Source organism: Littorina saxatilis, linkage group LG17 (genome assembly GCF_037325665.1).
Source record: "Littorina saxatilis isolate snail1 linkage group LG17, US_GU_Lsax_2.0, whole genome shotgun sequence".
In the NCBI taxonomy this organism is placed as follows: domain Eukaryota; kingdom Metazoa; phylum Mollusca; class Gastropoda; order Littorinimorpha; family Littorinidae; genus Littorina; species Littorina saxatilis.
The window spans coordinates 22762569-22897251 of record NC_090261.1 but is presented as its reverse complement, the minus strand read 5'-3'; the positions used below and the strand labels follow the sequence as shown (position 1 = coordinate 22897251).

Here is a 134683-nt window from a genome sequence, read left to right as displayed (position 1 = left end):
AAATTGTAAAAAAAATTAAAAATTTATAAAACGATCCAAATTTACGTTTATCTTATTCTCCACCATTTGCTGATTCCAAAAACATATAAATATGTTATATTCGGATTAAAAACAAGCTCTGAAAATTAAATATATAAAAATTATTATCAAAATAAAATTTTCCAAATCAATTTAAAAACACTTTCATCTTATTCCTTGTCGGTTCCTGATTCCAAAAACATATAGATATGATATGTTTGGATTAAAAACACGCTCAGAAAGTTAAAACAAAGAGAGGTACAGAAAAGCGTGCTATCCTTCTTAGCGCAACTACTACCCCGCTCTTCTTGTCAGTTTCACTGCCTTTGCCATGAGCGGTGGACTGACGATGCTACGAGTATACGGTCTTGCTGAAAAATGGCAGCTACTTGACTAAATATTGTATTTTCGCCTTACGCGACTTGTTTGTTCTTGGGAGAGAGAGGATGATCCTGTGAGAACGATATGCGCGAAAGAGTGCAGTGAGAACGAATTTGTTTTGTGTTCTTGGGAGAGAGCTGATGTTCTCGTGAGAAAGATCGTGTGCGAACGAGTGCAGGGAGAAAGATTTGAGTGATGATTGAAAGTGTGGGTAAGAATGGTGGGAGACAGCTGAATTGTTTGTGAGAAGTCAATAAAGATTGAGAGAAAGGTGGGAGGAAGACAGAGATGCAAGAGGGAAGTGATTGTCTACAACGTGAATGCGTGTGTTGTGTGTTTAAGAGAGAGTAAATGGCAAGAACTGCAGACTTAGCCGTAGGAGTTCAGATAAAATTGCTTCTCATGGTTTTGGAATTTACTGTCGCCTTCTTCAGTTCATTTGTCTTGGGCTGCCCTTGATATTTACATCACAGTTTAATCGGGTACTCTGCATGTGGCCTTATGGGTACACTGTATAATTAGTTGATTATTTGCACCATGAGAAGCTGTTTTATCTAAGCTCCCTTGAGCTTTGATTTGGGCATTGATATCAGTATGTACGCACACGCACCATGTATACAAAGATTAAAACGTTTGCAGTCAAGATCAGCTCGGTACTACACATTTAATTCTACCTCATATGCACATTCACTTCAGAGATGTATTGGTCACACAATATTTGAAATCGCAACACGCACTTCATCAAGGATACCATTGCATTGGACACGGGCTAAGAATACTCTCAACTTCATTCAACTTTACTGTACAGATGTCAGGGGTGGGATTTCTTCCGTCCCTGACAGATTTCCGTCCCAGGAAGATTTTTGGCATTTTTTTTTTTATACCTTTTTTTGTTAATCCCTGGCAGCTGTTCTGTGATGGGAAGGTCAACTACCTTTCACCATCTTACCAAATTGATACCTTGGGTGACATGTAGGGAGCAGCAATGACATGTCATCCTGGCGAATGTGACATCTTAGTTGCTATCTATTTGAAAACTCTGCTCACCCACAACTTTATATACCCCTCTTGCATGGATTCAGAGACCTTCAGTGGTGTGGTAGAAAAAATGTGCATTCCTGATCTGTGAACCAGTGGTATTTACCTTCTGATACATTGAGTCCTTTAGAAAGCTTGCAAGTGAAACACACTTAATTTAAACATATTTCTCTTTTAACCTTTGCCTGGGTTCACCTGTACCCAGAGACACACTAAAATCATTGTAACTCTGGAACCATTAAAGGTATCGTTTTGAAATTTTAAGTATCTCTCACACACCTAATTTGCTCTCTGTCTGCAAATTTTTAGTGTGTACATGACAAAACATTAAAATTAATTGATTATGTTAATTAACATAAACACTACCGATTGCGCGGGTTCACGCAAACCCATACTTTTAAAGAGTAGTAGTGATTGTAACTATCCCTCTGCCGACGGCGCGGGTTCTGCTACACCCATAATTACCAAAGCGGCGGAACAGTGTCTGTCTGCCTGTTTGTCTCCAAGAGACTGTCTGTCTCTCTGTCTCAGTGTCTGTCCGTATCTCTCTGTCTGTTGTCAGTTGCTCTGTCTGTCTGTCTGTCTATCTGTCTATCCGTCTATCTGACTGTCTGTCTATCTGACTGTCTGTCTCTCTCTCTCTGTCTCTCTCTCTCTGTCTCTCTCTCTCTCTCTGTCTCTCTCTCTCTGTCTCTCTCTCTCTCTGTCTCTCTCTCTTAGTCTCTCTCTCTCTGTCTCTCTCTCTCTCTTTCTTAGTCTCTCTCTCTCTTTCTTAGTCTCTCTCTCTCTCTTTCTTAGTCTCTCTCTCTCTTTCTTAGTCTCTCTCTCTCTCTTTCTTAGTCTCTCTCTCTCTCTCTTTCTTAGTCTCTCTCTCTCTCTTTCTTAGTCTCTCTCTCTCTTTCTTAGTCTCTCTCTCTCTTTCTTAGTCTCTCTCTCTCTCTCTTTCTTAGTCTCTCTCTCTCTCTTTCTTAGTCTCTCTCTCTCTCTCTCTCTTTCTTAGTCTCTCTCTCTCTTTCTTAGTGTCTCTCTCTCTCTCTTTCTTAGTCTCTCTCTCTCTCTTTCTTAGTCTCTCTTTCTCTCTCTCTCTCTTTCGTAGTCTCTCTCTCTCTTTCTTAGTCTCTCTCTCTCTTTCTTATCCCGCAGTGGGGCACTGCGGTTATGAAATTAAAGGCCCCTCCTGTTTTTGGAACCGCAGGAGCTTTCTAGTTTGCTGTTAGGTAGATTTTTGGTTTCTCTTTCCTGTCATGCTTTCTTTTTCTTCATGAATTCTTTTCTTTTTTCTGCCTTCTTGCTCATTCACCTGTATTTTTTCCAAAAATCTCTTCTCTTGCCGCTTGTCTCGCGATTCATGTATAGTTTAATCTGTTAGTGTTCTGATGTAAGTCCAGCAGTAGATAGGTTAAGCCTATTTTAACATACTGGAAACTGGTAATCTTCCAGTAGGTATTAATTTAGTTTTACTAAAGCCTGCTGGGACACAAGTAATGGGTTAGTGCATTTGTAAACAGGAATCGCTTGACAAGTGGCCCCCTTCATCCCCCCCTTCCTCGTCCTGATATGGCTCTGCGTAGTCGGCTGGACGTTAAGCAACAAATAAACAAACTCTCTTTCTTAGTCTCTCTCTCTCTCTCTTTCTTTCTCTCTCGGTCTCTTTCTTAGTCTCTCTCTCTCTCTCTTTCTTAGTCTCTCTCTCTCTCTTTCTTAGTCTCTCTCTCTCTCTCTTTCTTAGTCTCTCTCTCTCTCTTTCTTAGTCTCTCTCTCTCTCTTTCTTACTCTCTCTTTCTTAGTCTCTCTCTCTTTCTTAGTCTCTCTCTCTCTCTTTCTTAGTCTCTCTCTCTCTCTTTCTTAGTCTCTCTCTCTCTCTTTCTTAGTCTCTCTCTCTCTCTTTCTTAGTCTCTCTCTCTCTCTTTCTTAGTCTCTCTCTCTCTCTCTTTCTTAGCCTCTCTCTCTCTTTCTTAGTCTCTCTCTCTTTCTTAGCCTCTCTCTCTTTCTTAGTCTCTCTCTCTCTCTTTCTTAGTCTCTCTCTCTCTCTCTCTTTCTTAGTCTCTCTCTCTCTCTTTCTTAGTCTCTCTCTCTCTCTCTTTCTTAGTCTCTCTCTCTCTCTTTCTTAGTCTCTCTCTCTCTCTTTGTCTCTCTCTCTCTCTTTCTTAGTCTCTCTCTTTCTTAGTCTCTCTCTCTCTCTCTTTCTTAGTCTCTCTCTCTCTTTCTTAGTCTCTCTCTCTCTTTCTTAGTCTCTCTCTCTTTCTTAGTCTCTCTCTCTCTCTCTTTCTTAGTCTCTCTCTCTCTTTCTTAGTCTCTCTCTCTCTCTCTTTCTTAGTCTCTCAGTCTCTCTCAGTCTCTTCCTCCCCCTCTCCCTCCCCCTCTCCCTCCCCTGCAAGAAGTCGGTGAAGGGAGAAACTCGATGCACCCACTGAAGTAGCGCTGTGGGTTTCCCTGAACCCACCCCGTCGTTAGAGAAATAAACGGTAAAAACCCTCTTTCAAATGTTTGGGTTCAGACAAACCCGCATCGTCGGGTGTGTGGTCAAAAGCGGCATCCGGCAAAGGTTAATTCAAGCTATGATTCAACAATAATTTTAGAATATAACTCCTGAAATGATGAATTGAAAAACAGCATCAGAAGACTGTGTGTAGAATTAGCAAGGGTTATAACTCTTGCGGTTTCTGTTTTTGTCTAAACCTTCTTCTTTTATAACCTGTGCAGTTAGCCCTTTTGAAGGTGTTTAATTGAAACAAACTGACTTGAAACTTGTTTCTTATTTGGTTCAAGCTATGGTTCAACAATTATTTGAGAATATACCACCTGCAATGATAAAATCATAAGCTACAAGAAAAAATGTGTAGTACAAGGGAGGTGACTTATTTTCTGTGTTTGCTTTGTTTGCATGGCGATTTTCCTTTAATGCAGCAAACATTTGTTTAAAGACAAAACTAGGTGATAACATCAAATACCTTCAAGTTTACAAAAATAGTTAATTATGTGCATCTCCAATTTTAAGTTTTTGTTTAAGCCGCTTCTAAAACCCCTTCTTGAAATTTGTTTACCACTTGTTTTTGTAGACCCCCCCTAGCACGAGTGATGCAACCAAACACCTTCAAGTATAGAGGTTTTTGATTTTGTGCATTCATCCCCCCCCCCCCCCCCCCCCCCCCCCCCCCCCACAAAAAAAAAAAAAAGAGTGTGTGCTGTTTTCAGTTTTAAAGCCAGGAGAGCTTCAAATAGCAACTCTTTCAGCTGGTTAGTTACAAAAACCTTCAAGTTAACAAGATTTTTTACTTTTGTGCATCTCCAATTTGAAGATTTTGTTGAAGCTTATACAGTCCCGAGACATCCTGCATGCTGGCTCGCGCGCAGAGAAAAAAATTTCCACTTTATCTTCACTCTCGCTTGCTGCAAAATCCTTCTCGCGGAGGGGTTTTTAGACAGGCCACTGCACTGGTTTTCCCTTCACTGTACAGGGGCTTCTAAAGAACCCTCTTGAAATGTGTTTACCACTTGTTTTAGTAGACCCCCTAGCAAGAGTGATACAACCAAACATCTTCAAGTATAGAGGTTCTTGATTTTGTGCATTCTTTCCCCCCCCCCCCCCCCCCCTTTATTGTTGTTTGTTTGCTGTTATCAGTTTTAAAGCCAGGAGAGGCTCAAATAGCCCCCTCATGAAATGCTAAAATTAATTTTCAGCCGGTCAGTTACAAAAACCTTTAAGTTTACAAGATGTATATTATATCATGCATCTCCAAAAAGCTTGTTTGTTCTAAAATTTAAAGTCAGGAGAGGCCACCTAAACCCTCCCTAAAATGCTAACATTCATTTTCGGCTGGGGGGCGCTGCCCCCCTAGACCCTCCAGCAAGGGCGCTGCCCCTGCACCCCGCCGGAGCCTTGGCGGCCCCTGGACCCCGGGCCTTCCAAAATGTTCAGTCCTGGCAACATTTTCGACTCCCACCCATGAGATTTCAATTCTCACATATTGCTGGGATATTACTTGAAGTGATCATGCAGTTACAAGCACCATAATTATGTCTTCTACATGGCACAGTTCAGGCTATTCTTACATCACTTTCGGGAAACACCAATAGCATACATTGTTACCAATCTCAAAGGTCGTATGTATGCGGGATCTTGACCAGTTCATCACACGCAAGCAGATCCTCGTCAGCACTTGTTTCTGCAAAAGTCGGCATCACATTCTCCGGCATCAGCAGAGGCGCACTTCTTCTTGTGAAAACAGTACCAGGCGTTTACTGACATGCCGGATACGATCAAACCTCCATTCAGTCACATACCGAAGATTAGCAGCCTGGGTGCTCTCTGTGCACTGGTAGAACTTTTTGCTGAATTAATTTGTAAGAAATTAATAATGTTGGGGTGATGATTGTGTACATACGATTATGTAGGCAGGCTGGGTCTCCGCCAGTATCAGATTTTCTCAATGTCGTCATTGACCGGTTCAACTGAAGGGCCCGGGAAGGATTGAATGTCGTCTGCAGCTTGTAAAGAGTCTCATGTCACAAGAAAAAGATTACTATCGTTTTCAAAAACTTGACATTCCTCTTGAAAATGTCCACAATAGACTGACATGTCATTGAAGACCCATGGGAGCTTTGCAGTTAAAAAGCCAGATTCATCACAATTGAAAATCAGTAAACTTTTTGTGTGGGCATCATCATCAGTCCCCTTACTGGTACAGTCATCGGGGAACATGAGGGCCGCAGGAAGAGACCCTTCTCCAGGCGCAGGGCTGTGTGGTCATATTCGGCTTGAATTTGACATTCAGAAACATTGAATAAGTGTATGCACGGGTGTCTGAAGCTTGCATTTGTTTTGAAACAGAAGCCATGTTCATGTTCAGTTACAGGTTGCCCTGCTCATACTGGAAGATATTTTTATTTCGGAGACAAGGTCTGCTACCGGGTACAATTTAGCCCGTTATTTTGATGAAGGTCAAGGATCACGAACATCGGCAGATCAGAATAACCTTGTCTTGCTGCCTGGTTATTTTGAGGTGCACTGTTATTTCTTCTTCACTCAGAACTAATGGGACGTTAAAAGCCAGACGCGACGTCAGAGTTTGTGTGTGATTCAAGAGGGAAAGCAGTGCTTATATGTTTCTGATCATTGTAACAATCACTAATTGGCTTTTACAGTGGGCGGATATGCGGCTGTCTAGAGATAATCCTCCCGGCTTTTAGGTAGTCTCATGTTTGGTGGAAGGCATGCTAATACATAACTTTCTGGCCAGCTTTTATCTGGACAGAAATCAGCTAATTGATTACAGACGTCAGTCATCATAAGCTGTCATCATCATCCTGAAAACAAGCTTGTTGGAGAGACATTAGGAAGTAGTTTGTTTGCTTAATGTCAGTGTTATATATTTCTTGATATTGCTAGCACCAGGCAAGCAAAACAAACACACACACACAGACACACTGGAACACAAAAGAACGGACACACTTGGACTCGACACACACACTCAAAAGAAAGAAGGAAAAAAACTACCGTCAGCAACAAACACGCAAACCAGTCAAGATGGGGTAGACTGCAAAGATTTTTTGCCCACAATGCCGAACAACAGCGAACACTAAAACAGTCTAGAGACCTAGTGTTAGTGTCTGGCATTTGCCTCGCGAGTCCGAGAAAAATGTCCCTCTTTCTTTTTGCTGCGATGCCCGCAGAATCTCTCCGTACGGTGGTGCTCTCAGACACCTCGTACGCAGGCTGAAAATGAAGTGCTAACTAACTACTTGCTGTGCCTCTAAGCATCATACAACCACACATACACTCATTATTTCCACTGCCTGTTCCTTGCTCCAGCTTTCTCCGCCACGACTAGGACACGCACACCACACAACCCAGACCTCCAAATAGTCGATAATTGCGCTCGTCCATGTCGAGCGGCCAAACATTGGCGGTGCGTTTTGTGTGTGTCCAGAGATTCCACTTCATCGCTGAGACGGTTCGAGACTTCTGAGTGATATGCAAGGAATATATGCGTCTTAGGGAATTTTCCTATTGATGTCTGCATTCTTTCTGTCCAGTTTTGAGTCAGTTAAAGAAGCCTCATTGAGTGTTATGTACAGATGGCTTAACTGTTGACAACACCCACACAATAATCAATGTCACATGCACACACAATCACACGCACACACGCCGTGGGCACACACACACACGCACACACACACACTCGGCTTTACTCTAAAAGCAAACAAATGCACTGACGCACGCACACACATATACACACGATCGTGAGAAACACATGAGATGACCCACTCTAATCCAGGACATTGGTCATTGCTTTGCGGCTTTTCAGTTTGTGTCCGCCATGCTTCAGCTATCACTGCTCATCAGAATGCACAACAACCATCTCTCATTGCCGATCCTTGACAGAAACAGAGTCGACTGGTTCTTTGTTTTTCTTTGCATCTGTTTATTTTTTTAAGACAGTTTTTGTTCTCAGTAATGCATTTTTTATGTTTTATTATTATTTGTGTTTAATTTAAATGTATGTATGCATTACATTAATTGTTCCGAAAGCAAACCATATAGTGAAAACTCACAAAAAGTGTTAAGTTTATTCCAATAAATTAATATACATCTTTTAAACGTGCCGTATTCAAAACAGGTAAGTTTGTGATGCGTGTAAGGAGAGAGAGAGAGAGAGAGAGAGAGAGAGAGAGAGAGAGATGGTGTAGGTGTGGGTGTGGTGAAAAGTAATAAACCGTTTAATGATTTACCTTTACGGCAGCGTGTTTTCGTAGGTAAGTCCACACAGTCTGTGTTCACTCGGTCATTGGGCAGCTTTTACAACTCTAGATATTACCGAGACACGTACCATTTTGTAGCCGTTGAATGGGTGCGTTTTCACAAATTTGCTTAATTCAATCTCGATTGTTGATGCTGACAGTTTGACTTTTACATTTTTAACTTACATCCATTCTTCAAATCAGTACTCGCCTGGTGTCTTTTACCAGAGAGGATTCTTTATTTAATCCAAATGATGTTGTGTACCCAGTCTGTCCCTATTGACAGTATCGTTAATAATTTGGTATAACACGTTTTTTAAATATAATGGATTTATCATTCTTCAAATTAATCAACAGTCAGCTGGTATCTCTTGTAAGAGGGAAATCTTGAATTAATCTAAATGGTTATTCTGATCAAACTGTCCCTATTGACAGAATTGTCGATGCTTGTGAAGAGGACATCATAGGTGTATCATGGGTTAGAAATCGCTTTAAGCGCATGCGTATTGTGCACTTCTGTTTCACATGATTGGGTTTTTCCCTGTCAGTTATATAGCCAAAATGCAGCTGGGTAATATTTTAATAAACCCATCCGTGTTTCACATTTATGGATTGATATGGTGCCAGTGAATATAGCCAAAGTGAATATGAGACGGTAATGAAAGAGAGACTGAGTGCGTGTGTGTGTGATCAATGAAGAGCTGAATAATAAGTGTCTACCTCAATGTAATTGGTATAGTGGCATTGTTCAGTAAACTGGTTAAAAGAGAAATAATAAAAGAACTGAAAACAAGCAATCTTCAATGATTTATTCATGTGCATCTCTCTCTCTCTCTCTCTCTCTCTCTCTCTCTCTCTCTCTCTCTCTCTCTCTCTCTCTCTCTCTCTCTCTCTCAGTCTGTTTGTGTTTTTGTTTGTGAATTATGATGCTGACTAAAGTTTGCAGCTATACATGTTTTCAGATGTTATGCACTGGATCCACATGTAACAAATGTAGTCCTCGCGCCCCCTAATTGGCGTAGAGGCGCGTCCCCCGGGTGGTGGATGAGGGAGCCTTCTTCTGAGAGAAGGTCGCATCACTCTCGATGCCGTGAACCTAATTAGGATCTTTTTCTGGTCTCTTCTCTATTCCCTGCCTCCCCTAAGCCCTTTCACTTACCTTTTCTAACCCATAAAATTCTCCACCTTTTTTTTCCCCCACTGAAATATGGTGAATTCCGAGTTTGTCATGTGTGACCAGGAAACCGGCACGGTTGGCCTAGTGGTAAGGCGTCCGCCCCGTGATCGGGAGGTCGTGGGTTCGAACCCCGGCCGGGTCATACCTAAGACTTTGAAATTGGCAATCTAGTGGCTGCTCCGCCTGGCGTCTGGAATTATGGGGTTAGTGCTAGGACTGGTTGGTCCGGTGTCAGAATAATGTGACTGGGTGAGACATGGAGCCTGTGCTGCGACTTCTGTCTTGTGTGTGGCGCACGTTATATGTCAATGCAGCACCGCCCTGATATGGCCCTTCGTGGTCGGCTGGGCGTTAAGCAAACAAACAAACAAATGTGTGACCAGGGGATGAGTGGCTGACACCTTAATGCTCAGGGCGTATCTTGTGTAGTTTTGCTTCAAGTAGAAAAGAAGAAAGTGTTTTGGCCAGGTTACACACTGGTCACACTTATATATAACACATGTTCACCTGCTTAAAAGAGAAGAGGCACCATGGTGCCACGCCTGTGATAATAGTTTTACTGTGATACATAGTTTTACTGTGATACATTTCCTGACTTTGTTTTTTGAAATTGGTTTAATTAAAATTTGTGTAATGTTAAACTTGTGGGGTCCTGATTTGGCCTATATGGTCCGCTGGACCCAAAAAGCAACAGATATCACTATCAAACAGGGCGGGGATGTAGCTCAGTCGGTAGCGCGCTGGATTTGTATCCAGTTGGCCGCTGTCAGCGTGAGTTCGTCCCCACGTTCGGCGAGAGATTTATTTCTCAGAGTCAACTTTGTGTGCAGACTCTCCTCGGTGTCCGAACACCCCCGTGTGTACACGCAAGCACAAGACCAAGTGCGCACAAAAAAGATCCTGTAATCCATGTCAGAGTTTGGTGGGTTATAGAAACACGAAAATACCCAGCATGCTTCCTCCGAAAACGGCGTATGGCTGCCTAAATGGCGGGGTAAAAAAACGGTCATACACGTAAAATTCCTCTCGTGCATAAAACACGAGTGTACGTAAGAGTTTCAGCCCACGAACGCAGAAGAAGAAGAAGAAGAAGACTATCAAACAAATTTAGTGTTGCTCACGAAACCTTTCAAAGCATACCACACACTTATACACACACACACACGAACAGACACGTCCATACCTTTCCGAAAACAATACATACTTGTGTCAACAATGATTTTGTTGGAGAAAAGCCGATGCGTGCGCAGGTCTACCTTGTGAAAAGCTCCCTTCTTCCAACCTGAATGCCTTTACCACATTGGCCATCTCGGTTGTCGTTTGCTGTCCGGCTCAGCGATAAAGCTTTTTAGCTCAGTTTCTGCATGAAGAGGATTGCGTTTCTAACACGATCTGCCTGTTGTTGGCACTGGAGTTTAATGTCGTGCAACAGAGCCCTTTATAACCTAGGACAAGATTCCAAGAGAAACCGGAACTACTTTTTAGATTAATAGCCAAGTTCTTCTTCAGTTCAATGGCGGCTTTGTTGTAGCAAGATCGACTCGAGCATTGCACGGGTTAAGTCGTTTATAGAATACTAATAACATCAATGTTTACACTTACCAATTTCTAAGGACCCTCCCTCAGTAATCCTCCGCTTTGTCAGACTACGTTTTTCAGATTTTTTCCCCCCATGATCTGCGTAAATTTACATCAAATAATGACTCCCTCCTTGTTAAGAACTCGTTTTGTCAGAATTCTTGAGTAAGAGGTCTTTAAATGGAGTTCCACTGTATTGTATTACTTACTACCCTTCTTATATTCCGCCTTGCGTATCTGGGTGTGGCCCGTATGTAAGTGATAACACTAATTTGATGGTCAACGAGGAGATAACGTCAAAGAGGATGATCGGCCAATTCCAAACTTGATTTAACTAGCGAAACGGTAATTTAGTTTAATCGATGTTAGGTTAGTGATGGTGCTCTCATTAACTTTGTCGTTTCTGCCGGTTTTATTTCCATTATTATCCCACTCCTGGGAAAGTCGGATCGCTTCTTACCACTGCGGAGAATAAAGATAGAAGCAACAAGGTGATCAACCCCTAGAATGTCATCATACCATATCGAAAGGTGCAAAGTCACTCTAGTTCTAGTAAAAGGTCTGTTTCACTTGAAGCAGCCGCTCGCTACCTTGCCCTGAAGCCCCAAAGGGTCGCCCGTTTTGAGAAAGCTGCTGTGCTGAGCAGAAAGCCGGCTGAAGGTCAGCCACTGAGCACACACTGTTTTCCCTTGAAAAGTACTATATCATTATCTGCGAGTACCATAGTGCAAGGTTTCTTTCAGGAAAACATGTTTACTTTTCTATTTGCAAAATGCCATGAATAGATGACATTGCTTGTCGTTCCGTGTCTGTGGCAGGAAACAGGCTTTCAGGTGGCTGCCAGTTTCAATGATGGGATCATCTGTATGCGGATCGGCGTAAATTCGCCCCATTTCCTGTCAGTCTAAAACACATAAAATGGCCCATTATTTTGTAGTGTTGAATTTTTTTTGTAAATTCCCAGCTGCAACTGAACGGGCGTCACCGGTTGCTCCTACATGTCACGTATAAACTTTCTCACTTTACCCCCATTTCATTTTACCGATCGGTTCCAGGGACGGACTGGGGGGGGGGGGGGGGGGGCGGGGGCTTATAGGGGTTGCGCAACCCCACCCCCCCCCCCCTGGCTTAAGCATGTACCTCCCAAACGCATCAGAGTTTTTTTTAGTGTGAGGGAGGGGTTGCATCTGGATCATCATGAAATCCGAGGAGAAATCGCACCACTCACCCCCTCATCTCTTCATTGCTTATACAGCTTGCTGTCGAATTTACCTTTTTTGTTCAAGGAGAGGCTTCCTTTCCCTCCAGAAACATCAAAAAACGTTCAGCTGAACCCCCATCGATGATCTGTAACCTCCTCCCCCCCCCCCCCCCCCCACGCCTCCCCCCCCCCCCCTAGTACTTACCTAGTCCGGCCCTGGGTTCCATCCCTGCCAGATGCCTTTGTGGATTGTCACGCTGCATAAACAAACCTTCATCAGAAGAAGGCAGGGTGTGCATGACAGTTATTTTAATTAGTTTTTTTGTTGTTGTTGCATCAAAAGGTCACCAACTTCGTGAAATATCGAGAAACAATCAGAAAGCTTTCGGAAACCGTTGATGGCAAAGTTGCACGCCTTTCGTCATTCTTTCCTTCTCTCAAACAACGCACTGGCGAAACCTCGGGAAATCAACAGAAAGCCATTACCTGATAATGACAGTTTCCGTTATCTGTGAAACGGCCGGTATACGCAAAGAGCGGTTTGATCGGTTAGGGGCTCCGCTCACATATGTAATTTCAGCAGGACCGACGACGCACTGCAGTTTATCCCAGCCCGCTACACGTTGTATGAAAGGAAAACAGGCCAAGTAGTCGTCATAATCCCTATCGCGGCATAAATAATAGGCCGTGCGTCGTCTGTGCCGCTGAAACTTCGCAGGTATATTCTGCTCATTACGTTGCTTCTTGCCGTGGTACTTGGGCTGCTGCGTAAATTTAAAGCGCGAGTTCACGCACGGTTCGAGTACATGGATGTGTTGGTATGTTGCCTTAATCTTGTTCCAGGGGTTATACCTTTGAGAATTACTTTAAAAGGGGTGCACCAGATTCACATCGAAGCTCAAACTGTCCAGCCTGATCTGAATCCGAAAGCAGCCCAGTGACTAGCTTACGAAGAGAAAAATGTCAGTCAACTAGGAAATACTACTGTCAAAACCCTCAGACGTAGTCAAATCAAGGACTCTACACACATCACACAGTACGCACACGTACACACGCACGCACTCACTCAGTCACTCATGCACGCAAGCTGACACACACACACACATACGCACACACGCACCCACTCACGCACGCACTGACGCACACACACTCGCACACACACACACACACACACACACACACACACACACACACACAGAGTCATTGTAAAACCACGTTAGTATTTCGACACCAAAAAACGCACAAAAATGTCTTCTTTTTATATTTAGTCAAGTTTTGACTAAATATTTTAACATCGAGGGGGAATCGAAACGAGGGTCGTGGTGTATGTGCGTGTGTGCGTGCGTGTGTGTGTGCGTGTGTGTGTGTGTGTGTAGAGCGATTCAGACTAAACTACTGGACCGATCTTTATGAAATTTGACATGAGAGTTCCTGGGTATGAAATCCCCGAACGTTTTTTTCATTTTTTTGATAAATGTCTTTGATGACGTCATATCCGGCTTTTCGTGAAAGTTGAGGCGGCACTGTCACGCCCTCATTTTTCAACCAAATTGGTTGAAATTTTGGTCAAGTAATCTTCGACGAAGCCCGGGGTTCGGTATTGCATTTCAGCTTGGTGGCTTAAAAATTAATTAATGACTTTGGTCATTAAAAATCTGAAAATTGTAAAAAAAAATAAAAATTTATAAAACGATCCAAATTTACGTTTATCTTATTCTCCATCATTTGCTGATTCCAAAAACATATAAATATGTTATATTCGGATTAAAAACAAGCTCTGAAAATTAAATATATAAAAGTTATTATCAAAATTAAATTGTCGAAATCAATTTAAAAACACTTTCATCTTATTCCTTGTTGGTTCCTGATTCCAAAAACATATAGATATGATATGTTTGGATTAAAAACACGCTCAGAAAGTTACAACAAAGAGAGGTACAGAAAAGCGTGCTATCCTTCTTAGCGCAACTACTACCCCGCTCTTCTTGTCAATTTCACTGCCTTTGCCATGAGCGGTGGACTGACGATGCTACGAGTATACGGTCTTGCTGAAAAATGGCAGCTACTTGACTAAATATTGTATTTTCGCCTTACGCGACTTGTTTACATTTAGTCAAGTTTTGACTAAATGTTTTAACATAGAGGGGGAATCGAGACGAGGGTCGTGGTGTATGTGTGTGTGTGTGTGTAGAGCGATTCAGACTAAACTGCTGGACCGATCTTTATGAAATTTGACATGAGAGTTCCTGGGAATGATATCCCCGGACTTTTTTTCTTTTTTTCGATAAATGTCTTTGATGACGTCATATCCGGCTTTTTGTAAAAGTTGAGGCGGCACTGTCACACCCTCATTTTTCAATCAAATTGATTGAAATTTTGGCCAAGCAATCTTCGACGAAGGCCGGACTTCGGTATTGCATTTCAGTTTGATGGCTTAAAAATTAATTAATGACTTTGGTCATTAAAAATCTGAAAATTGTAAAAAAAAAATCTTTTTTGATAAAACGATCCAAATTTACGTTTATCTTATTCTTCATCATTTTCTGATTCCAAAAACATATAAATATGTTATATTCGGATTAAAAACAAGCTCTGAAAATTAAAAATATAAAAATTATTATTAAAATAAAATTTCCGAAATCGATTTAAAAACAATTTCATCTTATTCCTTGTGGGTTCCTGATTCCAAAAACATATAGATGTGATATGTTTGGATTAAAAACACGCTCAGAAAGTTAAAAAGAATAGAGATAAAGAAAAGCGTGCTATCCTTCTCAGCGCAACTACTACCCCGCTCTTCTTGTCAATTTCACTGCCTGTGCATCGAGCGGTGGACTGACGATGCTACGAGTATACGCTCTTGCTGTAAACATGCAGTGAGTTCAGTTTCATTCTGTTAGTTCGACAGCTTGACTAAATGTTGTAATTTCGCCTTACGCGACTTGTTTCAAGATGCTGTGCAGCTCACAACACTGCTGACACAACGATTTGTCTTTTGGCCGCAGATAAGGCCTATGTGAACAGTAACAATATTTTTTTAAAGACATCCCATTGTGATTGATGACTACCCATACCTTCAGTGTTGACAGCCAAACGATATTTTATGCGATATTACAGGTCGCATATCCCGCCAAAATGTAATCAACATTATTTTCCCGTGATCAGAATGATAAAGGCTGTGTGCGGCATGCCAAAATGGAACCAAATACCATGTTCTACCATTTTCTTACGTAATCAAAAACAATTTCTTGACATTGATTGTAAGGCGCTTAGAACTATTTTAGAATGTGCACCATATACTGAATACCCTTATTATTATTATAAACTACCCAAGATAGAAAGAATTCTCTCTCTCTCTCGTCGAGACCAATAGACTTCCATGTAGGCTCTTTTTTTCGTGATTAGTTCACGTGAGGGACCTGATGCGAGGCTGATCGAGTGTTGTTGCACTGTCACCCCTCGACAATGTTTAAAATGAATTAATTAAAAAATGCCGTTTTCGACTCCTTGCAAGAAGCTCAATCAAAATTGGCACTTTTTCAAATGGATAGACGCCTGGGTCATGACTGAAAGCCCTTAGGGTTCAATGCACCTGGAAGTGAGAAGTTCAGTAACTTGAAGTCGGCACCGTGTACATCAATTTTGTGTCAATGCAATGCTCTTAGGTGTATTGGATCTTTTGAACATTTATTGTTTTCAATTTTGTTTTTGTTTAACGCGTTTCGCTTTCTGTGAATATTTTTTAGTCAATTCTAACTTCTAGCACAATTACGTCGTGAAGCTTTTAACAACATTCAGCGAGTCGGAAAGCAAACAGCAATCAGCTAAAATAACAATTTGTAATATTTGCGGATCCATCATTGTGAAACGCAGTTTTATCGATTTTGTGATTTTTCGTGATAGCAAGGACGTTTCCTTTCCGGTCGGAAATGAGTGCAGGCAGATTAAATTTCCGTTCTCGTTTTTCCTTTGTGTTTTTATTCTTTAGTTTTATGTTACTGAGTCAGTTAATGGGCTTCGGTTGAATAACATCAGTAGAACTGAATCACAAACAGAACGAAAGACGGAGATACACACAAGCAGAAATGCATCGTTTTAACCAACTGGCAGATTTGTTTTTTCTTAAATTTTATTTCATTCGTAATACAAACATCACAAATCCATCCACTTTATGTATTTTAGCGGCGAGGCACTTCCAGTTATAAGGACATCTGCGTTTGACAAAATAACTGAGAAGGACAGATAATTTTAAAAGACGTGTGTAAAAAAAAACATGACAACGAAACTGGATCAAATCATCAGGCCAGTTCATTACGGGCCCGGATGTTAATATTACAGGACGGATGATAATGAACAAAGGAAGAAGGCGAGAAGATCATTTAAAGTTCTGCAAAACTGCCAACTCTGTCGTTATTCGAAAATGTTTTAGCTCTAGAACTGAGTGAATTCGAAAGAACTGAACATCTTAACAAATCCCCACGAAAGAAATATAAGTTGAGAGCTCCTTTTCCGAGGATATATATACCAGTATTTCCGGCAACAGTGTGTCCGCCTTTTTACATTTAGTCAAGTTTTGACTAAATGTTTTAACATAGAGGGGGGAATCGAGACGAGGGTCGTGGTGTATGTGCGTGTGTCTGTCTGTCTGTCTGTCTGTGTGTGTGTGTAGAGCGATTCAGACTAAACTACTGGACCGATCTTTATGAAATTTGACATGAGAGTTCCTGGGTATGAAATCCCCGAACGTTTTTTTCATTTTTTTGATAAATGTCTTTGATGACGTCATATCCGGCTTTTCGTGAAAGTTGAGGCGGCACTGTCACGCCCTCATTTTTCAACCAAATTGGTTGAAAATTTGGTCAAGTAATCTTCGACGAAGCTCGGACTTCGGTATTGCATTTCAGCTTGGTGGCTTAAAAATTGATTAATGACTTTGGTCATTAAAAATCTGAAAATTGTAAAAAAAAATAAAAATTTATAAAACGGTCCAAATTTACGTTTATCTTATTCTCCATCATTTGCTGATTCCAAAAACATATAAATATGTTATATTTGGATTAAAAACAAGCTCTGAAAATTAAATATATAAAAATTATTATCAAAATTAAATTTTCCAAATCAATTTAAAAACACTTTCATCTTATTCCTTGTCGGTTCCTGATTCCAAAAACATATATATATGATATGTTTGGATTAAAAACACGCTCAGAAAGTTAAAACGAAGAGAGGTACAGAAAAGCGTGCTATCCTTCTCAGCGCAACTACTACCCCGCTCTTCTTGTCAATTTCACTGCCTTTGCCATGAGCGGTGGACTGACGATGCTACGAGTATACGGTCTTGCTGAAAAATGGCATTGCGTTCAGTTTCATTCTGTGAGTTCGACAGCTACTTGACTAAATGTTGTATTTTCGCCTTACGCGACTTGTTTATTATGTTATGTTTTTTAGGCCACGTCGTTGTGTACGGTACGTGGAAAGTTACGCTCGGTGGATACAAATTCAATGTCCTGTCTCCAGTTTTTTTACTGAGCTTCCACAGATACATATCACTTTTAAATCACACTCTCGGCCGTGGATTGAGGACTTAAGTGCGAGCAAAATAAACCATCCCTGAGAAATCAGAAGATGACTGAAGCATCACTGTCAGGAGTGCCCGAGCCGCCGCGAGGTCTGTTGACGATCATTGTAAGGTCAAGGTCACGGAAGTCCTTGAAGCTGACAGGAGAGTCGGAGAAGGTTCTTGACAAAGTCTCTCCCACCTCCCCCTCTCCGTTCCCCACCTCCCCATCCTCTCCCCCAGAGGGAGGCCACTTCACCAGACGTGGCTCCCTGTTAGGCGAGTTCTTGGTCTTGCTGCAGACGAGGTACGTCGTCTGACGCCCATCAAAGTTCTCCGGCGAGCTGAGGTCGCCTATGGGCGAGGCGCTGGAGAGGAAGGTCGCTCTGTCTTGCTGCAGCTGCTGCTGGAACTGATGCAGGTGGCTGAAGGATCGGCTAGACCTGCATCTGCTGTCGGGTGAACTAGGAGCGGCGGAGGAGGGAGGGATTTGCAGCTTGGTCGCTGGAGAGATGTTCAGCGACATGTTGGAAGCCCGCGAGTTGGTCCGGCTGGACGGACCGGAGAGATTGTGGATGGGAAAAAAGGGGTTTGGGGATAGCGTGCTGCCTGAAGGACAGGACAGGGTGTCCGTAAACATAGAGATGCCGCTATCAGAGACGGATGCGATGCTGGCGGAAAAGTTGCTCGGGGAGGTCGGATAAAGAAAATCTTCGTCTTCTTCGTCGTCAAAGAGCCCACCGTCTTTGCTACCTCCTTGTCCCCAAGATGCGCCCGTCTGTGCGTTGGGCACACCCAGAAAGCCTCTCTGCCGACGATGAGAACTACTGCCGTGTCTTTTTGCCATAGGATGTAAAGTGTTGGGCGTTTTGGACACGGGTATGGGTTTCCCATTGTTGCCAGTCGTCTCCTGCCCAGTGCCTAAAAGAGAATGGACCTTCCTCTTTAGCGTTTCTTCACACTCTTTGTGGCGGGCCTCCTCGAACACCAGCGCGTCGCGGTAACCGTTGAGCAGGCGGAGGACCATGTCGGAATCTTGCAGCTCCCGCTTTGTCCGCTGCGAACTCTTTCTGTGAGCTTTGATGGTCGTGGCCGAGGCGGCCCTGCTGGGAGGATAAGACGACGACATCGGGCGCCCATTCTCGAAAGTCGTGGCGCTACGGTGAACCCCGAGGGGCGAGTAGGCTCGAGACCCGTCCGGAGACTCCAGACCAAGGTTGTGCTGCAGGATGACGTCTGGAAGAGGCGTGGGGAGAGAGTAGTTGGAGTCCTTGAGGAAAACAGTGGGGATGTCGAGAGCCCAGGCCACGCAGAGACTGTGGAAACAGTCAGGCGTGCTGAGGCTGGGGTCGTCCAGCACGAACACACAGAGGTCCGCCTCCCTCAGTTCCTCCCAGGCTGGCTGGTCTCGCGGGTCACTGCGGCACCCAGGGCTCTTGGACTGACTGGCGGCTTCACCGAGGCACGGGCCGCTCCTGACGTAGAACTCGTGCTGAAGCGCGTGCAGCACGTGCCTGCGAAGCTTGCCGTCCTGCGAGTCGTTATGGTTGCACAGACAGCACACGAACACTCTGGGCGTTCTGTCCAAACCGAGGATCGAGCCCGCATTGTGGTCGGGGTAAGGCGAGGGTGACAGATTTTGAAGTTCAGGCTCCAGCTCGTCCGAGGCGTATGTTATGGAGATGACTGGCACGTGCGATTCGTTGGATGAGCTCTTGGCGATCCCGTTATTCGTCACCCTCCCGCTGTTACTGCTGTTAGACTTTGTGGGCGTTCTACCCCCGCTGATGCGATTGTTGCATCTAACGGGTGAATTTCCCCTGACGTGAATCCCCCCTGCTGCACCCGTCCTTCCGCGGATGCCCTGAAGTTTGCTTGACCTGTGACAAAAATAAATAAATACATTTTGAAAGCCTGACATACTGACCGCCATCTTGAGTTTTTTTTAACTGGAATACATTTATGTGCTTTTGGTTAATTTTTCTCAGTTATAAATAAGATATTATTCCCAGTATAAACGTTCGCTTTAAATATTTGTCAGCAGCAATGAAAACTGTCACTTCCAGCTTTAAAATAAACCTCGATATACCCGGGTTAGGTTTCAGAGCTACAGGATTAAACTGACCAGCATTCTTGTGGCTACGTTCGGGAGACAAGATCGAACCGTCAACTGAAGCTGGCCTAATTCGTTGATAAATATCAGGGAAAGCACACAACATACCTGCTGGAGACTGCATTAAGCCGGCTGGGTTTAGCGTTCCGTTCAAGGCTGTGGACGAAAGGCGCGAGGAATTCCCATAGTGTGTCAAGTGGCGTCTCCTGGATCAGCGTGGGATAAATTTCCAACAGGTCCAGTGCCGTCTTAAGAAATAAATAAACAGACAGTACACAATTGTAGTACACTTTTTGACTGCGAATTAAAGTGCCCCACTAAACAAAGAAAGTCGTGAGGGATTCCCAACGTGAGTTGCAATGGAGCATTGTGTAATCTCTATATCAGTACATGTCCTGTGAATAGTGAGCAGCTGTTGCATCAAGTTAGATAACTTCCTACTTTCCGTGAAAACGATCATGTACTCCACCAAAGACCTGTCCAGTCTTGGATTGGATTGGACTGGATAAGATTTACAGTCCAGTGAGGTTACCCTCGTGGAAATTCGGGATGCTTTCTCCCCGGGGAAAGCGAGCTGCCATACATACGGCGCTACCCATATTTTGTTTTTCCTGCATGCGTGTATTCATGTTTCCTGAGACTTAATGCCGTGTGAGATGGAATTTTTTTACTTTATTCCAAGTCCCACGGGTATTTGATGGACATTTTTATCTATGCCTATACAATTTTGCCAGGAAAGACCCTTTTGTCAATCGTGGGATCTTTAACGTGCACACCCCAATGTAGTGTACACGAAGGGACCTCGGTTTTTCGTCTCATCCGAAAGACATGAGATAAAAGCATTTTCCATTTGGAAATATACAACAAATCAACAGCCCGACTGCTTCCCGTGCATTTGTGGTTGGTTGTTGTTTTCTGGACTTCCCTTCAACCGATGGACTGGGTGGCCGAGTGGTAACGACTGGGTGGCCGAGTGGTAACGACTGGGTGGCCGAGTGGTAACGACTGGGTGGCCGGCCGAGTGGTAACGACTGGGTGGCCGGCCGAGTGGTAACGACTGGGTGGCCGAGTGGTAACGACTGGGTGGCCGAGTGGTAACGACTGGGTGGCCGAGTGGTAACGACTGGGTGGCCGAGTGGTAACGACTGGGTGGCCGAGTGGTAACGACTGGGTGGCCGAGTGGTAACGACTGGGTGGCCGAGTGGTAACGACTGGGTGGCCGAGTGGTAACGACTGGGTGGCCGAGTGGTAACGACTGGGTGGCCGAGTGGTAACGACTGGGTGGCCGAGTGGTAACGACTGGGTGGCCGAGTGGTAACGACTGGGTGGCCGAGTGGTAACGACTGGGTGGCCGAGTGGTAACGACTGGGTGGCCGAGTGGTAACGACTGGGTGGCCGAGTGGTAACGACTGGGTGGCCGAGTGGTAACGCACTGGGTGGCCGAGTGGTAACGCACTGGGTGGCCGAGTGGTAACGCACTGGGTGGCCGAGTGGTAACGACTGGGTGGCCGAGTGGTAACGACTGGGTGGCCGAGTGGTAACGACTGGGTGGCCGAGTGGTAACGACTGGGTGGCCGAGTGGTAACGACTGGGTGGCCGAGTGGTAACGACTGGGTGGCCGAGTGGTAACGACTGGGTGGCCGAGTGGTAACGACTGGGTGGCCGAGTGGTAACGACTGGGTGGCCGAGTGGTAACGCACTGGGTGGCCGAGTGGTAACGACTGGGTGGCCGAGTGGTAACGACTGGGTGGCCGAGTGGTAACGACTGGGTGGCCGAGTGGTAACGACTGGGTGGCCGAGTGGTAACGACTGGGTGGCCGAGTGGTAACGACTGGGTGGCCGAGTGGTAACGACTGGGTGGCCGAGTGGTAACGACTGGGTGGCCGAGTGGTAACGACTGGGTGGCCGAGTGGTAACGACTGGGTGGCCGAGTGGTAACGACTGGGTGGCCGAGTGGTAACGACTGGGTGGCCGAGTGGTAACGACTGGGTGGCCGAGTGGTAACGACTGGGTGGCCGAGTGGTAACGACTGGGTGGCCGAGTGGTAACGCACTTGCGCTCGGAAGCGAGAGGTTGCGAGTTCGACCCTGGGTCAGGGCGTTAGCAATGTTCTCCCCCCTTTTCTAACCTAGGTGGTGGGTTCAAGTGCTAGTCTTTCGGATGAGACGAAAAACCGAGGTCCCTTCGTGTACACTACATTGGGGTGTGCACGTTAAAGATCCCACGATTGACAAAAGGGTCTTTCCTGGCAAAATTGTATGGGCATAGATAAAAAATGTCCACCAAAATACCCGTGTGACGTGGAATGATAGGCCGTGAAAAGTAGGATATGCGCCAAAATGGCTGCGATCTGCTGGTCGATGTGAATGCGTGATGTATTGTGTAAAAAATTCCATCTCACACGGCATAAATAGATCCCTGCGCCTTGAGTCCGAGTCTGGAGATACGCGCGCGATATAAGACTTCATATAATGATATGACTATGAAGGACTGATGCAAGTTTGTATCCTTGCTACCTGCGCAGAGCAGAAATTTGTGTCCGATTTGATTAAAAATCCGAAACAGACAGACTTCTTCCAAAATAAAGAATCAAAAGACAAGAAATGCTGGTTACATTTTTAATTAAGGATTTCATTAAGTTATATGAAGTCTTATATAATATCGCGCGCGTATCTCCAGACTCGGACTCAAGGCGCAGGGATCTATTTATGCCGTGTGAGATGGAATTTTTTACACAATACATCACGCATTCACATCGACCAGCAGATCGCAGCCATGTCGGCGCATATCCTACTTTTCACGGCCTATTATTCCAAGTCACACGGGTATTTTGGTGGACATTTTTTTTTTATCTATGCCTGTACAATTTTGCCAGGAAAGACCCTTTTGTCAATCGTGGGATCTTTAACGTGCACACCCCAATGTAGTGTGGCACTCTGGACAGAAAGCAGCTAGGCTGTAGATTGTTGGTGATGTCCAAGTAAGGGCTTATTGCTCTTGTTACCCTGGACAGATCTGTGCTGATTTACACACTAATCAACACGAGAAGGAACGAATCTTTCAGCTGCTTAATTATCAACACAAATATTAAAGGCACACGCGTTCCGGTGAAAACATTTCGGCTCACCATCTCAGATTTGGCCAGGCTTTTACATGGGATAAGACCATCCCTCTACTTGATCACATGCATCAATTGATAGTCTGGGTGCACTCTGTATGCAGTGAGAATTTTGTTAAGAATAAATTTCGTTAAAAAACACACAACAAAACAAACAAAACAATTCATTGAAAAATTCCAACTCAATACGGCCGCAAGCACTCAAGAGTGTTGATTTTTGGGATGTGGCCAAATGGAGGGATGGTCTTTTCTCATGTAAAAACCTAACCAGATCGGAGATGGTGACCCGAACCTTTCTTCACTTGCAGAGTGCCTTTCAGCGGTTACTGCGTACTTTAATGACAGTGTAGTGTGTGGCACTGATGGCAACGACTTCATTAGGACAACCAGTAATTTAGAGAAAAAGACGTAGTGCAGTTGCTGTGAAAATATGCACAATTTCTGTTCTGGCAGAGAGAGACAGACAGACAGACAGACAGAGTGAGAAACAGAGAAAAACACACCGAGAGAGACAGAGAGAGTGATCACAGAGAGGACGAAAAAGCAAAAAAATTAATTACATCTAGGACCGCTTGATGTCGTTTTAACCATTCCACAGCTCCTCTGTAGGTCGGCCAGAAGGTCAAAGGTCGTAACCTCGCAGGTCGCTGCACTTGAGGTAGTCGCCTTCTCTGGCGCGGATGGTGCACGTGCGGATGATACATTGTGACGTCACAGCATGGATCAAGTCTCAATTGCTGTCAATCTGGAACGAGAAAGAACGGGTTGAATGTCATGACTTATGTTGCATTTAATTGACGGTTTAATTTGATCCATCGGCAAAATCGACAGATAAGACGGGAACCCACTTTACCGACCTGATCTAAACTCATCCGGTTGAGAGGGAATGTCACCTCGTCACTGGCTCGGTATTTGAGCAGCCTTGTACCACGCCGGATGATATAGTTTCAGCGTATTTTGTTAGCATAAAACAAAAGCTACGGTCCTCATAACATGAAGGAGGATAGTAGGTCTAGAGCTGAACACCTCCCCAAAATGCAAGATGTAAGCTTCACTAAAGTGGGTGTCTAACATGTGCCTCATATAATCCTCTTTTTGCTGCACTAAAGTGGTCAAACAGATTACGCACATTTCATTTTAACAAACAGTAAACATGTGTGTAAAGGAATGATTTCCGACAAATTTAACTATTTTACAGAGCACATGTCACTCAAACACAGTGCATATTGTAGCTTCAGTGTATCTCGTTGTTCCCTTGCTCTACGGAAGAATTCAGAAAAAGAAAAAAAATCAGCAATTACAACGCTTACCCTTGATTAACTCTTCAGCATACTGTGAAATATATCAAATACTAGGCAGCATCCTTAACTGTAGTACAAAGTGATCAATAAGAAAAAGTGGTCACTGTACAAAGACATCTACTCTATATCCAACGACCCATTGTTTAATCAATCACAAGTGACTATTATGATAATTAATCACTCACAATGACGAGTTCTGTAGTGAAAAGCACTCGATATACAGTCCAGTATGTAGTAGGGGAAAGGCTCCTAATATGGACCGGCTCCTAATATGGACCACCTCCTGTTCTGACAAACTAACGGCGCTAGAGCGCTCAAAATAATTTCATTCGCTTTATTCACCCTCTCTGGATAAGTTGCACATGTCAAAACAAATGCAGAAACACAAACCTCAAAACCGTTAGGCTTTTCGCTTTTTACATTTAGTCAAGTTTTGACTAAATGTTTTAACATAGAGGGGGGAATCGAGACGAGGGTCGTGGTGTATGTGTGTGTGTGTGTGTGTGTCTGTGTGTCTGTGTGTGTCTGTGTGTGTGTGTGTAGAGCGATTCAGACCAAACTACTGGACCGATCTTTATGAAATTTGACATGAGAGTTCCTGGGAATGATATCCCCGGACGTTTTTTTCCTTTTTTCGATAAATGTCTTTGATGACGTCATATCCGGCTTTTTGTAAAAGTTGAGGCGGCACTGTCACACCCTCATTTTTCAATCAAATTGATTGAAATTTTGGCAAAGCAATCTTCGGTGGCTTAAAAACTAATGAGTGAGTTTGGTCATTAAACATCGGAAACTTGTAATTAAAATTATGTTTTTATTAAACGATCCAAAAACAAAATCCTCTTATTCTTCGTCATTTGCTGATTCCAAAAACATATAAATATGTTATATTTGGATTAAAAACAAGCTCTGAAAATTAAAAATATAAAAATTATGATCAAAATTAAATTTCCGAAATCGATTTAAAAACAATTCCGTCTTATTCCTTGTCAGTTCCTGATTCCAAAAACATATAGATATGATATGTTTGGATTAAAAACACGCTCAGAAAGTTAAAACGAAGAGAGGTACAGAAAAGCGTGCTATGCAGCACAGCGAAACCACTACAGCGCTGAACAGGCTCGTCAGTTTCACTCCGTTTTGCACAAGCGGCAGACTACGGTCATTGTGAAAAAATGCAGTGCGTTCAGTTTCATTCTGTGAGTTCGACTGAGCTTGACTAAATGTTGTATTTTCGCCTTACGCGACTTGTTTTCACTTTTGGCAGCGTTCACTCTAAATTCGCCGCCTAAAACGGACTCGTTTCTGTCCACAGCCAAAGCTTTCATAACACAAAAATGGCTATATATGACAGCTAAGACAGTATTTGTTACATTTTAACAGTGTGTACCCCGAGTTTCTACTGCAAACAAAAAATAATAGCAAAATCTTAAAGTATGTGTGAGTCTCCTAATATGGACCACCTTCAACAAATCGAAGAAAATAAAAACTAAAGGCAATTTTAATTAATTCATTAAGAAGCTTGCTGAAAATAACATATAACTAGCCATCGAGATTTCAAAAAATAACAACAAATAGTCTTCTTTTTGTGGAAGTTGATAATTTCACTTATTTTCACTCTGTTTTTGATAAGCTTCTTCAGTTTCCTGGTGTGCTTCAAATAATGCTCACTTCAACCCGAAACAGCTAAATCTAAAGCATACTTGAATTAGTCTGACTTGCACACTAAGTTGTATCATGTTATTTTGAAGTATAGGGGGCTTTTTACAGTGATTCGTGAAGGCCGCTTCACTGGTCCATATTGGGCGCCCAGGCTCCTAATATGGACCATTTGTGATTTTTTCTGTATTTAATTTTTGCTGAAGGTCTATCAAAGCTATTTCACTCTAATTAGGCCTAACGAGAAGGACTACCAACCACAAAATGAAACTTCTTCGCAAGAAAACAAGCTAGTTATCACTAACAAAAAGTGGTCCATATTAGGGCCCCTTCCCCTACTTGCAACTGAAGTGGCTGTTATGAAAGATTCACGTTTGGTGCTGGCTGAAATAGTAACAGCTATTGTGCTTTTAGTGTAGCTATATACGGCCCAATATTTTGTCGAGAAAAGTATAATGCCGACGAGTCGAAGACCTGTTATGAAACTGAGATTAACGTTTGGTGCTGGCTGAAATAGTAACAGCTATTGTGTTTTTAGCGTAGCTATAGGGCCCGATACTTTGACGATAAAAATATAATGCCGACGAGTCGAAGACCTGTTACAGAAAGAATGGTGCCGCCATGAGTCGTCCGATACTTTTAAATCACAGACTGATGACGAATATTGTTGAGACCATAAGCTTATTTCTAGCGAAAAATTAATACACAGATGACAATCCTCTTGCAAAAATAGCCACCAGTGAAAACGAAGCAATTATTTCTCTCTGTGCATGCCCGCAGAAACAAACACACACGTCATTCCTTGCCATGGAAATCCAATATTCGCGATAGTGCTGTATATTCCTGTCGTCAGCTATATATTTCAGGAGTCCTCCGGTCTCAGGTTATTATTATTCTCTCCGCGATGACATTGCACGTCATATTTTCAATTGCCTTACTGTCGCTATATATAGACTGTGCATGTTTGTTGTGCACGTGTATTTGTGTTGCTGCGTTTCACGTGCTCACGTACTACGGGTGTTATTTTCATCATCATGTGCACTGATGTAAAATCAAGACCCAGCCATTGCATATAGTTGATGCGGCGCACATGGGTGTTTTACCACAATAAAACGACGAATCCCTTTCTAACCCAAACAACTAAAAAAATCAACAACACAAATTATTAATTTTTTTTTATATGATAGACTCAGTGTATCTGTGCATGTGACCTTTCAGCGTTCGGATCATTTACTTTCACTGGAATAATAATAATAATAATAATAATAATACAAATCGTGTCCTTGTTTCAAGAATTAGTGCGCTTTGTCTGTGATGAGGCGTAACACCACAGTACAACTGACTTTTCGTTCAGGTCAGACGACGCTTTCTTCATCACAATGCATGATAATCACTGCTATACCTGAAAGCGAAATATAAATAATGGATGATAAACCCCAAGAGGCCTCTCTCCTTTTACAATTCTTTAGCGATATTAGGATCACTCATTTGTACATCTCGACATGGATAATTACTCACATTGATCATTCATGTACATCGTACTTCACATTACGTTTTCTAGATGATTGAGTTCTGGGCCGAACAGAGCTGTTGGACTCTCTATAATGAGCCGACTGTAAATCAGAACAGACAATTAGCCTTTCAATGATCTGTTTTTCTGTTGTCGCAAAGCCACTGTGATAAAGAGAGAAGCTTGGAATGGAAAGCTTTGCACATAACGCTTACTGAGCCAGGTGATAATATAGCGGAGGCTGATTTTTTTTTCCTGCCAAGTTGTTTCACGTTGTACTGTAAATGTTAGGAGGAAGCTTGACAAATAAATGCTAAAAATGTCCCAGTGTTGTAATAACTTGAGTTTACAATAGAAAAAATAAGGGATAACAAATTAAAAGGAAAAATAAAAAAATAACAGCAAAATAGTGCTGAATAATAACGGAATTGGATTTGCATTGTTCACGATATCATCGTGCTGACACGAACATGGAGGGAACTGGGGGTACAAAACAACAACAGGAAACACTAAATAGGCAAAGGGCTCCATAATATCGGAACACCAGGAACATCTCGATCAATAGCTCTGCAGAATTCAGCGTTCGAGAAACCATTAGTTTGCTGGTTACGCATCGTTAGAAGCGGCTTCCTTAAAAGACCTATGGCTTTTTAACTGATCACTTGGGGCCTGCTGAGCTCCTAGACTTTCATTTTCTTTTCTTTTTGTTCCAATTTTTTTTTAACATGGATCAAACGAAAGGGAATGATAATGATGTCTGCTGCAGGTGATGGAAACGTAAGGCCTGGCGCTCACCTATGTAACTTCAGCGGGACAGACCACGCCGGAGCTTGTATCCAATCGCCGGTCGATCATTATTTACTCAAGGGTAAGCATGCAGCAGTAAATAATAAGCATGCAGGAGTAAATAATTATCGACCGGTGGTTGGATACAAGCTCCTGTGGGACAGACGACGCACTGCAGATTATCTCGGCTCGCTACACGTTGTGTAAAAGGAAAACAGGCCAAGAACTCGTCAAAATCCCTATCGCAGCATCAATAATATGCAGCGCGGCGTCGTCTGTGCCGCTAAAACTGCGCAGGTATAGTCTGCCCTTAAGCAGTACAAAAGAAACCACACACAAACAAAAAAAAGACAAAAAACGGTAACGCCGTAAAAAGGCTATTATTAGGTTTCTTTGGAAGAAGCCATCTCCTACTTCTTGAGGGAAACTATCCGACTCCTTACCGTGAACAAGTTTGGCTCAACGTCTCAGATCTGGCAAGGCTTTTTCATGGGATAAGATCATCCCTCCACCTAGTCACATTCCAAATATAATATTAAGAATAATAAGAATAATAATAATAATAAGGGTATTTATAGGCGCAAATCCTAAAATAGTTCTAAGCGCCTTACGAAAAAAAAGAAGGAGCCGTGGAAGACCAACCTGAAAACAGTGTCAGCTTTAGTGAGCAGAAGACAATCATCAAGGCATTGATGAGGCCAAGGACAAACAGAGATGACTACCACACAATGTCCAGAGAGCAGCAAGTCAACCTCATCAGGCTGCGTACTGGCCACAACAGGCTCAATGCTCACATGAACCGAAAGTTCAAGCTGGCGCCATCACCAACCTGTGCCTGCGGTCAAGAAGACCAAACAGCGGAACACATCTTACAGCGATGTCCCTTACTAGATGAGGAACGAAAAGAAGTGTGGCCGTCACCAATTCCCTTGCAGACCAAACTATACGGCAGTCGACAGGAGTTGGAGAAAACGACAACATTTATCACCAGTGCTGGATTGATCGTGTAACCTCTGCGAACGCCAAGAAGAAGAAGAAGACAATCTTAAATATAATAATCTTAATTACCGCAACAATACACATTTACAAACAAATGAACTTTAAATAAATGGAAACAGAATCATGCACGTACACAGTACACAATTCAAATGACTCTAACGGCGTTATCAACAACAATCTCAGATGTTCACGACACATATGAACAGCGGTCTGGATGCTCTCTGTGCATATTGGGATCTTTTGAGTCATTCATTTTACACACTCACAGCTAGGTTAGTTACTGCTAACTAACTAACCACACCACGATCCACTCTCGCAGTCATACAAATAGATAGAATAGATAGAATCAACAAAAGTATAAGTTTCAGACGCCTGTTTATATACTATCTCGCCACCTCCCTCGAGACTTCACTTCAAAATGTTTTACGTTCAAAACGTAAAACAAAGGTCACTGACAAAAATGCCAGTTAAAGTTTAGAAAATGAAAATGATAATAACACGCTGATCCCGTGTATAGATAGGAAAGTTACTGATCTGCCTAAAGCGCTGGTTAATACAGGTGTCACCCACCCCACGTTGTCACCACTCAAATATAATCACAAATATAAAAGATGACTCGGTGGTAAGAAAGGCGCAGTGAAACTGACGAGCCTGTTTAGCGCGGTAGCGTGTAGTGGTTTCGCTGTGCTGCATAGCACGCTTTACTGCACTTCTCTTCGTTTAAACTCTCTGAACGTGTTTTTAATCCAAACATATCATATCTATATGTTTTTTGGAATCAGGAACCGACAAGGAATAAGATGAAATTGTCTTTAAATCGATTTGGGAAATTTAATTGTAATTATAATTTTTATATTTTTAATTTTCAGAGCTTGTTTTTAATCCAAATATAACATATTTATATGTTTTTGGAATCAGAAAATGATGAAGAATAAGATGAACGTAGTTTTGGATCGTTTTATAAAAAAATAATTTTAATTACAATTTTCAGATTTTTAATGACCAAAGTCATTAATTAATTTTTAAGCCTCCAAGCTGAAATGCAATACCAAAGTCCGGCCTTCGTCAAAGATTGCTTTGCCAAAATTTCAATCAATTTGATTGAAAAAAGAGGGTGTGACAGTGCCGCCTCAACTTTTACAAAAAGCCGGATATGACGTCATCAAAGACATTTATCCAAAAAATGAAAAAGCTTTACTGGGGATATCATTCCCAGGAACTCTCATGTCAAATTTCATAAAGATCGGTCCAGTAGTTTACTCGGAATCGCTCTACACACACACGCACAGACAGACAGACAGAGACAGACACACACACACACACACACACACACACACACACACACACACACACGTATACACCACGACCCTCGTCTCGATTCCCCCTCTATGTTAAAACATTTAGTCAAAACTTGACTAAATGTAAAAACGAACCCAAAAGTTCGGAAAGCAATAAACTAAACAAAAATAAATAAATTCTCGCTTACCACATGGCATCCCATGACATAAATCCTTCAAACAGGCACTAAGTATCCTGTAGACAACACACTGTGATGCCAGCAACCAGACAATGGAACTATATTCAGTGTCCCGCCGTGGCCCACATAAACTTCCATACAATGTCGACGAGTCCTTGTCGCACGTGCGGCGTGCTAAGTGCTTGCTGTAAAACTGAGGAGGAACCCGGTGAATAGAGCGGCGGGAACCCAAACGTAAACAAAACAGTACACTATGTAACCATGGAAACTGGTCAATACGTTCCAGCAGTCTTGGTTACCGGCGTGGACGAGGGAAGAAGTTGTGGCCACAGTACTTGCACCAGTGACAGTAAGTAAGCAGCTGCTCTGCTCAGCAGGAAACACTGTTGTCACCGAGAACGTCATTGGTTAAAAGGCACATGCCTTGTCGTGTAAAGAACACTTTTGTCAGTACAGATCTGTTAGGTTTTTACTTGATACAAGACTGAGGATAGTTTGACGTTATTGGTTAAAGATACATGCCTTCTCGTGTAGAGAACACTTTTGCCACACAGATCTGTTCGGGTTTTTACATGATAAGCCTACAAAATATATTTCAACTTAGACACGTCATTGGTTAAAGGCACATGCCTTCTCGTGTAGAGAATACTTTTGTCACTACAGATCTGTTCGGGTTTTTACATGATACAAAAATATATTTCAACTTAGACACGTGGTTAAAGGCACATGCCTTGTCGGGTAAAGAACACTTTTGCCACACACATCTGTTCGGGATTTCACTTGATATACAAGAAGATATTTCAACTTAGGCACGTCATTGGTTAAAGTACATGTCTTCTCGTGTGAAGAATACTCAGTTTTGCCACACAGATCTGTTCGGGTTTTCACTTGATACAAGAAGATATTTCAACTTAGACACGTCATTGGTTAAAGGTACATGCCTTCTCGTGTAGAGAACACTTTTGTCACTACAGATCTGTTCGGGTTTTGACATGATACAAACATATTTCAACTAAGACATGTGTAACCGTGTGCCGAAAGACAACAATCACCTTTGGAGGCGAAGTCCAATCAAACAGGATTGAGAATTGTAGGGCTTATTTCTAAGCCCTATAAAACTGTTTTGGTTACACAAAGGAAACCAAGAACATACAGACAGAAGCCGCGAGACCCCATCACAAACAGAACTCTGTGACAATCCACAGGTGTCTAGCCGGCGAGCTATAAATAGCTCGCACTCAAAGGCCAACAACTCTGCAGAGCCTGCTGTGAAGGGCGACGGTAGTCTCCCTGTCACACACGTACCAAAGATCACTGACAGCCTGACTGCCTCTTGTGCACAGTGGAGATTTTTGCTGAATTAATTGCACGAGCTGACACTGGTGTCATCTGCGTAACTAATTCGTAAAAATCCATTCTGCTTAGAAATCAGCCAGACTGTTAATTTATGGTATACATTCAAGTGAAATGATGACCTTGCTCTGTGTGAAATTATGGACATATCTGTGCTTGTGAACAGTACCTTAATTGTGTGTGTATGGAGCAAAGGGAAAAGGGCCTTGTTCATTATAATTGTTGTGTATACTGGGAGTTCGTTCCTGTAAGAGACTCTGGATTTTTGTAACATTTATGTTTTGTTTTTGGTTTTTGTTGTAAAGTGTTTATGATTGTGTTCTATTCCGTCAATGGCGTCATTCTGGTAATGATGTTGTTATTGCTTTTGTAAAGCGCTTTGTGTGTTCGAAAGCGCTATGGAAATCACCATTATTATTATTATTATTATTATTATTATTCAAAGCAGCGTCTCTGCTGTTACTCAGAAAGAATAGCAATCACCAACAACAATTAAAGATCCACTATTTACCCCCCCCCCCCCCAATAAAAAATGTACCCGTGCAACCAACCAACCAACCTGCCAACCAACCAACCCACCCAACCTACCCAGCTAGCGAGAGAGCTGAGGGACATCAACCCGACAGACTGGAGGCTAAAGTCTTCTTTTGATCAATTTGCTTGATGTACAATCAAGGCTACTTCGACAAAAAGAGAAACTTGAGAGAGAAGAGCACAGGGCCGGACCCAGGGGGTGGTTCCAGGGGTTCCGGAACCCCACCCCTGGAAAAAGCATGTACCTTGCTTTGAGTGGGTTTTTTTTTGTTTTTGTTTTTTTAAATAAATTTTGTGTGTGTTTCTAACAAATTTTAGTCAATGTAAAATCCGATGAGAAAAAGGTCCCCCCCCCCCCCCCCCCCACCAACTCACACTGACAGGCCTTAACCCTCAAAACAAGGCCCAGAATGCACCAGATTGCACAGATTTTAACCGTTTTTCAAAAATTTTCCGGGGGAGCATGCCCCCGGACCCCTCTAGTTCGCGCGCCTACAAAGCAGGCGCGCGCTTGTGGCTTCGCCACTTCGCTGATTTGCCCCCCCCCCCCCCCCCAAAAAAAAGGAGGAACTCCCCCCTTACAACTCATTTGGTCCGGCCCTGGAGCAGGACTATAGGCACTAACCGCCAAGCCACGACCTCCCTCACGGCCTCAGTCTTCGTGGTGTTCAGTTACGCCTTCGCGGGACTCGCATCAAATCACGAGTGTGGAGCCTGATTCTCAGCCTAATTCACGATTCCTACGCATGTGGTCACCTAGCTCGAGCAGTCCGCCGTGCCTCGGTTTCGCCTATATCATAATACAGAATAGACCTTTGACAATGATGGAGGAGGAGGGTGGCCTTTGTAGCTGTGCGAGAGTATGCGAACGACTGTGTATGACAGTGTAAATAGCCTATCCTCTTTTTCTCACCCCCACCCCAGAGGGGGTTACAGAGACACATCTCTGGCCTCCTCACCTGACCCCCTTCCCATGCCTCTGTAGACAGAGGGTGCCATAAAGGCGTTGATGAATAAACCGACATAAAGTCGCAGCCCTGTACATATGTTTTTAACCGGCCAGTATAGGTCCTAGGGAGGACCGGGTTTGCTTTTCGCCAGTTGACTAGCCGCCGAATCCACAAGTACGTAGAGGGTGCCTCGGCTTCTCCACCACGACCCTCCTTGGTCTGACACTCACTCCTTTGCCATGATCAGTCGGATGCCACTTTCACAATTTTATTCTAAAGTACCAACAAATCAAATCAATTCCCTTCCGGAATAGCAACGTTCCACGTTTCTTGAATACAAAAGCATTTCTGCCTCGGAATGAAAGAATAAATCTCTACAATCGTGTATCCCCTGCAAGGAATTGATTTTAAATCCTGTTCTTCCAGCATTTCCATTGCGGAAAGTAAAAGTTTTTTTTTTGTTTTTTGTTTTTTTGTTTGTTGTTGCTCATCTTCACCCAGGCACACATCGTAGAGCTTCGGCTCTGATATCTTTGACCCAAATTGCTCTAAGCAGAGAGGTCGTTAAACTGTATTTTCGTCGGCTGCTCAGTCGACTCTAACTTCGAAATGGTTTGACCATGATCATAATAATTCAGAATAGTAACCGAGATCCAGCCTTACCGTCTGTTTCTGAAGCCATCCCAACGGGAGATAACCACGGGGTCTGATTCGTCGAAATCACATCACATTTTAATTTCAACCAATCGGCCAACACCGCTGCCGACTCCGGCACCCGGCTGGTAACTACTATCTCGTGCACCTCGCCCCTGGCCTCCTAGATCCTACGTGTGTACGTGGCGTTCATATCTATACTTGGCTATTGTGCAACAGTACTGAAGACAACCAGTACGTGAATCCGAGGACTATTAACTGTGTGTAGAATAAATAGGTATGACGGAAAAGAGTCAGCAAAGAATTACCCCCCCCCCTCCCCCTCTCCTTCAATCATACCACCAACACAGGAGTGGCGCATCTGCCGATGATGGTCGTTCACTGTGGAATCTTGCCTGTGCGTGTGTGAATGTCGTTAGACTTGGTCATTTTATTATATTTAGTCAAGTTTTGACTAAATATTTTAACATCGAGGGGGAATCGAAACGAGGGTCGTGGTGTATGTGTGTGCGTGTGTGCGTGCGTGTGTGTGTGTGTGTGTAGAGCGATTCAGACTAAACTACTGGACCGATCTTTATGAAATTTGACATGAGAGGTCCTGGGTATGAAATCCCCGAACGTTTTTTTCATTTTTTTGATAAATGTCTTTGATGACGTCATATCCGGCTTTTCGTGAAAGTTGAGGCGGCACTGTCACGCCCTCATTTTTCAACCAAATTGGTTCAAATTTTGGTCAAGTAATCTTCGACGAAGCCCGGACTTCGGTATTGCATTTCAGCTTGGTGGCTTAAAAATTAATTAATGACTTTGGTCATTAAAAATCTGAAAATTGTAAAAAAAAATAAAAAAATTATAAAACGATCCAAATTTACGTTTATCTTATTCTCCATCATTTGCTGATTCCAAAAACATATAAATATGTTATATTCGGATTAAAAACAAGCTCTGAAAATTAAAATATATAAAAATTATTATCAAAATTAAATTGTCCAAATCAATTTAAAAACACTTTCATCTTATTCCTTGTCGGTTCCTGATTCCAAAAACATATACATATGATATGTTTAGATTAAAAACACGCTCAGAAAGTTAAAACAAACAGAGGTACAGAAAAGCGTGCTATCCTTCTTAGCGCAACTACTACCCCGCATTGCGTTCAGTTTCATTCTGTGAGTTCGACAGCTACTTGACTAAATATTGTATTTTCGCCTTACGCGACTTGTTACTGACTATGGTATTTTCCATCAAAGCAGATTTGCTCACCTTCATTGGAATAATAAAGAGACGTTAGTAAGTGTGCACTTCTTTCCTTTTAAATACGTGTTAGTAAGTGTGCGGCACTTCTTTCCTTTTAAATACGTGTTAGTAAGTGTGCACTTCTTTCCTTTTAAATACGTGTTAGTAAGTGTGCACTTCTTTCCTTTTAAATACGTGTTAGTAAGTGTGCACTTCTTTCCTTTTAAATACGTGTTAGTAAGTGTGCACTTCTTTCCTTTTAAATATGGTCTCTTTATTGTTCCCTCTCACGTGCAGTCGCCATTGTTGAGGGCCCCAAAGGGGGGGGGTATCATCACGATCACGGGAAGGGAAATTTTAGCTTTCACGATCACAGTTACCTTGATTTTTGTTTTCACGATCACAAACACCTTGACGAATAGAGGATCATAGAGTGATACAGCTGTGAAAAATGTACGTTGAAAATAATGAAATGCTTTGCAATAATGCCCATCACGATCACGAAAACAAATGACGATCACGATCACGAGACTTGATTTTTTTGTCATCACGGATCACGGGCAAAGTCCCATCACGATCACAGAAATGGAAATTTCGGCAATCACGGTCACAGAAAGGTAAAAAAACGCCAATCACGATCACGATTTTAAACCCTTTGGGGCCCTCATTGTTTAATACTTTCATTGGAATAGTTATTTGTGGCGTGCCGAGACCAACAAAACAGAGTGCTGGAAGTCAGTCAGTGATTGTTCTGATAATTGCAGTTCTTACCGTGCCGCAGTGGCCCGGCCCCCCACCCACACCGTGACCCCGTTTTCAGACCTCCAATGAAAATAAAACAAAATCAGTCAGGCATTTAGGTGGGAGTCTGAGTATGGAGGCAATCTCACAGAAGTTTACCTGGAATCGGAGTATGGCTGACTCAGTAGATGGCGGGGTGAAAACGGTCATACACGAAGAAGAAAAAAAACCCCACTCGATCGTGGGAAGCAAAACTAACCAAACAAGAAGATATGTATGTGCATGAGTTTCAGCCAAGAACGACGCAGAAAAAGAAGAAAAAGATCTCATTGACGTTAATTATGGACAGCGGAACATAATTAAGAACAAGTCACGTAAGGCGAAAATACAACATTTAGTCAAGCTGTCGAACTCACAGAAAAGTGAAACTGAACGCACTGCATTGTTTCAGCAAGACCGTATACTCGTAGCATCGTCATATCAGTCCACCGCTCGTGGCAAAGGTAGTGAAATTGACAATCCAGAATAGCGCGGTAGTGGTTGCGCTGAGCAGGATAGCACGCTTTTCTGTATCTCAGGCTATTCTTTTTAACTTTCCGAGCTTGTTTTAATCTAAACATATCATATCTATATGTTTTTGGAATCAGGAACCGACAAGGAATAAGATGAAATATATTGTTTTTAAATCGATTTCGGAAATTTGATTTTAATCAGTCATAATTTCTATATATTTTTAATTTTCAGAGCTTGTGTTTAATCCGAATATAACATATTTATATGTTTTTGAAATCAGAAAATGATGAAGAATAAGATGTAATTGTTTTTGGATCGTTTTATAAAAGAATGATTTTAATTACAATTTTTAGATTTGTAATGACCAAAGTCATCAATTATTTTTTAAGCCTCCAAACTGAAATGCAATACCGTAAAGTTCGGCGTTTGTCGAAGATTGCTTGGCCAAAATGTCAATCAATTTCATTGAAAAATAAGGGTGTGACATGATGTGACAGTGCCGCCTCAACTTTTACAAAAAGCCGGATATGACGTCATCAAAGATATTTATCGAAAAAATGAACGTCCGGGGATATAATTTCCAGGAACTCTTATGTAAAATTTCCTAAAGATCGGTCCATTAGTTTACTCTGAATCGCTGTACGCACACACACGCAGACTGACACACATAGGCTACACCACGACCCTCGTCTCGACTTGAAATCGGGGGGGGGGGGGGGGGGGGGGGGGGGGGGGTTACCATAGGGACTCGAGATTGCACTGTATTTTTTTGCCTGGACATCAGTCCCCGTCCCCCTACTCAGTTTGTTGTGTAAACTAATTGGAGGCCGGGTGGGGAGGATTGAAAACAACAGGTTGTTTTCGTTCTTCTGCTCTGCTCATTGACTGAACGCCGCGCGGCTTTTCCACTTCGTGGGGGCAGGGACCTATATTTAGGTCTATGGTGGGGGTTAGGCCTACTAGGCTTTTGTAAGCGCAGGTCTAAGACTGATCAGTTCCGACTCCTGGCTGTTCGACTTTCTGGATACTGACTGGAGTCTTTATCGAGTGATCTCGAGTCTCTCAGTGTTGCGCGCGCGTCAGTGCAGTGCGTGTGTACGTGATGTCAGTGTGTACCGTCGTGTGTGTATCACTGAGTGTGTGTGTGTGTGCCGTGTGTGTATGTGTGTGTGGTGTGCAAGGGCGGATTCACTTTGGAGAGGGGGGTTACAAAATGACTGCGAAGATACAAGTTGACGGCGCCGAAGGCGCCTAAGCCTCTTGGGGGGTCCGGGGGCATGCCCCCCCGGAAAAGTTTTTTTATCCAAAGAAGCAAAATAGAGCTATCTGGTGCATCCTGAGCCAATAAATTACCTCTTTTTTGGGGGGGGTGGGGGGTGGGGGGGGGGGGGGTTACGTAACCCGTGTAACCCCCCCCCCCAGATCCGCCCTTGGGTGTGTGTGTGTCAGAGTGTGTGTGTGTGTGTGTTCAGGTTGTGTGTGTGCCGGTGTGTGTGTGGGTGGTGTGTGCACGGTCAGTGTGTGAGTGTGCCGTGTGTTAGTCAGTCCCTTTCGTACGGAGCATTTTTGTTCAGATCGTCTTTCTGTTGTTCCCTTTGAGTTTCTTCGCTGATCATATTTAATGGTCTTTAATTTTTGTTTTAAATTTTACCTTACTTTAGTTATGATAGCACCCGTACCGAACAATTTCTTGCAAAGAGTTACGTTCCTTCGTCAACTCTCCCGTGAATGAATCACAAAAATGAATGTAACAGTGCGAAAATGGCGGCGATAGTGTTAGATGTGGCTGCATGGCAGGCAGTTTTGCTTTGTTTTCTCTTTGCTGTCATTTATGTCGGCAGTTTATATGTGTGGGGAAACCTATCAGGACATGACAGGTACAGAAGTTGCAACATTTCACATATGTTGCTTTATATATTTCTCGCTTCCCGCTTAGATTATTGTTTTAAAGTTTCGCTCAATAGCGGCTCATTCCAACACTGCAACAGTTACAATGCAGTATTAAACTGAGTGTCTGTAAACCACCTGCCTCCAAGACTGACACACACCATTAGGAGATTCAATCGGTGTGACGACACGTCCACGATGCTAAATCTGCAGATTTGCAACTGAATATTGAAACGTCTGGACCGGTCTGACCACAGGCGGAAGGTATCGTTCACTGGACCACTACTTCCATAGAAAGACTACAAGGTTTGACACTCACTTCGAGTCGTCTGTGTTCTTGGAGTCGCTTCCTGCGGACAATTTTTTTGTTCAAGACGATTTGCCTCTTCCTACAGTCTGTGTTAGGTCAAATAAATACAGTTGAATGATTATTTTAACCGTATGTACCTTTAATTTTCAGCTGCCGTCCGCTCCAGGTTGTTTTTAACCATCATTTGGACGAATGTTTGTTTGCGAACTGCAACCCTGTAGCCGGTAAGAAATCATGCATCCCCCACCGAATATGCATACCAGTGCTCATTGGTCTAAAACAAATATTGCAGCAAAGGGAAGCTACCCACGGGAGTTCCATATCCGGTTATTAGCCAATGATCGCATCGGACTACTATCTCCTCGGACATACGATGATCATCAGCCGCACAGGGTCTAAGTGGTATGCCGTTGACAGACACGTTTTGTCGCACAAAATACGGTTTAAAAACATGCAGTGGACAGGCAGCTAAATATAAAAGGTACAGACAGTTAGAACATTCATTTATCACGGCATTTGTAAAGTTACAAAGGTTCTTGACATTGGCAATTATTTTGTGCATAATTTTTTTCTCAAGTTAGTGGAGCACGACTCGAAGCTGAGTGACAAACCTTGTAGTCTTTTTATGGAAGTAGTGGTCCAGTGAACGATACCTTCCGCCTGTGGTCTGACTAAATACTACGCGATCGCACGCGGACTTGCACTACCTTGCGCTACCAAACTTAAGCATGTACATGTACTTTTTTTTATTTTTATATATATATAGGCTAGTATCTTCACAACATTATCTGACTTTATACCAAGTTTTAAGTCACAGAAATAAAAAAATAAGGGAGTTATGATGTATTTTGCGACGAGCTATCAAGCGAAAGTGAAAGCATCGTGGTTCAGCGTCCGACCATGTTCGTATTGATCTAAGAACGCAGGCTCAACCTCAAAATAAAGAATGTTCCTGTAAGACTCTTCACAACATTATCATACTTTGTACCGAGTTTTAAGTCACAGAAATAAAAAATAAGGAAGTTATGATGCATTTTCGAAGAGCTAGCGAGCAAAAGTGCAAACATCGGATATCCGCGTCCGACCATGTTCGCATTGTTTTTAGAATCCCTCGACCACAAATTAAATTACGGTTGTTTAATAATTATTCTTATATGTCTAGTATCTTCAGGACATCATCTGCCTTTACACCGAGTTTTAAGTCACAGAAATAATAAAAATGTGAGTGTTTGTGTGAGTGTGCGTGCGTGCGCGTGTTTTATGGTACGTGCATGCTGCGTGTGTATCTGTGACGGTGTGTGTTTGTGTGTACATGCATCATAACTCCCTTCATTTTTATTTCTATGACTTAAAACTCGATACAAAAACAGGTAATGTTATGGATATATATACTAGATCTATATATGAATATTGCATGAACATACCGGGTACACACTGACACACACACACACACACACCACGGCACACACACACACACACTGACACACCGGGCACACACACACACACAAAAACACTCACGTATACACTAACAAACACTCCTCACACGCAGACGGTTGTTGTTGTTGTTGAGTATGGGAACGTAGTGTGGTCACCTTCATTAATAATTGCTTAAAAGTTAAAGAAGCATATAATGATACATATACTCATAGTCATAGAAAGTGTAAAGCAGCGATTTTCGAAAAAAGTTGCTGGCACCCAGGGGCTAAACTATGATTAGTATGAACAGAGATTGAAGTTTCCTAATATGCCAAGTGTGGAGTACAGGAGGTTCACAGGCGACATGATCGAGACCTACAATTAGTACTAAATTATAAATACTACACAACCTTTATGATTAACACTCTACTAACTTACTTCTCCAGTTACATGAGGGTTCCAGCACAAGAGGCATGATTATAAACAAATAAAAACCCTGTTATTGTGTTAAGACTAACCTGTATGCAAACTTTTTTGTTTTATATTAACCAGTAACCGTGTTGTGAATAACTGGAACAATTTGCCACCCAACATTGTGTCAGCAGGAACACTTAAATACATTTAAAAATGTACTTGACAAACACTGGAGATGATTTATGTTCTCTACAAATTTAAAACTCAACTGAGATCGTCCTAGGAGTAGGACGTACGCAGCGCACAAATTATGAACAATGATATTTCAAATCATCATTGGAAAACATAGCAGGCAAAAGGCTGGAAAGCCTATTTGGTCACATATGTTATGTTTTGTTAAAAGCAAACACTTGCCCACAACTAACACTCAGAAATATTCCAGACAAATTTTGCTTCAAAAGTTCTATATTTACTCTTTCTAATCATAGCGACCACCTGTCTATTGGTATTACTTTTGGTCGGCCCCTTTGGTAGTCGTTATAGAGTAGACAAGTTTGACTGTATATCAAAAACATGAAGACAATCCATTTATCAAAGTTGAAGTTGAACTGAAGCAGAATTCTGTTATTTTCAATACATCAATTACTTTTCCAATCAATCAGTCACTATGCTAAATCTAGGCAGTACACTTTTACAGTTACACTGCGTTGCAGTTATTGAGTTAGAGTTAACTAAAACATTTCTCCTGAAGGAGAAAACTTGATTTTTTGTTTTGTTTTTAGTATATTTGTTTTACAGTCAGCTTCTTAGGAAGTTAACAAAGAGCATCTTAGCCATCTACGTAGTACTTACCCTAAACGGAAAAGTGAATTGTCTTTCTTGCAGGCAAATGTTTATTTTGTTTTTGAGAAATGTGAAAATATACAGTCAGATTCAGAAAGATACTCATACTGTGTTTAATTGTTTCTGCACCTAGAGACCATCCAGATGTGATCAGACGTCGCTTCATAAGTGTCGGTGTGGTCTGCCTGTGTGCTCCAGTACTGCTCTGGATGTTCAGCGACTACGGTGATGGCCCTGATGTAAGGAGACCTTAACATTTTTATTTTGGTGAATTTCTTTTACAATAACAGCTAACAGAAACACTCACCTTACAGCCCTGAAAGGTCCTGATTTGGCCTATTATGGTCCGCTGGACCCGAAAAGCAACAGCTAACTAACTAACAGCCCTGAAAGTCCAAAAAATTGTGCACTAGCCAAAAGTGATTCTGAAAATTTACTTGCCAGAGAGCAAACTTTACTAGCCAAACCAACAATTTGTTTCAGCAACTTTGCACACGTTTGGCGAGTAGATTAACACTTCTACATGTCAGTTACATGTTTCTACTTGCCATGGTGAGTACAATACTCACCACTTTCAGGGCTGCCTTAGTAACAGTGTTCAGTCTAACTGTCTTTTTGCTTCGTGCACCTTCTTAGTAATCTTACTCCTCCCTTCTCCATCAGTTCCAAAAGCACCAGAAATGTATAGAACTGCATTAGGTTTGCAGTTTGAATTTTAAACTCTGTTACAGTGTTCTAGATGATCGGACGTGTAGCAAAGACATGGTATGTGTACGTGTAGATATTGCGTCACCCGTGACTCACTTTTTTTCTCCAATGACAATGTTCCAAATCATACGTTGTTTTTGCTCCCACCAAGACTGCAGATCTTGGCAAATGCGTGACGTAAAACCTAGATTTGATGACGTTACTCATACGCGTTCCCGTACACGTGGTGAAAAGTGCCACATCTAGATCTTGCTATTGTCTCAGGGCACCTTTGGGGGGACGTGTTGCAAGATCAAGATAGGAACAGTTCATTAATCTTTAATAATAATGAGGAGAGTATTCCTCTTCCCTAGCATTTATGATGCTATGCTTGAGTGAATAGTACCTTCAAGAGTATTACATGCATGTATACATGTGTGATGCACAATCAGATAGGAAGTGCGTCTTCAAATGTAAGTAAATGAATGTCAAAACCAGAGCATAAGAAGCGCCTGTACTTTTAAAGTAAAGAATGGCTTTTGTAGAAAAGAGAAGAAGAAACAAGTCGCGTAATGCGAAATTACTACATTTAGTCAAGCTGTGGAACTCACAGAATGAATCTGAACGCACTGCATTTTTTTCACAATGACCGTAGTCCGCCGCTCGTGCAAAAGGCAGTGAAATTAACGAGCCTGTTTAGTGCGGTAGTGGTTGCGCTGTGCTGCATAGCATGCTTTTCTGTACCTCTCTTCGTTTTAACTTTCTGAGCGTGTTTTTAATCCAAACATATCATATCTATATGTTTTTGGAATCAGGAACCGACAAGGAATAAGATGAAATTGTTTTAAATCGATTTCGGAAATTTTATTTTAATCATAATTTTTATATTTTTTTAAATTTTCAGAGCTTGTTTTTAATCCGAATATAACATATTTATATGTTTTTGGAATCAGAAAAGGATGAAGAATACAATGTACGTAATTTTGGATCGTTTTATAAAAAAAAAATTTAAACTTACGCTCCTTGACGCACCCCCTCCGCCCTTGCGGGTCACTCCCCATCCACACACACAATCACACTTTTAGCGCACCAATATCCGCTCTTTGCTAATTTACAGGCATCTCCTAATGTTTGAAATTTAACACTTTCCGGTATTGAGTAATCGTTCATTGCTTGTCCATAAGGTCTGCTGCCATCGTGAATGAGTCTAATTTCTTTATCGTTTTTTGGTATAGCTGCCAAGGCACTAACTATGGTAGGCTTCTTTGAAGCAATAACGTAGTTTCCTTTGTTTATCTGATCTATGAGTTCCTGCTCTACTGCTACTTTATGCTGTATCGCTGATCTGTGGTTCTTATGTTCTACTGGTGTTACTACACTGCCTCTTTCAATAATGCGAAAACCGTGTTCTATGCCATCCAACAAAAAGGTCTTATCGCTATCATCTACAAGCTCATTTTGCCAAATATGAAGTTTTGCGCTAATGGAAGAACTACCACAGAGAAAGTTACGATTGTCAGGGTTCTGTGCTGCATAAGGACTAGAGTGGTTGGGGCCTACCTTGGCCGAAGAGGCAATTTGCTGTGCTGGATCCTATATCAGGGGGTGGCTGCCAGGGTTCGCTGAGTGCTGGATTGTGGGATGGTCCTTGCCGCAGCTGCTGCACGCGTGCTCGTAGATACAACGTGGACCATAGGCGCATGACCCCTTGTTGTACTGCAGGCACACCTCTTTGCCCCCCGGTCCTGTCGGTCGCTGTCGGTGCGCGCCACTGGCTCCGCCGTTGCCGCCAGACTTCTTGGTGGCTGGCGTAGCCCGCTCCCGAAGCACAACTGTCGCCAGGTGTGGTGCTTCGGTCCCCCAGGACAATTTGTCGGCCGCCTGACGCTGTCGATATTCGTCATCGAAAATGAGCACAGACTGCCAGGTGAAACGGCAGCCTAACTCCCCCACCATCTCTGTGTAGCGTAGATAGGCCGCTACATCAAAGTCTTTATCACGGGACAGGAGTGTGGCCATGATTCTGGCATTTGCCACAATCCACCCGATCTAACTTCGGCTTTGTATTGGGTAATTTGATTGTCACCCCTCCGCCAAGAGACACCTCCACAGCCAACAAGGATGAAACGAAGTCGATGATCTTTAATCCCTCACCTTTTGGTCTTGCCGGCGTCACTGGCGAACCGTCCATGTTGAGTCGCCCCAGCAATTCCGCCAAACCACTGGCACCTCTGGCGGTGTCGTTGCTCATGGGGCCTCCCCCATCTTTTGCTTGCAGGGTTTTAATCCCTGCCCGAAGCAGGGCAAAATGACCCCTTTTTATGTTGGCACTCAGAGATTCCAAATCCTCCGGCTCGACACATTTGAGGGCCGCCAACGAATCGAACCCCTCTTTGACGAGGACGCTGATCACCGCTGAAGGAAGGTTTGACTCCTTACACCATTGTTCTATTTCGGACATGATCTCATAAATAATGTTCACTTGCTGACGCGCGCACTTCAATGCTGCTGCTGCTGCTGCTTTGCCGCTAATGCAAGAGCGTGTATCCTCTGGCACTCACTTGCCAGAACGTTTGGCGCCAAAACCTCCACTACAACACCCTCCCCATCCCACCTTACTTCTAGGTCCCGCCCACATCCGCTATCTCCATTCCTTCCCCCTTCCTCTCCATCCTTGTCCAGTCCTAAATACCATCGCATCACCTTCAGTTTAAAAACAATTTATCGTTCCTCTAAACTGACACTTTTAATTACAATTTTCAGATTTTTAATGACCAAAGTCATTAATTCATTTTTAAGCCTCCAAGCTGAAATGCAATACCAAAGTCCGGCCTTCGTCGAAGATTGCTTGGCCAAAATTTCAATCAATTTTATTGAAAAATGAGGGTGTGACAGTGCCGCCTGAACTTTTACAAAAAGCCGGATATGACGTCATCAAAGACATTTATCGAAAAAATGAAAAAAAAACTCTGGGGATATCATACCCAGGAACTCTCATGTAAAATTTCATAAAGATCGGTCCAGTAGTTTAATCTGAATCGCTCTACACACACACACACGCACTTAAAATTGGCAATCCAGTGGCTGCTCCGCCTGGCGTCTGGCATTATGGGGTTAGTGCTAGAACTGGTTGGTCCGGTGTCAGAATAATGTGACTGGGTGAGACATGAAGCCTTTGCTGCGACTTCTGTCTTGTGTGTGGCGCACGTTATATGTCAAAGCAGCACCGCCCTGGTCGGCTGGGCGTTAAGCAAACAAACAAACACACACGCACAGACAGACACACACACACACACACACACACACACACACACACACACACACACACACACCACGACCCTCGTCTCGATTCCCCCTCTATGTTAAAACATTTAGTCAAAACTTGACTAAATGTAAAAAGAAATATTGGCTGACTAGTTGAGTTTTAAATCCTCTAAGAACCAGTTGGCTTATCTTGGGAAAGGTAAATGTAAAAATGCTATTTGGGAGGACTCCACATGACAGACCGACATGTATACACACACACACAAAATTAATAAAATATAATGGGTGTACAGTGGAACCCTCCTTTAAGACCTTGACAAATCTGAGAAAAGCAGGTCTTAAAATGGGGGTACATTTACACAGGTTATCAACAGAATATCTGAAAAAGCAAGGTCTGAAAAGGGAGGAAGTTTAAATTAGGGGGTCTTAAAATGGAGGTTCCACTGTATTTTATTGGGGAATGTTAGCAGTAGCAAGTGAATGAATTGCTGTAGCTTTGTACTCCATGATTTTGACAACACTTTCATTTACAGGCTCATTATATTTGGGAGTGGATGGGGTTGAGATTTCCATGGTTTGGTCTGACTCTGATCTTTGCTGCCGTGTTTCCTCTCATCTTGACCATGGTAAATCTTCTTTGTTCTTTAGCTTATGTATTTTCCTGGCATCTTTTTTTTAAAGCATTACAGAACATTAGATTTTTGTTTCACTGAATGGCATAGGAAGATACATGTTGATCATACATAAATGGTCCTGAAATTACTTTTTATTTTTTATTTTCTATTTGTTTAAATTCTGCATCATTGCATCTTGTGAATTTTGATTTTTTTTTTTAAAGATTTTTTTTTTTAAGATTTTTTTTTTTTAAGATTTTTTTTTTTACATGAGATTTTTGTTTGTTTTTTGTTTACATATCTTTGAAGTACTGTATAAACCACTGACATATATATGTAATATATATAATATATATAAAACATCAGAAATTGTGAAAACATTTTAAAAAAAATTTACTGTATAAACCACTGACATATATATATATAATATATCCCATGACCTCCCTTCTTTGTCTCTGTTACTTCAGTATGGGTATATATGTTGTATTTTTATAGCTCAATAAATACATCATGGACTCAAAAAAATATATGATAGTGCAGATTCCGATTTGGGCGAAGAACTACTTTGCTCCCGACCTTTGACCTCGCGCCGAACAATGTGACACATTTGTATGAAGTTCCAAAATCGTATTGCACGGCTCAGAAAACCATATCAGTTGCACGCAAAAATGAATCTCAGAACTGATCTGATGTATGAGATGCAATAAGCAAACGTTTCTTTCATTATGAAAGCAATGCAGGTGGGAAAAAACGAACATTCAACTTACAAGATAACCAGATGCTAGCGAACCAAAACAAAAACACGAGTACCCTCCCCTTGCTTCGTTAGCAGACGACTTTTGAGAATCTGTCAGACCGTCCTTACCTGGCACGGTTGGGCTTCGCTATCATCAGCTGTTTCACGTGTTTTGCGAGCAAGTCTACTCTTTTGCCTGGCTCTGCAGTAAGTCCACATTGGCGATGAAGGTATCTAAGAACTTAACATGTGTGTATTTTTCCGTAATCCAGTCATATTCTTTCAAAATGCAATCAAGCGGCGGTGACAGACTTGGGTCCTGTTTTCATCGCATCAATACCAGTTTAGGTTCATGCAAACACACTCGCAAAACAGTTTATCATGTAGATACATTTCAAATAGGGAGCAAATGGTTAAATCTACATATGTGTTCCCTAAAATTTGCTTCTCTGTCAATAAGACTAATTGTATAATAATGCGTTCGAAAAAAACAACGTGGAATCGATTCTGAATCGAGTCGAGTAAGCCAAATGGGGGCCAAACCGGTTTCCCCGTTCCGCCGACCTGAAACGCAAAAGAATTGTGCGCTTCAACTAAATGGATTTCTATACGACTTCATTACTTTCTTGCAACTTATGAACCTTTACTTAACGCTTTTAAACGGTCTGAAAGTAGTGTTACCGCGTACTTATAGATGCACTCATTCGTTTTATTTTTTCAGCGACGGTCACTTAGTTTAAGGTTGCAAAAAGGCCATGTCTCGCTGAAAACACTGTTTCACACTCCACAGATCGCAAAAGTGCCGCTAGTAGTCTACACTTTGTGTTTGATGGTAGAATGGGATATACAGATTACAACACTCGTGGTTTTTTATATGGCTTGTATTTCAGTCAAGACCCAGCGGGAATATCAATCGAGAGCCACTCGCCAAAGGCTCGTGTCTCCCGATGATATTCATCCGCTGGGTCTTGACTGAAATACAAGCCATATAAAAAACCACTCGTGTTGTAACCTATACATATATAATATATATAATATATATAAAACATCAGAAATTGTGAAAGAAACAATTGAAAAGTCAGCAGAGACTTTCTTCCGAGATTTGTTAAAATCTCATAGCAGAGAAAGAGAGAGAAAAAAGTATCCCTTCACAGACAGCCTATTGGGAGCATCAGTATTCAGACCCTCCTCAAGGGTATATATATATATATATGTCAGTGATTTATACAGTACGTACTTCAAATAATTCGTTATATATAATAGTATTTTTGTAATACCTAAATAAATGTCAGTTGCAAATTAGCTTCGTCAAGTGACAGAAAGTAGAACTTGGTAATCAGTTCTATGCTTTTGTGGTTTTGCAGATTCTCTTCGTCAAGTGACAGAAAGTAGAACTTGGTAATCAGTTCTATGCTTTTGTGGTTTTGCAGATTAGCTTCGTCAAGTGACAGAAAGTAGAACTTGGTAATCAGTTCTATGCTTTTGTGGTTTTGCAGATTAGCTTCGTCAAGTGACAGAAAGTAGAACTTGGTAATCAGTTCTATGCTTTTGTGGTTTTGCAGATTCTCTTCCTAGGTCCTTTGTACCTGCACTACATGGATGGTGTGTTCAGGCTCTACTTGGGTAAGTAACTTTCATTTTACTGCACAGAGATGGCCAAGTCTCAAAAAACTCTCCAGCCGGGCGAATAACTCCAACAAAGTCAAAGTCACTAGCCCGCCAGAAATTCCACAAGCCCTGTAAACACCAGACAAACACGCAATGAAACAGTGTTAGTTTGAATGATTGTCAGATTTATATTATTACACACTAAATAGCGCTGGTATACATACGATCGACAACTGAATCGGCCTCAGCTGGCGTCTTGTGTCATTAGAACATGGCAGCGATTTTGCAGACAGAATTTTCACTAGCTAGCCGGGTGGATTTTTCACCTGCCCCTGGCAACCGGGCGGTGGATTTGGCCATCCCTGTTGCAAGTTTTTTCCCCCATCTACCATGGAACCCCCCTTTTAACTTTTTAAAACCTCCAACAAATCTGAGAAAATCGGGTCTTGATAAGGAGGGAGTCTTAAAATCAGAGAAAATTTACTGAGGTATTGAACAGAAAATGTGAGAAAACTTGGTCTTAAAATGGAGGGACTCTTATTCTTTAATTGGGCGGTTTTAAAAGGGGGTTCCACTGTATTTCTCTGTCATAAGACCTTGGCTCTGAATTTTATACATATCTGCAAACAATTTCAGGTGGTTTTTTTTCCCAACGTTATTGTTAAATTGATACTAATATTTCAAGACTAGATCATTTCATTCTTTTTTTTTAATTTAGATTTTAAAAAGCTTGATTGTCAGTTTGACATTACATTTGAAACTTAACTGTCATCCTGTCTTTAAACCATCACATGCATGACATCTCTGTAGCTGAGTCTATGCTCGGGTCAAAATATATCTTGGGGTCTCTCATAATTCATATAACTTCATTTTGAAAGGCTGGCAGCCAAGCTATTTGCCTTAAAAAACCAAAAGATGTGTTGAAAAGCTAGTGTAGTTGCTTTTAAATTCTTTTTCTCTGAATTTTGTGCAAATATGTGCTCATTAAATTATTTTAGCTTATTCGGTCATTGATTTTGTTTAATGAACTCAGTTTGTTTCTTTCCCAAAATGTTTCACTTAGCAGATTAGCAGTATGTTGAGAATGATAAACATGCTGTCTTTTACTTGCAGAGCCAAGGTACTGGAGCAATTCAATACGGAACTATGTGTGGGTGCGGAACCACATTGTTGTACGTGAGAAAAACAATAGATCGTTCACTAAATATCAGAACTGCGGAGGAATATACCGAAGACAAAATACTTGTTTGCATTTTCGTTCTGGTGCTAGGAATAGCTTCATTGCATTGATAGACAACTACCCAATGAATCTGTCATGTTAAAAGTTTGGTATACCGTTACAACACTAGACAGGAAATAAAACTGGTATGGGAAGCCATACCAGTCACATAACTGTTGTAAATATATCTCATTGCAGCTTATTCCAAAAGGAAACCAGTGCTTGACTAAAAAGTTTAAAACCCGTTTTCTAATCTGCAAATTGCAGGGAAAAAAAGATGAAATACTAATTGGTACAAGCTATAATTGTACTTTTCTTATGATCAGGTAGAAATGGGATTATGTGGGTAGTTAGCTGTCTTCGGCAGGCATGGTTGTACTATAGCAACTGGAATTCCAAACGTTGGGCTCTTGAGTTATTTTGAATGTGTTTTATACTTACAGTGTCTGCATGCTGATTTGTGAAATTACAATTGATATTGTGTTGTGCATGGTCTCATAATTATTGGAAACTACAAAGAAATTATCTGTGACACTTATTATCGTTTATTTTTTTCCAGGCTCCATTTTCAGAGGAGCTTATCTTCCGAGCTACCATGTTACCTTTCTTGGTGCCAGCTTTTGGTGTTGGGTGGTCCATATTTCTGTGTCCTCTCTTCTTTGGTGTAGGTAGGTGGTGTTGCTAGATTGCTGCTCAGTATCTGGACAGTTTGAGAATACATGTACAGTGGTACCTGTGATGTGTGGCCCCTCCGATGAGAGGAAACCTCCCATAAAAGGACACATTCTGAGGTCCCTTTGTCTATTATCTCTACCAAACTACAGTCGAACCCACCTAAAACGAACACGCTAGTTACGAATTTTGACTTATATCGTATTAGTTTTAAGTTCCCAACTGAATACCTCTTTCTTCATGCTTAAAAAAATGCTTGAAACGAATTCTTTGTAACGAATTTATGCTTATAACGAGCACTTTTTGGATTCCCAAGCATGCATAATGTCTGTAATTTACTCACGCTTATGACGAAATCTTTAAAACTCGTCCCGAGATCGACATATCATGGGAATTTGAGAAGTTTGAATGTGTCAAAGTCGCCGGAATGCAAGTATTCCGCCATGTTTATTTGGTGTCCAAGGGAGGTCACCGAGAATAAACAAGTGAAACAAAGAAGAAAAGTGAAAAAGTTTGAAGAAAAATATCACACACACACACACACACACACACACAATTTGTAACCAACACACACATGTAGTCCCGGAATAAGCTTTTTTGGGATGATTTACGATTTTTGCGCACATTTCGAGCAGACGAAAACACAACATGGCGGCTCTCGCTCCTCCAACTATCGCAAGACACAAAAAAACGAAATCTCGCGCGTGCGAGATCCTGATACATCCGGTGTTTCTCTGTACGCTATCTTGTCACAACGACTTGTTGACAAACGAAGATTCGCGAAAGAAAGAGAAAAGCGCCGAGTCTTGAGTAGAGAGCTAATAAAGTACAGGTAATCGCTAATCGAGCGAAATGAAAATCCGCGGCGACTTCCATTAGGTGAATGCTATTCAAGTTTAGGTAACGTTTTAGCCGCATCTTGGCAGAGAACAAGAAGAAACGAGCGATCTCTCTTGAGAGAAAGCTAGAAATTTTACACGACGTCGACGAATTTCTTAATACGAATTTCGGTTAAGACGAACTTATTTCCCGATCCCCAGTGATTCGTCTTAAGCGAGTTCGACTGTATACCTGTCATGACAGGCCACCTGGAATGTAGGGACACTTTTGGCTGGTCCCAAGGGTGTCCTTTCATCACAGGTACCACTGTATATTACATCAATGGACATGATGTTCTTTTCTCTGTTTCACTTCCAATGGCATTTTGATGAACGGTGATCATGAAGTATAAACTGAAACTATTATAAATGCATAATTTCAGTGATTTTGAAGTAGCATACATTGTTTCAATTAAAACATTTTTCGTTTTCGTTTCCATCCCTTTATTAGCCCATTGCTTAGACTAATAGAAGATGTACTTTGCTGTTGACTGATAATTAATTATCAGCTTACAAGGTTCTGATACGTCACAGGATTTAGTGACTGTAACGTATTGTTTTGTCAATAACAAACGTTCCAACAACTTATCTTTCTTGGTTTTTGATACAGTATTTAGGATTTCCGTTTTTTTTTTTTTATAAAATATTTAGGATTTTCTTTCAGCAATGCATGTATGTTTGTGCAGTAAATGGTTTGGGCAAGTTTTTATCTAAAACTGTAAACCAGACCTTGCTTTATGCTTGCAGCTCACTTTCACCACATGATAGAGAGGGTCATACGCGGGCAAGCTGAGGTTGCAGATGCCTTAAAACAAACAGGTGAATTTGCTCTCCAATTTTGTATTTTCTAACGATTTGTTTAAATATTTTTGAGTCCGATGACTCGCCAGGTATACTTTAGGTGAGTGGTTATTTTTTTCTGTGGGCATTCTAGATTATAACTTTCATTTACCTTTTTTCTTAAACGTTTCAAACAAAAATTGAAAACCTGACAACTTGGCACCTATGCTTGACAGTCAAAGTAATCCAAAATATGGCTGAATAAATGTATGTTGGTGACCCTATCAGGGCACTTTCCCCCTGGATTTTTTCCCCCCTGACTTTATCCCCCCGAATTCTTCCACCCGGATTATTTCCCCCCGTGACTTTTTCCCCCTGGGACTCTTTCCACCCGTGACTTTTCCCCCTCGGACTATTTCCCCCTTGTGAATTTTTAGCAATGTTTTTTATATCAATTGATGATCACGTGAGAAGACACAAACATTTCCACCCCTTTACAAATTGGTCGCACGTTTGTATTATCACGTGAGAAGTGAGCAGTGTTAGACACAAACATTTCCACCCCTTTACAAATTATTCGTACATTTGTATTTTCACGTGAGAAGTGAGCAGTGTTAGCCACTGTAAGTGAAATCTGTGAATGTGTGAATGATAAATCTGCGATATCAGTATCCGTGACTGTCAACTTGATTGCCACTATTCTGCAAAATGGATCAACAAAGAGAGGCCGATTTCAAAACAACAGAGAGAGGAGCAAGATGCGTTGTTGACAAGAAATACATATATTTAAAACAGAAGGATTTGGCAGGTGGAAAGCAAAGCTGGGAGTGTGAGAGAAGAAAGATGGGCGGTTGCAAGGCCAAGATCCATTTGTTTGAGACAATGGTGCAGAAGGAAGTCAATGAACACAACCATCTTCCTGAGTCACACAGAGAAGAAATTATTTCAGTGAGGAGTTCACTGAGGCGCCGAGCTGAAGAAACGGAGGAACCACTGTGAGGGATGGCACAGAAGATTCCAGTCAAACGTTGGAGCGCATCACCCCAACTTCTGGAAGTTCCTGGAAGTTCTGAGAAGAGAGGAAGCAGCTGGCCGAGCAGAGATTGCTCAACACATCGCTGGTCATCCTCCACCACCCAAAAGAAGGAAATACAAAGACTCTAACGAGCACATTTTGCGGCTCGTTCGGTCATATGACAACAGAAACCTTGACACATACCTACTTGGAATCGCACACAATGTTTTCTTTTAGACGCTTCTAGATGTGAACGTAGCAGAGATTGCTCAACACGTCGCTCGTCATCCTCCGCCACACACAAGAAGGAAATACCAAGACTCTAACCAGCGCATTTCGCGGCATACAGTGTTTTCTTTTAGACTTTTTTTGGACTCTTTTAGATGTGTATGTATGTGTTTTAAACCAAAGCTGCTGAATTAAAAGTAGGAACCACATGTGTGTAAGAATACACATTTTATCTATTCATTTTATCAAAAAATTAAGCATTATAAGCATTAACAAAAAAATTAAAATAGAAATAATAAAATAACGAAAAGAGTCAAGGGGGGAAAGAGTCACGGGGGAAAGTGCCCCAGGGGGTAAAAGTCACGGGGGGAAAAAGTCTCAGCGGGAAAATGTCACGGGGGGAAAAAATCTGGGTGGAAGAATTCGGGGGGATAAAGTCAGGGGGGAAAAAATCCAGGGGGAAAGTGTCCTAGACTCGTTGGTGACATGGAGAAATATTTTTGGAATAGTTTTTCTATGTGAATTCGGACCGGCACGGTTGGCCTAGTGGTAAGGCGTCCGCCCCGTGATCGGGAGGTCGTGGGTTCGAACCCCGGCCGGGTCATACCTAAGACTTTAAAATTGGCAATCTAGTGGCTGCTCCGCCTGGCGTCTGGCATTATGGGGTTAGTGCTAGGACTGGTTGGTCCGGTGTCAGAATAATGTGACTGGGTGAGACATGAAGCCTGTGCTGCGACTTCTGTCTTGTGTGTGGCGCACGTTATATTTCAAAGCAGCACCGCCCTGATATGGCCCTTCGTGGTCGGCTGGGCGTTAAGCAAACAAACAAACAAACAAAAAAGGTGAATTCGTTGCTCACTCAATATTATGCTTGCAGTTTTTCAGATTTGCTACACAACTGTCTTTGGGGCGTACTCTGCCTTCCTCTTCACACGAACAGGTAAGCAGGAGTGGAAGTGTAGGTGGTAAACACTGTCTGATTTAATGTAAAGTAATTGTTTTGTTGCATACAAACAGGCATTTGTTTGGGAATTGCAGAAAAGTGGACTTGTTGTTTACAGGGATTTTGTATCATTCATCATTCAGATTGTCTGCATGGTTCTGTGTAAAAAAAAAATAATAATAACCAGATGTATCTAGGTTTCTCATGATTTTTTAAATTGTCTTGTTTTTTTAACGATTTTTGATGTTCGATGACATTTTACATTTACCCTTATCAGTGACCACACCATTTTTGTTAACTTCTAAGATTGTATTCAGGAGAGACAAGATGACACTGCAGTAAGCACTGAAACAGTGTTTCATGAAAGGGGGTGTACACTACATTGGGGTGTGCACGTTAAAGATCCCACGATTGACAAAAGGGTCTTTCCTGGCAAAATTGTATAGGCATAGATAAAAATGTCCACCAAAATACCCGTGTGACTTGGAATAATAGGCCGTGAAAAAGTAGGATATGCGCCGAAATGGCTGCGATCTGCTGGCCGATGTGAATGCGTGATGTATTGTGTAAAAAAATTCCATCTCACACGGCATAAATAAATCCCTGCGCCTTAAAATATGTGCGCGATATAAATTGCATAACATACGCGCGATATAAGCCTCATATATTGATATTGTTTGGGAGAAATAGCATGTTTTTCGTTCGTTTTCATTTTTGCCCCCCAATTTTTTTCTTCTTCTTGTTATGGCGCATGTAGTCTGAAGTTTTTTACGTACTAAATAATAGATGATAAATTCAAGGAAGTAAATCTTCTTCTTCTTCTTGGCGTTCGCTGGTAGTAAAGTAAATAATGCAGGGGGTCCAGGGTGCCGCTTCCTGGGGCATATCCCTATTACTCAGGGTTCCACATCACGTAAAATTGGAGGTATTATACCCTCTGACCGCCCAAATCACGTACGAGACGCTCTTTGAAAGGGTGTCGGTAAGTAACAATTATTTTGCCAAGAGGTATAATAACGTACGACTTGAAAGGCAAAAGGGTATGACTTTGATCGTTTTACAAACGGTACGACTGGTTATGCGACGCTCGAGGTTTTTTTTTTTTTTTTTTTCCCCGGGAGACTAATTTTGGAAAGCTTCACCGGCGATCTCGACACGTGTTTACTGTCTCCAGGAAGTTGGCGCTGTCAGCGTGACCAGAGTTACTTCCCCTCCGCTATTTTCGGTTCTGTTGGTTCAAGTTTGCAATGCAAGTTTGCAGACGATCAGTTTTGTCACTGACTTTGTGTTTGAAAATGCCACGACCAAGAAAGCCTGCTGCAGTTGATCCAAAACAACGAACTTTGACGTTTGCGATACCTGATTTTAGCATGCTTGGTGAAATTCTCTTGACCATTCCAATCACTTCTGTATCCTGTGAGAGAGGCTTTAGTCAACAGAACCCGGGGAAGTCAAAGCTAAGGAACCGACTCTCAGTGGAGAGACTGGCCAACAAAATGATAATTAAATTACATATGCTTACTCCCAATCACATATAGCATTTGACACAGTCTGAGATGCTAGGTACTGAAAACGCTTACCCGTCTAACCAATTAAAGGGAAGCAACCCCATCACCAAAAAGGCAAACGTAGCCATGGTAACGGGCCGGAACCCCGGGAGTTACCTCCCATCCAGTGGACATTACGTCACTTCCTACCACACCAACTCATACTTCTTTCAGCAGCCGTAGAGAGAGGTTGTGAATTTTTGCGCTCTGTGGCTACCTTGTGTGAGTTCGCTCACCTGCCGGCCACGTTAATCGTCTTCTCCCGTGCGGGCTCCTTTGGGTGAGCTCGTTCTTATTTCTTGTTTATTAACTTGTTCGCTGGTTTGTTGCTGGTTTGTTCGTCCTTTGGGACTTGTTTATCAGCGACGTTCAGCGTGGTCGCCATTTGCATTTTGGTCATTGTTGTGACTTTGATATTTTGGCGTGTTTGCCTTTGTCTGCTTACTCTAGTAGTTTGCAGGTGTTGGTATTTTGTTGTTCTTTGAACATTGTGTGTTACTGAGCTTTCTGTCCGTTCGGACTTGCGTTTGTCAGTAATCTTTGTTTGTGTTTCGTTTGTTTGTTTAGTCAGCATGGCTGACTCTGATAAACGGAAAGAATAGTGGGAGTTTCGGTCGTAGGCCGTTACTCTTGGTAGTAGTGCTAGCTCTGTGTGTTCTAGCGTTACTATTGTCTCCTCCTGGGCTTTGGCTTTGGAGCAGGGGGCATTTGTGTTCTCTGTTTTACTGTCCCTCGTTTCAGAGATCCGCTTTTGGTGTACGAGGTGATGCAGCGCCCGGTTGTTTCCGGCAGCGCCGCATTTCCGCCTGCGGTGGGGGATGTGTTGTCACTTGCTTCGCTGGTCTTGCCTTCCGGTTTCCGGAATTCAGGTTCCTGCTTCAGCGGTCTCCGCCTCCTCAGGTGGACTCTCAAGTAAGTCGAACTGGTCCGACGGCCCTGGTGAGGCGACTGGACACTCCCTGCCGGGAAACAGTTCTTTGCAGCTTCACTACCTGCACTCTGCTGGTCGGCCGACACCTCCTTTCGAGGCTTGGGGTCGTTGACCAGCAGCGGTGGCTTGCGGCCAGTTGACATTTTCCGCCTGTTTCAGGACCGGAATTCGTTGGCTGGCGGCGGCGGCCGTTTCCGGTTTCGACCGGAATAAACTATAGGCTGGCCTTCGGGCTTTTTGGCTTCCGGCCTCAGTCTATGCAGCTTTCGTTTCCGCTTTGGCGGTTTTGGCGGCTGCGTTTCCGGTTTCGGCCGGAAGCATGGTTCCTCCCTTCCTCGGTCGTTCCGACTGCGGGGGTGGGGGGGGACCATAGGCTGGCCTCCGGGCTTTATGGCTTCCGGCCTCAGCCTATGCAGTCTTCGTTTCCGCTTTGGCGGTTTCGGCGGCTGCGTTTTCTGGTTCGTCCGGGAACACGGTTCCTCCTTCACTTGGTCGTTCTGACTGCGGTGGTTTTGTGGGACCGCAGACTGGCCTTCGGGCTTTATGGCTTCCGGCCTCAGTCTATGCAGTCTTCGTTTCCGCTGTTGCGGTTTCGGCGGCTGCGTTTCCGGTTTCGGCCGGAAGCATAGGTCCACCTACACACGTACGCTGAAGCTGCGGTGTATGGAGGGACCGCAGACTGGCCTCCGGGCATTATGGCTTCCAGCCTCAGTCTTAGCAGTCTTCGTTTCCGCTGTGGCGGTTTCGGCGGCTGCGTTTTCGGGTGGCTTGCGGCCAGTTGACAAGAACGCCTGTTGCAGGTTCGGACTTTGTTGACTGGCAGCGGCGGCCGTTCCCGGTTTCGGCCGGGATAATCGGTTCCGGTTTCGGCCGGAAGCATAGGTCCACCTACACACGTACGCTGTAGCGGCGGTGTACGGAGGGATCGCAGACTGGCCTTCGGGCTTTATGGCTTCCGGCCTCAGTCTATGCAGTCTTCGTTTCTGCTGTGGCGGTTTCGGCGGCTGCGTTTCCGTTTTCGGCCGGAAGCATAGGTCCACCTACACACGTAGGCTGAGGCTGCGGTGTACGGAGGGTCCGCAGACTGGCCTCCGGGCTCTATGGCTTCCGGCCTCAGTCTATGCAGTCTTCGTTTCCGCTGTGGCGGTTTCGGCGGCTGCGTTGTTTCGGTTTTGACTGAAAGCATAGGTCCACCCACACAGGTTCGCTTTGGCGCTAGGGTTTGGGTGGACCACAGACTGGCTTTATGGCTTTCGGCCTCAGTCTCTGCAGTCTTCGTTTCCGTTGTGACGGTTTCGGCGGCTGCTAGCCGGCTTCGGCCGGGTTTGCTGTTCTTCTTCTTGGCAATTCCGTTTGGATGGCAAGGAGGAAGCAACAGTGTCTGGCAATAGGTCCTCCTTCACTTGTACGCTCCGACGTTGGTGGTAGGATGGACCGCAGACTGGCCTCCTGGCTTTATGGCTCCCTGCCTCAGTCTACGCAGTCTTTGTTTCCGCATTCTGTGGTTTCGGCGGCGGCGTTTTCTGGCTTCGGTCGGATATGCTGTTCCTCTTTCTGTCACTTCCGTTTGGGTGTCAGAGAGGGAACAATAGCAGTTGGCTTTCAGCACTCTGTGCTTCAGTCGGGGCAGTCGTTGCTTCACCCGGAGGGTGTTGTGGCGTCCGCTTATCCAGGCCGGTGGTCGGATGGTTGGTCTACTTACCCTTTTCCTCATGGTCAAGGGATGAGTGAGGTCCTTTTCCGGTGTTTCGGTTTTCCGGTTTCCGGTTATTCCGTGCTTCCTCCCACCGCTGGGTTTATGACTTTGGTCTTTGTCCTTTAATGGTCCACTCTGAGGTTCAGTCGGTGGTCAGCGAAGGGACATGGTCGGGATTTCCGTCAAGGCTCAAGGCTATTCTTGCAGCTGTGGCGGAGGTTACTTCCCGGTACTTTCCTTTTCGGAATCTTAGGTCTCTCACCACATGGTCACTCTGTGGCTGTGCTGGGGTTGACTGGAGACTGGCTTCCGGGCTTTTCAGCTTCCGGCCTCAGTCTAAGCAGCCTTAGTTTTCGCATGGTGTGACTTTGTCGGTTGCATTTCCGGCTGTGGCCGGATATACTGTTCCTCTTCTTTCCGGTTGTTTTCTGGGAGAAAGGAACAGCGGCCGCTTTCGGGCGTTCTAGCTCCTCGGCCGGGGTAGTTGTCTCGTCACCTTTCCGGTGGGGGGGGCTTCTGTCCATTCAGTTCCGTTGTCTTGGATGTCATTTGGCTGTTTCTGACTCGCTTTCAGTCAGGGTATCAGTCGGGATGATGTTCTGGTACGCGGGTTTCCGGTTTTCCGGTTATCCCGTGTACTGTTTCTGCCTCTGGTAGATGTGACTTCGGCATTTTCTTTCGCTCGACCACTCTGACTTCAGTCGGTGGCTAGAGAAGAGACATCTTTTGGGGTTTTCCGTAGCAGGTGTGAGCGGAGATCAGGTGGTTGATCCTCACTTCTCTGCCCTTCGGGTTTACGGGTGCCCACCCTCAGTCGGCGAACAGTTGTTTCAGCCACGGGCTGCTGCTTCTGTCGCACTTCCGGCTTGCCGGAGAGGCTGTTTTTCTTACCGGCGTCTTAGTTACGTCAGGGTTTTGGAAACAACGATTGACCTTTGTGGTCATTATTGTCTGTCTCTGGGTCCGACTCTGTCTTTCTCGGCGATCAGATTTGTTCTGGTGTTTCGTCCTAACTTAAGATGTTCTTGAGTTGGCCTCGGAGGTTACATTCAGATTTTCTGAGGGGGCATTGTCTTTGGCAATGTAGGTCTGAGGAGTCATCCTTTGTGGCTTACCTTCTCTCTCAGTTTTGGCCAGTCCTCTCCTTCTAGAAAGGGGGAGCTGGCTAATGTTCCTATTTTCTTTCGTTTACCTGTGTAGGGCGGGTACTTCGGAATTATGGCTGTCCTACGGGCATTATGGCTTTTAGCCCTGACCTGTGCGATTGTTTACTGCATTTCGCAGGTAGCTATGGCATTTCCGGTTCCTGTGTTGGCGGATTTCTAGGCTTTCTTCATCCTCTTTCTGAGGTGAGTCAGTACGACTTCCATTCGGTAGGGTTTCTTGTTACAGTCACCCTTCTATCACAGGCTACTATGTCTATGGCGTTGGCCTGTTGGCTCAGTGTTTGTCCCTCAGTCTTTCAGACGTGGACATACGCTTTCTGGTTTTTCGCTCAAACTCAGGAGGGCTCTTGATTTGATCTTGGATATAATTTCCAGTTTTTTCCTGAGAACTCTTTGTCTCGGGAGTCTTTTGGCTGGTCGGCTTCACGCCTTTTCCGGTATGCCTACCAGTCGTGTTTTCGGCTTTGGGTTCTTGATTCGGTTTCAATTACCTACAAGCAGACTGAACTGCGGACTCTATGGCTTGGAGCCATTTTGTTCATGGTTACTGGTCACTCAAGACTTTTGTCCTCTGTGACTTCCGCACTTTCGGGTGCTTATGCTTGTTGTAGGTAGCTGCTTCCTTGTACTATCTCTTTCTGCTTTTGCACGAACGGGTAGAGGATTTCTGGTTACCATCTCTTTTGAGAGCAGTAGGTCTGCTATTTACGGCACCCTTCTTTAGCATGCTTTATGGGTGACGATGTCAAAAGATCGCAGTCAGGGTTTTTTCCTGATGTTTTCTTGTGTCACTTCCTAAGAGTACCTTGATCGTTTCTTGGTTAGTTTGTACTCTAACGCAGAGTAGCAGAGTGTGCTTAGGGGGGGTGAGCGTTTCTTCACGTTCTTGGAACTTTAGAACGCTTATGCTCTTTTTGAGTTTTTATCATCGGGTCGGACTCTGGTACTTTGTACTCAGGTCTTTCTCTTTCTTTTTGCGTGGAGATTGGTCACTCTTCTCTGGAGCTGACCTATATCTCTCAGGTGTTGTCGGGCTTTGGCATAGCCTTCCAATAAAAGGGGGGGAGGGGTCAGATTGTCTTCCCCTCCTCTTGACTCGTGTTCATGTAATCCAGGGTTCTTCTTCCTTCCTGGGCCGTTTTCTTTACGGTCCGGGGGGAAGTGTTGGGCACAGCTTTCTGGCTGTCTTTCAGGATTTTCTTTGGCCCCTTTCTGACTTGTTGGCAGGGGGCCAGTTCCTGGTAAGGGTGTTAGAGTGAGTTAGAATTTTCTTTCCCACCGGGCCCTTCATGCCTTTTTTGGGCAGCGGGCCAGTTTCTGGCAAGGTTTTTAAAGTGAGTTGGATTTTTCTTTCCCACCGCCTTGTTGATGTTATCTGCTATATGTGATTGGGAGTAAGCATATGTAATTTAATATAAAATTTCTAAAGTAAATTTTCATTTGATTAATATAGGCCCGCCCGCCTGCCCCGCTTATGGTTTTTAGCTTTCTGAAAGCCGTATGAGTTGGTGTGGTAGGAAGTGACGTAATGTCCACTGGATGGGAGGTAACTCCCAGGGTTCCGGCCACAGAGATATAGAATAGAGCCACCAAGCGCCGCAAACCGTGCAGTAACCGAGACCCGCGCGCCGGCCATCGCGGTGTGCCCATTCTTTCGCTGGCACACCCTGTTTCGCTCTGTCCGGTCTTTGTTTTTTGAGAGCTACAATCTCAATACCACCTTGTTTAAACCTTATAATCATGTTAATAAAAAAAGCAAAGTTGTAGAATAATGATGCGTGTGTCTGTATGCTGCTTAATTTTGCTTTTTTAAATTTTATTATTATTGAAAATACTAACCTGTTGATTTTGTAGTAAGACATCTCTCTCTCTCTCTCTCTCTCTCTCTCTCTCTCTCTCTCTCTCTCTCTCTCTCTCTCGCTCTCTCTCTCTCTCTCTTATTCTCTCTTTTTCTCTTCTTCTCTCTTTTTCTCTTCCCCTCTCTCTCCCTCACCCTCTCTTTCTCTCTCTCCCTCTCTCTCTCTTCCCCTCTCTCTCTCCTCTTTCTCTCCCTCTCTCTCTCTCTCTCTCTCTCTCTCTCTCTCTCCCTCTCTCTCTCTCTCTCTCTCTCTCTCTTCTCTCTCTCTCTCTCTCTTCTCTCTCTCTCTCTCTCTCTCTCTCTCTCTCTCTCTCTCTCTCTTCTCTCTCTCAGTCGGTTTTCAGTGGGACCATTTTGCATGCACTGCTTTTTCTTTAGTTTTACTTTCAATTATATTGTATATTTATTGTATGGAGGACAATCGACTTCAACAATTCAGATTCGTTTGAAATACTCATGTTTTAATGATGAGATTGATGTATCGTTCATAAATAAGTTCACTCATGTGTTTGTACTTAATGATGTATTAAAGATTTTGGCTGAAAGATGTCAGGTTTGTTTGACTGATACTGACACTGACATGTTTCACTGATTTTAATAAGCTTGTTGTACATTCTTCTTTTGAGTACTCTTCTGTGTATAATGCTCGGATTTAAAGAATTTAGCTTTGACATGATTTCAGCCGACTTGTTTGGTTCGAAAACAAATGTATCATTTATCAAATTGCTGTTTCTTTTACAATGGAAACCCCCTTTTAAAGACACCCCCACCCTCAAATGGCTGTATCGTTTTTGTGTCACTCGTGTATACTGACTTAAATTGACAAATTTAGCTTTGATGTCACTATTGCATTTCTTATTACGGCAAAGATTTGTTTCATTTACAGAGAGAGAGAGAGAGAGAGAGAGAGAGAGAGAGAGAGAGAGAGACAGACAGACAGACAGACAGACAGACAGACAGACAGACAGACAGACAGACAGACAGAGACAGAGAGAGAGAGAGACAGAGAGGTGGAGAAGGGTGGGGGCGAAAGAGAGAGAGAGAGAGAGAGAGAGAGAGAGAGAGAGAGACAATGACAATTCTTTATTTAACGAGGGTAGTAGATTAAGCAGTAGTCTGCTTTTGTACATCCAGCCCTCGCCCTAAAGATCAATCAATCAATCAATCAATATGAGGCTTATATCGCGCGTATTCCGTGGGTACAGTTCTAAGCGCAGGGATTTATTTTTTTATTTTTTTATTTTTATTTTATGCAATTTATATCGCGCACATTTTCAAGGCGCAGGGATTTATTTATGCCGTGTGAGATGGAATTTTTTTACACAATACATCACGCATGATTCACATCGGCCAGCAGATCGCAGCCATTTCGGCGCATATCCTACTTTTCACGGCCTATTATTCCAAGTCACACGGGTATTTTGGTGGACATTTTTATCTATGCCTATACAATTTTGCCAGGAAAGACCCTTTCCTGGACCCTTTTGTCAATCGTGGGATCGTTAACGTGCACACCCCAATGTAGTGTACACGAAGGGACCTCGGTTTTTCTCATCCGAAAGATGAATAAAGAGAGACTAACTACAAAAAATGAAATAAAAATACAAGATAAAAAAAATAGAAAATAGAAAAACTAAACTTCTACATTTTAACAGATAACTTAAGTGAAAACACATTATACATATATGTACACAAAATGCATTGCATTGAGGTCAATTGCGAGTTAATTGATGTGAATTAAGTGGTATAGTGCAGCTTGCACTTTTTCAACATCATGCGAGAGAGAGAGAGAGAGAGAGAGAGAGATAGAGAGAGAGAGAGAGAGAGAGAGAGAGAGAGAGAGAGAGAGAGAGAGAGAGAGAGAGAGAGAGAGAGAGAGAGAGAGAGAGAGAGAGAGAGAGAGAGAGAGAGAGAGAGAGAGAGAGAGAGAGAGAGAGAGAAAGAGAGAGTGAGAGAGAGAGAGCGAGAGAGACATCATGCGAGAGAGAGAGAGACATCATGCGAGAGAGAGAGAGAGAGAGAGAGAGAGAGAGAGAGAGAGAGAGAGGTTTATGAATAACATCTACAAATTTGTTTAACTTTGTCATCTTGATGCTTGCTTCGTCTGATTGGCTTCTCTTGTGACACTAACTGGTTTTGCATCATTTTTTCAATTGTTATAAAATTAATGTTCTTGGTTTCGTATAACCTTTTTGTCTCAATCTGTCTGACAGTCTCTGTCTCAGGTGTGTGTGTGTGTGTGTGTGTGTGTGTGTGTGTGTGTGTGTGTGTGTGTGTGTGTGTGTGTTCGTTTGTTCGTTCGTGTGTGTGACTGTGCGCCCGTTTTTTTCTCTCTTTCGATCAGTGTAACGTATTTAGTATGCGGTAAGAAATACCATTCTCCCCCTTCCATCCACCAGGTACCGCCACTAGCAGATCATATTATTTTCTGAATAGTTTCTTCATTACTCAATAACATTATGCCAGCTGATTCTAATCAACCGACGGAGATAAGAAGCCCAGTGTGCCACATTCCCACTGAAATGTACACTGGTCAGGCTGTGGGATGGGCACAGCGAAATGGCGGCCCGGTAGCTGCAATCGTTTCCCCTGCCAGCACAGCGCTTGGTGGCTCTATTCTATATCTCTGTGGTTCCGGCCCGTTACCATGGCTACGTTTGCCTTTTTGGTGATGGGGTTGCTTCCCTTTAATTGGTTAGACGGGTAAGCGTTTTCAGTACCTAGCATCTCAGACTGTGTCAAATGCTATATGTGATTGGGGTAAGTATATTAGTCAAATGAAAATTTACTTTAGAAATTTTATATTAAACACGTAGGCACTGACCTAAAGCGTGACATCACTGGAAGGGCATTGCAAGTGCACGGAGCCATGAGGAAAAGGAAATCCGTTGACATATGGCATTCCATTTGTCAAATAATTATTTGGATCCTTTTTCATGTTTTTTTCACCAGTTTTAGCTAAATAATCATTATTTAGAAGCTCATGTGCTAAATAAGTAATTGTTTATAAACAATGTAAAACAATTCTAAATAATTTTTTGTTTACGTAAACCATTCATTATTTACCTAAACAATTCATTGTTTACGTAAATAATGATTTATTTAGCAACATTGCTGATTGTTTACAAACAATGTAAAATACGTCTAAATAATATATTGTTTACGTAAACAATATATTATTTAGACTTATATTACATTGTTTATAAACAATCAGCAATGTTGCTAAATAAATCATTATTTACGTAAACAATGAATTATTTACGTAAACAATGAATTGTTTAGCCAACACATTTTCCATTATTTAGGGGTTTCTAGGATTTGCTTTTGAACTAAGTTTGATGTCTTTCAGTGATTACTATAATTGAATACAAGGTCTCTCCACACACTCTTATCTTAAAATAGCTGTTGTTTGGATATTAGTTTGTTTTTGCCTCTTGATGTTCAAATTGACCTCTTTGAAAAAACTGTGGTCCCTATTTTACTTTACGGTTCTGAAGTATGGTGCCCTTACATGTCTGATTTAGCTAACAAATTACAGATACGATTTTTTAAGATGATTTTGAAAGTTGGCAAATCAACACCAACAAACATGGTTTTGGGTGAATTAGGTCAGTTCCCTGTAAGTATTCAAGCGAAATGTCGTATGTTGAATTTTTGGTACAAACTTGCATTTTCTAATGGTTCTGACAAACTTTCTTGTGTGACATATCGTTTTTTGTTTAAAATGTATGAATCTGGTGTATACAAGTCAAAATTTTTGCTTTCTGTCCATGGTGTTCTAAATGAGTTAGGCTTTAGTGATTTTTGGCACAATCAAACTATCAATAATGTAACGGATGGTGGTTATTTTAATACTTTCAAAGCACTGATGAAAAATAGGCTACAAGACCAATTTGTCCAAACCTGGCATTCAGAAATAAATAACAATGAGTTTTATTATAATTATAGAATGTATAAAGAGAATTTTGAGTTTGAAAAGTACTTGTCCATCCTGCCGGTTAATTTAGCAAACGCTGTTTTAAAATTTAGAACACTGAATCATAAATTGCCTATACAAAAAGGTAGGACTCTTGGTATTCCCAGACAAGACAGAATCTGTCACAAATGTTCATCAGGTGACCTTGGGGACGAGTTCCATTATATTTTTGTATGTCCTTTCTTTACCAATTATAGAAAACAGTTGTTACGGTGCTATTATTATGCCCGCCCCAATTCAGTTAAATTCAGAGAGCTTTTTTCCACTACAAAAAAGAGTTTATTGCTAAAACTCGCAAAGTTCATGACACTTGTCATGGACTGTTTGAGAAGCGAGTAAAATTTAATTCTCTTTTAGCTTTATATTCCGTTATCTGTTTTGTGTTGTTTGTAATAGTATTTTTGTCCTTATGTTAACCCACCCATCACCCCCCCCCCTCTCCCTTCCCCCCATTTCCCATAGTAAAGATATGTATGTAATCACTTTGCACTTGTAATGTTCTATTATTTTTTGTATTATTATTATCATTATTATTATTATTATTATTACTATTATTATTTATTATTATTATTGTTGAATTGTTTCTTGTATTGTTTTTGCTCTCCCTCACCCCTCAACTCCCTTTTCTGTACATAGTCTGATTTCTTTTTGTTTTAGTTCCTTTTATTTGGTGTTGAATGAAATGTGTTTTTATTGTGTTTTTTAATTTTCCATGTACCCTCACGGGGTTTTATTGGAATAAATAAAACTTGAAACTTGTTTATTTTACAAGCCGAAATTGCTGTACGAAAATAACTGATCTCAAACACAGTCAAAGGTCAAGGTCAATTAAGGTTTTTCCCTGTCGGGAGTGTTTAGTGTTTGCATTTTCTTGCTTGAAGTTGTTGAAACACAGTTTTTCCCCTTATGTTCTCTGTTGTGTTTATGTCCCAACAACATGCCTGTCTTTCCATTTCTCTTCCTTTAATCGTTTCATTTCAAAGAGAAAAGTAAAAACATATTCGAAACTACGGAGAATTTTCGCGCCACGAAGGAATTCAAAATGTCCGAGGGAGCAGGAAGGAACGATAATATTGAAACCAGAGACATTTTGGAAGTTTTTTCACGCGCTGCTGCTGATGCCATATGCGGCATTCTGTCTGGCGGACCTGGTCCTGCTGCGGTTGCTGTAGCAGAAACTTTTGATAATTGCAGTGGCAACACGGCTGTTCCCACTAGATCTCTTCAACCTGAAGATGATGAACAACTTAGGACGGAAAACTTTTTTTCAACAACTTCAAGGGAGAGAATGCAAACACTAAACACTCCCGGTCATGACCTTGACCTTTTGTTTGTTTTCGCATTCAGTTCTTTTCGTACGGCAATTTCAGCTTGTAAAATAAACAAATTTACGAACATTTTCTGATAAATAATGTTTGGAGATACCTTGTATTGAATTATAGTATATACACAAAGAAAAAAAAATGAAGCTTATAGAATTCAATTCTTGATTCCCCTAAATAATTAGCGAATCTGCTAAATAATGCATTATATAGGTAAACAATGATTTATTTGGCAACTGCTCACTTTATCCACCCAAAAAATATTATTTTGTGAAATAAGTGATTATTTGTGTAAACAATACATTATCCCCGAGTACGCAGTACTAGGGTCCAACAGATTTTAATTGTGTGTCTGTCTGTCTCGACTTAACAGCTTATTGCTGGGAAACTACTGGGCGCAGTTCGTTCAAAAGTTGATACACTAACTTGATAATAGGTCCGATTGATCGTATTAAAACTTCATAATGTTACCTGGGACCTAAATGCGAAATAATCCACAAAAACGACTCTTGGCGGTGGGCGCAATTCGCGGTGGGATAGAACTGCTGTTCGACTAATAGAACAGCGTCACTGGGCCGGAGCACACATGCGCTGCGTGTGCCACTGAGTTCGCGTGCTGCGCGACCTAATTTTATGAACAAGCGAAGGGAAGCCAGCCGGCTTCATACCTCTTGTAGTCTTTTTTCTCTCGCGCGGTGTGTGTGTGTTCAAGATTTTGTGCACATGTGTTAGTGTTACTGTTTGTGTGTGTATGTGTGTGTGTTTGTGTGTGTGTGTATGAGTGTGTATATGTGTTTGTTTGTGAAGCACATCCTCGACTCGCATGCAATGTATTTATATAGCAAAGGGAATGCCTGTAATTCACACAGAGCAATCACTTGGTCTTAAACGTGCACAAGACAAAAACTTTCATACTGGGGGAGCGAACCAGTCTGAAGAGTACTCGGGTCCAGCGCGAGCGTTTTTTATTTACGTAAACAATGAATTATTTACGTAAACAATGAATTATTTACGTAAACAATGAATTGTTTAGGTAAACAATGAATGGTTTACGTAAACAAAAAATTATTTAGAATTTTTTTACATTGTTTATAAACAATTGCTTATTTAGCATATGAGCTTCTGAATAATGATTATTTAGCTAAAACAAAACATGAAAAAGTATCCAAATAATTATTTGACAAACGGAATGCCATATTGACAGTGGCTGTGACTTGCAAAGCAAAACACCAAGACTTCACCCAAAGACTGAGTTACAGAGTAATATTAGAGCCATACAGTTGCAACGCCCTTTCAATGATGCCACGCTTTAGTGTGTTGGAACTTAGATTGAACTGTTGTTGTGGAGAGACACAGTCACAAGTGTGTTGCAGATGTGAATTTCAACAGGCACTTGATAGGTGTGTTAATTTGTAACCAACAACTGAACAGGCAAATAATTTCAAACTTATTGATACTCATAATAATGTTCTTGTTGTTGTGGAACTGAACTGACTTTTCATAGCATTACCCTCAATTTGTGGGGAAAAAATTGTGTGGCACTGCACTGTTGAACTCATATTTTTGTCAGTTGGTGGCTGGGTTCTGGGTTATTAATAAAAGTTTACTGTTCAGAATTTCAAGCCAGTTTACTTGTTCATTTTGTGAAAGCTCTCAGCCTCTGACTATTGTTTTGATACCCCGGTAATTGCTGTAAATGTGTAAGTGTTATTCACTTATTGTAATGCTACAAGCAAGAATATACACCAATGACATTTCACAATGGTCATAAATTATTTCCTTTATTCAAAGCACTCTCAAATTGACAATGCAATTTGCACACATTGACATCATGCACATGCAAGAACCTGGTAAAACAGCAAAGCAATACACCGAGTCGCCGACAACATGCCATACCCTTTGATCAATCAGGAAAGGGTATGAAACCCCTTTACTTTTTTGGTGAAAGGGTATGAATACCTTTGACCTCAGAGCCTGTGTGGAACCCTGTTACTTATACATGTATTACTTATTTAATTAATTAATTAATGTTATTATTTATTTTCTTACCTGGTACAGTTGAACCCCCAATTTTAGACTTCCTCCTTTTTAAGACCCTGTTTTCTGGGACTTTCTGTTCATAATATCTGTAAAGTAACCCCTGTTTTAAGACTCGCTCCATTTTAAGACCGTTTTCTGGGACTTTCTGTTCATAATATCTGTAAATTAACCCCCGTTTTAAGACTTGCTCCATTTTAAGACCCTGTTTTCTGGGACTTTCTGTTCATAATATCTGTAAATTAACCCCCGTTTTAAGACTCGCTCCATTTTAAGACCCTGTTTTTGTCTGATTTTTGAAGGTCTTATAAGGGGGGTTCCACTGTATACCTGTACTCATGAACTTGCATTTTCTTTTTCTGCAGGCCACCTGATGGCTCCAGTGATAGCACATGCGTTCTGCAATCACATGGGTTTCCCCGCCTTCAACGAGGTGTTGGGGTACCCTCAGCCCACCCGCACCAAGCTGATCGCACTCTTCGTCCTGGGCCTTGTGCTGTGGGTCTTCCTCCTCTTCCCTCTCACTACGCCCTGGCTCTACCACAACGACGTCTATTATGAAATTTAAATATGAAGCTGGTGCCTGGTGTTTAACTGTCAGGTCCCTGGTGTGTCTTCTTGGAAGTGTAACAGACAAGGTGGATGGTTGTCTTTCACACTCACCGCCTATTGTTTGTTACCAGGCAATCCAAATCTCCGCAATTTTGTGGATTGCCTGTTTACCCCCATCCCTAAGCCTGTATATTTTGTGTTTCGTGTTTTATCATCAAAAAGCCAGTGTAGAATGTCGTGTTTTTTGTCTGTATTGTGTTCGGAGGTGGGGTTGCAGTTGTAACTTGTATAATGTTTAAACGTTACTGTCAAGTGAAAAAGTACTTATACAGGTGAACAGGTATGATTTTTTTTGATTTTTTTTTTAGCTTTTAGGCGCAAATTTTCCTTCTGGTTAGAAGTGCATATAACTTTTAGTGAGTGGCAATGCTGGGTAGTAAGTGACACTTGGGAATGGAGCAGGTAGTGTGGGATGGGGGGGGGGGGGGGGAACTGTTTTTGTCACTCATCTCTCTGTTTATTTTCATTATCATAATTATAATTATTCTTTATGTAATTATTAATGTTTGATACCAGCAGACAAAAAGAATGCTCACAATTCCCGGAGTACATAAACCATCTAGTCAAGTCTCCGACAAGTCTTAGCCTTCATCACTGCCTGTAGAATACTTATAGACGAATTTCTGGATTTATTTTTTAAATATAGCATACATTTCATTTGTCTTTGCCTTCATGTTAGATTTGATAAATGGAGCGATTCAGAAAAGTAAGTTGTGCTTAGTGAATAAATGCAAATTTCTGTTATTGATTACATAAGAGCATAATGATTCTGTGTTTGCGCTTGTACATATCCATGCAATACTGCAGTTGTTGAGTATTCTATCTAAGCTGCTCAAATTTGTTTTTTTCAAGTACGTAGCATTAGTTCTGATATATATTCAGGTTGAGATCTTGGGAGGGATTTCAGTTTTAACTGAGCGCAATGTCAGCGGACTATGTAGGTACATGAATACAACAGTATGAAGCAGCAAAAGCCTCCTTCTTCTTCAGTGTTGGATAGGGGCCACTGTTTCAAAAATCGAACGGCTCAGAACAGAATATGTTTTGGCCTGTTGCATGGTGAAAATTAATTTCTGTACCTTAAAAACACATCACAATCTTGATATCGTTAGGATTTTATTAGGATGGCAAGCAGCCTTAAGTTTTATAATTGTAAACTTTTCCTGAGTTTGAAGATGAGCGTGCATATTTTTTTATTGAAGTTTTCATGGTACATGTATAAATGTAATTTGTAACCCTGGACGTCGGCCCATCTCATTTATCCACACTCGTGTACACTTGCTTCTTTGTTTTGCGGCAGTGTGTTGAACATGGATGTTGTCACTGTTTGGGTGAATGGGACCAATGCTGAAATGCAACTATTCTCCTGTGCCAATTAAGGTGTCATGGAACAATCATTGCAATTTATGTGTGTATATTTATTCCGCTGCTTTGTTGTTAAATATCATGCAGCTGTTTTCAAAGTGGCATTGTGCTATATATATTTGTAGGTGTGTTGTCCATTGTTTGTGGATCTTGCAAAATCTGTGTGCATTTCTTTATTCTTTGTCTACGGTACTAAACCCTTCATGAGAAGTTTTGTACTCATTTTTAAGCTCACAATGCATATTTTGTCTGATTCATTTATGCCCTACAGACTGGTAGTAACATGCATTTGGGGAGTGTTTCCTTTTCACTCAGAACTGTCGACTGAGTCGAGGTGTAAGGCTATGGAATCACTGTACGGTTGTAAACTGCAGTGGTGATACTGTAGACTGTGAAAGTAATACCCTTTAATGGTGTGATAATGTATCTGCTGATTATCAGGGTTATGTGTCTTGCTTAAAGCGCTAGATGTCACTTGCAATGTTGTTGTGTAAAGCGCTGTGTAAATAGTATTTAAAGTGTGCATGTGTGGACTTTCCTTTATTTAGTGCTGTACTTTTCTTTTCTTTTGATTATTTCGCTCTGTGGTTTCCTTACTTTGAATTCAAGGCCTGAGAATTTCAAATGCTGGTTTGGTTGGTTTACCCTTTATTAAATCTTGTCCATTTTTCTGTGGATCATTTTTTGTTTACACATATAAACTTTGTTGTTGTTAATTTCTGCGTACATTTGCAATGTTTGCTTTCCTTCAGCTGTAATATGACCATTAGCAGTTGGCTAAAACAAAATCATTCTATTTCCCTTTCCATCTATATCTACTAATCAGTTCTAATCAGCATGCACAATTTTGGAGTGCTGTGTGTAATCGTTCACCTAGTTAACTTTTCCCCCATAAAATGCGGGGCTTGTTCCTGGAACTGACATTTTCAAGTTTTGCCTTGTTCACTCATAGCGGTATATGTATTTGGTGACTCTTTTCCAGTCACATTTCTTGTATTTTGTTGTTTACTTCTTCTATTCTGAATTTAATTGGTGCTGCCTATGTCACACGGAGTGAAGCATTTTCACCCAAGCCATTTCATCAGGTCCAGTTTTGGCTGTTGAAGGTTCACAATTTTATTTGTTGTTTGTACTAGTATCCCTTATTTGTGCAATCAAGTTTGTCATTAACTCCGCTGTATTCTGTGTGATAACTGACAGCTCTTATCTGTGTTTTAATTGGTAACCACTTTACTGCTTTTTAATAGTTTGTTTTTTTAATCCATATGCTTTGATGAAATCCTTCTGTAGTGTCCTTGTTCTTCACCTGCTTATGCTACATATTTGTGAAATTGAATCTTACCCTAATCTATGCATGCATGTTTTCAACACTTGGGGTAAACAAGGATTCAACCTCTCATACAATAACAAGGTTTTTAACTTTTGCATCTTGTGAAAGAAAAACATGAAGGAAAACAAACTTTACTGCCCACAGAAGCTGTTGCATCATGCTTTTGTCATCTTTTTGAAACTTAATGCATGAATTCAAACTCAAAGGCCAAACAATTTTCTTTCCATCACTCATGCACAAGACGAAAATACATACCAAATAATAGTTGAATCTCTTCTGCAATGTGTCATACTTTGTATCAAATGTAATTTTGAGTGTGTACTTCTCTTTTGCTAGTCTTCGTGAAGTTATTTTTTTTCTCTCTGTTGTTACTCACTCTCCTATTTTAGAAGTATTAATTTTATTTTGGATCCTTGGTATTGCCTGCATTGAAAATTTTGCCTTACCAGTTTGTATTCTTTTATGAATCCTACAAGAGTGTAATCATTGCTTATCCAGCTGCAATACAAATATGTGGTATGCAGTGCAGTAAATTGCAGTTATGCTCATGGTCATATTGTTACTGCCAGAGATGTATGCATTTTTTCAGTTGACCATTTTTGTGTACAGATGTGTCTCAGGCCTTGTGTTTGCCGTTTCTGTTGTTGTATCTATTATTTCCAGTATACACTGTAGAGAAAAATGCTGCTGAGTGTTGAATGAAGCAAATGTGTAAATACCTTTTTTTCCTGGACATTAATAGAAATTCTGTAGTTCTGCTTTTTGGAACAGTGATAGAAATTCCTTGATCATGCTTTTTGTGCAGAACAGTAATGAAAATCTGAACCTTTTTCTGAAATGTCTTTGGTTGTGGAACCTAGACACTTGTCTTTCGTGACACGAGTCTATCCTAGACAAGGGATGAAAGTCCCAGTCTGGAATTCCGTATTTTTAAAATGGTTTTCGGAGAAATGTCATCAAAATAGTCTGGTGTAAATTTGTAGATATTTGTATTTCCTTGCATGTAGAGTATCCAAATTGTGTCAAAAAACCGTTAAAGAGGCTCTGATTTCCTGGGAGCTTAGCCGCCTGGACCCCCAAGAAAGGCGCTGCCCCTTGATCCCGCAGGTGACCTGGCATCCCTGTGAACCCTCATTTTTTTAATTTTGATTTTGAATGCATACTGTAATTTTTAGACTTCATGTGCACCTGCATCTAGTCATGTTTCACACTGGGTGTCAGCAAAAAGTTACATCAAGTCTGTACCCACAGCTTTTTGCCCTTTGATTTTGTTGTTGTTGACATTTTGGTCCTTTATTTTTTTACCCGAAACAAGTGTTCCGTCTGGTGAGGGGAATGTTGTAAAATATCTATCCAATTTGACAAGACAGGAATGAAACTGGTGAGCTGATTCAATAAACAGCTGTATGAACAAGCACCAAAGTGTCATGTATTGGTATTGTTGGAGGAATGGTTTTGATTTGTGTCATCAAAAATCATGTAGTTTTGTCTTGCAGAGCTGCCAAATACTAATGCTTTCAACGCTGCATGCTATGTTGTAGCAGAAATTGCTCCGCTTTTACGCCAAGCCAAAACATGTCTTCGCACAAACAAACAATTATAAGCATGCAACAGTGTCCCTCTTTGTTGTGAGTACTGGTAATCCTCTCTGTGTCTTACTCTGTAAAAATAAAGGGCATCTAAAAACAAGTGCTGACCTCTCAACCAATCAGAGACCTGTTATGCCATGAGCATCAACCACACAAGGTGCACATTATGGGCTTTTAAGTTTTTGAATGTGAAGCTGAATTTACGCCTATGCTACATTTAAACACCATTTAATACACTTGAAATTCAACATTGTTTCACTTGAGGCTTGAAGTTGAAGGTAAAACAATGGCAGCTCTGTGCACACAATTTGTTGCCCTTTCTTTATTTTTTGACAATCATCAAAACCAGATTGAGTGAGCGTTTGCCAGAAACCAGACACAAAATGAAAAAGATGATATTGTGTGAGAACGAGCAATTAGTCATACGATCAAGGACATTCTGATCTGTGGCAGGTCTGTACACTAAAAAGCTCAATGTGCAAAGCGTGTCACAATAAAATACAGAACACTTTCAGACTGTATATATATACTTCTTTGCATCTTTAATACTGTAAAACAATAAGTCAACACATTTAAAATCATCCAGTTTCAGAATCAACTCACATTAGTATACAGACAACGCCGCTTAACTCGATCTCGTCGGGGCCCCCCCAAAGAGTTCGAGGTATGCGAAGTTCGTGTTATCCAACACGTCGGATAGCTCGATTTTTCAAAGGAAGACTTCGAGCTATCCGAAGTCGAGGTAAGTGAAGGATTTTTAGTGATATAAAGAAGGCTGGTGGCCGGGACCAATGGTTCACTTTGATGTATCCGAAAACTCGAGGTAAGCAGCGTAGTCTATCTACAGGACAGCTCTCAGCAGGCTCTTTGGGCTTTTTTGATGATGTGTGCAAATCTGCTTGCTATGGTGTATATATTTATATGTACGTATTTACGTGCAGCATGTGTGTGTGTGTTTGTGTGTGTGACGGTTTGTGTGTGTGTGTGTGTGTGTGTTTGTGTGTGTGTGTTTGTATGTGCTTGTATGCTGAGCGGGGATATAGCTCAGTTGGTAGCGCGCTGGATTTGTATTCAGTTGGCCGCTGTCAGCGCGAGTTCGATCCCAGGTTCGGCGGAAATTTATTTCACAGAGTCAACTTTGTGTGCAGACTCTCTTCGGTGTCCGAACCACCCCCCCGTGTATACTACATTGGGTGTGCACGTTAAAGATCCCACGATTGACAAAAGGGTCTTTCTTGGCAAAATTGCGTAGGCACAGTTAATAATTGTCTACCATACCCGTGTGACTTGGAATAAGGCCGTGAAAGGTAAATATGCGCCGACATGGCTGCAATCTACTGGCCGTATAAAATTTCATCTCACACGGCATCACTGCAGAGCGCCTAGAACTGTACCCACGGAATATGCGCGATATAAGCCTCATTGATTTATTAGCAGGCATCTCAGTGTCAAAAATTGTTACGATCAACGATCAAGTCAGTGTAATATCATGTATATACTTTTGATTTGATTTCGTGAAATGCTGCTTTTGTACATTTTCTTTTGTTTTACCATTGTAAAAACCAATTCACTGGTTATACTATTAAACAATCCATCCATCTCTCCCTCTGAGAACTATTTGTGACCCTCCACCACGGAATGAGTCGCATGTCACCTTTGCATGATTTTCATATTTTTACATTTTCCTAAAGAGTTTTTTATGCTCAATCCAGTGGTGAAAACCGTTTTAAAAAAGTGGTGTTTGAGTTATAAGCCTGTGACTAAGGTGACCCTTGAGCCTAGCGCAGAACCACGCGAGGTGACGTGCGACTCATTTCGTGGTGGAGGGTCACATTTTCCATGTTTTGTTTGCGACATAATCTTATGACGTTTACATTTGTGCGTCATTTCTTGTTTGACGTCATATGGAGATAAAAAAAAAGTGGGAGATCGAGCTAACCGATGTGATGAAAATAAGGTGGGACCTGGGCATGAGATCGAGTTAAGCAGAAAATCGAGCTATCCAAAGTCGAGGTAAGTGAAGGAATTTTAGTGATAACAAGAAGGCTGCTGGCCGGGACCAATGGTTCACTTCGACGTATCCAGAAAATCGAGTTAAGCGAGTTCGAGTTAAGCGGCGTTGTCTGTATCTGTTTCATATAACACACACACACACACACATATTTAGAACACAGAAAGGTTAATGCACATATTTTGCCCAACAAATATGTGTCATCGATATTCCTACATTATAGAGAAAAAAAATGTAGCAAAACCAGTGCAATGTTTGAAATACAAATCAAAATCATGTTTTTGGGGGGATTTTGTAACAATAGACTGCTTCCAGAAAGCTTACAAAATCAAATCATCTGTCCAAATTCTACAAATGTCACTGCACAACCTTTCCAGTGCACACAATTCACCCACAAAACCTCTCTCTGCAAATGTTTCAGATTTCTGCCATTTTTCTGCAACTTGTAAACCTATTCCATAACAAAAGAGCTGTGTCAATCAGTCTTAATTTTTAACAGGCCGCCTGCAAGGCAGGGGAACTTGGCTAGTCCCAGGGGTGACCTATCATCACAGGTACCACTGTACCAGCAAAACCAGCAGTATTTTCATTTTTCCTCCAAAAGTCTTTATTTTAATAACTTTTGCAAGTTGATCACTACTCATTTCATGAGACTGTTCCAGATATTTTGCTGATCACATTGTCATGTAGGCACAGAGAAATCATTAAGCTTTCAACTCCAAGATTTGTGTTTATTCAATCTTGCAAAGCACCCATTCCTGACTTCTGGACACTGTAGGGTTCTTTCTTCAACCTGTCATGTACTTGAACTTCGAATTTACCTCGCAGATAAGTTTCACAGGCCAATGTGACACAGTTTCACCTTTTCTCACAGCCTGATTTCTGTACCTCGGTACACACATCTACTTCTTCTGCAAGTATAACTCGTGAAACTTCCTAGCAATTTCAAATTCTGTGTAGCCATATGTCTGAACACTACTGCAGAGCCAGCACTTGTCTCTAGCATGTCATTCCACCTGCAGTTTGGGAAACTTCCCAGAGTTGTGTGTAGCCATATGTCTCTGAACACTACCACAGTGCCAGGACTTGTCTCTAGCGTGTCATTCCACCTGCACTTTGGGAAACTTCCCAGCAACTCCAAAGTCCTGTGTAGCCATATGTCTCAGCACTACTGCAGTGCCAGGACTTGTCTAGCATGTCATTCCGACTGCACTTTGTGAAATTTCCCAATAACTCCACCGTCTGTGCAGCCATATGTATGAACATTCCTGCAGTGCCAGGATTTGTCTCTAGCATGTCATTCCACCTGCAGTTTGTGAAACTCATCCCCAGCATCGGGTCCTGACGCCACCATCTGCAGCATGCGGTTTTCAATCAACTGAGCCACTTCATTCATGTCAGGCTGCAACATCACAAAATGCAAGAGATCAAAGTTACTGAAATCACTGAGGTCACATTTCTATGAAAGGTTGTAGAAAACCAAACAATTACATGCAAAAAGGGAACAGTAGAAGCACCACCACCACCACCACCACCAACACCAACAACAACACAAAATAAACAGAAAAAAAGGGGAAAAAGGACAAATCAAACCAAACCAAAACTAAAAAATAGCCACAGCATCTATGCTGTTTGCCTCCTGGTAGAGTGTGAAATCCCTGCAGAATCAAGCTGTATTTTTGACTTAACTGACACAAGTTTTACAGAAGTGCCTGTTATAATTTCATTCATTTTTCCACCATCCCAACCACATCTTCTTCATTTACTTACCACTTTTGTGTGTGTGTGTGTGTGTGTGTGTTCTGCAAAACTTCATGCAAAAGATCTCCCCCCTCCGCTCCATAAACAAACTAAAACCACTCTCACATACCTGCATAACATGAAGTCCATGCGTTGTCAAGACAACCAGATTCTCAATTCCATCCCCCATCATTTCAGCACTGTCCAGTCCCATCAGAGGACAAGGAAAGCTATGTTGCCATAGCAACTTGTAGTGAGGCTCTGGCACTGTTCTCAGTTCCAGCGGGTCTTGGTCGGTTCTGTCTGAACTGTAGTCAGGGTGTAGGTTCCTATCACTGGAAACATATGTAGTTTACAGCAAAGAATTTGTGAGAATTTAAAAAAAATTCTACTAGATGTGGGTTGGTGGTTAGAGCATTTGTCTGCAGAGCTGCTAACTGTGCAAGCTCCATTCTTTTTTTTATATAAAAAGGTGCAAAATAACACTCCTGCCCATTTGTACTATTTATCCACTAAAATATTGAGAGACCAAGGGTATGGAGACAATTTCTACAGTAGAACTCCTATTTATAATTAATGACCTTGAACAATCTGAAAAAAACATGTCTTAAACAGGCGGGCGTCTTAAAATGGAGATAAATTAAAAGAGTTTATGAATAGAAAATCTGGAAAAGCAAGGTATTACAAGAAGGGAAATCTTAAAATGGGATTGGGAGTCCTCAAAAGGGAAGTTCCACTGTATAATTCTGAACTTGTCAATTAGCTTAAAAGGGGGACTTCACTGTCATTCTCAACTTGACAGTAACCTCACCCCATCCAAGACATGAGGTCTTCCTGAGACTTGACAGTAACCTCACCCCATCCAAGACATGAGGTCTTCCTGAGACTTGACAGTAACCTCACCCCATCCAAGACATGAGGTCTTCCTGAGACTTGACAGTAACCTCACCCCATCCAAGACATGAGGTCTTCCTGAGACTTGACAGTAACCTCACGCCATCCAAGACATGAGGTCTTCCTGAGACTTGACAGTAACCTCACCCCATCCAAGACATGAGGTCTTCCTCAACTTGACAGTAACCTCACCCCATCCAAGACATGAGGTCTTCCTGAGACTTGACTTTGCGATGCTCCAGGCCTTTCTTAGCGCCTTCACCCTCGTCCGATTTGTGCCTTTGCTTGCCTGACTCGTCGCATTGCTCAGCAAACTGGGGGCTGTCATTGCCATTTGTGGGCTCATCCATGGGTTGAAGTGTGTTGTGAGGGGCAAGTTCAGGTGGAGATACTGGGACCCACTTTTCAGCTGTTGGGTAAAACTTGTATGTGAGAAGTTCCTGTGAAAATAAAGAAGGATATGACAAAAGTTACCCATAAGGAAAAGCTGAAGGTTAAAGACCTTAAATCAATCATCCTAACGTTCTTTGTTTTAGGTTTATACTGTTCAAATACTATGATATACAATTCTAGAAATTCATAGAAAACTAATGAAACACCTATCAGAAACATACAAAGTTTCAAAATAAAAGTTAAAATTAAAAAATGAAATTAATGACACAGTTTTCTATGAGAGTTTATTAAAGAGTTCTAACTAATCAAACAAAGCGCACACATGCACAAGAAAAGAAACTGCTCAGACTACCCTTAGCAGATATTTTAACTTGTGGAAAAGACCATCACCTCTTCACTGAAGTTAAATAGTTCATTTATATTGTTTATAATTTATTTTCGTTAACATGATAATAAATGCAATAGAAAAACACTGACTACTAGTCCATAGGTAAAGATCATCAAAGGCAAGTTTCAAACTCTGTTTGTAAAAATAAATATGCTGGAAAATTTGAGTGTTTACATTTTTGACTGCAAACATTGGTCTATTTCTTCTAATAAAGGAATTAACAAAAACCAAAAAACTTTACCTGTCCATAAGTGCCCACAAGAAGTTCATGCTGGCCGTCAAAGTCAATGTCTGCCGCAAGACTGCACAAGGCAGAGTCGTACTTCTCACTGTTCGGCAGCGACAGAAACTCTGACAGCCCATGAGTCATCACATCTCTGTCAGAACAAGAGAAAATTGTCTCAGTGTAGTTTTCTTCTCAAGTTGTGTTCTGAGGCTAATAGTACAAACTAGATTAGAATAGGTGAACTCTGGACATAACTCCGGTCGGATTTGTATGGGCTGTGAAAAAGTGAATCGTCTTGCTTTTAGTGAGGCAAGCTTTCCACGCACGCTCCTTGTCCACGTGTTTGACTCACCACCCCTCGCAAGTGACTGGCCAATAATGCCACGCGGGAAAGGTTACTCAATTAAAGTCAAGTGACTGGCCAATAATGCCACGCGGGAAAGGTTACTCAATTAAAGGCAAGTGACTGGCCAATAATGCCACGCGGGAAAGGTTACTCAATTAAAGTCAAGTGACTGGCCAATAATGCCACGCGGGAAAGGTTACGCAATTAAAGTCAAGTGACTGGCCAATAATGCCACGCGGGAAAGGTTACTCAATTAAAGTCAAGTGACTGGCCAATAATGCCACGCGGGAAAGGTTACTCAATTAAAGTCAAGTGACTGGCCAATAATGCCACGCGGGAAAGGTTACGCAATTAAAGTCAAGTGACTGGCCAATAATGCCACGCGGGAAAGGTTACTCAATTAAAGTCAAGTGACTGGCCAATAATGCCACGCGGGAAAGGTTACGGAATTAAAGTCAAGTGACTGGCCAATAATGCCACGCGGGAAAGGTTACGCAATTAAAGTCAAGTGACTGGCCAATAATGCCACGCGGGAAAGGTTACGCAATTAAAGTCAAGTGACTGGCCAATAATGCCACGCGGGAAAGGTTACTCAATTAAAGTCAAGTGACTGGCCAATAATGCCACGCGGGAAAGGTTACGCAATTAAAGTCAAGTGACTGGCCAATAATGCCACGCGGGAAAGGTTACGCAATTAAAGTCAAGTGACTGGCCAATAATGCCACGCGGGAAAGGTTACTCAATTAAAGTCAAGTGACTGGCCAATAATGCCACGCGGGAAAGGTTACTCAATTAAAGGCAAGAGTAGTCACTCTTTCACAACCTATACAATCCAGACAGAGTTATTTCCAAACACTGTTTATTCCTATCAAAGGTATTTTCAAAATTACATCAAACATGCTAGTCACACACTCACATGTGATTGTTCCATGCGAAGATAGAAATAAATGTTGCTTCTTGCTTGACAGAGCTTACAATTTAGGTCACCTTTGCAGCAGACAAGCAGACAAACAGGACGACAGACAAACAAACATGCAAACACATCTCATGCGCATAATTTATTCTTAAACAAAGCAAGGCACACACACACACACACACACACACACACACACACACACACACACACACACACACACACACACACACACACACACACACACACACACACACACACACACACACACTGACACAAACCACATTAACATCAACATATCAAACAGGAAAATCGACACGAGTAACAGATCATAAAAGATTCAGGTTTACAGATTTTATAAAGCCTCACCGGTAAACCACAGCAGGTTCCAAGGCAGTGGTCATCAGCAGGTTGATCTTTAATGATGCTGCGTCTTCTTCTGTGTTGGAGTTTTGGCTAGCATCATCTGGAAATTTAGTAACACTTATATAAACAACCAGATTACAATCATAAAGCGTGCACTGATATTCAACTTTATTTGGACATATGCATAAGATTTGACAAAACATCCTAGTTTCATGTCCCCGCAGAGGCAAAAACATTGCAGATTTTGTTTAACAGTCTTTGAGTATGACTTAATTGCAGCGTAATGAACTGTCGAAATTCTGACATAAGTTCTTCCGGAATAGACAATGTTCGTAAAGAACTATGTCGGGTTTGTATGAGTTGTAAAAAAGTAAATACTCTTGCATTTAGTGAGGAAAACTTTCCCACCTGACATTGTAGGCTAGTCACTAGAGAGGGGTACGTTTGAAACACACGAACAAGGAGCACATGTTGAAAGCTTGCCTCACTAAAAGCAAGAGTATTCATTCTTTCTCAACCCATAAAAACCTGACAGAATTATTTCCGAAGCTCATCTACCCTTGTCTACAAAATAAGGGTTCACACAAGATAAAAGAAGCACACACCTGAGGCATTCTCCAAGCAGGGCGGTATGGGGACTATTTTTTGCTGTGTGAAGAAGTGAAGACTGGTGACAGGGCTATCCATCATGGCACTCCAATCCTTCAGCATTTCTGCACAACGTTTGCATCAGAGGTCAACATCAACAGTTCTAAGCAGCAGCAGCAGCGAAATAATGCAAGAAATGTATTAAGTTACAGTCTAACCTGCCAAGGTGCTCACCTCTTGAAAACAACTTTGCCCATTACGACCAATCCAAAGAAACCCCCAACGAGATTCTTTCCTATATAATTGACCTTTCCATTACGACAACCTGTCTAAAGGAACCACCTTTAGTTAGTCCTTTAAATGGGTGGTCGTTACAGACAGGTTCAACACTTATTATACAGGGTGACCCAAAAAAAAAGAGTACCCAAACAAAATTGAATAACTAAATTGTCAATTTTAAATTTTTTTCTTTCTTTTTGAGGTGAGTCAAGCTAATCCACTGCATGGTTGGATGAAATAAAAGCTGTTCTCACAATGAACTATACTAATGATCAACGGACGTTTTGCATAGAGACCTATTTTCGCACAAAATCATACAGAGATGTGCAAGTACAGTTCCAGAGACACTTCGGTCAGCGCGATTTCTATCTTTGGGGGTTCCTAAAAGACAACATCTACAGGAACAACCCACAGACAATCACAGAACTCAAGAGAGCCATCACAACAACCATTCGCGGAATCTCACAACAGGAGTGTGTGCGGGTGATTGATAACTTTGCGCGGCGAGTTCAAGTTTGCCTGCAGCGGCGTTTGGAGCATGTTCTGTAGAATGAGCATAACTTTCCTGAAAGACAAGCTAGAACGCTAAAATTTTCTGTGCAAATCATGCAGAGGCTACTTGTGTGTGTAAATAAATTTTATGAAGATTGCTTTATTTTTGTTCAATTTATGACGTTTTGTTTGGGTACTCTTTTTTTGGGGTCACCCTGTACATACAGTAGTACCTCTATTTCCAGACCTCCAAAACTCTGAACAATCTAGGTCTTAACAGAGAGAGTCTTAAAATGGAGGTCAATTTACTGACTCTAGAAAGAGATAGAGAGAGTCTGAGAAAATTGGGTCTTAATATTGAGGGAGTCTTAAAACAGAGGTTTTACTGTACATATACTGACATTTAATTATAACGTCAAAAATGCGACGGGCGCTGTGGCGGGGTGGTAAGACGTCGGCCTCGTAATCGGAAGGTCGAGGGTTCGAATCCCGGCCGCGGCCGCCTGATGGGTTAAGAGTGCAGATTTTTCCGATCTCCCAGGTCAACTTGTGTGCAGACCTGCTAGTGACTTATCCCCCTTCGTGTGTACATGCAACCACAAGACCAAGTGCGCACGGAAAAGATCCTGTAATCCATGTCAGAGTTCGGTGGGTTATGGAAACACGAAAATACCCAGCATGCTTCCTCCGAAAGCGGCGTGTGGCTGCCTAAATGGCGGGGTAAAAACGGTCATACACGTAAAATTCCACTCGTGTAAAAACACGAGTGTACATGGGAGTTTCAGCCCACGAACGCAGAAGAAGACGTCAAAAATGCGCTCCAATGGGTGTATTGATCATTTGCTACCTAATGGCACTGCTGACAGCAACAAAGACAGCTCTACACGTACTGTATGATTCAAACTGGTCGGATGCTCAAGATATGGCCATGGTGATGTTAGTTAAACAACAGGAATTCCAGCGGCTATTGATTAATTTGATAGCAATCTTGGAAACTCATTGTCGTTTTCTTCCACGCACCACCTCAAATTTTGTATTAGTATCTTAATTCTGAATGTATTGAGTGCCTAATCAGTTCACAAAGTGGGTACCTCTTTTGAAAATGAATGTTCTATCTTTTCATCCAGACTTCACTGGCACTTTCTGAGGAAACAATTGTTATGCAGTCTATTATTTCATTTCTGAGGCAAAAATGTTGATGCGGTCTATTTACCAACTTTCCTGAATTCCGCATGTCAATTTTGGGATTGTGGCTTAAAAACAAAAACAGGCACACTTTAAAACCTGAACAATACAGTAGGTAAATGAATTTTTTTATAAAAAAATAATCTGCACTTTTGCCTTCACAATCCATAACGCATGTCACCTTACTAAGACCACTTACAAAAGTTACCATAACGCATGTCACTTTACTAAGAACACTCAAAAAAGTTACCATAATGCATGTCACTTTACCAAGACCACTCAGAAAAGTTACTATAACGCCAGTCACTTTACTAAGGCCACTCAGAAAAGTTACTATAACGCCAGTCACTTTACTAAGGCCACTCAGAAAAGTTACTATAACGCCAGTCACTTTACTAAGGCCACTCAGAAAAGTTACTATAACGCCAGTCACTTTACTAAGGCCACTCAGAAAAGTTATCATAACGCCAGTCACTTTACTAAGACCACAGAAAAGTCACTATTAAACGCCAGTCACTTTACTAAGGCCACTCAGAAAAGTTACTATAACGCCAGTCACTTTACAAAGACCACTCAGAAAAGTTACCATAACGCATGTCACTTTACCAAGGCCACTCAGAAAAGTTACCATGACGCATGTCACTTTACCAAGACCACTCAGAAAAGTTACCATAACGCATGTCACTTTACCAAGACCACTCAGAAAAGTTACCATAACGCATGTCACTTTACTAAGATCACTGAGAAAAGTTACTATAACGCATATCACTTTACTAAGACCACTCAGAAAAGTTACCATAACGCATGTCACTTAATTTACTTAGACCACTCAGAAATGTTACCATAATGCATGTCACTTGACTAAGACCACTCAGAAAAGTTACCATAACCCATGTCACTTTACTAAGACCACTCAGAAAAGTTAACATAACGCCTGTCACTTTACTAAGGCCACTCAGAAAAGTTACCATAATGCATGTCACTTTCCTAAGACCTCTGAGAAAAGTTACCGTTTTTCCTGGTGTCCACCAGATGCAGCCTTATTGTGCCATCTTCAAAGCCCAGTGCTGTCAGTCTTTGGTGTGGAACGGGTTTTGTTATTTCCAACTGTAAGACGCTGCAACCAAATTCAACAGGTTACAGTGGAGTGAATAAAGAAGCCAATGCGATACAATAAACTAACAAACAATGAGGACAAAAGTCGCTTGTTCATTTTAATGCTTGTTATTCTCTCACGTGCCAGGAAACTGGTTCCTCATAGCTCTCAATTACTCTATTACAGAGCCATTACGCCCTTTTGTTTCTCAGAAAATAACAAACAAAAACTACCAGAAACAATGCACTGGTATGACAAGCCAGAGATTTCCACTTTATCATACTGTTAAGCCTTCTCCTGATTTGTGTTCCAAAAGGTACATGCGATATCAGCTGTAAGACTGCACCTAAAACTTAAAGGTGATTGTGCCTTAAAATAAAAAAAAATTAAACACAATAAGCCTTCGCAGTACCTTCCATAACAAGGTGCAGTCAAGTACAGATCATAGCAATCAACAACGTTCATGCATTTGCTTTCACGCCATATACAATTATGTCATAATTATGACACATAAATAACAATCAAATGAGACTAAAAATACAGCTGAAATAAACATTCAAATTCTTGAACGAGTTTTTAATTATCTTACTTGCAGGCAAGATCCTGAAATTCTGGAAAGAAGTTTTCTGAAGGCACTTCCATGACACCCAGTGGTGATAATGGTTGCTACAAAAAATATACACACAAAATGAACAATAATGCCGAAATCAGTCAAGAGTGTGTGAGTTGTGTGTGTGTGTGTGTGTGTGTGTGTGTGTGTGTGTGTGTGTGTGTGTGTGTGTGTGTGTGTGTGTGTGTGTGCGTGTGGTGTGTGTGTGTGTTTGTATGTACGTGCGTGTGTGTGTGTACACAAGCATGCGTGCCTAGATATGTGTGTGCATCACAGTGAGTGTAAAAGATACTAAGGTTTCACACTGAAAGCAAAATCGTGTTCAGAAATCATGGCTCACCTCTTGGTATACATGAATCTTGAAATCAGAACCAGAAAGGAGAAACACTGGCTCTGACCGCCCATCTTCAAGTGTGACCCTGAAATAAAGATAAGCCCAAGCCATCTTTATCTCTTACTATTTCATTTTTAGAACAAACACAACATTAACATCATTGAAAAACAATGCTTGTTATTGTTTTTTTTAACTTTACACTTGCTAAAACAGTTAAAATAAAAATAAAAATGTACTCGCCAAATACTAACGCGAACAGTAAATCAATGAATGGTTATTGTAATTTCTGTGTTAAATATTATTATTAAAACACACTTGCTATTTTGTTTGCTGATGTGATCTAAGCAGTTGTCACTTGGCTTCTTTGGTTAAAGCAGAAATTGCATACCAAATGCTCACAGTGACTTCTTCTTATCGAAATCTATACTAATTAGTAATTGTACAGTGGAACCCCCCTTTTAAGACCTCTCAATTTAAGACCCTTTGATTTATATGAGACCCTGTTTTCTGAGACGTTTTATTCATAGCCTCTGTTAATTGACCTCAGTTTTAAGACTCCCTCCCTTTTAAGACCTATTTTTCTCAGATTTTTGAAGGTCTTAAACCAATGTACCAACCATTTTACAATCTAAGCTATCAACCATTTACAATCAATGCTACAAAAACAAGTACTGTTTGCAATTAGTGAAAGGGAAATTGACAAAATGTTGTCGCCTCAAAATTAGTATATATGTTTTATATATATATATATATACCTACTACATGAATACCCGCTTCGCCGGGTAGCCGGCGCACCGCACGAAGGAAGGGAGATAAAGGTGCAAAACACTGAAGAGTAATACCCGGCTTCACCGGGACAGTGACCTTCTAAAAATAGTATAACGGGAATATGGATTGAGCGTTGTCGACAGTGACCTTCTAAAAATAGAAACGGGAATATGGATTGACGCCACACGAAGGAAGGGAGATAACGCTGAAAACACTGGAGAAGATAAGGAAGAGTTACTGGGAATGGATCCAGAGAAAAACCAAAATCGGTTCAGCGCTGCGCGCTGAGAGCACGTATTGAAATATCTCATCGACCAGGTTGTGTCCGGGGTGTACCTGAATATGGCCACCAAATTTGAAAGAGATCCATCGAGAACTTTGGCCGTGCATCGCGGCCGTGCATCGCGGACACACACACACACACACACACACACACACAAGTCGTATATTCAGAAGCGGGTATTCATCTAGTATATATATATATATATATATCTATATCTATATCTATATGAGTTGTTCTTTGCTACTGGTCACAAGTGGGGGTCAGCTCACATGGACGCATTTTTTCAATACAGTCTAGGGGAGAAACTGGTCACAAAGCACCCAGTACATGCCAGAGAGATAGGAGAATCGGCACAATCAAAGAAAATACCAAAATCATTCAATAGATATGGAAATATTAAGATTTACTGTGAAAATGCTAGCAAAAATGGCGTCCAAAAATGGGAACGCACACTTGGTGCGTCTTTGAAGACTTACCTCCGGTTCTGTGTTGTTGATAATAGTCGTGTTTGTGCTGTTTTTGTTGAAATAGTATCTAATAAAACTGATGCAGTTCTTGAAATGTTGCAAATTATTGTTGTCTTTGTGAAATGCGAGAGTGTTCTGAGGCGTAATCTGCATACGGCTGATGTCCCACATTGGGTACCCCACTTCGATCAGCGTATCACTCCAAATGAGCTTCATAGCAGAAAAGCAGATACACTACCAAAACACCGCATAACAGATCTACAAGTCTGAGCCAGAATCATTGAAATTTATTTTCTGTATAAAATATTGCAATCAAATTTGTTCACGCCGTCACACAAATAACGCAGGTTACCCTCGCCTTCGATTCAAAGTAACTCCAATCTGACTGAATTACCATCGAAACGCAGATGACGAACTGATTCACCACACATTTGTGGTATATTACACACAAATTTCAACTGTGTTGTTTCGCGATAAACAGCCATAAACAAACAAATGTGGCGCCGTCACGTCGCCTCGGAAGGAATAACGCAGGTGACCAAGACTTGTTTCCGATACCTGTCTGATTAAAATCATCGTTTTTTTCACGAATGACAGCTCTTTGGCAGATCTGGTGAGTTGAAAACTGTCTATGAATGTTTCATTTAATGTCAAATGCGTACATTCTTGTCGATATTGTTACATTTGGGCTCATAAATTAAGTCAATCGTCGTGTTGTCCGAAAGTGACTTTTGTCAGCATAGAACTTACTGTGCTTTGATCGTTGACTGAGAAGAATCTTCCGATGACACTAGTTCATTTCACTACACGACTGCAGATCTGCAAGGAAACTTATGGCAGGGGAAATAAGCTTAACTGAAGACGAATAAGCGGAGTAACTGTTCTTCAACGGATTGCTCTCACTGATCTAAATATTTAGATCTTGTCGTCTGCTAGCTAGTAAGTAGTCTTCGGTCGTGTGAAAGTCACATCTATTTCGACTGTGTGCATCGATCCGTGTAGTGAAATGTTGATCTTTGATGATTTGGCAACATAACTTCGCTAAATGTGCTTCGAGTGTATCTCCCCATTAACCGCATTTGAAAACGTCTTTTAACAAGACCATTAGATGTTTCGACAGCCCAGACGGGGAGGATCCTCGACAGCTCACAGGGTATATAATGTTTTCCGCCGTTTTTTGAAGAATCCTTTCAAATTTGCTATTCCAAAAGTACCCTATGACACGACTCGAGTGGCAAAGAACATTCTCTGCAATTCCTGTCTCAGTCCGTGCAGCCGTTTCAGGTCCTATCGTCATCATACAAACATACACACAGACACACAAGGACCAGCTTTAAAAGTTAGATTATGTAGGAACCGTGTGAGCCAGTGATTTTTTCTTATGTACAACAGATACTACAGTATTTCTGCTTTATGAAAAGCAATATTTCAAAAACAAAACTAGAGATTTGAATTTTGACCACTTTTCCCCCTTTCTGTCACCAGTACTGAAGAACAACTCTTATATATATATATACGACTTGTGTCTGTCTGTCTGTCTGTCTGTCTGTCTGTGTGTGTGTGTGTGTGTGTGTGTGTCCGCGATGCCAAGCCAAAGTTCTCGGTGGATCTTTTTCAAATTTGGAGACCGTATTCAGCTACACCCCGGACACAACCTCATCGATGAGATATTTCAACACGTGCTCTCAGCACGCAGCGCTGAACCGATTTTGGTTTTTCTCTGTTTTTCTCTGGATCCATTCCCAGTAACTCTTCCTTATCTTCTCCAGTGTTTTCAGCGTTTATCTCCCTTCCTTCGTGTGGCGTCAATCCATATTCCCGTTACTACGTTACTCTTTTTAGAATGTCACGATTGCACCCGTAAGTTGTCCTTACTGTAAAAGTGAAAAGGTCGAATCAATTTATAGCCACGCGAAAAATACACTGTCATCTATCTCTATATATTTATAGATATAGATATACATATATATATATACGGCTTCTGTGTGTGTGTGTGTGTGTTTGTGTGTGTGTGTGGGCAACACCTGTGGATTGTAGACTTCTGTTTGTGATCTGGTCTAGCGGCTTTGATGTCTCAGTATGTTCAGGCCTTCCTTCGAGAAGCCATAACAGTTATTCTCAATCCCGTTTGAGTGGACTTCGCCTTCAAAGGTGATTGTGGTGTTTTGGTCACTGAATCATTTTCGTGCTGTTCCCATTCCACCTGGGAGGAATTTAAGTTCATTCAAAGGGGGTCGATTGTGACAGGGAGACTACCGTCGCCCTTCACAGCAGACTCTGCAGAGTTGTTCGCCTTAGAAGTTGTGGGCTTTCCTTGCATGTATCCGTAAGTTGTCCTTACTGTAAAAGTGAAAAGGTCGAATCAATTTATAGCCACGCGAAAAATACACTGTCATCTATCTCTATATATTTATAGATATAGATATATATATATATATATATACGGCTTCTGTGTGTGTGTGTGTGTTTGTGTGTGTGTGTGTGGGCACACCTGTGGATTGTAGAGTTCTGTTTGTGATGGGGTCTAGCGGCTTTTGTCTGTCTGTATGTTCTGGCATTTGAGAAGACATAACAGATAATATAGGGCTAAGAAATAAGCTCTAAAATTCTCAATCCCGTTTGACAGGACTTCGCCTTCAAAGGTGATTGTGGTGAACCGCCACGCTGTCTGTCTCTGTCTCGCGATTCACCCCGGCGAAGCCGGGTATTCCTCTAGTGTGACGAATGGAATTCGTGTATCGACTCCCTCTCTCATATTAATCGAGACTTCACTAGTTGCGTACACAAAACGAGGTTAAATGACCGAGACTACGTCATGACGACACTGTATACATATGACGTCAACGCTCGCGCCATTAATCCAAACCAGCGTACAAGACAAGAATTTGTTTATCTTCATGGAAAGAAATTTAAACGAAGAGAACAAAAGGAAACAGCGTGCATTGGTATTAATTCGTGAATATGAACTGTACATATATTCAGTTGAGGTTGCTAGGATGCAATGCTCTGACCGTTTCATTGACTCCAAGATGGCAGCAATCAACGAAGCCACGTAGATTGCACTAGCATATGTTTCACCTTCCGTGGACGGATTTCCACATTTTTGCGATCTCCAAAGGTCCACTAACCGCAGGTAAAACACGCTAATACATTTTAACATTATTGATTCACAGGAAAACACAGGTATTGTTCATTTTTCCATGTGTTTGTGTCAGTCTGTGAACTCTTGTTTCTGTGTTTGTTTTAGAGAAACAAATTGAATGATATCGATGGAAATCATACTTGATAATAACAGATATTGCACGTGTGTGTTGCAGAAGGTGCAAGTGTACAGGGGTGTACAATGCTTGTGTAAATGATGTCGTGTGAACACTGTGGGAAGGGCAACGTCAGCGGTAACCACGGAAGGAACCACCAACGTCCCCAAGTGTCACCCAGATCGAGTTTATCATGATGAGTAGACTACTTTATATTTTGTGAACATTAACACACCATCACGTCTTCATTTGTGTAAACCGAAATACATTTGCAACGAGAAGAAGAAGTACGTTCCGCGCTTCGATATCAAACGTCTACGCAACAAGAAGAAGAAAGACAATGTTGTTACGTGTGTGTGAAATCGCACCAGCGAAATCATAATCTATAAAACTTTCATTTGAAGATTCTAAGAGAAAGGGATTGATGTCTGCAAGAATGATCACGTGCATGTTTTTGAAAGTACAGAATTATTAAATTTCTTATTACTTCTTTGCACTTGTCTCTGTTAAACACTGATCAGCCCTAGAACGAGAAGCAGACGTCACAATGGGGGCTCGTCCGGGATATTGAATCAACGTTTTACTTTCGATCCAGCCGTTCCAAATTTTTCTCGTTTCAAAATTGCTGTAGGTTTCTTGCATGTCGATTTGTATTGTATATGTTCGTACTTCATCGCCATCGTCTCATCATATAATTTTATTTATTTACCTTTAGTTATATTACTTATCACAGATCTATAACTCAACGTGTGCCCTATCACACGGTAAAATAAAAACTGGAAGTGTTGTCAGCTGAAACGACACGTTAAAAAATCAATATTTAGCGAGACCACTTTTGATTTGTTAGCTCCCAATTTTATTTGTGGTGTTCCAATTCATCAGTGTGATAGTATTCTTGCACGTACTATCGGAACCATCATTCCCCTTAGTTTGTTCTAAATTACGCGGGAGGTTGGTGGGAGTCAGGTACCTAAGAGGTAAGGATTTAATACCTGTATTTCCCTGTGAAGCCCTATATAATCGACTTGTGGATATCAGTCGTATTTACTTGCTGTAGAAGTGGCTGTAAATTAATCTACACAGTAAATGATGCGAATTGACAGTTGATTTGATACATCTTGTATATTCAACGTTCGATCGAGTGAAAGATTGATCTTTTCGCCAGAAAGAGTCAAATAAAGTTTACAGTGTAAGTTCTCGTTGGTAGATAGAAGTAAACTGACTCACGATAGAACGTGGAAACATAACTCTTTGGGTGGTTGTGTGGAAACGTAACGTAACATACGTTGAAGAATTATTTCAAAGTACAGTAGAAGTAGAGCTAAACTAGGACTTGCATTTTGTGCACGAAGGCGCCGCCCGACTGTTTCTTTTTGTAATTTGATCCGAAATTTAGTAGCTCGACGGTGTTTGAGCAACATACATTTTGTACGTTTTGGAATAATACGCGAGGTGACTTATGAGTGACGACAGTTCCCCAGCTCATAATTTTAGAAAGTCCACCATCGCAGCCCAGTTGGCACGGAAACAGCCGGCCGACAAATCTCTCCCCATAGTGACCGCAAATAAGAAGGGAAGAAAAAACCTTACTGCCGGTAACGATCGGGAAGAGGGGATAGATTCGTTACCAGTCCCTGCTGACGAAGAAGAGAGTGTTCATCTCTCTCTTCAAGTTGACAGCAACCGTAACGAAGAAGAGGTTGATCCACAGGCGTGCACGGACGTGTCACCTGTAAATATGTCTCAGTCCACAAGTGTAGATCCGCTAGAGTTGACTAGACAGCTATTGGCCGAAGGACAGTTGTTGGGGTTAGAAGGAGCCGAGTTGCGTGCATTTGTTCTTGATCAGAAAGAGAAGCAACAAACTCTTGATCGCGAAGAACGAGAACGTGATGCTGAACGACTACGGCTAGAACGTGACGCTGAACGACAATTCCAACTGGAACAGTTGAAAATCCAGAACGCCAACCAAGAGGGCAACAGGAACAACAACTCGCCAGGACGTATTCGCGAAGATGATGGTTTCAAGCCCAAGATTCCTTTTCTAGACGACCGTGATGACATCGAGAGCTGGTTCCATCAGTTCGAGCATTATGCTCGAGACTGTAACCTGAGTGATGCAGCAAAAGCTTCACGTGTAGTGTACTTTCTGAAGGGTAAGGCGAGAGTCATCTTCTCAAAGCTGAACGAGGAAGACGCTAATGACTACGACACTCTCAAACACGCTTTGTATGAGGGCTTCCAACTCACTAGCGAAGATTATAGAAAGAAGTTTCGCCAAACCAAGAAAAGCGCCACTGACACGTATAAAGAGCACATCACGAAGCTAGAACGGTATCTAGACAAGTGGGTGGAATTAGCAGAATGCGACCAAGATGTAAAAGATCTCAAAGATTTGTTGGTCCGTGAGCAGGTGTTGGACACCCTTCCTCCTGACCTCGCCGTTCACATTAGGGATAGAGACCCTAAGAGCGCCAAAGAGATTGGGATGATAGCCAACACATATCAACAATCTAGATCGAACGTCAAAACTTCATCGACGTACGTCAAGCCTGAAAAACGTCGTTCTCCCCAAGAAGAAACAAGAATAGCTGCTCCATCAACAAAACCCGCAAATCAAACTCTAAAGGCAAAGTTGAGTGACGCCGAGAGAGAGAAACTGCGAGCATCTGGATGTTGTTTCATTTGTAAATTGCAAGGGCATGTCTCTCGTTTTTGTCCAAACAAAAGAGACACAGCAGGTGCAGTTTCATCGAAGAAAGATACACTTGAGACACCGATCCTCTTAGAAAAACTTTGCGGAAATTGCAAGGAAAAGAAATGTGCCGAAGTGGTACCAGTGAAGCTGAATGGAACAATTGTCAACGCTTTGAGAGACACTGGATGTACTGGTATCATTGTCAGCAAAAAGTTTGTGCCAAAGGAGGCATATTCAGCGAAAATGAAGGAGACTACTCTGGCAGAGAAAGACTCCAAGAAGATGTACCACACCGCCGTGGTGCACATCGATTCACCCTACTTTGACTCCGAGACAGAAGTAACGGTGATGGACGACCCAATTTACCCTGTCCTCATAGGTAAATGGTATGGACTAGGTAAAGAGAAGAAATTGACTCCCACATATCCTGTTCGAGACCCAGCATGGTACCCTGGGACAGCAGCTGCTGTTACCACGAGAGCACAAGCGACAGAGGACGCCCAGAAACCAAGCTGCAGCCACAAACAGGGAGTCAAGGAAGAAGAAAGACTGTATTCGCCAGCTGATCTGAAGAGAGAACAGGCAAGTGACCCTTCGTTGAAGACCATCAGGCAATTTGCCAACTCTCCAGAAGGGATCAATGGGATACGGTATTCATACAAGAAAGAAATCCTGTATAGAACAACGAAAGATCGCCACGGAAACGACCGTTCACTAGTAATCGTTCCGAAGAAACTCAGGAACAAAGTTCTTTCATTTGGTCACGATCACCCCATGGCAGGACACTTAGGTCAAAGAAAAACATCTGACAGAATTAGAGCAGAATTCTGGTGGCCAGGGTGTGCAGGAGACATTCGTAGGTATTGCTTGTCCTGTGACACATGCCAAAGAACTGCGCCGAAAAGTCAGACAAAGAAAGTCCCTCTGGGAAGGATGCCACCCATCAGTTCAGTTTTCAAGAGAGTTGCGGTGGATATCATCGGCCCGGTCAAACCTATGTCGGAGAGCAAGAAACAATACATCTTGGTATCTGTTGACTACGCTACCCGATACCCCGAAGCCGTAGCCCTGAAAAACATCCAAGCAGACACCGTAGCTGAAGCTCTCTGGGAGATGTGGACTAGATTGGGAATCCCAGATGAAGTGATAACGGACCAAGGCACACAGTTCACCAGCCACCTGATGAAAGAAGTGAACGACTTTCTCAGCATCAAACACCATATGACTGCACCGTTTCACCCTCAAGCGAATGGTTTGGTCGAAAGGTTCAACTCCACACTGAAGAGCATGCTGAAAAAGTTAGCGATCGATCAACCGAGGGAATGGGACACGTTTATCCCCGCCCTCCTGTTCGCATACAGAGAAGCCCCACAAGAAAGCATGGGATTTTCGCCGTTTGAGCTGCTGTATGGGAGATCTGTCAAAGGACCCATGCAAGTGCTGCGCCAAACATGGACCGAAGAAGAAATCTCAGGGGAGCAGAAGACTACAGCGGAATATGTAGTCAACCTCAGGAACAGAATAGAAGAAACGTGCAACGTGGCACGTGAGAACCTGAAGAAAGCGGCCAGCAAGCAAGCCCATTTCTTCAACAAGAAAACAAAACCAAGGACGCTAGAAGTCGGAAAACGGGTTCTACTTCTACGCCCTGTGAAGAACAACAAGCTGGAACTTACATGGTCAGGTCCCTACAAGGTTGTGGAAAAGTTGAACGAATTCGACTACAAGATCCAAGTTGGCAGAAGAACACGGATCTACCACATCAACCTCATCAAGGAGTACCAAGAACGGGAATTGAGTTCCGCCACTCCCAATCCCAGTTCATCTGCCCAAGCGAGTGTTCCTGCTTCAAACGAAGAAGAAAGTGATGAAGAAGACGAAGGAGAAGAGGTCGTGGCTGTTGTCATGGAAGAGGACAACACGATGGACGATGACATTTTCAAGTATGACACTCAGAAGATGTTACCCCTCCTAGAAACTCAAAGAACCGAAAATGTGAAGAACATCCATTTCGACGAGAAATTGGACGAGGCAAAGGTCAAAGAGGCGAAGATGATCTGTGAAGAATTTGAAGAGTTCCTAACAGATGTTCCAAAGACGACGAACCTGGAAAAATGTTCCATTGAAGTGACAGAGAAGAAACCAGTCTTTGTGAAACCCAGACCCATACCTCACGCCATGGTAGAAACTGTCGAAAAGGAAATTGAAGAAATGCTGAAGTTGCATGTCATCGAACCTGCAAACTCTCCATACAACTCTCCCATCGTCCTGATAAAGAAGAAGGACGGAAAGTACCGTTTCTGTTCTGATCTGAGAGCTCTGAACAACGTGGTAGTGTTCGACGCTGAACCCATCACCGATGTCGACCATCTGTTTCAAAGTTTAGGAAAGGCGAAATACTTTTCAAAGCTTGACTTGACGAAAGGATATTGGGCGATCCCAATAGAGGAGGAGGATAGAGACAAGACGGCATTCACAACTTCAGCGGGCCAATTTCGTTGGGCCAACATGCCATTTGGATTGAAAACAGCGACAGGGGTGTTTAACCGCATGATGAGGAAGCTACTCAATCCAATCAGAAGAAAAGACGTCCACCACTTCATGGACGACGTGCTTATAGCAACTGAAACCTGGGAAGAGCACATGTCAGCTCTGAAGGCAGTACTACAGAGGCTACAAGAAGCCAATTTGGCAGCAAAACCCTCCAAGTGCTACATAGGCTACACAGAGTTGCCGTACCTTGGACACGAAGTGGGAGGTGGAAAAAGGTGGCCAGAAAGCGACAAGATCAAGAAGATTCAAGACGCTCTCCCACCCACCACGAAGAAGGAACTACGGTCGTTCCTAGGACTCTGCAACTTCTACAGATCCTACATCGAGTCATACGCGAACATAGCTGTTCCGTTAACCGACCTGACAAAGAAGTTTAACCCAGACAAGCTTGTCTGGAACGACGAAGCGAGAAGGAGTTTTGAGACACTCAAAGAGAAAATCTCACAGAAACCTGTGCTGTGTATGCCAGACCACAGCAAACCTTTCGTGTTAAGGACGGACGCCTCCGACAAAGGAATGGGTGCTGTTCTCATGCAAGAGCACGAAGAGACGCTACGACCTGTCGCGTACCAAAGCAAGAAGTTCAACGGAGCAGAAAGTAGGTACGCCACCGTAGAAAAAGAATGCCTAGCTACAGTTTGGGGAGTGGGAAAGTTCGAACGGTATCTGTACGGGAAACACTTCACCATTGAGACAGACCATCGCCCACTAAAACATCTCCAACGACAACCGAACAACCCTCGTCTGATGAGATGGGCCCTCCAACTGCAGCCATACGAGTTCACCGTACGTGTTATCCCCGGGAAGGACAACCACGGTGCAGATTATATGAGCAGAGCGTCGTACGATGAATAATTATCTACTTGGGATAGGATAATTATCTTGATCCATGGGGTTATGTGACGAATGGAATTCGTGTATCGACTCCCTCTCTCATATTAATCGAGACTTCACTAGTTGCGTACACAAAACGAGGTTAAATGACCGAGACTACGTCATGACGACACTGTATACATATGACGTCAACGCTCGCGCCATTAATCCAAACCAGCGTACAAGACAAGAATTTGTTTATCTTCATGGAAAGAAATTTAAACGAAGAGAACAAAAGGAAACAGCGTGCATTGGTATTAATTCGTGAATATGAACTGTACATATATTCAGTTGAGGTTGCTAGGATGCAATGCTCTGACCGTTTCATTGACTCCAAGATGGCAGCAATCAACGAAGCCACGTAGATTGCACTAGCATATGTTTCACCTTCCGTGGACGGATTTCCACATTTTTGCGATCTCCAAAGGTCCACTAACCGCAGGTAAAACACGCTAATACATTTTAACATTATTGATTCACAGGAAAACACAGGTATTGTTCATTTTTCCATGTGTTTGTGTCAGTCTGTGAACTCTTGTTTCTGTGTTTGTTTTAGAGAAACAAATTGAATGATATCGATGGAAATCATACTTGATAATAACAGATATTGCACGTGTGTGTTGCAGAAGGTGCAAGTGTACAGGGGTGTACAATGCTTGTGTAAATGATGTCGTGTGAACACTGTGGGAAGGGCAACGTCAGCGGTAACCACGGAAGGAACCACCAACGTCCCCAAGTGTCACCCAGATCGAGTTTATCATGATGAGTAGACTACTTTATATTTTGTGAACATTAACACACCATCACGTCTTCATTTGTGTAAACCGAAATACATTTGCAACGAGAAGAAGAAGTACGTTCCGCGCTTCGATATCAAACGTCTACGCAACAAGAAGAAGAAAGACAATGTTGTTACGTGTGTGTGAAATCGCACCAGCGAAATCATAATCTATAAAACTTTCATTTGAAGATTCTAAGAGAAAGGGATTGATGTCTGCAAGAATGATCACGTGCATGTTTTTGAAAGTACAGAATTATTAAATTTCTTATTACTTCTTTGCACTTGTCTCTGTTAAACACTGATCAGCCCTAGAACGAGAAGCAGACGTCACAATAAACCACCATTGTGACGTCTGCTTCTCGTTCTAGGGCTGATCAGTGTTTAACAGAGACAAGTGCAAAGAAGTAATAAGAAATTTAATAATTCTGTACTTTCAAAAACATGCACGTGATCATTCTTGCAGACATCAATCCCTTTCTCTTAGAATCTTCAAATGAAAGTTTTATAGATTATGATTTCGCTGGTGCGATTTCACACACACGTAACAACATTGTCTTTCTTCTTCTTGTTGCGTAGACGTTTGATATCGAAGCGCGGAACGTACTTCTTCTTCTCGTTGAAAATGTATTTCGGTTTACACAAATGAAGACAAGATGGTGTGTTAATGTTCACAAAATATAAAGTAGTCTACTCATCATGATAAACTCGATCTGGGTGACACTTGGGGACGTTGGTGGTTCCTTCCGTGGTTACCGCTGACGTTGCCCTTCCCACAGTGTTCACACGACATCATTTACACAAGCATTGTACACCCCTGTACACTTGCACCTTCTGCGGTTAGTGGACCTTTGGAGATCGCAAAAATGTGGAAATCCGTCCACGGAAGGTGAAACATATGCTGGTGCAATCTACGTGGCTTCGTTGATTGCTGCCATCTTGGAGTCAATGAAACGGTCAGAGCATTGCATCCTAGCAACCTCAACTGAATATATGTACAGTTCATATTCACGAATTAATACCAATGCACGCTGTTTCCTTTTGTTCTCTTCGTTTAAATTTCTTTCCATGAAGATAAACAAATTCTTGTCTTGTACGCTGGTTTGGACTAATGGCGCGAGCGTTGACGTCATATGTATACAGTGTCGTCATGACGTAGTCTCGGTCATTTAACCTCGTTTTGTGTACGCAACTAGTGAAGTCTCGATTAATATGAGAGAGGGAGTCGATACACGAATTCCATTCGTCACATCTAGTATACATATATATATATATATATATACTAGATGAATACCCGCTTTGCCGGGTACAGCTGCGCCGGTAAGAAGTCGAGCCGATTACCCGGCTGCGCCGGGGACCCGGCTATGCCGGGTGTACGGCGACTTTGCCGGCGCACCGCACGGAGGAAGGGAGACAAACGCGGCTGAAAACACTGGAGAAGATAAGGAAGAGTTACTGGGAATGGATCCAGAGAAAAACCAAAATCGGTTCAGCGCTGCGCGCTGTGAGCACGTGTTGAAATATCTCATCGATGAGGTTGTGTCCGGGGTGTAGCTGAATACGGTCTCCAAATTTGAAAAAGATCCACCGAGAACTTTGGCTTGGCATCGCGGACACACACACACACACACACACACACACACACACACACACACACACACACACACACAGACAGACAGACAGACAGACAGACAGACAGACACAAGTCGTATATATATATAGATATAGATCGCGAGACAGAGACAGACAGCGTGGCGGTTCGCCGTCTTAGAGCACGTGTGAACATTTTCATCCACCAGTTTGTGCCCACTCAAAGGAAGGCAAGAACATACAGAGAGACAAAAGCCGCCAGACCCCATCACAAACAGAACTCTACAATCCACAGGTGTTGCCTGGCGAGCTAGCTATAAATAGCTCACAACTTCTAAGGCGAACAACTCTGCAGAGTCTGCTGTGAAGGGCGACGGAAGTCTCCCTGTCACACTCGACCCCCTTTGAATGAACTTTGTCCCCAAAGTTCCGAACCATGGACCCGCCAAGCTTAGGTCCCTCCCAGGTTGGTGGAATGAGAACAGCACAAAAATGATTCAGTGGCCTCAACATTTCATGTCGAGTCCCATCCCTGTCGACGACGCCAAATATAACCGAGTGCCGAAACACCACAATCACCTTTGAAGGCGAAGTCCACTCAAACGGGATTGAGAATTTTAGAGCTTATTTCTAAGCCCTATAATAACTGTTATGGCTTCTCAAAGGAAGGCCCGAACATACAGACACATCAAAGCCGCCAGACCACATCACAAACAGAACTCTACAATCCACAGGTGTTGCCCACACACACACACAAACACACACACACACACAAACACACACACACACAGAGAAGCCGTATATATTAACAGCTATTGTGTTTTCAGCGTAGCAATATGGCCCGATATTTAGACGAGACAAGTATAATGCCGACGAGTCGAAGACGAGTCGCATTATACTTGTTCGAGTCTAAATATCGGACCCTATTGCTACGATGAAAACACAATAGCGTTTATATAGCTATTCTGACATTAAATTCTGTGTTAAAATCATGTTTTTGTCAGCAACAAGGACCAGAATGGTCCATGTCGTTGATTGCAGACGACGGTTCCCTTTCTGCTTGAAGCCACGGAAATAACCGAACATTGTAAAAACCCACGGACATGTATTACGGAGAAAACTCAAGATAACCGGATGCTTAGCATTACGTCAATATCTTAGGAATCATATGACGTTATGACGTATCATGCTTGCCTACGTAGATTGTATGTTCGAAAGTCTGACTTCTGTTGGGAATTCGCGTGGTGAAGACTGCGGTAAATCTGTAGATGATAAGAGAACAAGGATTGTCTCAGAAGAAACGATGAAATGCTTCAGACCGGTAACTTCATTTCAACATTGCACTACACAATGGACGTTCTATGTGACAGGAGAGTTTGCTGATTTTGTGTTAAACATTGGTGATTGGAGAGATCGTCTGCAAAAATCAGAGATAGGTCGCTTCAGATTGCAGCTTCTGGAAATTTGCAAGGTTTGCTGCCAGTTAAAGAACTGGATTTTACACGTAATGTATGTCATGTACAGTAAGCAACAACAAAAACACACACAAAGCAAATGGCATCGTCTGTCGACTAGCCACAGACACAAGCCTGGCGAGGTATGCGTGTACTTTATACACGTGGAAGAAACCGGAACCATGCGTCTTTGTTATTGCCGATATCGTTTGGATATCGGCAAAAATGGCCAACTTTCGTAGCGTTATGCTTTGATGATCGGAAAAGGGATGTGTGAGACCATCCAATCACAGCCCCCGAATCCCCCCCACGTGTCCATCAGAATAGCTATATATATGTATATATATCTATAAATATATAGAGATAGATGACAGTGTATTTTTTGCGTGGCTATAAAGTGATTCGACCTTTGCACTTTTACAGTGAGGACAACTTACGGGTGCAAGGAAAGCGTTCTGGACAGTGCAGTGACATTCTAAAAATAGTAACGTAGTAACGGGAATATGGATTGACGCCACACGAAGGAAGGGAGATAAACGCAAAACACTGGAGAAGATAAGGAAGAGTTAGTGGGAATGAATCTGGGAATATGAACAGAAAAACCAAAATCGGTTCAGCGCTGCGCGCTGAGAGCACGTGTTGAAAATTCTCATCGACCAGGTTGTGTCCGGGGTCTACCTGAATATGCCCACCAAATTTGAAGCAGATCCATCAAGAACTTTGGCCGTGCATCGCGAACACACACACACACACAGACACAAGTCGTATATATATATATAGATATATCATTCACACAGCCATGTTTGAGAGTACATTGGGAGGTCTGAATGCCAGGATTATTGATGGAGACACTTCTATGAACTTACATGTACTTAACTTGCTTATCATTAACTACAAATAACATTACAATACTCACTCTGTGTTGGTCAGAATGAAGGGTATGAAGGTCAAAGAATTACTCTGACAACTATCTGGAAAAAGAAAAAAAACATGCTAAGCTTCAACAGACATATACAAAAAAAACACAAGCAATTTCTACCACCATTTACTCTTAAATTGAATAATTAAAAAGAAAACGCACACACACACACACACACACACACACACACACACACACACAGAGAGATCACCGGTACTCACAGCACTGTATGAAACACATAAACAAAGCTCCTACTATGACAAACCTGCAACAATTTCCAATTTATTTTCCTTGCCAGAGTCATCGTCCTCTTCCTCGGTCAGCACAGCAGAATAGATGTTGAGTACCTGGGTCTTTGGCTTTGCCTCCTGCTCTTGTAGCTATAGACACACCATACAGCAGACACACAGCTTCATTAGGCAAAAAATAAAAATAGGTGTGGTTAAGGTAACATAGCAAAAAAAAAATAGGGTAGGAAGGTAGGCAATCACTTTTTTTTTTTAAACTTTTTTTTCTAATGTGTACAAATTAAACCTACTTGACAGGGAAATAAGTGTGCGACTCGAGCGCTTTCGCTTTCATTGCGTTTTCTGCACTCGGGTTTTTTGTTGTTGTTTTTTTTGTGTTTTTTTGGGGTGACAAATGTAATAAAAAGTTATAGGGTCAGCCCCTAAAAATAGGGTAGGTCGGGTTACCGTAACCACACCTATTTTTTTTTTAGGCCTTATCATCAACAAAATGTTTTAAATTGCAATGTGTCTTGCATGCAGTCCTCTCAGTCTAATGGCAATAGATACATTAATTACTGTTTGGAAAAACTCTCTAAGTTTTCCTGGGTTTTGGAAGAGTTGGTTTTCCTGGCTTATTTGTATAGAAAACACTGAAGTAAGCTTCACGTGACATTGTTGGCCAACCACTAGCCACTGTGGTCGGCGATCTGTGCGAGTGAAATCATGCAAACAACTTCCATTTCCACTGATAATCAATCAATCAATCAATCAATATGAGGCTTATATCGCGCGTATTCCGTGGGTACAGTTCTAAGCGCAGGGATTTATTTTTTTATTTTTATTTATATTTTTATGCAATTTATATCGCGCACAATTATTCAAGGCGCAGGGATTTATTTATGTCGTGTGAGATGGAATTTTTTTACACAATACATCACGCATTTACATAGGAAAGCAGATCGCAGCCATTTTGGCGCATATCCTATTTTTCACGGCCTCCAAGTCACACGGGTATTTTGGTGGACATTTTTATCTATGCCTATACAATTTTGTTAGAAAAGACCCTTTTGTCAATCGTGGGATCTTTAACGTGCACACCCCAATGTAGTGTACACAAAGGGACCTCGGTTTTTCATCTCATCCGAAAGACTAGCACTTGAACCCACCACCTAGGTTAGGAAAGGGAGGAGAAAATTGCTAACGCCCTGACCCAGGGTCGAACTCGCAACCTCTCGCTTCCGAGCGCAAGTGCGTTACCACTCGGCCACCCAGTCCACATAATAATAAGCTCTGACCTGTGCTTTCTGCGCTGTCCGCTCAATATAAGACTCGTTTTGTTTGATATGACGCACATCAGGGCTGACTATCGTCATTGCCAATATGATTGCATCCCTCCAGTGCACAGATCACCGACCATGTATGGAGACTTACCTGTTGCTAGTGATTGGCCTACAATGTCACCTGTAGCTTACCTCAATGTTTCCAAGACAAGAAACTCTTCCACAACCACAAACAAAAAAAAGTTATTTCTGGAATTCTATTGCAACAAATATATATTCCAGCTCTCTTTGTTTGTGTGAATCTACAAAAAACGCCCAAAGAAATGGTTATCAGGGGTAAATTACAATTTACAAGTTAGTTTTATAAACGTGCATGCTCTGAGCATGCAAGTGAGGCACACCTGGATATCTGCCACTAAACTACGATGATCACGCCTCATAAAAAAACATTAGGGATGCTGTTTGATGTTGTTAGTTGGAGAAATGTTGAAATTGCTAACAACTTTGCTGTCATTTCACCAGAGCTACCGAACTTTTGAGAAAAAGTGACACCAAGAACTGCCTTTGAACTGTAAAAAGTTGTATGGTCATAAAGGCAATTTTGTTAAGAAAACAGATCTTGGTACCATATCCCTGAACACTGACAAAAAATGTGTGTATGATATGTGTATGTGTGTGTGTGTGTGTGTGAGTGTATGACTTAGCTGGTATCCTTCAATTCTAACATCAAACACAAAAATATATATTATACCCATGTACAATTGAAATAAAAATGACAACTTCGGAAAATGTTTGGTTTGAGCAAACAAGATGTCCCCTACTTTGCACACAACAACAACCTCCCCCCCCCTCCCCCACACACACAGACTGACACAGAAGCCAAAACAAAGGGAAACAATAACCTACCATTACATACGTGATTCCAACAACAAGACCCTTTCTGGGTGGCAACCTTTCAAATGCACTTATTGAAACAATCTCTGCATCTCCTGGAACATAGAATTGCCATATTCATTATTGTATGTAATCCTACATATTATTTGCCCGCTTATTAACCTGCTGCTATACTGCATGCCATCAAATATCATGCATGCAGGAGAATAAAAATCAGTGATACATGTACGTCTGGTAATTATCAACATGATCGTCATTTGACTCATTGGGACAACAGGCCCGTGACCGAACAAGAGAGGCAGAGATGTACAGGATACATGGCTGACAATTTCACTTCTATATCATTACCAGCTATTGTGTTTTTAGCGTAGCAATAGGGCCCGATATTTAGACGAGACAGATGTGAGCTTGTGACCGACGACAGTTACGGTGCACATGCACTTGTGTACATCTGTTTGAACTTGTGAACTCGGGTACCCCTGTACTATCGGGGATCCACTAAGGTTTCCGAGACTGTGTTTTGTGTTTATTGGAATGGTCTGACGGAAGAGCCGATTCTTAAATTTGCATAGGTAAAACGATTGTTTTTTGGTATAAGTTTCTGGAGTAAAATTGTGATTAATGTTTTTGTGAACAGGAAACAATTGACGGGTGACTTTATTCCATCTCTCTTTTTCTCTCCGCCGCGATGTAATTTTGAATAGTTGAAGGTGATGTTAAACACCAAGTAGAGAAAATAAAGGTACTCGACACCCCTCGAGTCGAACGTGTGTTAACCTTGTGACGCAGGCACGCGAGATGTTGGGCCCCGGGGTCTACTGAGACTTTCTTTTCTGCTTGGAATTCTGAAGGAAGACAACGTATATTTTTGTGCGTGTGTTTTCTGGACGCCTGGTGTGACATGTTTGGTCACAGGCTGAAATCCTTTGGGATGTGAGGAATTCTTTTGCTGGTAGGTTAATACAATTTTCTTTCTGTAAATGGGTAAGCAGTGAGAAGAAGAGTATGCTGTTTGGGGGAGGATTTATTTGAATGTTTGGGAAAACTTTTGTTTATTGAATGCTTTAGAAAACCGTTTGAGAGAACGGTATTGTAGGTATGTTATTTGATAGGAATGATGTGTTTGGTTGTTCAAAGAGTTAGTTTGTGGTAGTTGAAATTGTTGAGTTGTTTACGTATGCTTACGGCGTGCATTCTGTGGTTTGCAGGATGGCGGAGTGTGCGACGGGGTCTTTTTAGATGGGGTTTTCGTAGACAGGTTTTTTTAGTGGGTTATTTTAGCTAGGTTTTTGTAGATTAGTTCTCGTAGACTGGTTTTCGTAGATTGGTTTTCGTAGATTAGTTTTCGTAGATTGGTTCTCGTAGATTAGTTTTCGTAGCCTGGTTCTCGTAGATTGGTTTTTGTGGACTGGGTTCTGTAGACTAGTTTTTGTTAGAGGGGCTCAGTGAGTTTTTGTAGATTTGGTTGTTTTTTTAAGAATTGTTTTTAGGTTGTTTTTTTAGATTTCGTTTGTTTTAGATTAGAGTTTCATTGTGTTTTTTTGGGTTAAAGTGGAGAGTGAGGATTTAGAGTAGAGTTTTAGAGTGTAGTTTGGAGGAAGGATTTAGTGTGTTTTTAAAGTGTAGCTTTAGAGGGAGAATTTAGAATATAGTTTTAGAGTGAAGAATTGAGAGCGTTGTTTTTGGAGTTGTTTAGTCCTGTTGTAATACATTGAAAGTTTTGTATTTGAAAGTAAACCCCCGTTATCCCACACATTCCCCTTTTCATCTTATGGAATAAAAGAACCTGGTAATATAACTTGTGTCAGTTGCTTTGAGTGTTTGTGCTCGGTGAGAAAGGGTAAAGTAAATTGGCACTCGGTTACACAAGTATAATGCCGACGAGTCGAAGACGAGTCGCATTATACTTGTTCGAGTCTAAATATCGGACCCTATTGCTACGATGAAAACACAATAGCGTTTATATAGCTATTCTGACATTAAATTCTGTGTTAAAATCATGTTTTTGTCAGCAACAAGTACCAGAATGGTCCATGTCGCTGATTGCAGACGACGGTTCCCTTTCCGCATGAAGCCACGGAAATAACCGAACATTGAAAACCCCACGGACATGTATTACGGAGAAAACTCGAGATAACCGGATGTTTAGCATTACGTCAATATGCTAGGAATCATATGACGTCATGACGTATCATGCTTGCCTACGTATATTGTATGTTCGAAAGTCTGACTTCTGTTGGGAATTCGCGTGGTGAAGACTGCGGTAAATCTGTAGATGATATCTCAGAAAAAACGACTAAATGTTTCAGACCGGTAACTTCATTTCAACATTGCACTATACAATGGACGTTCTATGTGACAGGAGAGTTTGCTGATTTTGTGTTAAACATTGGAGAGATCGTCTGCTAGAATCAGAGATAGGTCGCTTCAGATTGCAGCTTCTGGAAATTTGCAAGGTTTGTTGCCTGTTAAAGAACTGGATTTTACACGTAATGTATGTCATGTACAGTAAGCAACAACAAAAACACACACAAAGCAAATGGCATCGTCTGTCGACTAGTCACAGAAACAAACCTGGCGAGGTATGCGTGTACTTTATACACGTGGAAGAAACCGGAACCATGCGTCTTTGTTATCGACAATATGCTTTTGGATATTGAGTAAAATGGCCGACTTCCGCCGCATTATGCTTTGATGATCGGAAGAGACCATCCAATCACAGCCCCCGAATTCCCCCACGTGTTCATCAGAATAGCTATATATATGCTTCACCTGACAAAATATCAGAAATGACAGTTAACATTATCATATAGGACTGTCCGTTGCTCAGCCACATGGCCTGCATTGTTTTTACACAAGGGCAGAAGATGGACCACGGTAGGATGCCTGTAACAGGGATAAAGACAGGGACTTAAAGATCCATTGGATATTTAATTTAGTCCATGCACAATTAGACGTTCTCTCTCTGATTACAGACAAGAACAAAGTCACACTCTCTCTCTGTCTGTCTCTCTCTGTCTGTCTCTCTCTCTGTCTGTCTCTCTCTCTCTCTCTCTCACAATCTCTGATTATAGATAAGAACAGAGAATTAACCTGGCACTGGAATGTGTGCAAACTGAATGCCTTTTGTCAGTGGTGTAACTCTGTCGCCTATTTTCTGGTATTCAACAGAGAGAAAACTGCTGTCGAGCGAGGAAACCAAGAACTTCTTGGTATTTTTTTCCGTCCTCAATTTCTGCATGCCATAGATGTTCGTCTGAGAGGAGAGGCTGCAAAAGTGGGCGTCAGTCCACTCAAACACTTTCTGCGATTCCATGTTGCAGTCATCTGTCCTCTCCGATCAACGAAACAAAAGTAGAGTTGTCTCCCTTGACTTGTTTACGGCATTACGCTGACGTCATCAAACCACTGCACTTGAACTGAAGTATTTGTAAAAACCAACAACAAAATCAATGCTACTCGAAATGAAATTTGACGCTAGTTTATTTTTGTCTCTCATAGAAAGGCACAAACCATGATTTGGGCACAAGTAAAACAGAATGTTATGCCTGTTGATAGGATCCTACAATATGCGTCATCGAATTTTGTGTACGCATTAGGTGGAACCAACGACTTTTCTATCTTCTTTGCCCACTTCCTTTCTCACTTGCACAAGAGTGACAGAACCACGTGAAATATGGCAGAAGCAACAACATCATCTGGAAAGAGAAATGCCGAAAACATGGACACAGATACCGGCGGGATTGATCCGGAAACAAAACGGCCATGCTTTCCACCAGTCGCCGCTGAAAAACTTGTGAGCAGGTTTTCATCTTGTAACAAAACGTGTACTACTACTAATCTAGGCATACACGATCACTGAACGTAGCAAATGTATGGTGCTTGAGTTGTAGATTGTTCCACACCCAAACTTAGTGGCTGATCTTAATTGACCAGCAATTACCGGCAGGGGAGGGGGGGGTTCTGGTTCTGGTTCTGGTATAGTACGTCGCAGGAGCCAAGTTGGCTATATATGCGACGGGACTGGTGGGCGCAGCGGCCTAAAAAGAGGAGGAGGGAGGAGGGAGGTTTCCTACGGCAGTAGAAAAGGCTTTTGCTGATGTGCAGCCTATCACCTCCTCGCTTAGATGGTTCCACTCCTGAGCTGTCTTTACAAAAAATGAGTGTCTGAACAGTTCAGTTCGGCAGTGTGGTATGATTAGGCCTTTAGAGTTGAAGGGGGGGGGGGGGGCGGCGCAATCAGTTTGGAGCAAATGAGATTTAAAGTATCATAAACAAATTTAACAATGCTGGCTGACGTACTTCTTACACCTGCATGTGGCGAAGAATTGCTGGAAGTGATTCAACCTAGCAGGGAAACCATATGATATATGATTAAATTAACTTTTTTTTCTTTTTTTGTCACCCTTGACCTTGAATGGGTTATTCAAACGGCTACCAGTAAGTTCGTCACACGGTAGATTCGTCACGGGTGACGAAGTTACCGGCAGGGTGGGCGGGTGTTTATGCTTAGAGCTTATGCTTTCAGATGTTTGATTTGTGGGAGAGATTCAAGATTCACATTTTTTAGAGAGAGAGAGAGAGAGAGAGAGAGAGAGAGAGAGTCCTATGACTTCAACCTCACTGTCAAGGAGGCAGAGAAACTCAATGTGAGGAGAGGGAGGGGTGGAAGGTGGAGGGAAAGAGAGAGGGAGGGAGAGAGAGAGAATAAACACTAGAGAGAGAGGGGGAGAGGGAGAGAGAGAGAGAGAGGGGGGAGGTGCAAGGTTGTATTACCATTACATAACAGCCGCGCTTGGACTACTGTGGCGAAGTTACCTGTGGCGAAGTTACTGGGGACCGGTGACGAATCTACCGTGTGACGAACTTACTGGTATCCATTCAAACAATGATCACCGGTCTGTAACAAAGAAAAGATACATGTATACATGGTTATCCTCTAGTTTTGGTGAAAGTGAACGGATGTACTTTTATGTTCCTGTCATTCTTGACTTAAATTTCCATTTGGACTTTTTTTTGTCTTGGCAGGCAGGAAAGACAGAATTCAGACGGATACCTGTGCAGACAAACAGAAGGACACCCTTGCAACAGAACTGGGAGAAAATCTTCACACCAGTAGTAGAACAGCTTAAACTACAGATCCGATACAACTTACGGAACCGTTCTGTTGAGTTGAGGGTGAGTGTATGCTATGGCAAGAGAAAGAAAGAAAAAAAAAGTACTTGGTACTTTACATAGTCAAAAGTCTCAGCTTCTTCTGTTCTTATACTTAATAGTGTGCTGCATGATTTGTTTTAACTGATCCCTTTATGCATATATATGGATTTTGCTTTGAAAGTTTCCTTTGTTTCAACTTCATTGATGTACATCATTACAAAATGATTTACCTCATTCTTTTACTCAATGGTAGCAAAGATTCCAGGAGAGACTTCGTGTGAGTACTGCAGCAGAGTACGTTGTACCTGAAAAGTGAAATAGCGGGTATTTCTTTTTTAGCGGGTAAAATTGTTTTCGTCATTGCAGGTGTCCTTTTATGACGGGGATTTTTTGTCAGTGGCATTTGACCATTACACATTCTGTAAAAGTACCCATGTAAAAAAGGCACTTTTTATTTTTTGAGTACATGTACTCTTCAGATTGCTTTATGATGTGATTTTTGTTGCAGACGAGCCAGGAAACCAAGGCCTCCAATGCAATTCAAAAAGGAGCCGATTTCGTTAAGGCGTTCCTCTTGGGATTTGATGTGAATGTAAGTTATGGTAAACAGAAGTTGGTATTTTAAACTTACTGGTTGTATTGTGGTACTGAGATGGGTTTGTCTGAATGGTACATTTGCCACATCATTTTTTTTATGAAAAGCCACTCAAGATATGCTGCAAACTCTTTCTAAGACCAAGTTACTAAGAGTAGTTAGTTTGTTGTTGCTTGTTTGGATTATTTAATGCGTGTATTGGAAGAGAGAGTGGAAAGAGCTCAGCATATGAATTGGAGGCAGGGTATGAACCATGATAGTTAGGTACATGAGGAGGGAAGCTGAATTTACCCTGAGATCTTTTTAAATCTTTCTAATTTTAAAAAACAACATATATCAATGTATTGTAACTTCAGGCAAAGTTAGAGCCATAGATGCAGTTTTAAACTGATTCATTATAATAATAATAAATGAGCATTTATATAGCGCAACATCATAACTTTACAATTATGCTCTTTGCGCTTGACACATTTAAAATTAAAACACAGCTATACAAGCATTTACATCTACATTCATAGTCAACAACGCTTAATTAAAAGCATACACCATTAAACATACACTAAAAAAAATTCTTCCACTAAGTAATAAAAACATGAATAAGATACCAGCTGAATACCCTTAATCAAACAGAACAGCCCTAGATGTTTTTATACATTATCACATTATCACTAAAAAATCTATCATTAGAACACGTTAACAGTCGAGCATTATGTTCATAAGTTTGCTGTCTCAGTTATCTGAAAACTAAACACTGCTGACCCAAGAACACCTGGCGACGAACGGTTGAGGGAGAACTGAAGACCCTGAACCTAACATGGGGTACCATTCAGAGACTGGCCCAGAACAGACAGGAGTGAAGGTCCTTTGTTGCTGCCCTACATGCCAACCAGCATAATGGGCAGTAAGTAAGTAAACACTGCTGCTGAGTTACTATTGTAAACTTATGCCCAAAACGCATTTTTCTGGTTGCAGGACGCTCTTGCCATTGTCCGTCTGGATGATCTCTTCGTTGAATCTTTTGATGTCAAAGATGGTAAGAAAACAGTTCATTTACTGACATGCTTATACAAATGTTGCTTCTGCTAACATAACCAGGCATGGGAATTGAAAAAGTAAAAAAAAGTCTGAAAATGTGTAATTAGAGCAAAGTCTTACTGGGGGGGGGGGGGGGGGGGGGGGTGGTATTTTTTTTCTCTCCCAAGAACCCAAATGGTGCAATTTGGCGTCATCTGAGCTCCAAGTTTGTCATCAAATTCAGTTTTTAGATCCATTTTTGCCTCCCCCATTTATTTTTTCGGCGGACACTTTTGCTTTTTCGGCGGAACAAAATAAAAATTCGTTGCAAACCCCTGGAGCAAATTTTTGATTAGTGCTTTTGTGAACAAGAAACAATTGACAAGTGGCTCTATCCCATCTCCCCCCTTTCCCCGTCGCGATATAACCTTCGTGGTTGAAAACGACGTTAAACACCAAATAAATAAAGAAATAAAAATTCGGCAGAAATTTGCCTTTCGGCGGACAATTCCCATGCCTGATAACACATACAGCTCAAAGAGTGATTCACATCATCAAAGCACAACTGCTTTTACCTTTAACAGTTAGGGCCCCAGTCTCCTTATCTGTCTCAGGTTGAATGGGGGATGTAAGGTTGGTAGGTCGGTCAGCCTTCTTTAATTATTTGTTTACATGAATGGGAATGACAAATATATCTGCAACTAATGGATTACACACTTATCTCTCTTTTGCATCATGACATGGGAATTGTTTGGTGTCAGACTTGTTTTCCTCATTGTTGTTGGTAGTTAAAGTTGTGGAATGTTAGAAGTTAGGGTTGGAAAATCAAGAGAACAACAAAATTAAGTAGATGTGCAACGCCAAGGCACTGCATACCCCAGCGAAAGACAAACCTCTCTCTCTCTCTCTCTCTCTCTCTCTCTCTCTCTCTCTCTCTCTCAAACACACACACTCACACACACACACCTCAAGTTACACACGTACAAAAATACACACTCACTCACACGCACTCACTCACTCTCTCACACACACTTCATACACACAAAACACACCCCCATACGCACATATAGACAGACGGACATACACACCTTTACAAACAAACACACATACACACACACATACACTTACGCACACGCACAAACACACTCCCACCCACCCACTCTCTCTCTCTTTCTCTCTTATACAAACAGACACTCACACACACACACACACACAGACACACACACACATTGACTCACACAAATCTCATACACACAAAACACACACTTATACGCACATACACGGTTGGCCTAGTGGTAAGGCGTCCGCCCCGTGATCGGGAGGTCGTGGGTTAGAACCCAGGCCGGGTCATACCTAAGACTTTAAAATTGGCAATCTAGTGGCTGCTCCGCCTGGCGTCTGGCATTATGGGGTTAGTGCTGGGACTGGTTGGTCCGGTGTCAGAATACTGTGACTGGGTGAGACATGAAGCCTGTGCTGCGACTTCTGTCTTGTGTGTGGCGCACGTTATATGTCAAAGCAGCACCGCCCTGATATGGCCCTTCGTGGTCGGCTGGGCGTTAAGCAAACAAACAAATACGCACATAGACAGTCGAACACACACACCTTTACAAACAAACACCATATATACACTCATACACACACAAACATACACACAAACTCAGACACACACAAACATACACACAAACACATTCACATACACACACACACTCTCTCTCTCTCTCAAACACACACACACACACCCACGCACACACACCCCCCCAAGTCACACACACACACATACACACACTCACTCACACGCACTCACTCACTCTCTCACAAAAACTTCATACACACAAAACACACACCCATACGCACATATGGACAGACGGACATACACACCTTTACAAACAAACACACATACACGCACACACATACACTTATGCCCACACACACACTCACACACACACGAGTACAGACGCATGCACGCGTGCGCGCACACACACACACACACACCACACACATACGAGTACAGACTCATGCACGCGTGCGCACGCACACACACACACACACACACAGTAACACTAACACATGTGCTCAAAATGAACACAAACACACACACTGCGCGAGAGAGAAAGACTACAGGGAGGCATGACGTCATGATGCAATAATTGACGTCAAAGACTTTTGACCGTGACCTAATCTTCTCACGCGAGCTTTATCCACAGTCTTGAACAACCACACACAAATAGACTTGGAAAGTACAGAATTTCTACCCGTCCAAAGCGGCCTTGGGTGGCTTTTGTTGAAAAAATGGGGGCGACTATTGCACCCACCGTATTTTTGTTAGTATGGTCCCAATTTTTGGTGAACTTCCATCTCCAACTGTAGCACGTAGCCGGGCACAAAGAATCCTTCTTTATTATGTATTATCGGTGTGAACATTTCTCAAGTCGATTACAGTATGTGGGATACCTCCAGCTTCGCTGGGATCATGTGTATATTTATATATCATACATTACAGGCAAATCCGGATAAGACGAAATTGAAGGGACCGAATTGTTATTGTGTCCTATCCGAAATTTCGACTTGGTCATAGTACAGTGGAACCCCTCTCTAGCGACCTTGAAAATGTTGACAAAAATCGGTCCTTATGGAGGGGGGTCCTTACAGAGGAGGGGGCGGGGCCACAAAGAAAGTCACCTCAGATTTTCTTAAAAAAAGAAAACAGAGAAGTTTGAGTTGCTGACGACCGTTTCTTCAAGCAAACTGCTTCGATTTCATGTTTGACATTGTCGATGGTGTCCACCAGTTCTGGTGCATGTTTCAATGCAAAAAGAGTTCTGAGCAAGCATTTCTTTACAGCAGTCCCTGCAATGATGAAGGCCCTCCGAGAAAGAGAGTGAAAAATCGGCCACCGTTCTCAGCATCGCGTATCTCTGTGTGTAACCTCTTTCATTGACAAGATACTCTTGTTTCCCTGCAGCCTTGACCAGTGAGTCGGTTACCTAATCTGTGAACCCTTCAGTTGTGTTGCTTTGTCAAAAGTTAGACACAGTCAACTAGTTTTGCTCTGAGTGAACAGTGCAGCTGGCCTCAATTAGCCGGTGACACCTCTCTGGCCACAGCACCAAACAGTACATGGCTGGGGAGAGAGAGAGAGAGAGGGGGGGGGGGGGGGGGGGGGGGTAGCTGGCTAAACTCAGTGGGGTGTCCGGTGTCACTGAAGTCAGCAGGAAGAGCATTGGAGAGAAATAGAGAGGTGTACTCTTCCAAACAATTTCTAAGGATCAGTTGTCAGGGCTTAGGGCAGTCAGTGAGGGAGAGTGAGAGCGGTTTGTGTACAGTCCGACTGAAGAGTGCATTCAATAAAGCCAGACAAGAAGAATGATTATGACATGCGGCTCTATCTGCTGTTTTTTTTTTATTCAAACTGGTTTTCAACGCTTATTCTCACAAAGCATCTGCACACCTGCCTCTGCCTCTGTGCTGTGTTTGTGTGGCTGCTTTCGTATGATGTCAGTGCATGGTGAGTGCGTTCACTGCCTTGTCACCACTTCCCCACCTTTTTCAGAATGTTTTCTTGGAGTTGGATAATTCTCCTTACTCCTCGCCCCCTCCTCGCCCCCCTCCTAACTTCAGTTCATACTTAATTGCGTGCCGACTGACCAGTCGGTGTGGCGTCCGTGTAGAGAAGAAGGGAATAAGGTTACACAATGCGCTAGTGTGAGACGCCAAGTTTCGTGTTTCGAGTTGCTGTAGTAAATATAGAGTAAACTTTGTCTTTGGGACTGACTTTCTGTTGTGTGCTATCCGTCTTTCGACTTACGTAAGAGAAATCCCATTTCGAGCTCAGGGTACTTTGTACACATAGATAAAGAGGGATAATTCCGGACCAGAATTTCTTTGTGTGCTAAGCGAATTTTTGACTTAAACGTGTGTGAGTTAGCTGGATTTGCCTGTACATCTTTTTATGTAGACCTGTAAGTTGTAACTTTGACCACTTTTAGCATTTTTTCAGAGCATTTATTGGTTAGCTTACATTTTTTGCATTTTTGTTTGCAGTAAAAATGTTGAAGGGAGACCACTTGGGCAGAGCCATTGGTCGTTTGGCTGGAAAAGGTGGAAAAACAAAATTCAGTATCGAAAATGCTACCAAAACACGAATCGTTCTTGCTGACAGGTATGTTTTAGAATTCGCACATAATTTACAGATATAAACATCTTGTCGAAGGCATTTGTGTGCGTGTACTTGAGATAGGGCAGAACATTTCTTGCCTTAAATGAAGACAGAAATTCACTCAGGAACATTCTTGGTTCTGTATTGAAAATAGTGTTCACTAAAAAAAAATACAGGCAGGCTCAAGGGTGCTTTTTAGTGAAGAGAGTAAAAAAATTACAGTATGAGTGATAGTACTATGAGACAATAAATTTCACACATGAACTGAAAACGTGTAACTTCAAATTGTTATTGCAGACTTTTCATGATCTTTGAGTGCTCTTTTCTGCCATTTGATCCTTACTTGCCAGTTTGAACTCTTGTACAGTGACTAATGCAGGAATACAACTTTTTATTTTCAGCAAGGTCCACATTCTTGGTTCCTACCAGAGCATTCAGATTGCAAGACGAGCTATCTGTGCCTTGATTATGGGTATGTGCTTATATACTTTTTTTTTTTTTTTTAAAGATTTGTGAAGCTATGCCATGTATTAGTTTGTGGAGAAAGCTGCAATTTGCTCTTCTCATGCTTCACTGTGATTTTCAAATCCACAATTTGTGAGTACATGTAGTTGTTTTTAATGTAACGTTGTGATGAAACATTACATTTTGAAAAGGTTTTCTCTTGATTGAACATTTGCCTCCAAGACAAGACAAGTGCAATTATATGTGTGGGACTGGGTGGCTGAGTGATAACGCACTTGCGCTCGGAAGCGAGAGGTTGCGTGTTCGACCCTGGGTCAGGCCGCAATTTTCTCCCCCCTTTCCTAACCTAGGTGGTGGGTTCAAGTGCTAGTCTTTCGGATGAGACGAAAAACCGAGGTCCCTTCGTGTACACTACATTGGGGTGTGCACGTTAAAGATCTCACGATTGACAAAATGGTCTTTCCTGGCAAAATTGTATAGGCATAGATAAAAATGTCCACCAAATACCCGTTTGACTTGGAATAAAGGCCGTGAAAGGTGAATGCCCGCCTAATAGGCTACTGAGCTTTACTGGCCGATGTGAATGCGTTATATATTGTGTGTAAAAAATGTCTTGTTTGTCTGTCTGTCTGTAAAAAATTCCATTTCAAACGGCAGAAATTAATATGTAAGCGCCTAGGGCTATATCTAGTTTAGGCGCATAAAAATGATCACAATAATAATAATAATAATAATGTGTTGACTTTCTTTTTTCAGGGAGCCCGCCAGCTAAAGTTTATGGGAAGCTGAGAGCAATTCAGTCTTCAGCATCGTCCAGGATTTGAATGATCTCAACTTGACTGTGTTTGTGTCTGGTAGCGTGTGTGAGAGAGAACATGGATAACAAAACTGTGATGTTTAGTTTGAATAAATCATGAAGGTTTGCATGTCATTGTCTGAGTGAGTGCATGCTTCATTTGTAAATAAATTGTAGATACTATTCAATTGGCCTCATGTGTGTGTGTGGCGAGGTTACATGTGTGTGTGTGTGTGTGTTCATATGCTGAGTGGCTGGTTGAATGACACAGTCCACCTCAATCGATTTAAAAAAGGCGAGCAAGACATGCATTGTAATTGTAAAGGAGAATTGTAATAACCATAATGCAGTCTCAAGTGTTTGCTAAACCTTACCTTCACTTTTAAAAGCAACACCAATAAAAGGCACAACCACAATTGCTTCGTAAAACCAAATTTTGAAGAAAATAAATAAATCTTCACACCATAAAAAACACGAGACACTCTCCACTGTAAATGTATTGGTTCTGAATTCTGTTTATTGGTGCAAAAGCAATCTTTCTATTATGAAAGTAAGTTTGCTTCCCCTGCAGAGACTCAGTATTCCTGAAATGTCAAGGTTATGCAAGTTGTGATTAGTTATGAAGGACAACTTCAACAAACGATATGACACTTAATATCGTAATTGAGTAAAAGTATGGTCAGAATAAAATCCTGTAACAATAGATGATCTGCGGAAAAAAACCTGTTGGGTTTGTTAGGGTTGCGTAAGAGTGAATTCTCTTGATTTTACCGAGTCAAACTTTCCCACCTGACATAGCAGGCCTGTCACTTGTGAGGGATATGTCTGAATCACATAGACAAAGAGCACATGGTCAACGCTTGCCTCACTGATAGAAAGAATATTCACTCTTTCACAACCCATTCAAACCTGACAGTTATTTGCAGACTTTTGTCAATTGCAGAACGCTGTTTTGCAGTGACTCGGAGTACTCTGCCCGTTTTATTAACTTTAGCACCGAAACATTTTTCTGACACTAACAGGAAATTTGCTTTCAGACTTCCTCAACGAACAAAACTTTTCTTTCATGTGCACATAATTAATGTAATTGATGCTCATTTTAGGTGCAGGCACGGGTAATGGTAAACTAAGATGCTTACTACTGAGATCAAAGGTATCAGCTTAAGGTTGAAACACATATTTTTTTCACATATGACTCTTTCTGTTGGAAAACATGTGTCGTACAATCCATGACGGAAAACAAATCGCATAAGAGGACAACGAAAAACGCTCACAAAATATTGAGTAACTTGCAACAGTACACACGGACATACACTTCAGTACTTGTAACTTTTGATAGCTATTATGGAACAGATTTTTTTTTACATTTTAGTAATCTGCTCAATTAAATGCTCAATCCATACTTTTCTAGGAAAAAACAGCCTAGAAGTAGAGAAAACTTGCTCATAAAAAAAAATCAAATCATGTAAACATAAAACAAAGAAATTTGTGTCACCAGCTCTGTGGCAGTTTGGACCGACCCTTTCACATAGAATTTGAAGGTATGAACTGTAATATCCTGCAACTAAAACTGTTCCTCTACGTAAAACCTGAGAGTTTAGCCAAGAATGGAGTTAATTTTCACGTATGATTAAATTATTAAGAAACAGAACACACATTGTCAAGATTTTTTACAGCCCATCAGACCTAAGTCACTGATTTGACACTTACTACACGTTGAGAACGTTTGTTGTTGCTGCTGCTACTTTTGTTTCATTCAGAAGCCTTGTCCATGTGTGTATTAAAACTATTATTAATTAATCTATTATTATTAACCAGGAATTATGGGCATAATGTACAAATACTAAAATCACTTTCCAAGATACAGAAACACGAAACGGGCCAACATACAAGTAGGCAACACACAATACACATTAACACTGATCTAAAATACTGGAATAAATGTTGCTTAACATCAGTGATGATGCTTTGAGTCACACAGTAAATTGCTAAAAACACTTGTAAGTTTCACACTATCTGTGATCACAGCAAGAGCCTAATAATGATAAATATATATATATATGCATAGTTTGGCTCAAAATGTGTACAGTCACAAAGCTCAATGAATTATCATCTCAGTGATATGAGGTATTTCATATACATGGGTGGGATTGAAAAATGTCATGAATCCTAAAAAATTTAAAAGGGGGGTCTGGGGGCCCCCTGATGCTGATGGATTTGTATAAATTATCAGGGGTGGGACTTTTCTGCGAATTTCCGCGGACACAACTTACATATTCCGCTGGAGTAATCTATTTTTCCGCGTCACTTTTCATCACAGTATCTATAACTTGTTGACTGAATGATATGGAGAGAAGTGAAGATGGAACAGAACACTGGAGGCTTGAGAGTTAAATTGTGTTGACTGAAAACTCCAGATAACTAATAGTCATTTTGAGCTTGGGCGTCACTTGGATCATACTATTGCCAGTAATGGAGTAAGTATGCATATTACAATGTTACCATTGTTGTGTGAAAGTGTGTTTTTTGTTTGGTTGGGTGTGGTTTTTTTTGTGTTTTTTTTTTTTTTTTGGGGGGGGGGGAGTGAGGAGAATGTCTTTTTTACCTGATCCAAACGAGTTGAATTTTAGTCTCAGAATGCACCAGATTTTAATGTACCATTTAAACAAATTTCGGGGGAGCATGCCCCCGAACCCCCCATAGAGAAAAGGGATTTCCTCTTTTTTCATCACAAGAGAGTCCCACCCCTGATAATTAACCAAAAAACGTTACCACAGACATTACGAATCCGGATTTCCGGCATACCGGAATAATCCCACCCATGCATATATGAAAAGCACATTAATTCTCCAGGTATGATAACAGCCCTGGTTAAAAACATCTGAAAATGAGTTGAGTGCAGAGAACATTCTTCTGCATCCTTCAAGTTCAAGGAGAGCATGTTAGATGTACTTTTGCTTCAAAAATTGAAACCTCAGTGATAGTGATACTACACCCACTTATCTGATCATACACATGATTCAAATAGTTTCTGCACGAAGTGGTCTAGTCATTTCAACCGGTACCATGACCTAATTTAATGACAGCATCAACATAAAAAACAAACTACAGTACAAGAATGATTTTTTTTTTTAATTCAATATTTGGACAGAACTTTTTCAACAACATCATCTGAAACTCTTTCAGGACACATGAAATGAGACCCTACAACTTCTGCAAATCGCCTATACTCTGCGAACATTCCTATGTCTGATTCTTGGTTAAGTTGTAAAAGGCCTTTGAAAGGTACAAACAAGAAAAAAACTTACCGGGACCCATTTTTAAAGCGTCAGAAGCCTGGTCCAGAGTCCCATGAATGATGAAAACAGCAGTACCCGGTACTCTTATGTATCACAGGGCCAAAAAAAAAAAATAGGTGTGGTTACGGTAACCCGACCTACCCTATTTTTAGGGGCCGATCCTATAACTTTTTATTACATTTGTCAAAAAAAAACAAAAAAAACCGAGTGCAAAAAACGCAATGAAAGCGAAAGCGCCCGTGTCGCACACTTATTTCCCTGTCAAGTACCGTACTTTCCGGGTCATAAGGCGCGACTTTTTTCCTCGAGTTCGACCCCTGCGTCTTGTATAACGAAGCGCCTAATCCGTGTATGAAATACAAAAAAAATCAAAGAGACCGCTTGAGTACCAGTCAAACAACTTGTGATAATGCATGTTTCAGCTACTAGGTACTGCCCTGCCTTTGATCTGGCAGCACACACAGATTTCCACTCTGTTAAACTCGGTCACTGACCGGTCACTGACCCCGATGCAGGAAGTGTTTCCTCTCTCAGATATGACAGGGGAACCACCTCTCATGGCAAAAACTGGGTCATTGACCCCTGGGAAGAAGGTCGTGTCTTTTAACAAGGCCACCCAGCTATCACAATGCCTTTGGTCACTGACCGGTCACTGACCCCGATGCAGGAAGTGTTTCCTCTCTCAGATATGACAGGGGAACCACCTCTCATGGCAAAAACTGGGTCATTTTGGTGCGCCCTATTGGCCCCCTGCGTCCAATGGGTGACTGGATTACAATTTTTTTTTTTTAAAGAAGGGGGTGCGTCTTAGATAACAAAGCGCCTTGTCACCCGGAAAGTACGGTAGGTTTAATTTGTACACATTAGAAAAAAAAGTGATTGCCTACCTACCTACCCTATTTTTTTTGGCTATGTTACCGTAACCACACCTATTTTTTTTTTTGGCCCAATCACAATGTCAACCATCATCTCCAAAAGATACATTTCCAAAATGACGAGACTTCAAAATGTAAATGTATGGACTTGGAGCTGCTGCAAAGTATTCATCAATTTGCAGCAACAGAAGTTGTATGTTCAGTGACAAAGAAATTTAAATAAATATATTACAATTTACTAATGTCTCTGACATCATCAGGAACTCATGACTCATAGTGAATCACAAACTCATTAAAATTGTCTGGCAAAAGTTTTTGTTGGTGTCACTTTGCATCATACCACAGCAGTTGCTGCCCCAAAATGGAAACACCATTTGTTGCATTATACAATGTGATACTGACGGATGAATGCCTCAAATGATCTAAAATGGTAACAGAAAAAAAAGAAACAATCAAGTTGTGCAAGTCTATACACAAAGTGGAAAGTTGCTTCATATCAATGATTTTCCGATAACTATCAAGCTCATATGAGTCATAATACAACAGCATCCACACCATGTCCCAGCTTGGCCCAAGGAGATAAATGACTCAAGTATAACTTAATCGTAGATATTTGCACATCTACATGAAAGGCAATGAGGCATTATGTGCAGTTAACAAATACAAGGAAAAAGAACAGCATTCAGAACCTGTATCCCTTTATCACAGTGGAGCACTGGAACCAAATGTGATCACAGGTGACAAGGCGGGTGTAGCCAACTTTTGGGGTGCTGCGCGTGAGAGGGGTGTTGAACTGAATCTTCTCCATCTCCCCTTCAAGCTTCAGTCCCTCCCCCATATCTGAACCGCTTGCCTGCCTTACTCGCAAGTATCGACAAGCATCAAAGCCGCTCAAAAGTCTGGCCATTTTGTCTGGAGATGGAGACTTAATGTGGCAAGCCACTTCTGGCAGGCTGATGTCGGCAAAGGATGATCGCTCAAAGGGTTCAACGCCTGAGATTTCTACCTCTGTGTCGTCCATGGTTAGATCCTGTGCACAGAAACTGGGCTGGCTGCAGATCATGTTGAGGGTAAGGCAGTACCCTCTAGAAGGTACCTTGAAGGTGGTTTTTGGCACGAAACCAGGTAGCGCGGAAGAATGAGGAGCGCTCAGCACCAGGTAGACGTTGGTGGGACCGAGAGAAGCATTGCCCGACAAAACCTCCTCTGCAATAAGATGTCGGAAAAGGGCCTGCTTGGATGACTTGAGTGAGACATTTTCAGCCTCTGGGCAAATATGTGGCAGTCTGATTAGGTAAGACTCTTTGGGTGTGACAGGTGTGCTGCCTAACATAATAAGAGCTTGTTGGATCTCTGGGCAGATTTCAAAGGCTTTCAGGATGTTTTCAAAGAGCTGGTCCAGGTTGGAGATCACATTCTTCGTTTTGTTGTGTGTTTGGTTCAGTCCATTCAGCGGCCTGGCAGCAGCATTCTGCAAAGCCAACATTGAAGAAAGTCCAGAAAAACAAGCAACTCATGTTAAAAACAGTACTTCTAAGTTCTATTCTATTACTACTTAAAGGCTGCCATATTCGTAGCGTTCATTAATTAATTCATATTGTTTACATGTGCCAATAATGTTATAAAACTGTACCTAAGGGGATATAATAACGATTGGCTGTAGCTTTCGAACACAGAAAAAATTATTTCAGTATTGCAAAGTGGTGTTGATAGTGTCGAATGTAAACAGAACAGTCTCAAACGCCATCTTTGGTTTACGAAACGTCACGAAGTGACGTCAACGGTCTAAAAATAGCCCATGTCCTGGAGAACTGTTGCTAAACAATGCAATAAAGAATTAATTATTTCTCGTAATTGGTAAGGACTTCAAACCTAAAACTTTGCAGGAAGCTTAATTTATACATCCCCGCAACGATGGGAAAAGCCCTGGAAGTAATTAAACTAATTAAATAGGACTATGTCAGCCTTTAAGTTTAACAGTCTTCCCTTTCAAGTTTCAGTAACACTCATCGCGTCTTCATTTATTGCAGCATGCAGTGATGCACACTATGACTATGTTGTTAAAATGTTAATGACAAATGTTTAAAAGAAAACTATGTCTACTCTTGTACTTCTGCACATAATGTAACACAGTACATTGCAAATACACAGGACAGAATAAAATGTTTAAAGAAAAGTATAAGCAGCGATCAGTCTATTGGGCGCTCACTTGGCTAGACTGCGAGTGTCAAGGTGTTTGAGAGAAATTTATCTCGACTGGGCATAGAATTAGAAATACCTTTGCAGAGTATGAAAGTTTATACCATTAACAGGCTCCCTGACATGAACAGAGATAGTGTTTTTGTGTGTGGATCACAATGTTTATTCTGAGTACTTAAGCAGTTAAAATAGGTTGTACGTGGGGACTTTTAATGGTACTAATGACTGAAATGAGTAGAAACGTGCCTGGTGTGGTGTTGTTTCGGTTGGCATTCAGTGAGATTCGCAAGAATCAGGTGAATCTGAATGGCATCACATTTCCGCAACCCCACATTTGCACTGGAGTGTATACATGGATGAACGTATTATGCCTATAAGTAAGTCAGTAAGTGCAGGGGCTCACATCCATGTCGGACATCGGACATACACGGATATTTTTTCCAAATGTGCTGAACATTTTTCATGCAAGAGGACATTATGTCCTATAGTTTTTGTCACAAAGTGGTCATTGTCCGATTATGCTTTCATTTGATCCGAACATTGTCAGTACTTTTGAACTTACAGTAGATTGATATGCTACCTGGAGGGGCCAAAGGTTGACATTCAGAAGAAACAGTGGGTGGTGAAGGTTGTGGAAATGTGGGCATCCACCAGAAAGAGAAAGGAACAATCACAGTGAATTGTCGTTATTAGCTCAGAGACAGAACAACACGTTTTTATTACTTTGATTTGTTCTGTTACCTTTTTGCCAAGAAAATTATTTTATTTGTTCTGTTACCTTTGTCAGTTGTGACAAGAAACTAGTCAAGTTTAATTAAAGCCATATATTGTACTCGATGACTATACACGCTAATTGCTTTACCAACAGCTGGAGACATGCTAAATTAAGTTCCCTGCAAAATATTGTGGTCTAGGACCCCTTCAATGTTGAGATATGTTAATTTTCATTTTGATCTGGATCGTCCTATTTATAGATTTGCCAACAGAGGTAGCGTTGACGCAAGGGAAATAACTCTGCGTCTTTGTTTACATCCAAAGGTTTTGAGACTCTAAAACAAGCTGTAATGCATGTATATGGTCCGCGCATGGCGACATATCGTCATTACATGGTCTTATGGTGCGTTTGACATCGATTATGGGCAAACTACACTTTGTAAACACGGGAGCGCGTACATATGCCTTTAAATTTAGCCTACGTTTTGTTTCGAAAAAAAGTCCTATTGATTTATTTTTGTTCAGGACAATTGTCCTATCACTTTTGCATTGTCAAGGACATTTGTCCTATGCCACCTCTCATGGATGTGAGCCCCTGAAGTGTGACTAAGTCACTGACTCTGTAAGTGAAGTAGAAGTTGAGAACTTTTTCAAACTGAAGCAAAATCGCGATACGTCTTGATTTCCATCATACTTAGAACTTGTACTTTAAATGTGAACATATCAGCATCAACCTAAGTACACCATGGCTTTTTAAAACACTTCCGGCAAACGTAAAACAGGGAAAAGAGTGAATCACAAAAGAAAGGGTACGTGTCATTGTCGAGACTCAAAATGACTTGGATTTGGAACGAGGAGCGGCAGTCTCACCTGTGCATGTTTTGCCTCGCTGACTGTCATCTGTTGCTTCAAAATGTCGAACTGTAGGGGTATCTGGTTCCTCTGATACATCAGCTGTTTAATCACCTCATTTATTAAAGAGGCTCGCGTATGCGATTGAAGTCCTCCGTCGAAGACGAAGTCAACTTGTTTCGTACAGCCCGCCATGATGTCAAGTGTTATATGCGTCACTTCCGCCTTCCCCTGATATTGCCCAATCCAAAGAGCACAAAATATGATGACGTCAACGTTATTCTCCTCTTGGAGCCGGTGTAACACGAAATTTTTACTCCACAAAAAATGTACTCCGGAGTAAATATTTCGTACGAAATTCTTACTCCGAGTACACTTTTCGTACGAGACAAGAACTCCCCAAGGCACGAAAAACTTACTCCCTCCACGAAATATTTACTCCCCATTTTTTATATTTAGTCAAGTTTTGACTAAATATTTTAACATCGAGGGGGAATCGAAACGAGGGTCGTGGTGTATGTGCGTGCGTGTGTGCGTGCGTGCGTGTGTGTGTGTGTGTGTGTGTGTGTAGAGCGATTCAGACTAAACTACTGGACCGATCTTTATGAAATTTGACATGAGAGTTCCTGGGTATGAAATCCCCGAACGTTTTTTTCATTTTTTTGATAAATGTCTTTGATGACGTCATATCCGGCTTTTCGTGAAAGTTGAGGCGGCACTGTCACGCCCTCATTTTTCAACCAAATTGGTTGAAATTTTGGTCAAGTAATCTTCGACGAAGCCCGGACTTCGGTATTGCATTTCAGCTTGGTGGCTTAAAAATGAATTAATGACTTTGGTCATTAAAAATCTGAAAATTGTAAAAAAAAATAAAAATTTATAAAACGATCCAAATTTACGTTTATCTTATTCTCCATCATTTGCTGATTCCAAAAACATATAAATATGTTATATTCGGATTAAAAACAAGCTCTGAAAATTAAATATATAAAAATTATTATCAAAATTAAATTGTCCAAATCAATTTAAAAACACTTTCATCTTATTCCTTGTCGGTTCCTGATTCCAAAAACATATAGATATGATATGTTTGGATTAAAAACACGCTCAGAAAGTTAAAACAAAGAGAGGTACAGAAAAGCGTGCTATCCTTCTTAGCGCAACTACTACCCCGCTCTTCTTGTCAATTTCACTGCCTTTGCCATGAGCGGTGGACTGACGACTCGGATGCTACGAGTATACGGTCTTGCTGAACAATGGCATTGCGTTCAGTTTCATTCTGTGAGTTCGACAGCTACTTGACTAAATATTGTATTTTCGCCTTACGCGACTTGTTCTTACTTCCAGTAAAAATCTCGTACGCAAAAATGTGACCCTCCACCACTAAATGAGTCGCATGTCACCTCGCGCGGTTCTGCGCTAGGCTTAATATAAGTCCGGGGAGTTTCTGGAAACAGTGTGAGGGTCACCTTAGTCACAGGCTTATAACACAAACAGTGTTCACTCTTTTCTAAAACCATTTTCACCACTGGATAGAGCATAACAAAACTCTTTAGGAAAATGTAAAAATATGAAAATCATGCAAAGGTGACATGCGACTCATTCCGTGGTGGAGGGTCACAAATGGGATCGTGCGGGCGAAGGGATAATGGCCAACACAAGTGACCTCGCGCAAACGCATGTCGCGCTACCCTCCTTCCACCCCTTCCACCACCAAGACTAACAGGGGACAAGGGAGTAACAATTTCGTACACCTGGCATGGGAAGTTAAATTGCTCGTGTTGGGGTGAAGTAATTTATTCGTTATTTATTCGTCAGGGGAGTAACATTTTTGTACGAAATGTTTACTCGGAACTCACCTGTCTTGGGGAGTAATTTTCTCGTGCAATGGGGGAGTGTTTTTTTCGTAAAGGGAGTAACTTTTTCGTACGAAATGTTTACTCCGGAGTAAAAATCTCGTGGGAGTAAATTTCTCGTGTTACACCGGGTTGGAGAATTTGCTTAGACTTTGAATGCTACTTTCTCCCTAATTTATATATAAGCTCACTTCTTTGCAGCAAAGACTGACACCGACACTAAAATTATCAAAACTTTGTCTTCAACTGTGCAACCGCCGTTACTGACGAACTCGAAAGGTACGGAAAATACAATACTGTAATCAGGCTGTGAAAATACCATGATGATCCGTCAATCCATCCATCCATCCATCCATCAATCCGGCAATCCATCCAGACCAGTCAATCAATCAAACAATCCATCAACCAATCAATGGCAATCAATCCCGGCATCCATCCATCCCGCTGCATCCTCATCAAATCCATCCATCCATTAATCAGACCTCAACCCGCACTGCAGGTGAGGGTCACCATGGGGGTGTCTGTGCACGTGCACGTTGAGGCCAAAAGTGCATGCGCACGGTGCAGATCGGTGCACGTTACAAAAAAGCTCCATGTAAGCGCAAAGAGCATACTTGTAAAGGTATGATGTTGCGCTATATAAATGCTCATTTATTATTATTATTATTATTATTATTATTATTATTATTATTATTATCATTATTATTATTATTATTATTATTATTATTATATGCACTGACCTCTGTGCACGGTGCACGCTTGGAGAATTTCCCCATCATTCCCATGCACGTTACGTCCAAAAAGCCCATCCCGGTGCACGTGGTAAAGCATCGCCCCCCTCTGCAGTCAAGTCAGTAATCAACTGACATCCGATCAAAACAATGCACTCAAAGACACTAAGGATACGGAGCACGCGTGAAAACACGCAGTGTATCTGCGCGGCTGTACCGGCGAAAATCCTGTACAACTTGAAAACGACTGAGTCAGTGCTTGAAGTGGTCGAGCAAAAGTATAACTGAAAGAATTACCTTACACAATGTGATTACTTTTTACTAATGCGATTGCCTTTCAGATTTTTTGGCGCCGCTCAGTCAGAGCCAATATAGCGGCGTGACGTCAGTTGTCCGAAGACAGCCACCACTGAATCGATAGCGGCTTGTGTTGATGTCTATTATTATTGAATCCTCTGAGCGGTACGTGGAAGCATGATCCGTACGTGTGTCTCCATGGCAATCGGATTAAGTTTCCCGGGGTCTTACTTACACAATGCCATTTTTTTCTACAGTTATTCTGTCTGCCTTTTTACTGTTGCCACTACTTGTTATTTTATCTTCACTTGTGTGTGTGTGTGTGTGTGTGTGTGTGTGTGTGTGTGTGTGTGTGTGTGTGTGTGTGTGTGTGTGTGTGTGTGCTTTTATTTTGGGTTTTTTTTGCGCTGTTTTTTTTGTCTGTTCGGCCGTAATACAGAAGATATAATTCAAAATATTGTATTGTCCAAAGTACAATGAATTCGCCTTACACTCTTGCGGTAAAAAAAAAAAAAAACAAGTCGCGTAAGGCGAAAATACAATATTTAGTCAAGTAGCTGCCATTTTTCAGCAAGACCGTATACTCGTAGCATCGTCAGTCCACCGCTCATGGCAAAGGCAGTGAAATTGACAAGAAGAGCGGGGTAGCAGTTGCGCTAAGAAGAATAGCACGCTTTTCTGTACCTCTCTTTGTTTTAACTTTCTGAGCGTGTTTTTAATCCAAACATATCATATCTATATGTTTTTGGAATCAGGAACCGACAAGGAATAAGATGAAAGTGTTTTTAAATTGATTTGGACAATTTAATTTTGATAATAATTTTTATATATTTAATTTTCAGAGCTTGTTTTTAATCCGAATATAACATATTTATATGTTTTTGGAATCAGCAAATGATGGAGAATAAGATAAACGTAAATTTGGATCGTTTTATAAATTTTTATTTTTTTTTACAATTTTCAGATTTTTAATGACCAAAGTCATTAATTAATTTTTAAGCCACCAAGCTGAAATGCAATACCGAACCCCGGGCTTCGTCGAAGATTACTTGACCAAAATTTCAACCAATTTGGTTGAAAAATGAGGGCGTGACAGTGCCGCCTCAACTTTCACGAAAAGCCGGATATGACGTCATCAAAGACATTTATCAAAAAAATGAAAAAAACGTATGGGGATTTCATACCCAGGAACTCTCATGTCAAATTTCATAAAGATCGGTCCAGTAGTTTAGTCTGAATCGCTCTACACACACACACAGACACACACACACACACACACACACATACACCACGACCCTCGTCTGGATTCCCCCCTCTACGTTAAATTATTTAGTCAAAACTTGACTAAATATAAAAAGGCGTTCACTCACTCACACTCATGACTTGCTTTATTACATTTAGTTAACTTTAAGTTTTGACTAAATGTTTTAACATATAGAGGGGGAATCGAGATGAGGGTCGTGGTGTATGTATGTATGTATGTATGTATGTATGTATGTATGTATGTATGTATGTATGTATGTATGTATGTATGTATGTATGTATGTATGTATGTATGTATGTATGTACTAGATGATTACCCGCTTCGCCGGGTACCGGCTTCGCCGGGAAGAAGTAGAGCGGCGAGTGGCGCACCGTACGCGATTGACACCACACGAAGGAAGGGAGATAAACGCGCAAAACACTGGAGAAGATAAGGAAGAGTTACTGGGAATGGATGTACAGAAAAACCATAAAAATTAACATCGGTTCAGCGCTGCGCGCTGAGAGCACGTGTTCAAAATTTTCATCGACCAGATTGTGTCCGGGGTCTACCTGAATATGCCCACCAAATTTGAAGCAGATCCATCGAGAATTTTGGCCGTGCATAGCGAACACACAGACAGACACACACAAGCCGTATATAGATATAGATGTACTAGAATGAATACCCGCTTCGCCGGGTACCCGGCTTCGCCGGGAAGAAGTAGAAGAAGTAGAGCCGAGTAGAGGAATACCCGGCTTTGCCGGGATGAAAGCGTTGTGGACAGTGACCTTCTAAAAATAGTAACGGGAATATGGATTGACGCCACACGAAGGAAGGGAGATAAACGCAAAACACTGGAGAAGATAAGAAAGAGTTACTGGGAATGGATCTGGGAAGACGAACAGAAAAACCAAAATGGGTTCAGCGCTGCGCGCTGAGAGCACGTGTTGAAAATTCTCATCGACCAGGTTGTGTCCGGGGTCTACCTGAATATGCCCACCAAATTTGAAGCAGATCCATCGAGAACTTTGGCCGTGCATCGCGAACACACACACACACACACAGAGACAGACACAAGTCGTATATATATATACTAGAGGAATACCCGGCTTCGCCGGGGTGAATCGCGAGACAGAGACAGACAGCGTGGCGGTTCATCACAATCACCTCTGCAGGCGAAGTCCTGTCAAACAGGATTGAGAATTTTAGAGCTTATTTCTTAGCCCTATATTATCTGTTGTGGCTTCTCAAATGCCAGAATATACAGACAGACAAAAGCCGCTAGACCCCATCACAAACAGAACTCTATAATACATAGGTTTTTGCCTACACACACACACAAACACACACACACACAGAGAAGCCGTATATATATATATGCATATCTGTATCTATAAATATATAGAGATAGGTGAGAGTGTATTTTTCGCGTGGCTATAAATTGATTCGACCTTTTCACTTTGACAGTAAGAACAACTTACGGGTGCAAGGGAAGCGTTCTGGACAGCGCAGTGACATTCTAAAAATAAATAGTAACTTACAACTGAACGGGAAAGCCACACGAAGGAAGGGAGATAAACGCCAAACACTGGAGAAGATAAGGAAGAGTTACTTATAATGGTGAAATGAACACAAAAACGAACATGAGTTTAGCGCTGCGCGCTGAGAGCACGTGTTGAAATATCTCATCGATGATATTGTGTCCGGGGTGTAGCTGAATACGGTGTCCAAATTTGAAAAAGAACCACCGAGAACTTTGGCGTTGTGATGTGGTGTAGCGGCTATGGTGTGTCGGTATGGGGGCCCGGGTAAGCTGAGGTGGAACCAAAATAGCTGAGGTGGAACCAAAATCGGTTCCGCGCTGCGCGCTGAGAGCACGTGTTGAAATATCTCATCGACCAGGTTGTGTCCAGGGTGTACCTGAATATGATCACCAAATTTGAAACAGATCCATCGAGAACCTTGGCCGCGCATCGCGCACAGACAGACAGACACTAGTCGTATATATATATATATATAGATAGATAGATGTGTGTGTGTGTGTGTGTACAGTGCTACAGAGAAAACTACCGGATCGATCTTCATAAAACTTGACATGAGAGTTCCTGAGTATGATATCCCCACCCATTTTTTATTTTATTTTTTATAAATGTCTTTGATGACGTCATATCCGGCTTTTTGTGAAAGTTGAGGCGGCACTGTCACGCTCTCATTTTCTAACCAATTTTGTTGAAATTTTGGTCAAAGCAATCTTTGACAAACGCCGGACTTTGGTATTGCATTTCAGCTTGGAAGATTACAAAATAATTGATGAGTTTGCTCATTAAAGTTGTCATGAAAATCTAATTTTTGCAAAGAAATTTGCATCGTATTCTTCATCAAATTCTGAATCAGAAAATATATACATATGTCATGTTTACTCTTAAAATGTGATCACAATTAACGAAAATAGGTTGATTAGTACTACAATTAAATTTTAAGAAATCGTCTAAAAATGATAATTATCAGCTTATCCTTTATCATTTCCTGATTACAAAAACATATAGATATATGTTGTATTCAAAACAAGCTCAGAAAGTTAAAAAGAATGCAGAAAAGCGCGCTTTCCTGCTTTAGCGAATACGCAATACCGCGCTATTCTGGATTGTCAATTTCACTTCGTTTTGCACGTGAAAATTGAGCGATTGGTCTTGTCTTGGTGAAAAAGTGCAGTGCATTCAGTTTCATTCTCTGAGTTCGACAGCTTGACTAAATGTTGTAATTTCGCCTTACGCGACTTGTTTATTTTTTTATTACATTTAGTCAAGTTTTGACTAAATGTTTTAACATAGAGGGGGAATCGAGACGAGGGTCGTGGTGTATGTGTGTGTGTGTGTGTGTGTGTGTGTGTGTGTGTGTGTGTGTGTGTGTGTGTGTGTGTGTGTGTATGTGTGTGTGTGTGTGCGTGCGTGCGTGTAGAGCGATTCAGACCAAACTACTGGACCGATCTTTATGAAATTTGACATGAGAGTTCCTGGGTATGATATCCCCATATATTTTTTTCATTTTTTTGAAAAATGTCTTTGATGACGTCATATCCGGCTTTTCGTGAAAGTTGAGGCGGCACTGTCACGCCCTCATTTTCCACCAAATTGGGTGAAATTTTGGTCAAGTAATCTTCGACAAAGCCCGGACTTCAGTATTGCATTTCAGCTTGGTGGCTTAAAAATCATTATTGATGACTTTGGTCATTAAAAATCTGAAAATTGTAAAAAAAAACTTTTTTTTTTATAAAACGATAATTTACGTTCATCTTATTCTTCATCATTTTCTGATTCCAAAAATATATAAATATGTTATATTTGGATTAAAAACAAGCTCTGGAAATTAAATATATGAAAATTATTTTCAAAATTAAATTTTCGAAATCAATTTAAAAACACTTTCATCTTATTCCTTGTCGGTTCCTGATTCCAAAAACATATAGATATGATATGTTTGGATTAAAAACACGCTCAGAAAGTTAAAACGAAGAGAGGTACAGAAAAGCGTGCTATCCTTCTCAGCGCAACTACTACCCCGCTCTTCTTGTCAATTTCACTGCCTTTGCCATGAGCGGTGGACTGACGATGCTACGAGTATACGGTCTTGCTGAAAAATTGCATTGCGTTCCGTTTCATTCTGTGAGTTCGACAGCTACTTGACTAAATGTTGTATTTTCGCCTTACGCGACTTGTTATTACATTTTGTCAAGTTTTGACTAAATGTTTTAACATAGAGGGGGAATCGAGATGAGGGTCGTGGTGTGTGTATGTGTGTGTGTGTGTGTGTGTGTGTGTGTGTGTGTGTGTGTGTGTGTGTCTGTCTGTGTGTCTGTCTGTGCGTGTGTGTGTGTAGAGCGATTCAGACCAAACTACTGGACCGATCTTTATGGAATTTTACATGAGAGTTCCTGGAAATGATATCCCCGGATGTTTTTTTTCTTTTTTTCGATAAATACCTTTTATGACGTCATATCCGGCTTTTTGTAAAAGTTGAGGCGGCACTGTCACACCATCATTTTTTAATCAAATTGATTACATTTTGGCCAATCAATTTTTGACGAAGGCCGGACTTCGGTATTGCATTTCAGCTTGGTGGCTTAAAAATTAATTAATGACTTTGGTCATTAAAAATCTGAAAATTGTAAAAAAAACAATTTTTTTATAAAACGATCCAAATTTACGTTCATCTTATTCTTCATCATTTTCTGATTCCAAAAACATATAAATATGTTATATTTGGATTAAAAACAAGCTCTGAAAATTAAAAATATAAAAATTATGATCACAATTAAATTTTCGAAATCAATTTAAAAACACTTTCATCTTATTCCTTGTCGGTTTCTGATTCCAAAAACATATAGATATGATATGTTTGGATTAAAAACACGCTCAGAAAGTTAAAACAAAGAGAGGTACAGAAAAGCGTGCTATCCTTCTCAGCGCAACTACTACCCCGCTCTTCTTGTCAATTTCACTGCCTTTGCCACGAGCGGTGGACTTACGATGCTACGAGTATACGGTCTTGCTGAAAAATTGCATTGCGTTCAGTTTCATTCTGTGAGTTCGACAGCTTGACTAAATGTTGTATTTTCGCCTTTCGCGACTTGTTGTACTTCTGTCCTTGTTGATTCTGGATTTAGTCCCTCAGTGTCTGCTTCTGTGACTTGTATCTCTTTCTCCACTGATTCGGTTTGAAATCGTGTCACACACGAAAACAAAACAAAAAGATAGTGATAAAAAACACATCATGACTCAGCGCAGCATCGTTTCCCTTTCGTCCTCCCTTCAGTTCCTCCTTCCCGTTCTTCTTTCTTCTTTTGTTTCTTTGTTTCTTTTCGTTAGTTTCTTTCTTTCTCTTTGTTCTTGTTTTCAGTAGTTGTTTGTGAAACGTTTCAACCTAAAATGTATAGTAGAGGACTTAACTTACATCGTACCCGGCGATACCAAAAACAAGTCGCGTAAGGCGAAGTTACTACATTTAGTCAAGCTGTGGAACTCACAGAATGAAACTGAACGCACTGCATTTTTTCACAATGATCGTAGTCCGCCGCTCGTGCAAAACGCAGTGAAACTGACGAGCCTGTTTAGCGCGGTAGTGGTTTCTCTGTGCTGCATAGCACGCTTTTCTGTACCTCTCTTCGTTTTAACTTTCTGAGCGTGTTTTTAATCCAAACATATCATATCTATATGTTTTTGGAATCCATCTGAAGACTGTATTGCAGTGGGTCCCCTCACACTGCGGGATAGAGGGGAACGAACAAGCGGATAAAATGGCCAAACTGGGTGCGGAGGACGAACAAGAAGAAAACCCAGTGAGCTCCATAGAGATGAAAACCATCATAAAGTCTCTGCTTAAAACCCCCCCACGCACGAAAGCTACCACCAACTGTCAAGACCTGAACAGGTAGTCATTTTCCGCCTGAGAACAGGGCACAACAGAATGCAACAACACCTGCACAAAAAACTGCGAGCCGTGCCCTCCCCCATGTGTCCTTGTGGAGACGCAGAGCAGGATGCAGCCCACATCATGCAGGACTGCAGGAATCTCCAGCCCCTGAGGAGAGAGATCTGGACCAGACCGGTGCCCCTTCATGAGAAGCTGCATGGACCTGTGGAGGCTCTTCATAAGACCACCAGCTTCATTACCAGAGCTGGACTCCAAGTTTAGCATTGGCGAACGACAAGAAGAAGAAGACGTAAATTTGGATCGTTTTATTAAAACAAAAATTTATTTACAATTTTCAGATTTTTAATGACCAAAGTCATTAATTAATTTTTAAGCCACCAAGCTAAAATGCAATACCAAAGTCCGGCCTTCGTCGAAGATTGCTTTACAAAAAATTCAATCAATTTGATTGAAAATTGAGGGTGTGACAGTGCCGCCTCAACTTTTACAAAAAGCCGGATATGACGTCATCAAAGACATTTATCGAAAACATGAAACAAAACATCTGGGGATATCATACCCAGAAACTCTCATGTAAAATTTCATAAAGATCGGTCCAGTAGTTTACTCTGAAACGCTCTACACACACACACACACACACACAGACACACATACACCACGACCCTCGTCTCGATTCCCCCTCTATGCAGGGACGTAGCACACCTAATAAAAGTGGTAGGGCGGAAAAAAATGGAAGACAAAATGCTGAGACAGCTAAGGAAATATGGGGCTTACACTACCGCCCCCCCCCCTTCCCGTCCCCTTGTAATGGTCTAAAAAAGAAAGAAAACATGATGCGATTTCGTGCCTTCTGAGCTCAGTTCCATCCAATCATCTTTCCATCCTCCACCAAACAACGGGCTGGTGAATGTATCAGTGATTATCAATCGACTTACATTTATATCTAAATTCCGATACGTTGAATGTGATGAGCACTTACTTCAAATGACTCAAGTTCGTCTTCATTATTGTCTAGTGTGTTAAAAAGCAAGGATTGACAAACTGGTTTACTTCTAAACAAGCAATTTATTGATCCGTCCAGCCATCAACATTGGCAGCCTGAGTGATGACTGAAAAATAGAGGGATTTGTCAGAATATTTTTAGCGCGTTTTCGATCCATCACAACCAGGATGCACACTTGTGTCCATTGTTCAATTCTCTCTCTACATGTTGTTTCATGTGACACTGTTAACCCCACAAGTTACTGTGTTACTCAATTGTTACGGCGTACTTACGGTTGACACACAATCACTCACCCCTCAGTCTGACCCCAGCTTCACACACAGAATATACAAAAACATTTCTTACCTCCATTGTTTCTCATGGGAGCAGACGGACGAAGAAGCAATTTTCACTAAATTGGCGCCAATACTTTTATGGCCTGACGGAACTCGTCACGTGTGACGTTCTCGTCAAAATAAGACGTCATCCTATTCCAGCAGTTGACCAAGACTAACACACACAACAAAAAACCA

The 134683-nt window shown here is 41.7% G+C and overlaps 6 protein-coding genes and 1 long non-coding RNA gene across 7 annotated transcripts; 4 read left to right on the top strand and 3 right to left on the bottom strand.

Moving 5' to 3' along the window:
• Positions 1-17407: 17407 nt before the first annotated feature.
• Positions 17408-23653, bottom strand: LOC138953234 (uncharacterized). Its single transcript, XM_070325033.1, has 3 exons — positions 23483-23653; positions 19900-20052; positions 17408-19624 (listed from the first exon to the last, which is right to left on the bottom strand). The coding sequence occupies exons 1-3, from the start codon at positions 23624-23626 to the stop codon at positions 17753-17755; spliced, it is 2169 nt and encodes a 722-aa protein (XP_070181134.1). The 5' UTR covers positions 23627-23653; the 3' UTR covers positions 17408-17752.
• A 14733-nt stretch (positions 23654-38386) lies between these two features.
• On the top strand, positions 38387-69718 carry LOC138952050 (CAAX prenyl protease 2-like). Its single transcript, XM_070323625.1, has 9 exons — positions 38387-38512; positions 41639-41744; positions 45990-46082; positions 48369-48429; positions 49528-49586; positions 50193-50301; positions 51931-52002; positions 54084-54146; positions 69048-69718. The coding sequence occupies exons 1-9, from the start codon at positions 38397-38399 to the stop codon at positions 69248-69250; spliced, it is 882 nt and encodes a 293-aa protein (XP_070179726.1). The 5' UTR covers positions 38387-38396; the 3' UTR covers positions 69251-69718.
• A 5133-nt stretch (positions 69719-74851) lies between these two features.
• On the bottom strand, positions 74852-106961 carry LOC138952049 (KICSTOR complex protein kaptin-like). Its single transcript, XM_070323624.1, has 13 exons — positions 106577-106961; positions 103496-103578; positions 101345-101459; positions 101077-101131; positions 85446-85524; positions 85085-85161; positions 84410-84516; positions 81461-81568; positions 80859-80955; positions 79246-79381; positions 78416-78663; positions 77460-77664; positions 74852-76991 (listed from the first exon to the last, which is right to left on the bottom strand). Exons 1-13 carry the CDS (start codon positions 106797-106799, stop codon positions 76887-76889), a joined length of 1638 nt encoding a protein of 545 aa, XP_070179725.1. The 5' UTR covers positions 106800-106961; the 3' UTR covers positions 74852-76886.
• On the top strand, positions 89696-90707 carry LOC138952441 (uncharacterized). The gene is made up of 2 exons (XR_011451372.1): positions 89696-90090; positions 90275-90707. It is a non-coding gene; the product is annotated as an uncharacterized lncRNA (long non-coding RNA).
• On the top strand, positions 91674-97397 carry LOC138952546 (uncharacterized). The gene is made up of 2 exons (XM_070324229.1): positions 91674-96780; positions 96965-97397. Exon 1 carries the CDS (start codon positions 91674-91676, stop codon positions 96318-96320), a length of 4647 nt encoding a protein of 1548 aa, XP_070180330.1. The 3' UTR covers positions 96321-96780; positions 96965-97397.
• A 158-nt stretch (positions 106962-107119) lies between the features above and the next one.
• Positions 107120-115857, top strand: LOC138953752 (RNA-binding protein PNO1-like). The gene is made up of 7 exons (XM_070325647.1): positions 107120-107279; positions 108512-108661; positions 109149-109232; positions 110208-110268; positions 114294-114411; positions 114810-114880; positions 115630-115857. Exons 1-7 carry the CDS (start codon positions 107160-107162, stop codon positions 115695-115697), a joined length of 672 nt encoding a protein of 223 aa, XP_070181748.1. The 5' UTR covers positions 107120-107159; the 3' UTR covers positions 115698-115857.
• A 2395-nt stretch (positions 115858-118252) lies between these two features.
• LOC138953751 (MAD2L1-binding protein-like) lies at positions 118253-123806 on the bottom strand. Its single transcript, XM_070325646.1, has 2 exons — positions 123627-123806; positions 118253-121314 (listed from the first exon to the last, which is right to left on the bottom strand). The coding sequence occupies exons 1-2, from the start codon at positions 123801-123803 to the stop codon at positions 120526-120528; spliced, it is 966 nt and encodes a 321-aa protein (XP_070181747.1). The 5' UTR covers positions 123804-123806; the 3' UTR covers positions 118253-120525.
• Between the last annotated feature and the right edge of the window lie 10877 nt (positions 123807-134683).

What these genes read in the sequence shown, in the direction of transcription:
- LOC138953234 (XM_070325033.1), bottom strand. Translation starts at nt 23,626, where the DNA reads ATGTATCATCCGCACGTGCACCATCCGCGCCAGAGAAGGCGACTACCT. An exon ending in GACATCAAGCGGTCCTAGAT is followed by an intron (nt 20,053 to 23,482) that starts GTAATTAATTTT and finishes TTATTTCTTAAG; the next exon opens with ACGGCACTGGACCTGTTGGA. An exon ending in CCAGCAGGTATGTTGTGTGC is followed by an intron (nt 19,625 to 19,899) that starts TTTCCCTGATAT and finishes AAAAAACTCAAG; the next exon opens with ATGGCGGTCAGTATGTCAGG.
- LOC138952049 (XM_070323624.1), bottom strand. Translation starts at nt 106,799, where the DNA reads ATGGAATCGCAGAAAGTGTTTGAGTGGACTGACGCCCACTTTTGCAGC. An exon ending in GAACCTGCTGTGGTTTACCG is followed by an intron (nt 79,382 to 80,858) that starts GTGAGGCTTTAT and finishes TTGTTCTGACAG; the next exon opens with AGATGTGATGACTCATGGGC. An exon ending in ATGGACTTCATGTTATGCAG is followed by an intron (nt 76,992 to 77,459) that starts GTATGTGAGAGT and finishes GTGATGTTGCAG; the next exon opens with CCTGACATGAATGAAGTGGC.
- LOC138953751 (XM_070325646.1), bottom strand. Translation starts at nt 123,803, where the DNA reads ATGGCGGGCTGTACGAAACAAGTTGACTTCGTCTTCGACGGAGGACTT. An exon ending in GCGAGGCAAAACATGCACAG is followed by an intron (nt 121,315 to 123,626) that starts GTGAGACTGCCG and finishes TTGGCTTTGCAG; the next exon opens with AATGCTGCTGCCAGGCCGCT.
- LOC138952546 (XM_070324229.1), top strand. Translation starts at nt 91,674, where the DNA reads ATGAGTGACGACAGTTCCCCAGCTCATAATTTTAGAAAGTCCACCATC.
- LOC138953752 (XM_070325647.1), top strand. Translation starts at nt 107,160, where the DNA reads ATGGCAGAAGCAACAACATCATCTGGAAAGAGAAATGCCGAAAACATG. An exon ending in ACCGTTCTGTTGAGTTGAGG is followed by an intron (nt 108,662 to 109,148) that starts GTGAGTGTATGC and finishes TTTTTGTTGCAG; the next exon opens with ACGAGCCAGGAAACCAAGGC. An exon ending in TCTTGGGATTTGATGTGAAT is followed by an intron (nt 109,233 to 110,207) that starts GTAAGTTATGGT and finishes TTCTGGTTGCAG; the next exon opens with GACGCTCTTGCCATTGTCCG.
- LOC138952050 (XM_070323625.1), top strand. Translation starts at nt 38,397, where the DNA reads ATGGCGGCGATAGTGTTAGATGTGGCTGCATGGCAGGCAGTTTTGCTT. An exon ending in TTCCTCTCATCTTGACCATG is followed by an intron (nt 46,083 to 48,368) that starts GTAAATCTTCTT and finishes GTGGTTTTGCAG; the next exon opens with ATTCTCTTCCTAGGTCCTTT. An exon ending in TCCTCTCTTCTTTGGTGTAG is followed by an intron (nt 50,302 to 51,930) that starts GTAGGTGGTGTT and finishes TTATGCTTGCAG; the next exon opens with CTCACTTTCACCACATGATA.